Here is a 121,896-nt window from a genome sequence, read left to right on the forward strand (position 1 = left end):
TAGTGCAGGACCTCAATGAGATTTCACTGGGCCTCAGGGAACACACGTGTGCGCCCAGGTGCTGGGTGACTTTCCAGGGCAGTAATCTGCTTTCTGCTAAAATAGGACTTGATCTTTTGTTAGCCCTAATCATCAATTAGCACCCTACTCTGCAGAGACAGTGATGGTCCAGGACTCACTGCCATCCCCACCTCCTCTCGCCTCTGCGATTTCCCCTCCCCTTCCCTAGGGTCTTGGGGCCAGCCCAGGACTGAGCTCAGTAATCAATGTAAGGCTGGACAAGAGCAGGCCTAGCAAGTGGTGGGCCACCTCCAGGGCTCAAGCTAGAGGCTTCCACCAGATGTCCCGATCCTCCTGTGCCAGACCCCCACTGAGATGGCACTTCACATTGTCCTTAAAGGGCTTCCAAAGGCATGGCAGCTCTATGTGGGGGGGACTGGGGTCAGGTGGGATTAGTCATCTCCCTTTAGACAGAAGATGAACCTGGCCCAAAATGGCAGGGTCGCCCCATCCAAGCCACCCAGCCAGTCCGTGGTGGTGCTGGGAAGAGGTGGTCCTGTGTTCAGTGCTCAGAAGGGACCAGGTGGGGCAGGCTATCTTAGAGGAGGCCCATTTCCAGCTCTCGCATTCTCAGATGCTCTGATTTTTTGACACTGGTGAAGACAGAGAGACAGAGCTCCCTGGGACCCAGGAAGAGGGAAAAGTGTGGATTTGGAAGTCACAATGACCTGGGGCTGACTTCTAGGGATCTGACATTGTGACATTAAACTACACTGCGAGCCACTTGAACATGCTAAGTTCCTTCTATGAGCCCCTGCTTTCACTTCTTTGGGGTGTATACCCAGAAGTGAAATTGCTGGATCATGTAGTAATTCTATTTTTAATTTTTTGAGGAATTGCCAAACTGTTTTCCACAGTGGCTGCACTGTCACAATCTAATTTTAGAATATTTCCATCACCTCTGGAGGAATCCCTGTCCCCATTAGCAGTCGTTCCCCATTGCCCCACCTCCCCAGGCCCTGGCAACCACTAATCTCCTTTCTCTCTCTGTGGATTTGCCTATTCTGGACATTTCATATGAATGGAATCATACATTATATGTCTTTCTGTGACTGGCTCCTTTAGCTCAGCATCATGTCTTTGAGGTTCATCCGTGTTGTACCGTGGGTCAGGGCCATTTCTTGTTGCGACTGAACTCCACTGCATCAATAACCCACGTTTTGTTTATTCCACCTGTTGATTCACTTTTGGACAGTTTCTACCTTTTGGCCTCTTGCAAATAGTGTTGCTATGAGCATTCTTGTACAAGTGTTTTGTGTAGACATGTTTTCAATCCTTCAGGGTAGATACTCAGGAGTGGAAATGCTGGGTGCACTTTCTCTTGCCATTAGGAAAACACAGACTTCCAGGTGTCCTTGGGCAGTGATCTCAGCTTTCCAAGCTGCCAATGGGCCTTGGCAAGATTGTGGCCAGGACTCTTTCCTTCCATTTCATGCAGAGCCTCTAGCCCAGCGCCTGGCACGTGGCAGGCACTGGCCACTGCTAAGAGCCATTCTTTCTATGGGAGGCTCAGCTGGGGCTGCACACAGCTCTGGCCCTCAGCTTGGTAGTAAATGCTTCCCCTCCACCTGTAGGAGTGGCCATATCACCAAGAACTTTAGCATGGGGCGCTGAAGAGTCATGGCACTGAGAACGGGAAAGTGAGGCCATGAGCCCATGTCTTGGCTTTACTGAACTTAGGGCCAACCCAAAGGAGGTGGCTGAAGGCAGCTGAATTTCAGGACTGAGTAGAGAGGAACTGGCAGAAGCACTTCAGAAAGCCTACAGCAGATGAAGTGAGATTATGGGACCCAACTGAGAATGTAGAGACTTATACTGAGGAGGGAACAGCATAGTTTGAAGGAGGCTGTGGAGGGAGACAGGGGTCCTCAGTTAGAAACAGATAAGGCTGCAGAATTGGGCAATTAGCAGACAATTGGTGCCCCTGTCAAGTGCAGAGCCAGGAGTAGCCAGACTGCAGTGGCTGAAAAGGGACAGCGGATGTAGCTCATCTGGAACACTCTGTAGAAGGGTTTACTTTTAAAGCAAGTCTAGAGGGAGGCTGTAGTCAGGGGCAGTCCAAGGAAAGGTTGTGAACTCAGGGGAAGGAGGCTTGGCCAGGTGGGGTCTGAGTGTCTGTGGGCACCTTCAGGTGCTGCGGTAGGGTTGCCTAGATGAGGACCCTGGTGACTGAAGGAACTGCAGTTCATGGGGGATAAGGGGACCAGGAAGCAGAAATCAAGATGCACAGTGGAGTCTCTTCACCTCCCAGGTCTGCCCCTCCCCTCTTGGGGGAGGAGCCCCCACCACTGCAACTTGCATCCCTGTGGGCACAGTGAGAAGGCTTGTCTCTCAAAGAGGCTCCATTTCCAGGCTTCAGCCTTGCAGAAGCCTCCTGGAACTCCCCCACCTCCCAGAGCTGGGGGGCAAACCAAATGGGGAATGTAGATTTGGGTTTTGGGCTGCTCCCCAAATCTGAAAATCCTGACCCTTGGGCCCCCTCACCCAAGAGCCGGTGCTGGATAATAGAAGGGAACAGAGGACACATAAACAGGAAAAGGGTCCTTGGGAGCTCCTGCAGCCACCTCAGAAAGCCAGGGGCTCTGAGTTTGGTTCCAAGCAAATCCTTCTGAGCTGCCCTCATGGGCTCACCTAAGGAGCCTGGAAGCAAGGGGCCGGGAGGATGAGGTCTAAGTCCAGGGCCCAATTAAGAGATCAGACTGTGAAGGGTTTGGGAGCTTTTAAGGTGAGGAGGCCCAGGCTGATCCTGCAGGCTTGTATAAAGCACTGTAAACCCCCTGGCGGGCACCAGAGACTGGGCTTTCTGGAACCATGGCCCAGCGATGGGGCCCCCAAAGGCTAGCAGGCAGGCAGCTGCAGGCCGGATTTGAGGACAGCACCCAGGCGAGCATCTTCACCTACACCAACAGCAACGCCACCAGAGGTGAGAGGACAGGTACCATGGAGGCTGGGTTACGATGGCTGAAGCAGCCGCTCTGGGACACCAGGCCCAAGTGGCGACACGGGGGGCCGTCTGCCACCCACCCCACCCAAAAGGCTCTTCTGCACATAGTCACCAGCCAAAAGGATCTTCTCCCTTTGCTTTTATGATGACATGAATGGGAGGTTCCTTTCAGAATAGAAAAGGACATCAGAATATCAAATATGCATTTTCAACCCTCGTAGGCTTCCCAGACCCTTTGAGAATCCATGTCCCATGACAGTTCATTACTCTTTCCTTGTGGCCCCATACTGCTAGTGATCAGTCATTACATTCAAGTCTGGGGAAGGACCCGGGTCTGACTCATCTTTACTTGTTCTGAAGCCAAAAGGAAACAAACTCCAGGAACAAGAGACCTGGGGGAGGGGATGAGTGACTCCTAGAACCTTAGGGGCATAGGAGACTGTATTGGTCATCTTGTCCAACTCTGTCCTGGGGCCCGCAGCCTCACTTGGCACATTCTGGGGGAAGGAGCTTGCTCCACTCCCAGGGCTGCCCTTCCTCTTAGAGCTGGCCCAAGGCAAGAGAGGGCTTAAGCCCCAAAGAAACTGAAAACTCTGTTGAGGCAGCTGAGTTCTGCCCTGAGAGTGGCCTCATCAAAAAGCTTTGCATGTAAGCCCTTCAAAGAGCTGAGGACACTAGTGATCCCCAGCCCTGGACCCTTCCCAAGTCCCTCCTCTAAACCAAAGACCATTGGTTCCTTCAAGAATGTCTCACATGCCTTGGTTTCTTCATGGTCAGGGCAGTGATCAGCAACAGGATTCCCGGGCCAAACTGGTTGAGACCTTGAAGTTTGCGTTGGCCTGATTGATTGAGCCCCAGAATAGCCTTGATGAGATGGAGCAGCGCTCTCCGTGGGGGCTCCCTAGGGCTTCAACAATGCCCAAGATTCCTTTCTATAATTTCCCCCCCACAAAAATTCAAGTATCTGCCAAAGTAGAGAGAAAAGTATAGTGAACCCCTGGATAGCGATCATTTGTCTTATTTCATCTGTAACCCTCTCTACTAACTCCTCCTTCTGCTTTCTGGAAGCAGATCCAAGACATCACACCATTTCCTCTATAAATCTTCAGTATGCACCTCTAAGAGGAAAGGACTCTAGAAAACATAACCACCAAAAAAAAAAAAAAAAAAAAGGAAAGAAAGAAAAGAAAACATAACTACAATGCCATTATCACGCCTGAAAGGTAACACTGCCTTGATATCATCAAATCCCAGTCAACTTTAAACATTTTTTCCGTTTGCTTGAACCAGGGTTCAAATAAGGCCCACATGTTCCTATTGATCAATGTCTTTTCATCCTTTTCGAATTTAGAAGTTCCCCCTTGACCTCTTTGCAATTTATTTGTCAAAGAAAACGAGTCCTGGACTCACCCACTTCAGACTTTGCTGATGGCTTCCCATGTGTGGCTTCCCATGCCCCTCCCACCTCCTCCTTCATCAAGATGTTTCTGTAAACTGGCAGTTGATCTGAAGGTCTGCTGAGAGGCCAGCTGGATTTGTCAGGTGTTTTGGCAAGACCACTCCATTAGGAGGGTGTCCTGTTTTCCAGGGTGTTGGTAGCTGCTGAAGCCCAATGCCCAGACCCATTAAACCACTGGGGATTGCAAAAATTGCATTCTGACTGTCTTCATCTGTTAACTGGACTACTTCGATAAAGAGAAATATGCCCTCATCGACTGTTGTGTTTCCCCCGGGGAGAAAGGCAGGCAAAATGCTTGATTCTTCCCGTTTACCTCTCCCATTTGAAAATAACAACTTGGTTCCCCAGTCGAGCCAATTGAGTTTGACCTCTTTGTTTCCTTTCTCTCCCACCAAAAATCATGTTCTCAAGGGCTTTGGGTAGAATCAGAATTAGAATATCATTTAATCACTTGCTTTAGCCCACACACAGTCACAATGCTCTCAGAATATGACGTCAACACAACTGCCAACAGCATGATTACCAAAAACGTAACATTTGGACAGGTCTTTTCATCTTTAGGGTGTATGTCCCTAGGTTCACGTAGTCAAACTAGTATCTTTTCAAGTCCCTTAGAATAGTCCCTCTCTATTTGATTATACCACTGAGTGGCTAAACATTTAGGTCCATTTGTTTCACTTCTTATTTTCAGGGATTGTTTAAAATTTAATGTTGTTTTATAATTATGTAATAAAATATTTATAAGGTTCCAAATTAAAATCTAGAAAACAAGGTATATTTGAAGACATCTTGCTTCTCTGCCTGCCCCCACACCTGATTCTTTCCCTTCTTGTATTTTTTTTAGAATACTTTCTCATGTTCATTTCTTATGAAATGAGTCCCAGAGCTTTCAGGAGGGAGGAGCAGGCAGGAGCACCTGCACAGTTTGCACTGCTAGAGGCTGCTCCTCTCTGGTCTCCCACATTCAGAGTGCCCCTGTCCCCACCCCCACCACTCACTGTCCTTGTTCCTGTCCTGTCCCTCTTGCCCCTGCCATGCCCAATCTGGACTCCATGGGTTGTTTGGAAGGACACTCAGGCTGCCTCATTTTGAAACTATTCCAGCCCCTTGCATTTGCCTGCAAGCTGGAGTGTTCCAAACACTTCACAGTTCCAGTTGCTATGATCACACTCAACCTCTGTACTTTCTGGGTAACTCTAATACATACTAGAGCATCATAGTGTTGTATCATGGTAGTCCCAAGGGACTGAGTTGATTCTGAGCTGGGGAACCTGGAAAGGCTCCCGGAAGCCAAGGGCATCTGAACTGGGCTCTATGGTATGGAAGGGAAGCAGACCCAGGTGCAGGGAGAGTGTGAGTGAAGAGCCAACAACAGAAAGACATGAAGTGCCCAAGGAAACAGTGCATGGGGTGCAGGGGGTTCAGGGGAGCAGAAGCCTGCTAATGGCATTACAGGGGGTTGGCCTAGCATACTGGGGCAGAGGAGGGAGAGATACCCAGCAGAGATGATGAGTTCTGCTTTCTTCAGTTCAAAGATGCCCATGTAGCTGTCCAGAAAGCCATGTCCTCTGGTCTGAGAGACAGAATGGAAGGCAGGTTGTTTGTGGATGGACAAAACTAGAGAGAAAGAGCCAGTTGCAAAGGTGGCGGGCAGGAGAGTGGGAGGGTTGAGGGAAGCCTCCAGCAGGGTGGGTAGGGGAGGGATCAGTGTAACTCTGCATGGGGTTGACACTGCTACCTACTCTGTACCTCCTGCCTCCAGGCCCCTTTGAAGGCCCCAATTACCACATTGCTCCCAGATGGGTGTATCACCTCACCAGTGCCTGGATGGTCTTCGTGGTCATTGCATCTGTCTTCACTAATGGGCTCGTGCTGGTGGCCACCCTAAGGTTCAAGAAGCTGCGCCACCCTCTGAACTGGATCCTGGTGAACTTGGCAGTCGCTGACCTGGCAGAGACCGTCATCGCCAGCACCATCAGCATTGTGAACCAGATCTATGGCTACTTTGTGTTGGGCCACCCTCTGTGCATTGTGGAGGGCTACACTGTCTCCCTGTGTGGTAAGCCAGCTGAAGGCCCAGGCTCAGGAAAGACCCAGCTTGCTGTGTGTAAAAAAAACCCACTCACATGGCAAACCCCCAGGTGTGCCTGCAATGCACATGTTTGAAGGGAGACAGACCTGCAGGGGAAATTGCTCCGGGGTCATCATTTAGGTGGAGGGGCTTGTGCAGTCCAGCACACCCTGAGTGCCTACTCTGAGATAAGTTATGCCTTTGGACAGCCAATTTGGGGCTATGCAGCTGGCATGTGAGGAGACAGATAGAGCCAGATGACCCCAGAACAATGTGGGAGGGGAGGGCTCTAGACCCCTAACAGAACTCGCACCCAAATCAGGGACGTGTTCCCTTTCAGCTCACCTGTGTTGGTTTTTTTCCAGGGAAAGAAACAATTCCCAGATCTCTTTCCCCATTCCCATCACTAATATCTCTGTGGGCCGTGGCTCCGTTCAGGTCAACATTGGCTGAGAAGTACCCATGTGCTGGGCATTGTGCTGGGCACCGGGCATATAGGATGCTGCACACAGGATCTCAGCCCCGAGATGTTCCCAAGTCCTGAGAAGAGAGGGCCCTATCTTAGATAGTGACCACACAGTGCCATCAATTCTCTCAGAGGACCATGTGCTGGAGGAGCTGAATCTTAAGTCAGCAGAAGGAGAAGGGGGCTGGGGCGAGGTGGCAGAGGAAAAAGCCAGGCTCGGTCAGTAGTCAGGAGGGCAGACAACTGATAAGCAATTGCTGAGCAGACAACAGAGGCAGGCAAGCCTGGGACTACACACAGAGGAGTGGGGGCTTTATTTTGGGAGGAGGGAAATGGAGGGGGAGACCCTGGAAGAGGCTAGAAGGAGGAAGAGAGTCTGAGAGAGGGGGCCAAAGCCACATCAACAGGAGTGTTGAGGCTAGAGAAGAAGTTGGGGACCTGGTGAAGTGAGGTGGTTGCTGCGAGGCCAGGTTTCTTTCTCAGAGGCCCTCGAGGGAGAGAATAGGCAGGCTTGATGAGGCCAAGGTCCCCTTCAGCAGCCTGTGTGCCATGCCTTCAAGAGAGAACAGAGGGCTGCAGGTTTATAGTCTTGGTGTCCACTCAAGATGACAGGAGCCCAAAGGCCAGAGCACTCAGCACATGCAGCTTGTCTCCAGGCCCCTCAATGTCAAACCAGCTGAAGCTTGCAGATGCTGTCCCATTTTAAAACTTTTCCAGGGCCACCTGGCCACCAGGCCTAGATCTTTAATTCCCACATCTAACTTGTGTTTATCTCATTGCTGCCTAAACTGATCTCCAACTCAGATTCTGAGGAAGTGAACAACAGCAAGAGAAAGAGACACTAAGATAGGAGGGGCCTGAGGAGGGGGGAGTCTGGCCCCAGATTTGAATTACTAGTGGTGTGAACTTCACTAAATTACTTTACTGCTCTGCTCTTCCTCCATTTTTCCATCTATAAAATGGAGGCAGAACTTGGGGGAAGATTTAAACGAACACGTTGAACCCTCCTACAACCCTATGAGGTAAGTGCTAACATGATACCAGCATCTAGAAACCAGTTTTGGTGTCACGGACGTCCCCTGGCCCTCAGGGAAAACATATGGGCCCCTTCTCAGAAGAATGTTTGCAAACGCACACAAGATCCATAGGATTACAAAGGATTACAATGATATTGAAATACAGTTATCAAAGTATTAAACAGTAATTAGCAACATAGTTTTTCATTTAAAGTACTAGTATTAAAATTATACTAAATTTAATTACATTTTAATGAAATAAATAGTATTAGAAGTATTACTATTTTTTAGAAGTATTAGTGACACTATTCTTTATTAAAGTATCAAATAACTGGATCTGTCCTGACAGCCATTGAAATTTCAACTTGGTAATGAACATAATGATATTGGGAAATGTCTGCCACCTCTGTAAAGTGACCAGGTCACTGGCACTGCTAATGCTGCCACACTTTTATATATATATATAAAAGACATATATATATATATATATATGTCTTTATTGATTTCAGAAAGAGGAAGGGAGACGAAGAGAGAGAAACATCAATGATGAGAGTCATTGATTGGCTGCCTCGAGAGAGAGAAACATCAATGATGAGAGTCATTGATCAGCTGCCTCCTGCACAGCCCCGACTGGGGACCGAGCCTGCAACCCGGGCACGTGCCCTGACTGGGAATCAAACTGCGATCTCCTGGATCATAGGTCGATGCTCAACCCCTGAGCCATGGCGGCCGGGCATTGCTGCCACACTCTTAATGGAAGGAAATGCCAGTGTCCATTAGAGGTTGGTGGAAACAAAAATGTCAGTTTTCCCAACCCAGTTCACAGGTCTAAGCAGGACAGAAGACATTGTCTCCACCTGCCAAATGGAGGAAGGTGGTGGGATATTGGAGAGAGGGTTCCAAGCACCTAAAGGAACAAGTGCATACTGGCAGAAGGGGCACAGCTCTTGGCTGTGATCATAGCACATCAGTGTGTCATGCTAGTGTGTACATGGCCATCAGGGTTTACCTCAGTGGCATCAGAGGAAAGGCTGGTGGCCAAGTAAAAGAAAGTGGGGAGGGAAGCAAGGTGGATCAAGAGGCTGAATCAGAGGAGACAATGAAAGGCCCAATGGGAAAAAATGGGAAAACAGGTGTTAGAAAAAGAAATTGACCAAGAGATCCAGTGCTGCCTGGACCTGAAAACATTCTTTAGAGAATGAGGTTTTGCAGGTAGCTGAGGAGTGTCTCTTCAACTGGAAAACTGTCGGCTGGTCTGGATGGAAGAAGTGATGTAGGAGGCTCAAAGCTGTCATCTGTCTGTCCTCTCCTGCAGGGATCACGGGTCTCTGGTCCCTGGCCATCATTTCCTGGGAGAGGTGGATGGTGGTCTGCAAGCCTTTTGGCAACGTGAGATTTGATGCCAAGCTGGCCATCGCAGGCATCACCTTCTCCTGGGTCTGGGCAGCTGTATGGACGGCCCCGCCCATCTTCGGTTGGAGCAGGTAAGGATGCCACGGTGCTTGGAAGGTGGCTTGTTAGGACAGAGAGGAGGTCAGACTCGTGATTCCCTTTGTGACCTTGGGACAAATAGCTTTCTGTCTCTGGGCCTCCATGACCCCACGAATAAAGTGAGGATGGGCCGGATTCTCCCTGAGGAGCCTTCGAGTGTGCAGTGTCTATGAATGTATAAATCTGGCTGGCTGCAACATGGAAATGGGCCCTGTGGTCTTCAAGCCTCTGGGAAGGTCTGTTTCTCCCATACATGAGCTGCTCACAGTAACACATGGAGAAATGCCTACAACTTCAGGCCATGGGCTAATCTAGTTGAACCCAGAAAAATGATTCGGGTATTTACAGGTTCTTAGAAAGCAAGAGGGTGTTTCACCCTTCTTTTGTAAAAAGGGGATGTGATCAAGGTGATGAAAATGTTCTAAAACTGATAGTGGCAATGGATGTGCTAAACGCCACTGAACTGTTCACTTCAAAAACCGTCTATTCATGCAATGTGAATTTCACCTCAATAAAAAACAAAATAATCAACAACCCTACCCAAGTGGCATGCCTGGGCTGGGGGGTCCAAGGTTGTTTTGCTTGCATCAGGACAGGCTATTGGCCCTTCTATCCAGGTACTGGCCCCATGGCCTGAAGACTTCATGCGGCCCGGACGTGTTCAGCGGTAGCTCGTATCCTGGGGTACAGTCATACATGATTGTCCTCATGACCACATGCTGCATCATCCCGCTCAGCATCATCATGCTCTGCTACCTCCAAGTGTGGATGGCCATCCGAGCTGTAAGCCCCCGTGCCCTCCTAGCTTCATCCCTGGCTAGTAGGACCATGAAGGCCAGGGATGTCTGGGCAGGGACAGAGGGTCACTCAGTCTGCTCTCCTGCCCCCAAACCAGACATGAATCTGGCAATTTCTTTGGGACTGTGGTTACAGCCTTGCCCTTGTCCTTGTCCTTATAGAATGGGAAGGGATTACCCCAGTAATGGAGCAGAGCTGCATTCCTCCTGGTCCAGGACAGTTCCAGGGACAGCCAGATCTGCAAGTGAAACTTGCAAATCAAGGGGTGTTTTTATTTGTCTGTTTGTTTGTTTGTTGTTTGTTTTAGTCTTCACTGAGGATATTTTTTCCATTGCTTTTCACAAAGAGAGAAGCGGGTGGGGGGGTGGGGGGGGGAGATATCAGTTGGTTGCCTCCTACACGTGCCCTGACCTGGGAGGGAGATCAAGCCTGCAACCAAGGTACGTGTCCTTGGCTGACGCTCTAACCACTGAGCAAACTGGCTAAGGCTCAAGGAGTGTTTTCAAAAGGCTGCCACTGGAGGGCCCTTTTCCCTTTCACTGGCCTGTTGGAGCAGGCTAAAGAGTGAATTCACATGTGCCATGTGCCCCCCAGGCCCCTCTCCACCACCCTCCTCCCTGGGAAGCTGATCCTGTCCACAGTCACGTCTCTCCTTCCCTGTACAAGGTTGGCTACCGTTGGGGAGCCTTGCAGAAAATCAGAGCAAGACAGGAGAGTGAGATTGGGTCCTGGGGTGCTAAGAGCTCTGTGCTCCCTTTGTGGTGTCCTAAACACCATAAGTTGTTCTTTTATCAATTAGCTAAGCTACAATTAGCTTGATCTGGATATGCCATCTGTTCCTGTTGTAATTCTGCTTGGCACAGGCTGTAGAAGGCCCTTTGTGGTGGTGCCTTTCCCTATGAAGCTGCTTGTGCCCACAATCTGATCAGCATGTGCTTATAAGCTCTCTCTAGAGTGGAGGCCATGGGTTTGAGATAAGCTCCCCTCATCTCACTACCTTTTGCCAGTGATATCCCCCCTCCTCCTTCCCCCATCCTGTTGGTGGGCAGGGATCAGAACCAACTTAACTGACTCCCACAGGTATCCAACTATGTCTTGGGCCATGTTAGGTCTGAGTTGTGGAGCCCAGGCTCCAGAATGAGTTGCCTACCCTCACAGTTTCCCCTCATGCCTACTCAGCTGTCTTCCATCTGTCCATGCCCATAGCAGGCAGTGACCAGCCCCTGTGTCTTCTCCTGCCCAACCCCTCAGACCTAAGCACAGGAGGAGTCATGCTATTAAGGGACCAGGTGACGCTAAGAACAGCCTCCTTAGTTCCTGCTCAAACTCCTAACAGGAGCCAAGCTAAGCCAAGAGCTTGGAAGGCCCCAGCTCAGAGCCATTTCAGCCAGGTTCACCTGCGTGCTACCTCAAAGCCTGCACAGCTCTGGCAAGGCCACCCTGGGCCAGGCGTGCACTCACTCAGATGGGAGCTGACTGCTGGCTGGCCAGGGTGCTATAGTGGGTGGGCCCATCTCCTTCTCCTCACAACTCCCCATCTCTGGGCCGCCCATCACTCACAGCTTCCCCAACTTGCTGCCCAAGCAATAGGAACACGGAGTCCCTTCAGATTCAGAGCCTTGAGGGACTCTCCCACTCACTGTCCCTTGGCACTACCCTCTGTCTCCTCCAGGTGGCAAAACAGCAGAAAGAATCCGAGTCCACCCAGAAGGCAGAGAAGGAGGTGACACGCATGGTGGTGGTGATGATCCTGGCATATTGCCTCTGTTGGGGGCCCTACACTTTCTTTGCATGCTTTGCTGCTGCCCACCCTGGCTATGCCTTCCACCCCCTGGTGGCCGCCCTGCCAGCCTACTTTGCCAAAAGCGCCACTATCTACAACCCCATTATCTATGTCTTTATGAACCGGCAGGTAAGTCACACCATCCGCAGAGCAAACTAGAAATAGGCCCTGGAAGAACTCCATGATCGCTCCCACTAGTAATCGTGTCTGGCCTCCAGGACAATGACTTCAGAAGGCTCATCATGTGACCCAATCCTAGGCAGCTCTCCTTCTGGATCTTTTTATGGTCTCTGCCTGAGAGTGGGTATTTCCTGCAGTGCCTGTGTACTGCATGCTCTTCCCATCTGTTGGCCTCAGGGCTAGTCTAGAGCTTGAATACCAGAGGACTGCCTGAACATGGCCAAATTACCCTAGGTATGCACTTCTTGCCGTTATTGGCACAACTTTTCTCTCAACCTTCATCTTTCCCTCTTCAAACCCTAACTCTGACCAAGACATAAAAGAGGCCCTTCTTGGCTGCACTGACCTGTGCCTTTCATGGTTTTATAGGCTGTGGCCCTGCCCAAAGTCTTGCCAGATGGCAGCCAGCATGGGCTGGCATATTGGGCCCCCACAGCAAACTACCCATAACCCCCAGACTTGTTGGTAGATTACAGGTGACCATTGAGGCTCATCATCTTCCAAGAGCAATTTTCATTATTCTTCCTTGAATCCATCATGTCTACTTCATTAAAGTGCATCTGTGATGTGACTTGGTGACCAGAAAGGTCTGTGGGTCAGAAATACTGCCCCCTCAGGGACCTCCTATTTTACCAGATCCAGCCTACTCCAACTGGCTCTTCTCTGTTCCTCCACTTTACGGTTGTTCCATGGCTCCGCCCCCTCCAACCGGGCCCTGACTCTTGGTTGAGTTCCTTAAGCATGCATTCTTTTGATAATGTTTAAATATTCAGTAGGACCAGTAACAACAATTGACTCTCCAGGGTTCCATTCCTGGCACTTCTATACCCAGAGTATAGTTCTATCCCTGATCCCTGTTTCCTGTTTTTCACAAGGGTCTCTTTTTAGGTGTGGCTTTTGTTTGTGGAATCCTTGGCTAGCTTGCCAAGTACTGTCTTTGCTTGAGTATTTCCATTCTCCCCCTCCTAGACAGGTATCTGCACTTCTTAACCTCTCCAGGCTTTCCAACTTTTCTTTCACCCTTTTCACATTGTTACTCCTTCCTATTGCATTCTGAGAGAACTTTCTAGAATGGAACTCCATGAGGACATCCCTGTTGATGCCCTTAGGACACAGTCTGGCACACAATGGGTGCTCAGTAAGTAGACATTAAGTAAATGTGTCGAATGAATTCTTCACCCTCATCTGCCAGCTCTTCAGCTGAGTTGATTCTGTTGTTCAGCTCATTTCTTATGTTATCAATTTCAACAATTATGTTTTTTATTTTGGGGACTTTTTATGTTGGAGGGAGCTGGATGTTGTCAAGAATAGGCTTGGAATATATAGGAAACGCATCTGGTCTGTGTTCTCGAAGCATTTTGGTTAGCTCAGTGATGATCCGAGATATAATCTCAGAAACGAATATGGCCCAGATGTCTTTAGGGGTCAATCAGCAAAGAGCAGAGCCCTCCTGGTACCAGAAGACTCTCTTGGCTAGAGAGATAAGGTGGTGGCTAGATAAGGTGTTGTCTACCTAGTCTTCAGCTGGCCTGAAAATTGATGGAATAGAAACAAGATGACAATCATGTTCCCTTTTACTAAAATGCCCCTTACCAAACATTCTAGAGACAGGTCAGCATGAGCCCCTTAGCTGGCATCATCTTTGGTCACTGTATGAGTTCCCTGGAGTGCTATAACAAACAACTACAAACTGGGTAGCTTTAAGCAACAAAAATACATTGTCTCCCAGTTCTGGAGGCCAGAAGTTTGAGATCAAGGTGTGAGCAACATTAGCTTCTTCTAAAGGCTCTGGAGGAGAATCAGTTCCATATCCCTCTCCTAGCCTCTGGTAGGTACTTGCTGTTCCTTGGTTTGCAGATGAGTCACCCTGATCCCTGCCTTCACCTTCATATGGCCTTCTCTCTGTGCCTGTGTGCTGTGTCCAAATTCCCTTCCACTTACAAGGACACCAGTCATTGGATTAGGGCCCACCCTACTCCAGCATGACCTCATGGTAATGTACATCTTAATCACATCTTCAAAGACTATCTCCAAATAAGGTCACATCACAGAGCTTTTTGGGGAGACACGATGTGACCCACAATTGTCACCATCAGCTGCTAAATTAGATGACTTAGATGACTGGATAGTTAGGAATAGACCGTTTCCATGTGCAAGGGACAACCTGAGTCTGCCTCCATTCACTTTGTAGGATTCTGAATTGTAGGAGAGAAGGTGTTAAGTCATCCAGGTGACAATGAATACCTTCCTCCATGCCATAAGTATTCCCTTTAGCATAGCACACTGACCCTTTCTGCTCTGCTGAATAACACTTTCTGTCCTGCCAGTTTCGAAACTGCATCTTGCAGCTTTTGGGGAAGAAAGTGGATGATAGCTCTGAACACTCCAGCACGTCCAAAACAGAGGCCTCATCTGTCTCTTCGGTGTCACCTGCATGAGTCTCTCCCAGCCCCAACAATGAAAAGATCTGCCTCCTACCAGAAAACGTAACCCCTGTCCCACTCACCGGGGCTTTGGTCACCATCCCTTCTTTTCCATCCCTGTGAAGTAAATGTAGTTTCTCTTTGTCAAAAACAACAAAGTCACAGAGGGGGGCACCTGAGCCTCTGAGTGTTCAGTCACTAGGTTGAGAGAGGGTGTGAGGGGTTTACAGAGGAGCACAACGCTGTACTTCAGAGATTTTAATCTTTTCCAAACCTCACGTCTGCAGATGGTATGGAAGGGTTGTGAGAAAGGGAACTGTGAGCTGGGTGGGCACTCACATACCTCTCATGGGGCTGGTGCTGATAAAATCTGAAAGGGAGAGCTGAGAAGTGGCTGCCTGGGGAGGGCTGGCTGGATGCCCTGACACCTGGAAGGGGGAGGAACTAGCAAACCCAGGCCCTTCAAGGCCCATCTGATAGAGGCTTTGAGTCCTTGGAATACAGTCTCCATCTGGAGGGGACCCAGACCTGCCAGTCCATGGCAGGAATGGCATGCCACTTTTGCCAGGCCAAGGCCCCAACCCCAATCAGCATGAGCACAGTGCATGTGCGCAGGTGTGAATTCAACAGCGGAAAGGAGCAGGCGCACACAGTAGAGATGAAGACCAAGAAGATGGTGGCCAGTGTGAGGAGCAGGTTCAGAAATTGGAACATGAACTTCTGGGAACAGTTCCTGAGGTTCTCTGTCGTCTTCACTTGAGTCACTTGCTGTAGAGTTTCAAGCTTGGATATACGACTCTTGAAAGTCTCCATGACCTCCTGCAGGTGATAAAAACACATGCCTTCGCCAGAGGTCAGAAGGGAAGTGTGGTCCTTTACCTGAGTTCTTAAGGGTCACACAGTAAGTGTTGGTGAGCTGAAGATTTAGGAGGGAAATCAAGAACCTAGAGCACCAACATGCTGAGGACCCTGTCTTGGGAGAGTCCATATTTCCTAGTAACAGTGAAGGTCTCATCTGACTTCGCCCTCATCCAATGTGGTCTGAGACTGAAAGCCTGGCCTTGAAAGAGCTGACCAAGGACAGGTGTACGGTCTGAGGGTGTAGAAGAGAGTGAGGCTATCTGTTAAAGGAGAGGGAAATCCTTTACCCATGCTTGCCACTCCAGGGTCAAAAGCAGGGTTTCCCAGCTGGTTTTCCCTGCAGCAGCACCAGCTCCTGAGTACTCATCAGCACCCCCGCAGGTGGTTCTGTGCAGGTTCAAATATGAAAACTGCAGTGCCCAAGTTCCCAGATCAGCTAAGGTGGGGGGAGGGTGGAAGTGTGGCATGAACATAAAGATTGGACACTGCTAGCTCGAAAAGAAATGTGTGAGTTACCATTGAATCCTCAACAGGGGTACAGCTTGAATATCTGTCTCTTTCCTTGGTTTGGAGGTTATCAGAACAGATTTGCTCATCCCTTGCTTCTCTCATCCCTACATCCTTCTCACTGGCCCTTTCTCATAAAGCTCCCCCATGAGGAACTCACCCATATTTCCTTGGCTTTCTCATAGGAAAGATAGGCCATTTTCTCTTCAGCATAGGCCAGATTCTGTTTGAGACAGTAAATTTCATCCAGGTGCCGCTGCAGGTGGTCATTCACCAGTTCTTCCATCAACGCATGTCTTGGGAGCAAAAGAGAAAGTAATACTCTCTGAGTACCCCACCCAGAGCTTGTGCTGGCAGTGAGTGATCCTGCATCAAGACTAGACTTGGGTTCAGGATCTGCCTTCCTCCTCTTGCCCTCAGCTCCAGTCAAACTCAGCCTACTCTTCCAGGTCTGCACCTCAGCCACACCCACACTGACAGTCGTGTATCTCCTATCTATCGTTCCCCTTTTGCAACAGCTTTAACAAAATAGAGATATACTAGAAGTTGTGGAAATCAAAATCTAAATTACCTCTGTATGCTATTAAATTCCATATGTATTCCCAGCACCAATGTTTGGCATTCAATAGTTATTCCATAAAAATCTGTGGATTATAAAGATGGAGCAGTCACAAGAGACCACATAGTGTATGATTCCATTTATATGAAATGTCCAGAATAGACCAATCCAGAAAGACAGAAACAGGATAGTGGTTGCTGAGGGCTGGGGGAGGGGAAGGTGAGGAGTGAGTGTTAATGGGGATGGGGTTTCTCTTTGGAATGATGGCAATGTTATGGTCTGCAATGAGATAGTGGTAATGATTGCACAACTTTATGAATATACTAAAAACTACTGAATTGTACACTTTAAATGGATGAGTTTTATGGTATGTGAATTATATCCCAATAAAGCTATTATTAAAACAAATAACAAATATAAGATTGTGGTAATGATTGCACAATTCAGTAAATTTACTGAACATCATTAAAATGTACAGTTAAAACAGTGCATTTTATGGCATGTAAACTATATCTCAGTAGATCTGTTAAAAATATAAACAAAACATCACTAGCTGTGGTTTATGCCTACATATGTAAGTAGTAAAAGAATAAAAACATGCATGGAAAAGATAAGTGCCCAATGAGGATAGCCAAGTGGAAAGAAAGGAAATGCTGCTGGCTAAAGGGGTAATGAAAGAGCTTCAAGTGAATTTTTTAAAGTTTTATTTCTTAAAAAAATAAGATTTGAAGCAAAAATGGTAAATTTGAGGATCTGAGAAAGCTCAGGGGTAGGCACACAGTGTTGATCGTGCTATTCTCTACGTTTCGCCTGGGTTTGGGATGTTTTATAATTTAAAAAATCTTTGAGGTGCCTCATTTGGGCAACAGGAAGGATAGGCCAGAAGGACAGATGTCAGATGGCTTTGAGCACTTTCATTTCGGGAAGAGCTGAGGAAGGCTTGACCCAAGCCAGGGGCGGTGAAACCAGAGAAGAGGAAAGGTACCAGAGAATGCTGGAGACCAGGGCAGTGAGGGGCCCGGCTGATGGCCGTGACTGACGGCCATAACTGATGGTGCTGTAGCACAGACAGGCAATGTGAGGCAAGGAGGTAATTTGGTCCTGCTTCAAGAACTTGACTGAGGAGGAAACAAGATGGTGCGTAGGTAACAGCTGCACCCGCCGCCTCCCGCAACCACGTCAAAATTACAACTAAAACACAGAACCACCATCACTCAGAGCCTCCTGAGATCCGGCTGCACAGAAGCCCCACAACCAGGGAACTGAAGGAGCATCGAGACCGGCAGGAGGGGCGGAGACGCGGGTGGATCGGGGCTGAATCACAGAGACGCGGCCGCGGCCCACACCCGGTGCCACGGTTGAAACCCAGGAGGGAATCTCGGCGGTGGGGGTTTCCCAGAAGAGTGAGGGGGTCCCAGTTCCACAGCAGGCCCCCAGCCCAGGGCTCCAGGGCCAGGATGAGACGTCCCCACAACTCCGGGCTGTGAAACCAGCAGGGACTGTGACTGAGGGTCACGGAATCTTTGGGAGCCCCAGCAGCTCCTCTAAAGGGCCCGGCACGGACTCACTCGGACGCTCCCTCTGAGCCCAGCGCCGGGAGCAGCCTGAAAGGACCTGGGACCCTCGGGGAGGAACTAACCTGCCTGAAGTTGGGGTAAGAGCTATAGGGGCAGCTTTCTCCCAGGCAGAAGAGCTGGCAGAGGCCATTGCTCCTTTGGCAAGTTCTCCCCACACACAGCTAGCAGGCAGGCGCCATATTTGAATCATCAGGACCTGACTCACACCTTTGGCCCCGCCCCGTGATTCCCGGAGGCCCCGCCCCTCCCCACCTGCAGGCTCATCCAGGCCATTTCCAGGGGCTTTTCTATGCAAGTGGCCTCTCGAGCCTTATGCTTAGGATTTTCCTCAAATCTCTCAAACAAGCAGCAGCGTGCCCCATACAGCTTAATAAGTGGCCCCAGGCCTGGCACTAGCAGCAGCCTGCATTGGCTCATAGCTTGGCCTCTCCTGGACACCTCCAAGCCCAGCACAAGTAGCAGCCATCTATAGATTGCTGAGTAGCTCATGCTGGATGGCCCTGGGCAAGGCACTGGCACAGGCTGGCTTTGCACCTCCAGGGAGGCCTCAGAGACAGTGCACCTGGTGGTCAGACTCGACCACGCTGGATTACAACCCTACCACATCCACAAGTGACACACTCAAGGGGCTCACTTGGTGAACACCAAAGCTCCACTGAAGTAAATCCTGTTCCATAAGAGTGCCTCCAGCACAGCAGCTCTTTGGCTGTAGTTGCAACAGGTCCTCACAGCTGATTGGTCTGGGGATCAGTTCCTCCCAGTGATGCCAACAGCAACCAACAGGACAGTGCACACAGCCCACACAGAGGAGCACCTAAAAGGCCCAGCTCAGGTGACTGGTGAGGCTGAGCCACTGGACACTACAGGACACCTACTACACAAAGCCACTCTACAAATTCCAGGAGACATAGCAACTCTACCTAATACACAGAAACAAACACCTGGAAGCAGCCAAAATGTAGAGGCAAAGAAACATGTCACAAAGGAAAGGACAGAAGAAATCTCTAGAACAGGAACTAAATGAAATAGATCCAAGAAAGCTAACAGATACAGAGTTCAGAATAATGGTTATAAGGATGCTCAAGGATATTACTAAGAGTATGACGAAAATAATTGAGAAAATCGATACTACACGAGCTGAAATGAAGAATAATTTACAGGGAATCAACAGTAGAGTAGAGGATGCTGAGAATCAAATCAGCAATTTGGAACATGAGGAAACAAAAAACACCAACTAGAAGAGCAAAAAGAAAAAAGAATCCAGAAATATGAAGATAGTATAAGAAGCCTCTGGGACAACTTCAAGAGGCCCAACATTGGTGTACCAGAAGGAGAGGAAAGAGAGCAAGAAATTGAAAACCTATTTGAAAAAATAATTACAGAAAACTTCCCCTGCCTGGGGAAAGAAATAGACTTACAAGTCCAGGAAGCACAGAGGGTCCCAAACAAGAGGAACCCAAAGGGGCTCACAGCAAGACACATAATTAGAGTGCCAAAAGTTAAAGACAAAGAGAGAATCTTAAAAGCAGCAAGAGAAAAGCAGTTCATTACCTACAAGGGAGCACCCATACCACTGTCAGCTGATTTCTCAAAAGAAACCTTGCAGTCCCAGAAGGGAGTGGCAAGAAATATTCAAAGTGATGAAAAACATGGAACTACAACCAAGATTACTCTACCCAGCAAAGCTATCATTTAGGATTGAAGGTCAGATAAAGAGCTTCTCAGACAAGGAAAAGCTAAAGGAGTTCATCATCACCAAACCAGCACTACAGGAAATGTTGAAGGGTCTTTTTTAAGAAGAAACTAATGAACAAAAGAATCTGACAAACTAAGTAGATCCAGAGACATTGGCCCATGTAACAGACGATCATATTTCAGAGGGAAGAGGGAAGGGGGCTGGAAGGTGGGAAGAGATTAACCAAAGGAGTTATATGCATATATGCATAACCCATGGACACAGACAATGATGGGGTGAAGGCCTGGGGAGAGGGTGGGAGTGAGGTGGAGGGGGTCAATTGGGAGGGAAAAATGGGACATGTGTAATACTTTCAACAATAAAGATAAATTTTTTAAAAATAAAAATGAATAAAAATTAAAAAAAAAAAAAAAAAAGAACTTGACTGACACCCACAAGTATATGTCCCCCAGGGAGCTAATAAGCTGAACACTCATCTGTTGAAAGCCAGTTCATCAAGAGCCAATTCATAACAGTGTTTCAAGGAACGTTCCATTAGTCTCTGCACTGTACCCTGTTGAGAAGAGAGTGGGCTGACAACATGGCCAAGGCTACTGTCCACAGAAAGGGGGAGAGGCAGGGTGTGTACCCTGAACGTAGATTCCCCATGATTATCTTTCCATTACCATGCAAGATCCAGCCACAAGAACATTCAAGATATTAGCTATGTATGTTTTCATGAGTATATTCTTCATGAATATGAAGTGAATTAATAGAATCTTCATTAATATATTTATAAGAATGTATGAATATATTTGTAAATATATTCTTGAATAAATTAATGAATTAAGAAGATATTAATTCATAAAGATATTCTCTCAGTCCCCCCTTCCCTTTCCCCCAGCCTCTTTACCCTCTGGCAGCAGTGTCCTGGCTGTGACACAGCTGACTCTTCTCATTGTCCCTCTTTTAGTCAAGTACCCCCTCTCTGTCCAGCTTCTCCAGTCACAAAGGCAAATGGACCACTCTGAAAAATGCTCTTACAAAGACAAAATGATGACCAGTCAATCAAAATGCCTCCTAAATCTTCTAAAGTTGATAAGGCTGCCTTCTCCAATACAAATTGTCCTAAACTATATTGTTGTTGCAAAAGATTATACTCTTAACTATATCTGAGGATTGGTTTTTTGGCAAATTAAGCTGGAACCCATGGCCTGCCACTTGGATTAGAAATCTGAGATGGAGAAACAGATGTGGGGGTGCTCAAGCAGCAGGGGTATGGCTAGGGAATGCGGCAGGGACAGTGGAGCTCCTCCTGAGCATGTGAGGACCCTAATTGCCATCACACACATCCTTGTAAGAGAGAGACAGAGGGAACTTTTACACACAATGAAGAAGGCCATGTGAAGACAGAACAGAGAAAGATGGGAAGGATGCTCGCCTTGAAGACTGAAGTGATGTGGCTGCAAGCAAAGAAGCCTGGCAGCCACCAAAAGCTGGAAGAGGCCAGGAATGGATCTCACCTAGAGCCTCCAGAAGCAGCATGGCCCTGCTAACACCTTGACTTCAGCCAAGTAAAGCTGATTTCAGACTTCTGACCTCCATAACTGTGACAGAATAAATTTCTGTTGTTTGAGGCCACCAAGTTTGGGGTAATTTGTTATGACAGCTGTAGGAAACTCCTCCAAGGTGTTCCTGGCATCTAGTGGGGACACTGCTCAACATCCTCCAGTGTACAGGACAGCACCCCCAAAACAGAATCATCTGGTCCAAAATGTCAATAGTATTGAGGTTGCAAAAACCTGGGTTAGGATGACACAATTTGGAATTTAGGGGCCACCAAGTTGTGGCTGAACTTAAGAAGCTGAAATTTCAAAGACTGACAATACCAAGTGTTGGCCAGAGTGTGAAGCAACTGGAACACTCGTACACTCCTGGTAGAAACATAAAAGGGTACAACCATATTGGAAAACAGTTTGGCAGTTTCTTTAAAAGTTCAACGTACATTTACCCTATTATTCCACATATGAAAGTGTACAGGGTGGGGCAAAGGTAGGTTTATAGCTGTGAGTATATGAAACACAGAGTTTATTCTTGTATTATTATTTATTAATTATTGTATTATTTTCCATACAAACAACTGTAAACCTACTTTTGCCCAACCCTGTACATTCACAAAAAGACTTGTACCAGAATGTTCATAGCAGCTTTATTCATAACAGCCCCAACTGGCAACAGATGATGGGTAAACAAACTGGTGCAGCCATGCAATAGAATCCTGCTGAGCAAGAAGGAATGAACTGTTCTTACACACAACTTGGATTAATCTCAAAATTATACTGGGTGAAAGAAGCCAGACACAAAAACAACATACTCTATGATTCTATTTATCTGAAATGTCAGAATAGACGAATCAGTAGAAACAGAGCATGGGCTGGAGGAGGGGGATAGTGATGGGGTCTCTTTCTGGAATGATGTTCTAGAACTACATAGAGCTGATTGTTTCACAATATTGTGAATATATTAAGTGCCATTGAATTATACACTTTAAAACAGATAATTTTACATTTTGTGAATTTCATCTCAATTTAAAAATTAAAAAAAGAAAGCCCTCTTGAATGCAAACAGTTTTACCAGTGAGAAATGTTATAGGACTTTTCAGTTTGAAAGTTCAGTTTGTGATGCACCAGAGAAGACATGACAATCACAGGCACCTGGGTGGTGAATACACAGGCATGGAGACAGGGTGACACTTCATTGAGTTGAACACATATGTCTCGTACCCTTTCCTATGTCTGCATCTAGCTTACATAAAGGTTTTTAAAAAGATTTGAAGGAGATATATATATATATTTAAATGCAATGAATTCTTGTGTCACCCTCACTTAGCTTAGGAAGCCACACAGCCGGCTAGGACATGCTGACATGCACTCGGGTCTGCACTTCCTAGCTGTGTAGCTTGCTTGTGCCTCTCTGAAATTCTTTCTCCCCACCTGTAAAGTGGGCACCTGAACGCTGTAGGTAAACAATGCTATGTGCTCCCTGTAGTCACTGTTATTGCATCAAGTCATCTTCAGCCAGTCCTCCATTTCTCTTGGTAAATCTGAGTCCTACAGACCTGCTTTTTTGCTTCTAAAGTATGTTAATCAGGGTAGGCTAACTGCTGTAGCCAACAACCAGAAAATATCAGTAGCTGAACACAGTTTATTTCACACTCCTGTCACATTCCAATGGTGGTGGTGGGGGCTGTCTCAGCAGTGCAAGCTTGTGGAATTCACACAGAGTCTGGGGGGGCAGGTAGGTCATCCTACTCCCCTGCACAGCTGGCAGATTCTGATTTGCTTAAGAGGTTAAGAGTTCACCTGAGCACAACAGTCCCATTGGTCTGGGCAATATGGAAACGTATGGGGGTATGTATAACTGCCACCAAGCTCTGGTCTTGCTTTATATAAACCCAACCTTGGAAATGTTATTTTGACAAAGGGGCCTTTAAGAGTGTCAAGATTTTAGATTGTGTTGCCATGTCTTATGAAAATCACCTCTAAAAGAAACTTGTAATTCTGATTAGTTATCTTACTTGACAGTGGGTTGCCCCATTGTATTCTTTGACTGCCCTTTATGGAATTGCCAATTAGTGTAAATGCAAGTAAGATTTCCCCATGAAAACAGACTAAATGGATTAAATGGACTTGCTTTCATGAAAATGTTGAGAATCTTGCCTCATCTAAGGGAATCCCTCACTCCCTTTATCCTACTTATTTAACAAATATTTACTGAGTACCTGCTAAATGGCTAGCACAGTTTTAGGCATGAGGAATATAGAAGTGGACAAGATAAAGCCCCGTTGTCAGTGTAGTGGAGAGAAAGGATTAGCATTAATGAAGACTGCAGGGATCAGGGGAGGGAGTGTGGCACCTTTGAGGGCAAGTGGGACCCTGAGAAGTGACCAGATAGGAATGGAAGGGTCCTTTGAGTTTGCCTTTTGGAGGGTATGGGCCAGGTCTTTTCTTAGATGAAAATAAAATCAACCCACGACGCAGTGGGGAGAAAACATTCCCCAGAAGGCAGTCATTTTCAGAATAAATGTCCCACATGTGACATTGTGCCCCAGTTCAGCCATGAGCACAAGTGAAGGGATCAGAGCTGTCAAGGCAACTCCAGCTCTGCCTATACACCATTCCAGCAGATGGGATGGCAAAACGCCTCCTAACTGATGATGGGTTTCTGCTGGGCTCACCATCATGTCAGCTGTCTCCTGCCATTCCAGTTAGAGCTGCAGGTGCAGGACTGCCTGGTGGGGCCTGGGGCTGGAGCTTCATTTGCCAGCAGAGGGTCAGGCTGGTGTGCAACCATGGACAGTGGATGAGCCCTCTTCACTGCGGGGGCCCAGTCGCTAAGAGGAACGCTGAGCTTCTCCTTCCCCTCTCCCCAGCTCCCCTTCAGCCTCCTACAGACAGTCCTGGGGGCTGTCCCCAGAGCCAAGGTGTCAGAAGGGGTTCCACCTCACCTGCATTTTTCCTCCTGAAGGGACTCCAGCGACACATGCAGGTCTGTCAGATACCTCCCCTTTAGGCACTGATAGGACACCTGGAGACATAGGTGGAACTTCTCGATGTCTTTGAGCTCTTCCCTCACCTTCTGCAATAGCAAGTTTCCCTTTATCTCTGAGGACGCCCCCTGCTGTAAGGTCAGAAAATGACTCTCTGATGGGAAGTGTCTGTCAAACAGGTTGGTGGATAAGCAATCTTTCCCACCTGGCTTGGGAGGCTCTAAAAATGGGGCCTTCTCACTGAGCTGCTGGCAATTGTTCAAGCTGCTTTCTTCCTTCAGTACTAAGCCCTTGGGCTGGCAGCCTTCTTCCAGCTCCTGCAGCTGCTGGTGACATTGGCGGAGCCTTCGCTCAATCTGGGCAATGGTGGCAGAGGCACGCTGGTTCACCTTCTCAAAGGCCTGCCGGATGTGAAAGGCCTGGTGTCGTTCAGCTTTGGACACCAGCCTGAGGTAGCCCACAGTGTTCTCGTCCCGACTGGCCTTCTCCACTCTCAGCTGCTCTGAGAGGTAGAGGATACGGTGCTTGATGCTCTCCTGTAAGTTCTGGGCCATCTCCCCATCCAAGAGGCTGGAGTGGCCACTGGCGCACCCCTCACTGGAGGACAAGGACCTGCACGAGGGAATGTTGGAGGGGAGGGTTGCACTTGGGCTCTTGGTGTATTCCGCCTGCATTGGGAAACAAAACAAAAAACAAGTACTTTTCTGTAAGCTACAAATAGTAGGAGAATTGAACACATTATTGCATCACTCTATAAAAATACTTATATGTATGTACAGATACTTATATATGCAAGATTCATGTATTCGAGGTGGGCCCAACACAGATCAGAGAAGTCAGTTTCATCTTCTGGACCCCTCCTTTTCAGCACTCGACTTCTTGCTTTATGGGTGTATCTCACTATAACCCCAGATGGCTAGAAAGCCCCTCCACACCTACCCTTTCTGTTCTTGGGCTTCCTCCCTTCCAAAAATTACAAGCTGTGCATCTCATTTTATTAAAAACTGTTCTTGTAAAGTATGGAATAAACTCATTCCCATTAAGCCATATACCTTGCTGTATTGCTACTGCTGGGCAGACAGAAGAGATAAGCAGAGAGTTTTGCACTTAGCAGGTTTGTTCCTTTATTCAGTCATTCATTCAACACATATTTCCTGATTGCCTACCATATGTTACAGAAGCCAGACACATTTTTTGCTCTCATAGAGCTCATAGTATAGGATGAAAAATTCTATTGTGACACAAATGAATGGGTCTCTCACATGGTGAAAGATAACAGGAAAAGCACTGCCTTTGAGACAGAGCTCAGTTCAAATCTTAACTCTACCAGTCTGGGGTCTTGGGAAAGCTAATAAACCACTCAGAGAGTCAATTTTCTCATGTCTAAAATAAAGATGGCCATAGCAGCGTAGCTGGAACAGAGTGGACCAGGGCAGAGTGAATGATGTTGAACTAGGAGAGGTCAATGGCGTCTGAACAGGAAGAGCCACTGTTCTGTTCTACTTTTTAACCATAAGTGCCTTCATGACTGAAATGCTCTCCCAGTACAAAGTCAGGAGTGATTATATTGTGATAGATAGCTAGGTTCTGTGTATTTTATTATATGCAAATTATACCTCAATTAAGAAACACACAATGTGCTGCCACAATGGACCTAGCAGGTTGGCAGAACTTAGACTAACAATAATAAATGTTGGCCAAGATATGGAGCAATGGGAACTCTCAATCCTGGTGGGAGAGTAATTGGTATGAGCACTTTGGAAAAGCATTTGGTAATATTGTAAAGTTGAAGGCATGTATACCAAATGGCCCAGCAATTACATTCCTAGGTATGTCCTTGAGAGACAGGGACATTAATGTTCCCAATAACCAAATGCTAGAAACAATCTACCTGCTCATTAATAGTAGCATGTGTAAGCAAACTGTAACATATTCAATAATATACTACTATACAACAATGGAAATGAACAACCCTGAAAACATGAATGAATAAGCATAATGCTGAATAAAAGAAGCGAAACAAAAGATAATTTATACTATATATGATTCCATTTGTATAAAGTTCAAGAGCTGACAAAACAAAATGATGTTTTTAAGGATGCATACAAAAGCAATACAGCTACAAAGAAAAGCATATGTGTTGGTAGCATAAACATCAGGACATGGTTCCCACTAGGGTAAAAGAAGGGGATGGGGATTGGGAGAGACACATGGAGGCCAGGGTGCTTGACTTGGGTTGTAGTTAAATGTGTGTTCACCTTGTTATTTCCTAAACTGTATGTTGATGTTTTCTGTACCTTTATGTATATACGCCAGATTTCACAATTTTTAAAAGTTTTAAAATGTTCAATAGATGGATTTAATAGCAGATTAGAAATGGCTGGAGACAAATATAAGTAAATTGTAGAATAGATAAAGAAAGCATTAGAATGCAGCACAAAGGCACAAAGAAATAGAAAATTTGAAAAAATTTGAAAAACAGAAGACATGGAAAATAGAAAGTCTTTTAAAAAAAATCTAACTGCCATGCCACAGGGAGAAGATAGAATGAGGCAGTGGCAAGATTTTAAGAGACAGTCACTAAGAACTTTCCAGAACTGATGAAAGACATAAATCCACAAATTCAAGAAGCCCAATAAACCCCAAGCAGGAAGAACAGAAATAGATCTACACCTGGATATAAGACCTTAAAAGCAGCCAAATTAAAAAGCTGATTACCACTTCGGATGGTGAACACACAATACAATATAAAGATGATGTATTATAGAATTGTACACCTGAAACCTATATAATTTTATTAACCATCACCCCAATAAATTGAATAAATTGAATAAAAGGGGGGGCTCATTACCTTTAAAACCATGACTTTTAGACTGAAAGCTGACTTCTCAATGGCACCAATGAAATCCAGAAAAGAGTTGAATAATATCTTCGATATCCTGAAAGAATAACCGTTGGAGAGGAAAAAAACAGATCACATTCAAATAATCAGAAGTCAGAATGTCTTCAAACTTTTTAGCAAAGCACCAGGAACTACTAAACAATGAACTAATGTCTTCCAAATTTGAGGAAGAAATGATTTTCCAACCTAGAATTCTACACCCAAACTGTCAATTATGAGCTTAGACTAAAGACATTTTCCAACATGGAGGTACTCATATAGTTTACTTCTTCTGAATTCTTTCTCTGGAAGCTACCAGAGAAGGTGCTCCACCAAAACCAGAGAAGAACCTCAGAAAAAAGTAGAGATGGAATCTATGAAATAGGGGCCCCAAGCCAAAAGATAGGCAAATGTAATCTCCAGGATGATGGTGCAGGAGCCTAGGCTGGTGGCTGGACAGCAGTCCTGGAGGGCAACTCAAAAAGCTCTAGCAGCAAGCACTCCAAGGGAATGAAATGAATGAAATGCCTGACATATTTGAACAGCTGGAGAGGAGATATAGACAGCTGGGAGAAGTGCTGACCTATATAGCAGAGAACAAGCAACACAGGGATTGGGGGAGACAAGTGTTAACTCTAAGGAAAACAAAACACTGGAAGAGAAAGGAAAAGTCATCAGAGTAACGACTCAGTTGTGACCAGTGTTTTCATGAACTTGACAATGTGAACATCAAGGAATGATCTAACCCAAACCATTGAATACCATACTAGAAGGATGGTGAGGGGTGGGGAGTGAACAAGCTAATCATTGTCCTTTATAGTGAGAAGTCATTCAATAATTTCTAAAATATAAAAAATAAAGAAATAGCACTATAAGCTGTTTATTTAGAGAACTAAATAAACAGCATTTAGAGGTAAATGCCAAAAGAAACAGCTAAAAGGGTAGAAAGTGGTTGATTCTGGAGAGTGGACAATTGAGTGGGTGTAACCCAGGGATTGCTATTTTTTTTAAAAATATGTCTTTATTGATTTCAGAGAGAGGAAAGGAAAGGAGAGAGAGAGAGAGAGAGAGAGAGAGAGAGAGAGAGAGAGAGAGAGAGAGAAACATCAATGATGAGAGAGTCATTGATCGGCTGCCTCCTGCACACCCCCTACTGGGGATCGAGGCCACAACCCAGGCATGTGTCCTGACCAGGAATTGAACCATGATCTCCTGGATCATAGGTCGATGCTCAACTCCTGAGCTACACCAGCCAGGAGGGATTGCTATTTTTTGTCATAAATCTCGTAGAACAATTTAACTATTTGAACCAGGGTTTGGCAAATTGTGGCCTGGTTTTGTATAGGTGTGAGCTAAGAATGATTTTTCCATTTTTAAATGGTTGAAAAATCAGAAAAAGAATATTTTTGGCATGTGAAAATTATACGAGATTCAAATTTCAATGTCCATAAGCAAAGTGTAATTGGCACATAGCAATTCTTGTTCATTTACATATTGTCCATAGTTGTGTTTGTGTCAGCACAATGGCAGAGTTGAGTACCTGCAACAGAGATCCTGGGGCCTCAAATATTTACTATCTGGCTCTGAATAGAAAAAGTTTGCTGGGGGGGAAGTGAGGGACATCTTTAATACTGTCAACAATAAAAATATATATATTTTAAAAGTTTGCTGGCCCCTGCTTTAAACTATCTTCATATATACCATTGATAAATAAAAGAACTAAATAACTGTTTAAAAGGAAATAGGAAATAAGGAAAATTAAAATTTGCTAATGACTTGTTCTATTGGGAAATTTTATGGATATCACATAAAACTCAAAATTGAGAGAAAAATGTTGGTGAAAACAATTAAAGGGAACCACTAGGAAAAATCCAGGTACATAATATCCAAATAACCAAGGTGAGACATAAAATGGAACTTGATTAATCCACAAAATGTAGGAAAGGAAGAAGAAAAAGAAAAAGATCTCTGGTTAAATATAAAATATAAAACAGGATGTCAATAAGATGTGATTATTAATGACTATATACCATGTACTTGAGGAGAAGACTCAATACTGTAAATATGTTAGCCCCCTACATATTAACCTATAAATTCAATGAAATCCTAATTAAAAATCCAATGGGAGTGGGAGGGAAGATGGCAGCACTGTGAGAAGCAGCAGAGAGCCCTTGCTCCCAGCCACGGACTTGATTTACCACTAAAATACTGCATAACCAGCTTGGAAAAATAAGAGAAATATACCTGAGTGGACATATTGTGAGTAGGGAGCACTGAAGAAACATCATAGAGTCTGGTAAGGGGGGGGCGTAGAAAGAGGGAGTCCCCCCTGAAGCATGTGCTGGACCCTGAGCCCCGAGGCTTAGAGGCTGCACAACTTGTTTCCTTGGGAGTGTGGACCCACATCCAAAAGTGGGGATCTCAAACCCCGAGAGGAGGAGAAGGGAAAGAGAGCCCGTGCTGGGCAGGCAGAGGGACCCAGGGGCACAGTGTGCCTGCGAGGAGGGGGCTGCGCTTTCCTAGTGAAACAATGCTTCTAATGGTGGCTGGGACTGGAGTCTTTCACACCAGGCTCTGACCATAAGAAAGGCTGTCCCACAGTGTGTGGCTTCCCAATATAAAGGGGCCAGAAGGCTGCACTGGGCATCCACCTACAGGGACCTTCTGCTTTCCTGTAAGGCAATGTGTTGAACCCCAGAAAGTATTTGAACTGTGTGGCATGGGGGAGGGGAAAAAAGCCCTCTGCCAGAGAGGGACTGGAGCTGGGGGGGAGGGGGTTGGGACTCCAGGCACCAGAGAGAGACTGGAGCCACCAGTGGGGCGGACTGAGTCTCCAGACTCCGGAGCTGCCGGAGCTGCCGGTGCAGTGAATCAGGGATTTTTGACCTGCCGTGAGGGGAGCCAGGATAGTACACAAGGAGCTGCCCCAGCTTTACTGAGATCAACTATGCAGGGGACCTGTGTGCGGCTGACTTCATGACCCCTCCTGCTTGGTACCAAGGAGTGGGGGCAACGGGACCTTGAAGGATCAGTTATCTGCCTGTGTGCTGCTTTGTGCATTTTTGAATTTTTGATAGCAGAATGGTCGTGCACCTTCCTGGCTTGCACTGGGGAGACAGACCAGCGAAAGCTGGGATTTGTTTCTGCATAGTGGAGAGTTTGAAATACGAGCCCTGTGAGTTTAGCCAAACAGATCCAGGAAAGGAGGGGCAGAGCACAACTACCTCTCCTGCAAGCTAGGAGCACCACCCGCAACAGGAAAAGGGCTGGTTCAGCTCACATAAACCCCAGATATCCCCAGCAAGGCACAGTCCTGAGGGGGAAAGGAAAACAGCTCACAGGAGGACATTACAAGAATAAGACTCTCAGAGACTATTGTTTGGGAACTGGAGGAAAAGCTTAAAACCCCTGTTAGGGGCTGGGCAGGCAAAGTGCTCACCAGAATTTCTTTTTAATAGAACCCACTGAGCCCAGGCTGCTGAAGCTGCCCATACAGAAAAGGCAACAGGCTGAAATCAATCTGAAACTGCAGCAGGCCAGAGCATGGGGAACTAGAATCAGAGGACAGGGTGGAGACTGAGGAGCTGGCTGTGGAGCAGAGACTAACTCCCTCACAGTGAGTGCCTGACAGCAAAACCTCTAAGTAAGGGGAGCAATATCCTGAGCTACACTAGTCATCCTGCACCCTAAAGACTCTTCAGAAGACTCTGGAGTAAAACCAGGCAACTACAAGGGGGAAGCAAAATAGCTGACAAGTGGAGGTGGTCGACAGAGAGCCTCAGACCAGCCAACTACCTAAGGACACCAGAGCCAAACCTAGACAGCTCCTGACATTGGCTGACACAAGTACCTCCCAGGAGAACCGAAATCAACATACAAAACAGTGAGCCTCAGATAATATAAGCAGCCCAGATGAAACTCACCTGACTGATTTCTTTTTTTTTTTTAAAGAGAGAAAAGAAAAAATTTTCTTTTTAAATTTTTAAATTTTTAAATTAAATTTTTAAAATTTGTTTTGCTTTGCTTTTTTTATTTGCTTTGTTTTGCTTTGTTGTTGGTTTTTTTGTCCTATTATCAAGATTTTCTTGATATTCTCTGCTTAATTGCTGGGATATTATCATTATAACAAAAAGTTATTGCTTTTCTCTATTGTTTCCCCCATATCTCTTATTGGACTCCCTCCCTACCCTTGCTTTATCTCTCTCTCTCTTCTTGTTCCATTGGCATAACCTATTTTTTCTCTTTCTTTTTTTCCCTCTCCTTTTATTCTGTCTTCCTGTCTTTTTGTTTGCTTCTTTGTTTCTGTTTGTCTCTTTATTTTATTTTTTTAATTTTTCAACTATTTTCCTATTCCTACAATTTACCCTTAATTTTTTGCTCACACTTTTTTCCAAATCTTTTCTCTGCCCCTTTTGTCTCCCAGTAGCTTCTCTATTTTTTACTTTATTTTATTATTATTTTTAAATTTTTCTTTACTATTAGCAATAATATCCTTTTCCCTCTTTCCTCTACTTTTTTTTTTTTAGAGGGTTTTTTGTTTGTTTTGCTTTAGTATTTGTGTTATCACTTCACTCTCCCAATTCTACTTTCTCTTGGGATGTTTTCATGGTGATTGTCAGGATATTTTATAAGATACTGCTTGTTTCCTGGCAGTTTGGTTGTGTTTTGATTTGTCTTGCCAGCATGTGTACAACAGTTTACATGACGTGGTTGGGGCTGAGCCACACAGCTAGCCAACCTGAGAGAAGAGTCCTCCAAAGAACAGGTCAACAACAATCTAGACTCAGTCACAACAGGAGAGCCCAAAGAACAGACAAAAGGGACACCCACAAAAGGGACATGCCTAGAGCAAATAGCTCAGAAGTATAAGGAAAATACACCTGTGGGATCCACTGTACATACACTACAAAATCTCCCCCCACAAGACTGGGAAACAGCAAATATATCTAATATACAGATACAAACACTAAGAGCCACTAAAATGGGGAGACAAACAAACAACCCCCAAACTAAAAAAGGAAAACTCGCCAGAAAAAGACTTTGATGAGATGGAGTTAAGCAAGTTATCAGAAAAAGAGTTCAGGGTAATGGTTTTAAAGATGCTCAAGGAAATTAAGAAGAACAACAATACAGTTAATGGAAAGGTTCAGGAACTTAGTGAAAACATGATAAAAGAGCTAGATATCATAGATAAGAACCTGGCAGAAATGAAGAATACTATATCTGATATCAAGAATATTCTGGAAGGAATTGGAAGCAGGCTCAATGAATCAGAGGATAGAATAAGTGACTTAGAAGATAAGGTAGAAAAAAACACTCATTCAGAGCAACAACAACAAAAAAAACACTTAAAAAGCATGAGGACAGTCTAAGGGAGCTGTGGGACAACATGAAGCAAAACAACATTCGCATAATAGGAGTGCCAGAGGAGGAAAGTGAGCAAGGGATAGAGAATTGGTGGAGGAAATAATGACAGAAAACTTTCCTAGGCTGATGAGAAAAACAGCCACACAAGTTCGGGAAGCATAGAGGGTCGCAAACAAGAGGAACCCAAAGAGACCCAGTCCAAGACACATCATAATTAAAATGGTAAATGTTAAGGACAAAGAGAGAATATTAAGGGCTGCAAGAGAGAGACAAGCAGTGACCTACAATGGAACCCCCATAAGGCTGACAGCAGAATTCTCATCAGAAACACTTCAAGCAAGAAGCGAGTGGCATGAAGTTCTCAAAGTAATGAAAAGCAAGAACCTGCAACCAAGGCTGCTTTTCCAGCAAAGTTATCATTTAAAATTGAAAATGAAATAATGAGCTTCCCAGACAAAAGAAGGCTAAAAGAGCTCCATACCACCAAACCAGCATTGCAAGAAATGCTAAAAGGACTGCTTTAAGAGGAAGAAGAAATACTGAGAGAAAGGTACATCAGCATAAAGGGGGGAAATGGCATTAAATAAGTATATATCAATAGTAACCTTAAATGTAAACAGAAAAAACGCTCCAATCAAAAGACATAGGGTAGCTGAATGGATAAGAAAACAGGACCCAAAGATATGTTGTCTACAAGAGACCCATCTGAGAGCAAAAGATTCACACAGGCTGAAAGTGAAGAGATGAGAAAAAATATTCCATGCAAATGGAAATGAAAAAAAAAAAAGCTGGAGTAGCAATAATTATTTCTGACAAAATAGAGTTCAAAAAAAAAAGACCATAACAAGAGACAAAGAAAGTCACTACATAATACTAAAGGGATCAACACAACAGGAGGAAATAACCCTTATAAATATATATGCACCCAATATAGGAGCACCTAAATATATTAAAAATTTCTTGGTGGACTTTAAGATGGAAATCAACAGCACACAATCATATTGGGGGACTTTAACTCCATACTGTCATCATTGTACAGATCATCAAGACAAAAGATCAACAGGGAAACAGAGACCTTAAATGACACACTAGATCTAATGGATTTCATTGACATTTCCAGAACATTTCATCCCAAAGCAGCAGAATACACATTCTTCTCAAGTGCACATGAAACATTCTCAAAAGTAGACCACATGTTAGGACACAAAGCAAGTCTGCAAATTCAAAAAGACTGAAATCATGTCAAGCATCTTCTAGGATCACAATGCCATGAAACTAGAAATTGACCACTATAAAAAAACTCAAAAAAATTCAAACACATGGATGCTAAATAGCATATTATTAAACAATGAATGGGTTACCAATGAGATCAAGGAAGAAATCAAACACTTCCTAGAAAAAAATGAAAATAAACAGACAACAACCCAAAATCTATGGGACACAGCGAAAGCAGTCCTGAGAGGAAAGTTCATAGCAGTACAGGCATACCTCAAGAAACAAGAGCGAGCTTTACTAAGTCATCTAGCACAACAACTAAAAGAACTAGAATGAGAGCAGCAAGAAAAGTCCTGAGGAAGTAGAAGGAAGGAAATAATAAAGATCAGAGCAGAAATTAATGACAAAGAGAATAAAAAACAATACAAAATATCAATGAAACCAAGAGCTTATTCTTTGAAAAGATAAATAAGATGGATGAACCTTTAGCGAGACTCACCAAGAAACAAAGAGAGAGGACCCAAATAAATAAAATCAGAAATGAAAGAGGTAATATAACAACTAACCCAACAGAAATATAAAGGATCATAAGAAAATATTACAAGCAACTATATGCTAACAAACTAGACAACATGGGAAAATGGACAAATTCCTAAAAGCATACAATCTTCTAAAGCTGAATCAAGAAGAGGCAGAAAACCTGAATAGGCTGATAAGAACTAATGAAATTAAAGCAGTAATCAAAAATCTTCCAGCAAACAAAAGCCTGGGACCAGATGGACTTACAGGAGAGTTTTATGAAACTTTCAAAGAAGAATTAACACCTATTCTCCTCAAACTATTCCAGAAAATTCAAGAGGAGGGAAAATCCCCAAGCTCTTTTTATGAGGCCAGCATCATCTTAATCCCAGATAAAGACACTACAAGGAAAGAAAATCACAGGCCAATATCCCTGATGAACATAGATGCTAAAATCCTCAACAAAATACTAGCAAACTGGATCCAGCAATACATTAAAAAGATCATACACCACGACCAATTCGGATTTATTCCGGGGATGCAAAGCTGGTATAATATTCCCAAATCAATAAATATGATACAACAAAATGAAGGACAAAAATCATATGATCGTATCAACAGATGCAGAAAAAGAATTCGACAAAATCCAGCACCCATTTTTGATAAAAACCCTCAGCAAAGTGGGAATACAGGGAACACATCTCAACATAATAAAGGCCATATATGACAAACCTACAGCCAACATCATACTCAATGGGCAAAAACTAAAACCATTTCCTTTAAAAACAGGAACAAGACAGGGATGCCCACTTTCATCACTCTTATTCAACATAGTACTAGAAGTCCTTGCCACAGCCATCAGACAGGAAGAAAACATCAAAGGTATCCAAATTGGAAAGAGGAAGTAAAACTGTCTTTATTTGCAGATGGCATGATCTTGTACGTAGAAAACCCTAAAGAATCCACCGAAGTACTACTAGATGTGATAAATGAATTCGGCAAGGTAGCTGGATACAAAATCAAAATCTGAAAATCGACGTCATTTTTATACACCAAAAATGAACTCAGAAAGAGAAACTAAAAAAACAATACCATTTACCGCTACAACTAAAAAAATAAGATACCTAGGAATAAACTTAACCAAGGATGTAAAAGACCTGTACTTGGAAAACTATAGGACACTGGAAAAAGAAATAGAGGAAGATACAAAGAAATGGAAGGATATATCATGTTCACGGATTGGAAGAATTAACATCATTAAAATGTCCATAATACCCAAAGTAATCTATAGATTCAATGCAATTCTTATTAAAAAACCAAGAGCATATTTCACAGAGCTAGAACAAATATTCCAAAAATTTATATGGAACCAAAAAAGACTCTGAATAGCTGCAGCCATCTTGAGAAAGAAGAACAGAGTTGGAGGGATCACTTTACTGGATATCAAACTGTATTACAAAGCCATTGTAATCAAAACAGCCAGGTAATGGTACAACAACAGGCATATAGATCAATGGAACAGAACAGAGACCCTAGAAATAGGCCCACACCATTATGGTCAGTTAATATTTGACAAAGGAGGCAAGAGCATACAATGAAGTAAAGACAGTTTCTTCAATAAATGGTGCTTGGAAAATTGGACAGATACATGCAAAAAAATGAAACTAGATCACCAACTTACTCCATACACAAGAATAAATTCAAAATGGATAAAAGACTTAAATGTAAGTCCAGAAAGCATAAAAATCCTGGAAGAAACCATAGGCAGTAAAATCACAGACCTCTCGTGTAGTGGAATTTTCACTGATACATCTCCTAAGGCAAGAGAAAGAAAGGAGAAAATAAACAAATGGGACTATGTCAAACTAAAAAGCTTCTGCACAGCAAAAGAAATAAGCCTCAAGCCCGGCCGGGCGTGGCTCAGCGGTTGAGCGTCGACCTAGGATCCAGGTGATCGGGGTTCGATTCCCGGTCAGGGCACATGCCCTTGGTTGTGGGCTCGATCAATGACTCTCTCATCATTGATGTTTCTATCTCTCTCTCTCCCTCTCCTTTCCTCTCTCTGAAATCAATAAAGATATATTTTTAAAAAAAGAAAAGAAATAAGCCTCAAAATACAAAGGAAGCCCACGGTATGGGAGAAGATATTTGCCAACAATGCATCTGATAAGGGGCTAATTTCCAAAGTGTACAAAGAACTCATACAACTCAACAAGAGGAAGACAAACAATCCAATTAAAAAATGGGCAAAGGAGTTGAACAGACAGTTCTCAAAAAGAGAACATACAGATGTCCAAGAGACATATGAGAAAATGCTCAACATCACTAATCATCAGAGAGGTGCAAATTAAAACCACAATGAGATATCACTTCACAGCTGTTAGAATGGCTACCATCAACAAATCAACAAACTACAAGTGCTGGCCAGGGTGTGGAGAAAAGAGCACCCTAGTACACTGGTGGTGGGAACGCAGACTGGTGCAGCCACTATGGAAAACAGTATGGAGGTTCCTCAAAAAATTTAAAATGGAACTGCCTTTTGACCCATTGTTTCCACTTCCAGGAATATATCCTTAGAATCCTGAAACACTAATCAGAAAGAATATATGCACCCCTACGTTCATAGCAGTGCAATTTACAATAGCTAAGATCTGGAAACAGCCCAAGTGCCAATCAGTAGATGAGCAGATAAAAAGGCTGTGGGACACTTATATCATGGAATACTACGCAGCTGTAAAGAAGAAGGATCTCGTACCCTTTGGGACAGTATGGAGGGACCTGGAAAATATTATGCTAAGCGAAATAAGCCAGGCAGAGAAAGACAAACATCACATGATGTCACTTATTTGTGGAATCTAAAGAACTTACTAAACTGATGAACAAAATAGATTCAGTGACATGGAAGCATGGATCAGACTGACAAATCTCAGAGGGAAGGTGGAGGAGGGGAGAGATTAAACAAAGAATTTATATGCATGTATGCGTAATCCAAGGACACAGACAATGGTGTGTTGAGGGACTGGGAAAGGGGGTGGGTGCATGGTGGAAGGGGTCAATGGGGAGAAAAGGGGACATCTGTAATATTTTGAACAATAAAAAAAAAAAAAGGAATGTCTTATGAATCTTAAAAATAGCTCATTTCAGCTCTAGTCTGTTTGGCTCAGTAGTTAGAGCCTCGGCCTGCAGACTAAAGGGTGTCAGGTTCCATTCCAGTCAAGTGCACAAAGCTTGGTTGCAAGCTTGATCCCCAGCCGGTTGGGGTGTGTGCAGGAGGCAATTGGGGAGTGCAAGAGGCAACCAATTGGAGACACACTGATGTTTCTCTCTCTCTCTCCCTTCCACTCTCTCTGAAAAGCAATGAAAAAATATCCTTGGGTGAGGATTTAAAAAAAAAAAAGTTGATTTCAAAATTTATTTGGAAGAAAACATGCAAAAAGGGCTAAGAAGTTTTTGAAAAAGAATAGTAAATATGGTCTTGAGACAACTGGCTTTTTGAAATTAAGTTAGAGTGTTTCCTAACATATGCAATAATAAATTTGAGACAGGATAAAGAACTAGACATAAAAATGAAACTGTAAAAGTATTAGGAGGACATAATAGGAATATTATTATAATCTTTGGAGATCTTTTTAAACCACTCAACCCAAAATGCCATGAAGCAAAAGATTTACATATTTTACTGCATAAAGGTGTTTTAAAACATTCTTATGGAGAAAAAGCTTAAAGTTAGGTTTTGGTTCAAACACTTGATTCTTAAAGTATCTCTGCTAACATTTTTTTTAAAAAGGCAACAGAATGATCATTTCTCGGCCTTTTGGCTAAGATCAAGTGTAAAAAGCAACAGATTGAGATGAAGAGATTTGCTATATCTCTAATAGACAAGAGGCTAATCAACACAAAGAAATCCTACAAATTAGGAAGCTAAAGAGAAATAATCCAATATAAAAACAGTAAAAGGTGCAATAGACAATTCAGAAAGGACGGACTTCAAATGGCAATAAACATATGATAAATGTGCCACTGCAAGGAATTTGGGCAAATGTAAATGAAAGCAATTATTAAATATAATTTTCTCACCCATCAGAACGCCACACATTAAAAAGGCTAACAATATCCAGTGTGGATGGCGTGAGAAAATGAGCACTCACGTATTCTGCGAGTAGGAGCGCATAGGGGCAGAGTTTTTCTTGCGCCGTCAGGAGTATCGATGAAAAATTTCAATGCACTACCCTTTAACCAAGCAAGAACGTGAACGTCTAGCCGTCTAGCCACATTCAGGGACATTTGGGGCTCTCCGGAGGTCGGCAGTTTTCAAGATGCTTCCCAGTGGTTAAACTTAGGTATAATGTGGAGATGGTGTCGCTGGGAGCAAGGCTGGTTCTTGGTAGACCGTCTCAAAATCAGAGAGAGACGAGCTCTCCGAGACACAGTGTGACCTTCGTATACATATGGGGACCTTCCTACATAAAATCAACGGGAACCCCCTCAAGTCAGGCTTCCTTGGAAAGCTGCTGGCCAGCGTTGGGGTAATGCCACCTGAACACTCACACAGGTCTTGCCAGACGGAAGATTCTGTCAAAAATGGTCAGGGCAGAGACACCGTGCTGTTTCAGAGCTCTCAGCCCGCCTCATGTGCTGAGAAACTGACCTAGGAACTGGGCTGCTATAAGGGGGTACCCGAAAATTGTAAAATTACAGTGTAGCTCTCTTAAAAGTGTGAGAAAATGTGCAAAACAAACTTCCCCAATGAAACTATTTTAAAGTGTGCGAAACGAAGACCACTTTACTATTTTCGCCATCTTGTCAACCACCACAGTATCTAGTTCCAGAACTTTTTAATAACCCAAAAGTAGATCCTGGACTCACGTACAATCCCAAAAGTAGACCCTGAACTCACGAACAAAGGCAATCCTCTTTGAACTAATAACACGAGGGAAGATATAAAGAAATTAGATGATTTTGAAAATTGTCATATATGCAAATGAGAAATGTTCAAAATCCATTTAATTGGGTGCGCGGAGGGAGCCATGTGCGGAAGGAGCTGCGCGGAGGGAGCCAAGGCAGGGGCCCTATAAAAGCCGGAAGAGCACCCTCAACGCCATTTTCTCCTCAGGCTCTGAAGGAGTAGCAGTCATGGCGGATGCTGAGGTGAGCGTTGCCATGGCCGAAGAAGACAAACCTGATGCGGATACTGTGCAGGTGCTACGGGACCTGGCCAATCGCCTGCGCATCCATTCCATCAGGGCCACATGTGCCTCGAGCACCGGGTAAGGCGCCTTCATCGAGGCCAAAGTGGGTCCCGCTCCGAGCCGCAGGCCAAGCGGTCATGAGGGGAGTAAGGTGAAGTGAGCCGTTGGAACTGGGTGGGCTTGGTCGTATAGGCCCGATTTTGGACCACCGGGGTTTGGCTTCCACCCCAGGCGCCAGCCAAGTGTGGCTGCCACTGGTTCATTTAGTGGCCGCCACATGCTCAGGTACTAGCCCCTCACCCCTCGGTCCCCGGGAACCGACTGGGGCCAGTGGGGGCAAGGGGCCATCCTGGGGATTGGAGCGGGCTAGCATTGGAGCGGGAAGGCCCGGGGTTTTCTGTGTAAGTGGTTGCCCTCATCGCCAGGGTCCCAAAACCCAGGGTGTGGGAGTTTAAAGAAATAAAGCCTAAAAGGGGGCTGTGGGGTCTGCTAGTATTTTGTTCAGGATCTTTTGTATCAATATTCCTAAGAGATGTTAGCAGTTTTCTTGTAAGGTGTTTGGTTTTAGTGTAAGGGCAATGTTCGCTTCAGAATGAGTTTCAGTGTTTCCCTCCAGTTTTTTTTTTTAAAGAAGAGTTTGAGGATTGATGTTAATTCTTTAAAAATCAGGTCCGGCCCTGGCTGGTGTGGCCCAGTTGGTTGGAGCGTGGTCCCATACACCAGGAGGGTGGTGGGTTTGATTCCCGATCAGGGTTCCATCCTGGTTGGGGCGCTTGCCGGAGGCAACCACTTGATGTCTGTCTGTCTCTCCCTCCTCCCTTCCCCCCTCCCTCCTTCCTTCCTTCCCTCACTCCTCCTCCTCTCCTCTCAAACCAATAAAAAAAAAAATCAGGTCCAGAGTTTTTGTTTGGGAAGTTTTTGACTACTGATTCAATCTCCTTGTTTGTTGTGGTTTTATTCCGATTTTCTATTTCTCTGTTACTCAGTCTTGGGTTTTCTGTTTCTAGAAATTTCTTCTAGGTTATTTTCATTTCTTGAATGAAATTAGTAATTTCAAATCCGATTTAATAAATTTAGTAATTTTTTTTTTACTTAGTCAATCTAGCTAAAGGTTTGTTAATTTTGTTAATCTTTTCAGTGAACCAGATTGTTTTTGCTTATTTTCTCTGTTTTCCTGGTGTCATTTATTTATGCTCTAATCTTTATTTTCTTTCTGGTAGCTTTGGATTTAGTTTTCTGTTTCAAAATTTGTAAAATTAGGTTTTTTATTTGAGATTTTTTTTTTTTTTTTTTATCCTCACTGGAGGATATTTTTTCCATTGCTTTTCAGAGAGAGTGGGAGGGAGAGAGAGAAAGATAGAGAAACATCAATGTGAGAGAGACACATTGATTGGTTGCCTCACGAATGTGTACCAACCGGAGTTGGGGATGGAGCCTGCAACCAAGGTACATGCCCCTGGCCAGAATCAACCCCGACGCTTCATTCCTGGAGCTGACGCTCTAACCACTGAGCCAAACCAGCTAGGATGAGATCTCTCTTTTTAAAAAAAATATATTTTTACTGATTTCAGAGAGAGAGATAGAAACATCAATGATGAGAGAGTCATTGATCAGCTGCCTCCACGCCCCACACTGGGGATCAAGCCCGCAACCTGGGCATGTGCCCTGACCAGGAATCTAACCTCAATCTCCTGGATCATAGGTTGATGCTCAGCCACTGAGCCATGCCTGGCCAGGCGAGATCTTTCTTTTTTAATGTAAGTGTTTGCAGTTATAATTTCCCTCCTTGCACTGCTTTTGCCGCAACCCATAAATTTTGGTATGTTGTGTTTTCATTTTCATTTGTGTTAAGTATTTTCTAATTTCTCTTGTGATTTCTTCTTTGACCCATTGGTTACATTTAAGACCTGCCTATTTTTGGATTTTTTTAAACTTCCATTTTGCTCCCTTCACCTTCAAACTTAATTCAGGTTTGCATTTTCTCAAGGGATCTCTAACAGCCTTTTAAAATATATGTATATGTATATGTATATATATATATATATATATATATATATATGGCTTTATTGATTTCAGAGAGAGGAAGGGAAAGGAGGAGAGACAGAGATAGAAACATCAATGATAGAGTCAGTGATTGGCCGTCTCCTTCGTGCCCCCTACTGGGGATTGAGCCCTGACTGGGAATCAAACCATGATCTCCTGGATCATAGGTCAGTGCTCAACTGCTGAGCCACCCTGGCCAGGCTCTAACAGCTTTTAAATCCAAATCATCCCCCTAGGGGATACTTGCATGGCAAGAAGTCTTACGTCTTCATTTTCTGTGTTGTGAAACTTGAAACGGAGATATTAATGTGCATGACTTGGGCCTAAAATCTTTTTTTTTTAAATCCTCACCAGAGATATTTTTTTCATTGCTTTTCAGAGTGTGTGGAAGAGATTGGGGGAGGGTTTTGCTATTGAGTTGTATGAGTTCTTTATATATTTTGGATATTAACCCCTTATCAGATACATGGTTTACAAATTTTTTCCCCATATAACAGGTTGTCTTTTTCATTTTGTCGATGGTTTCCTTTGCTATGCAGAAGCTTTTTTTAGTTTGATCTAGTCCCATTTGTTTATTTTTTATTCTGTTGCTTGAGCTGTAGGTGTCATATCCAAAAAATTACTACCAAGACCCATGTCAAGGAGACTTTTGTTGTGGTTCCTTCTAGGAGTTTAATAGTTTCTGGTCCTACATTTTCCTCTTAATCCATTTCAAGTTAATTTCTGTGAATGTTATAATATAGGGGTCTAGTTTCATTTTTTCACATGTTATTATCCAATTTTCCCAGCACCATTTATTGAAGAGACTGTCCTTTCTCCATTGAGTTTTCTTGGTTCCCTTGTCAAATATTAGTTGACCATATATGCATGGGTTTATTTCTGCTGCATGGCATTTCTGACTAATGATATCACAGATAAATTCAAACAAGTGAAAAACTGTTCAAGTGCTTGTGGAATCACCAAGTTGTGAGGCTACTGGGCCTTAAAGCATCCTTAAAAACTGAGCTTGGGAGGCAGTGGCCCTGCATCCCTTTCCCTTGGCTGAATTCTTCCAGAGCTGGGAGTAATAACTACTGCTTCTGGTCTGAGGAGACTGTGCTGAAAAACCTCCCCATGCACTTGTCCCTAGTGAGTCACCTGTGAGAAATGACTTGTGCCATATCTGTCTTTCAGCCACCCCACATCATGTAGCAGTGCTGCTGAGATCATGTCTGTGCTGTTCTTCCACGTCATGAAATACAAACAGGAAGACCCAGAGAACCCGAACAACGATCGATTCATCCTTTGCAAGGTTAGCAGGCATGAGAGCCCAGGGCCTACTCAGATGCTAACTTAAACTCACTTTTAAAGCCACCATGTGGCCCTGGCTGGGTTGTTCAGTGGTTGGAGCATCAGCCTACACACTGGAGCACCTGGCCTACACACAGGTTCTATTCCCAGTCAAGGGTGTGTGCCTGGGTTGGGTGCTTGATCCCTGCCCTGGTCTGGGCACATTCGGGAGCCAACCAATTGGTGTGTCTCGCTCACATTGTTATCTCTCTCTCTTTCTCTCTCCCCTCCCATCTCCCTTCACTCCTTCCCTAAAAGTCAATGGAAAAAAGATCCTCAGATGAGGATAAACAAAAAATAAAGCCACCACGTGGCAAACAAGGCCTGAAATGGGCTCTGTTTATCTTTTTTTTTTTTTTAAAGAGGTTTTTGGTTTTTTTAAAATACATCTTTATTGATTTCAGAGAGAGGAAAGGAGAGGGGGAGAGAGAGATAGAAACATCAATGATGAGAGAGTCATTGATCGAGCCCGCAACCCGGGCATGTGCCCTGACCGGAAATCGAACCTCGATCTCCTGGATCCTAGGTGGACGCTCAACCGCTGAGCCACTCCCGGCCAGGCTTTATCTTTTTGGTTCTTCTTTCTTTGCCTTACCTCTTAATCCATTTGGGCTACTATAACAAAATACCACAGACTGAGTGGTTTATAAAAAATAAGAATTCATTTTTCACAGCATGGTCACGTTCTGGTGAGAGCCCTCTACCTAGTCACAGACTTCTCAAATGGAAGAAGTGGTCTTTCTGAGGCCTCTTTTATAAGGACACTAATCCCATTTTTTTAAATTTTTTTTTTAAATTTTTTTTCCTCTTTTTTAAAATATAGCTTTATTGATTTCAGAGGGAGGAAAGGAGAGGGAGAGAGAGAGATAGAAACATCAATGATGAGAGAGTCATTGATCGAGCCTGCAACCCTGGGCATGTGCCCTCACCGGGAATCGAACCCCGATTGCCTGGATCCTAGGTCAACGCTCAACCGCTGAGCCACGCCCGGCTGGGCCTAATCCCATTCTTGAAGGTTCTGCTCTTGTGACCTAATCACCACCCAGAGACCCCCACCTCCTAATACTATCTCCTAATTAGGTTTTCAACATAGGGATTTGGGGCAGACACAAACATTTAGACCATAGTACCTCATACAGATCTAAAAAGTGTTCTAGGGAGGACTGTATGGTAGGAAGGATGACTTGTGGCAACTGGCCACCCTTCCTTTCCTTTGGTGGTGCCCCTCCTCACACCACATATCACTAAAGCCCCTTGGCAGGGTCATGCTGTTCCCATCCTCTGTCACACCTGGGTAGAGGTGGGCAACATAGCAGATCCAACTTGCTGAGCTTTAGGAAAATTGAATTGGATTTGGAGAGGCATCCTATCCCTTTCATTCAGCTTTCTCTTCCATTTCTCTGCACATTTGACTTGATACCAATGGGAGACTTTCTCATTAGATTAGGTATAGTGCCAGGTACCTCATTACAATGGGGGATGGGAAAGAAAAAGACTGTTAAAAGCAAGGTTGATTTAGAAAAATGTAAAGCTCTGTATAGCTTTTTTTTTTTTTTTTTAAATCTTCACCCAAGGATTATTTTTTCCATTGCTTTTCATAGAGAGTGAAAGGAGAAAGAGAGAAACAGAAACATTGATGTGAGAAAGACACATTGATTGGTTGCCTCCTGCATGCACCCCAGACTGGGGATCTAGCCTGCAACCGAGTGGGATATGTGCCCTTGGCCGGAATTGAACCCAGGACCCTTCAGTACACAGGCCGACACTCTAACCACTGAGCCAACCCTGCTAGGGCTCTATGCAGCTCTTTGATGCTATCTGAAAGTTTGTTGCATCCTGAGCAAATCGTTTGTTTGTTTGTTTGTTTGTTTGTTTGTTTGTTTGTATCCTCACCCAAGGATATGTTGTGGGTTTGCTTTTTTTCATTGATTCTAGAAAAAGAGAAACATTGATCCATTGCCTCCCGTATGTGCCCCAACTGACTGTGGATTGAACCCACAACCTGGTTATGTGCCATGACTGAGTCAGGAATCAAACCCAAAACCCTTTGGTGCATGGGACTATGCTCTAATCAACTGATCCACACTGGCCAGGGCCTGAACAAATCATTTAAAACTTGCCCAACCTGTGTGGGTCAGTGGTTGAGCGTCGACCCAGGAACCAAGAGGACACCAGTTTGATTCCTGGTCAGGGCACATGCCCAGGTTGTGGGCTTGATCCCCTGTGAGAAGCATGCAGGAGGCAGCCAATCAATGATGTTTCTCCCACATCAATGTTTTTCTCTCTATCCTTCTCCCTTCCTCTCTCTATAAAAATCAATAAAAACATATTTAAAACTCAACTAGTAGAGTACCATGTACAAACAGAAACCCCAGATCTAGGCAGCAGGAAGTAGTTTAAAAACAGTGGGAATACGGGCTTGGCCGAAGTACCTGGGGTTATGACTCTGTCTTTGTGTCTGAAACATAATCTCAAATGAGGTTTGGCAAAATGTAAATGTGTGTGTGTGTGTGTGTGTGAAGATAGAGATGAAGCAAAAATTGTCCATTAGTAATAGTTGGTGAATCTAGGTGAAGAGAACATGGGACATGTTTATACTCTCCTTAAAACTTTCCTATAAGTTTGAACTTCCTTTTCAATAAAAATCAAATATGAGTGTACAAACACAGTATGAATGTTTAGATCTCTGGTTTAGAAAAAGGAAAGGTGCCTAGACTATCCCATATTCACTGCTATCCTATCAAATAATCGGAGACATTGATCTTAGAGGGATAAAGAGGCTTTCTGGCACAAAGTAGCAGGCTGGGCATGATTTAGTTGCCAGAATTTGTGTTCATCAGATTTAATCAGCAGGTAAAATTGGAGAAAGGAAAAAATACACAGAAGCATGGTTCATCTTGGCTTTCACTGGGAGTGGAGTAAATGGACTCCAATACAAACCGAGGAACCAGGGTCTTCATGATCAGTCAGTGCTTTTGGTATACGAATGTCTAATGCAGACAAGTACATTGGAAGGCTGACTGCTAAAGCCTGGCAGTGTAGCTGACAGGTGCTTGAATTGCCTTAGAGCCTTCAGGGTGCTGAAGGCCTGTGGCAGGGGGGAGCTTACAATGCCCCCAACCCCCTACCCAGGCCTTTGTTTTTGTTTTATCAGCTCTTATGTTTCCTTCAGCCAAGTAGGCCTGGAAAGTAACCAGAAGGCCTTTCTGTAAACTTGTTCTTGATGTGCACTTTATGCTGGAACAAAGATGAGAACATGGAAGAGAAGTCTTTCTTTTCTGGGTGTCCATAGCACCTTGTACACATCTTTATTCTAGCTCTTGGCCCCCCTCAATTATGAGTGTCTCCCTCCAGAGCATAAGGGTTCTTGGAGAAGAGAAGGGAACCCATGTGGGGATACTTCAGCCATGCCAGCATTGTGCTGGTGCCCCGTTAATCTTCTCAGTCAACCCTGAAGCCTCCTGCCGCCTAAGGAGGGCTCTCGTCTCCATCATACCCACAAAGTACAGCCTTGAGGAGGTAGTTTCACTTGCCCCTCTTTAAAACACAGGAAGAAGCAGAGTTTATCTGAGTGCAGAGCACAGGCTGGGTCCAAGGGCATGCAAGGTGACTGGGAGCTAGAGCTCGTTACAGGAATAAGGAAGGAATCATGGGGGAAAGGATGGAGCTAGAGGTGACATCAGGAGAGACTTCGGTGAAACAGTTCTGTGGGGATAGAGATGTAAAATGGAGAGGGAGTCTCTGCGGTCACAGAGCATGTGAAGAAAGCTAGGGAAGGTCAGGAGCCCTGGGAGGAGCAGAGGAATATGGTGAAGTGGAAGGGAGAGGGATCTGAGACTAACAAATACCCAACCATGGTAGTGACCACACACACCAACTTCTGCTTGATTGGAGCTGACATTTGAATGGAGGGAGGGAGCAGAGACGAAACAGATCTGTAGATAGAGAGCATGTCAGATGGGGCTGAGCATCCTGGATCCAAGGGAAGTGGAGGGGTAGGAGTTACTAGTTGAAAGAGATGGTCCAGGACAGCCATGGTGCTGGCATTCAAGCAGAATTTTGGAAGAGGTGAGAGAGTGAGCTTTGCACCTATTTAGGCACAAGCACTGGGCACTTGGGGAGGAGGGAGCTGCAAGTGCTAAGACCCTGAAGCAGGCATATGCCCAGTGTGTTCAAGGGGCAGCAAGGAAGCCAGGGCACTGGAGTGGTGGGAGGGAGAGTGGGGGAGCACAGAGGAGTGAACAGGCCAGTGAAAGAACTTGGGCTCTACTTGGTACAAGATGCCAAGACCTTGGTTGGTTTTTGGCAGAGAGTAAGAAGCAGGGTTAGGTTTTAACAGGCTCTCCGTGGCAGCTATGTTGAGAATGGGTATGGAGGAGCAGGGAGGCCACTGCAGTGATGGAGGGAAGAGATGTTTGTGGCCAGCCTGAGATGGTGGCAGTGGGAGGATGAATAAGTTCAGTGTGTCTTAACCCATGTTCTCCAAAAGGATTGAATATTTGGTTTGTGCATGGCTGTGGATAAAAGGCCTTGTGAAATGGCAAGGTTCATGCTTATGTTTTCTGCTTTGCTCTTGGGCTCTGTTTAGCCTGCCATATGGAGGAAAAGCCTCCCTCTATGTTCCGAAAGCTCCAGTCGCCCTTGCCACATTGCATTGATTACCTATGGTTCCCCTGTCTCTGTGATCTGAGACTTAGGGTGCATGTGGGTGTAGTGAAGAGGAAGTCACCCCACAGGGTGGGAGGGGCCGTTCTGAGGAGCAGCCTGTGCTCAATGCCAGAAGTTTGCCTGATCCTCAACTTCCTGATTCATGTGTGTCCTGCATGTGTACCTAGGTTCATTTGGTACCTTCTCTTACAGCGACTGGCATTTGTTGATGTGGCAATCGGATGGTTTGGACCAGGACTGGGGGCTGCGTGTGGGATGGCATATACTGGCAAGTACTTTGACAATGCCAGGTAAGGTGCTTACCCAGAAACCACTTAACTGTTCCCATACCACCCCAGGCACTTTGGCTTTATGGCTTATTAGTTTGGAAAGACAATGATTATTGTGAAAGTTCAGGTTACCAAGTGTTCAAGAAGTATAGAAATCACGTTTCTGGAAACTGTTCTAGTATCTCTGATTGGGCTAAGTGCCGCCTGCCATATAGAAACTAGACTATTGGGACTCTAATCTTTCCTAAGAAAGACGTCTTCCTGTTCTCCATGTCTCGGTGAGCTTTACTAGAGAGTGAACAGATGGCACATTTGCCTTTGCATTGGGGACCCCTAAATATTAATATAATCAAAGATTTCTTTTTCTGGAGTGGTTCCACCTTTCTGAAGACAGGCAGATCAGTGCCTTTCTTACAGGGGCATGTGCCCAGCTGCTGCTGAAATGGGAACAAGGCAGAGGCTGGGTGGCTGGGTGTGGGGGACCCAGGGGCTGTGGTAGTGTGCATGTTCAGAGCCCCTCAGTCCCCAGTTCCAGCCCAGACGGCCCCTCTGGAGGCAATTCATGCTTCCTCCACTGCTCAGGCAGCTGCCCTGTTCCATTTCCCATAAGTGTTGACATTTTTATCTCGTCATTATTGGTTCTATTAGTCCCTATCCTGCAGTTAATCACTTTTTAAAACTTATAGCATTTTTGTGGGGTCTGGGTTGTGTTTTATTGATATAAATGTTTCATGTTTCTGCTATGAAGGAGTTTACCATTTACAACAGAACATATGCTCCTGAGGTGTAGAGTGTTTTGATTATTGTGATTATTGTAAATAAATTTGTAAGGTCAGAAGTAGAATGTGGCAGTGCTTAAAATGGAGCTTACAAAAAAACTGTGTATGTAAATGTTTGGGTGTTTAAGGGAGCTGCTTTCTTCCCATCCCCTCTTGTTTGTTGAGCCCAGAGAAGTGGCAGAACCTCAAAGTAGCCTTTACAGCTAGAATGAGAAAACTAGCCAAAGGTGAAGCCCAACTCATGAGGCCCAAGCTTTTAAAGCTGTGTTTCCTCAGATGGTGAGTTTGAACTGGGTGGACAAGAAAAATAATCTTAGGAAATTGATGATCTGAAGCAGTTGCCTCTGGGCTGTTCCTTTGTCTCCATGAAATGTATTTGCTTGAGTGACCCTGGAGAGACCCGAGCAGAGTCCTAAACTTCTTTTGGCTTGCCCCAGCTACCGAGTGTTCTGCCTCTTGGGAGATGGCGAATCTTGGGAAGGCTCCGTCTGGGAGGCGTTGGCCTTCGGTTCTCACTACAATCTGGATAATCTCATGGCCATCTTTGACGTGAACCGCCTAGGACACAGTGGCGTCTTGCCCATTGAGAACTGCATAGACATCTATCAGAAGCGCTGCGAAGCCTTTGGGTAACTGACCTGTTTTATGCCACCTCTTTCTACCCCATCCACCCTTCACCTTGTAACCTGGCTGCCTCCTTGTTTGACAGGTGGAACACTTACGTGGTGGATGGTCGTGACGTTGAGGCACTGTGCGAGGTGTTCTGGCAAGCAACTCAAGTGAAGAACAAGCCTACTGCTGTAATTGCCAAGACCTTCAAGGGCCGGGGCACTCCAAGTAAACAAGTGTTTTCTGCTTGGGGTTATTAGAAACATGTATCTGCACAGAAGACAAGGCAGGAGACTCAGGCTGGCCAGGCAGACAACTGACTTAGTGCACAATGACTATGCCTGAAATATGTTCTGGAATCTCTTGTTCTCCTTGGCTTTTATAGATAGCGTGTCTTGTTAGGGTAAGAGGGGAAGCACAGATGTCCAACAAGTGAGCAGTGATTTTCTGCCTACAGGAGAGAGTAGCTAGGAGGATAGTCCAGTTAGAGGGCTAGCAGGGAACGATCTCCACAGGACTGCAGAGTGAGAAGGTGCTACTACATGCATGAGCAGATATGTAAATAAGGGTGTACACACTCACGTTTGCCTGTGCCCACACCATCAGGGGAAACATAGGCAACTAGTAAAGTGGTACCTCTAGGAAAGGTAGCTGTGTGACGGAGGGCCTGGGGAAGGAAGGGGTTTTGAAAATCGTCTTGTAGATTTCAAAGCTAGCACCTAAAGTTGTTCATCTCAAATATAGATAGTTGGAAAGGGTGTAATTTCTGTTGTGTTTTAATAAAGAAATTTTAGAATAAAAGTGTTCTTTCTGGCTCCTCCCCAGAATAGTCTTACTATGGTATCCCCAGTTCAGGAAATGACCGCCTGACCGATTTGCTTCTGGCAGAAACCTGGGTATCATCCTTGCCTCTGCCTCTCCCTTTCCCTTACATGCCCCTCCTACATACATACCCAGTCCACTATCAGTTCTGACTTCTACCCCTAAAGTATATCTCAAATCTTTTCACTCCTTTTCATCTCTCCTGCCCAGACCCCTGCCATCTCTTCCTAACTGCTATCTCCACAAGCTAGTCCCCACAGGGCTACTGTGGTCTTTCTACACCACAGGTCTGATCAGTCACCTCCCCCACTCCAACCCTTCAGTGGTTTCCCATCTCGTTTTGGACAAAACTCAAAGCTCCTTATACATATGGGATCCTCCATGGTCTGCCCTGCCTGTCTCTCCAGCCTCATCTCCCTCACTCTCCCCTCCATTCACCAGCACATGGACCAGTGGCCCATTCAAAAGCCTCTGAGCCTTTGTCCAGGCTGTTCTTTGGGAGTGCAATACCATCTCCAGCTGTGCGAGATTTTTACTCCTGTGAGCCCTTGGCTGACATCTTTTCCATCAGGATATCTTTCAGATGACCTAACAGGTGCTTATTAAATATTCATAGAATGAACGTCTTTTATTACTTTGGTTGCAGGTGTTGAGGATGCAGAAAATTGGCATGGAAAGCCAATGCCAACAGAAAGAGCAGATGCAATTATCAAACTAATTGAGAGCCAGATAGAGACCAACAGGCAGCTCGAACCAAAACCCCCTGTTGAAGACTCGCCTCAAATCAACATCACGGACATAGAGATGACCTCTCCACCTGCTTACGAAGTTGGTGACAAGGTAAGCAAACTGCTTTGTTCTCTACTTTCTAAATCCACAGGACTCTTTATTTACTCATATCCATAGATGAACCAATTATTAGATGGTGTGACATTTAAAAGGTATAAGCAAGTCCAGCCAGCGTGGCTCAGCGGCTGAGCATCAACCTATGATCCAGGAGATCACAGCTTGATTACCGGTCAGGGCACATGCCTGAGTTGTAGGCTCAATCCCCAGTGTGGGGCATGCAGGAGGCAGCGATCAATGACTCATCATTGATGTTTCTATCTCTCCCCCCTCCCTTCTTCTCTCTGAAATCAATAAAAACATTTAAAAAAATAAAGTTATAAGCAGTAAAGATGGGTTCTCTTTTACTATGTCTGATATTCTTTGATTTCAAACTTACATCTGTGAATTTTCTTATCAATCATTTGCTACTTATTAGTGCCTAGCATTGTGTAGCTTTTGCTTGCTTCCTAAAATCAGTTTGTGATTTGGCAATCTACTGTGCATGAAAAAATTCTGTCTGCTCTAAGGTTGAGGGCCTGGCTGGGCTGATCTTTTGACCTTCCTGGATTACACAAGTAAGAATTAAAAAGACCAATTCTTCAAAAAGGAAACAAATTAGGCATGAAACCATGGACATAAAGTCTTTTCATTTTTATCATTTTTTTAAAAAATTTAAGTTTTACTTTTTATTATTTTTTTAAATTTATTTTTGTTGAAAGTATTAGATATCCGCCCCTTTTTTCCCCCCATAGATCCCCTCCACCTCAGGCCTTTACCACACTATTGTCTGTGTCCCTGGGTTATGCATATATGCATATAAGTTCTTTGATCTCTCCCCCCCACTCCCCCACCCCCGCCTTCCCACTGAGATTCATCACTCTCTTCCTTGCTTCTATGTCTCTGCATCTATTTTGTTTCTCAGTCTATTTTGTTTATTAGATTCCACATAGGAGTGAAATCATGTAAAACTGAATCAGGAAAAATCAGAAAACCTGAATAGGCTAATAACAACTGATGAAATCAAAGCAGTAATAAAAAAAGTTCCCAGCAAACAAAAGCCCTAGTCCGGATGGCTTCACAGGGGAGCTTTCTAATTCTTTAAGTTGTAGAGTTAGATAGTTTACTAAAACTTTTTCTTGCTTTTTGAGGTAGGCCTGTAGTGTTGTGAACTTTCCTCTTAGGACTACTTTCACTGTGTCCCATAGGTTTTGTGTTGTGTTCATTTTCATGTTTCCAGGAAGTTTTTTATTTATTTCTTGATCTTATTGGTAACCCATTCATTGTTTAATAACATACTATTTAGCCTCCATGTGTTTGAATGTTTTTGAGTGTAGTTTTACTATAGTTGATTTCTAATTTCATGCCATTGTGATCTGAGATGTTTGATATGATTTCAATCTTCTTGAATTTGTAGAGACTTGTTATCTCTGATTGGGTGATTTTTTCCTATCCTGATTCTAATTCGCTGATCTGATCCTCGGCTTCCTCTAATCTGCTGTTTGTTCCTTCCAGTGTATTCTTTGTTTCTGCTATGTCATTCTTCTTTTTTTTTTTTTTTTTTTTTTGCTATGTCATTCTTAATTTCCTTCATGGCTTCCATATCTTTTTTTATGCTGTTGAGCATCCTTACAATCAGTATTCTGAAATCTATATCTGATAGGTGCTTATCTCCATTTCATTCAGCTCTTTTTCTGGAAACTTCTCTTGTTCTTCCATTTGGGGCTTGTATTTTTGTCTCCCCATTTTGGCTGCCTGTTTGGGTTTGTTTCTATGCATTAGGTATATCTGCTAGGACTCTCATTCTTTTTGAAGGGACTCTGGTGCAGGCCAATGTCAGACGCAGTTTGTGATTGGCTATCAACCACCCTCGGCTTGAGGTCTCCTCTGCTGGGGCTGGGTGCAGTTGGACAGGACCATGGTGGACACCAAAGTCTGCTTTTCCAAGGCCTGGGTCCAGAAGCAGATCAAGCAAAGACTCAAAACACTCTAAGGTCTGCCTCTGTCTGCAGGCTGATTAATCTGATTCTCTTAATGAGCCTCAGGCTGTAGAAACTCCTTAGGGTATAGGAGAGGTTTTCTAGCAAGGTGGGGCAATTACTTCCCCAATCCAGGCAAAAGCGGCAAAATGTCTGCCTGAGAAAGATGTCCTCTGCAGTATGGGGGAATGACTTAACACAGGTATCCAGAGGTGTGCCCTCTGAGCTCTATCTCCAGAGCCCACAACCCTAGATTCTCCTCACACAGCTCCAGTCCACTCTGCCTTCCCTCTGCTGGAGCCCAAGGTGAGTGGCTGCACACGGAACTTTGTGTGTTGGCTCTTTAAGAGGGTGCCTGCATTTCTAGCCATCTCTCCCTGGCCGATAGCAACCCTGCTGCTTTTCACAGCCAGAGGTTATGTGGGCACCTTTCTCAGTTCTGGTGCTTTTGGCTGGGAAACCCAGCCTGGTGTTTAGGCCCCAGAGTCCTCAGTGGGACACAGACACAGACACAGACACACACACAGACACACACACACACACACCCCACCCCCCCCACCCCACCCCCGCCAGCTGAGATATCCCTCTGGGCTTTCAGCTGCTGCCTGTGGGAGCCCAGTCAGCCCTCTCACGCCTCCGCACTTCCCACCATTCTCTATGTGGTCTCCACTTTTCGTCCTTGGTTATGAGGGTGCTCTCCAGCTCAACTTCAGTTGCAGTTGATGGGGATTATTCAGGGTGGTTTTTCTATATTCTAGTTGTAATTCCAGTTTGGTCCCAGGAGAGTGTCAGCATAGCTTCCACTCAGTCCGTCGCCATCTTTAATCTCTTTATAATCATTTTTATATCCTGCCTTCTGGGTATATTATAGCAGACCCAAAGTAGGCGGGTTCTTCAGGACCTAGGAAACAAGGTGGTGAGCCTGGGAGGAAGAAAATATTTCTGACCTTTCTTTATTTTCCTTATTTATTTGTGGAATTTCTGAGGGGTGATTATGTTTTCTTGGCCTAGTAATATGGGTTAAAATTGTAATGTGAGTTTTAACTGTTGAGACCCTTCAAACTAGCTGTGCAACTCACAGGAATTTGTCCTACAGAAATACCTGTAAGTGTGATGATATATCTATCAGAATGAATGTTGATTGCACCATTGATTACGATGGTAAAATTGGAAACAACATAGCAAAAGTTAAGAGCTTACCCAAATTATTATTAAAGTTTTTTAAAGTTGCAAAAGAGCATGGAGTAAGCCATGACCAAATTGAACTGTTTTTCTCTGAAAGGTGGAATTACGGGAACTTTTCATTTTTTAAAAGAAGTATGTATATTTTATGGGGGAAAAAAATTAAGGAAGCAAACCAGTTCATAAAAATTAATGAATTAAAAAAACAAATTGCATTAATACACAAATGTAAGAGTTAACTATCTGAATTACTAATATAGTACGCAAGTCATTAGAGGAGATAACCATAGATGCAGAAAACAATGAAAAAATTATGATAAAGTGTACAACTCTATGGTAATTGATATGAAAAACCTGTAAAAAAAAAATGGACCATTTTTTTAGGAATACATAAAATACCATAATTGACTTTAAAAGATGGGAAACTCTTAAGTAGATCAACAGCAATAGGGAAAATTGAGAAAACTGTTCAAGAGTTACACCTCCAAATCGCCAGTCAGCTCACCAAGTTATAAGTGGCTTATTTTTAACCCTTAAGGACTGAGTAACTCCTAGGCTATTTCAAACCTTCTCAAATACAGGGAAAGTCAAACACATCATTCCAATTCATTTATGAAGCCAAAACATGACAAAGCTAGCTCTGGCCGGTGTTGCTCAGTTGGTTGAGTGTCATCTCCTACAATGAAAGATTGTCCGATTCCCAGTCAGGACCCATGCCTGGGTTGCAGGCTCAATTCCCCATACGGGGCATGCAGGAAGCAGCTGATCGACGTTTCTCTCTCTCCCTGTCCCTACTCTTAAATCTTAAAATTTAAGATCAATTTTAAAAAACTCTTAGTGAAACAAAGTAGGACTAGTAAAATGCTTCAGTTTGATTCTCAATCTAGATATCTTAAACCTGGAGCTCTTTTCATACCTAATGGCAAAAACATCTCATTAACCTGACAGAGAGTCAGCTCCACTCTGAAAGTGCTAGCCAATGCAGTTAACACAATAAAAGACTCAGTCCTGACAAGAAGGCAAGCCTGTCATCATTTACAGGTGATAGAGTCGTATGTCTGGAACACTGAAGAGAATCAACCAGAAATGGTTAGAACTAAAGTGTAGTAAGAGAGCCTGTAGCAAAACTAATATACAAGGATTAAGTCCTATTTTATATTAACAAAATGGAGAAGTGGCAATAAAAACTTAAAAAAACCCAAAAAAATAAACAAATATACAATATATTAAGGTGCTATAAAGCTGTAGCCCTAAAGGAAGCCCATATGCCTTGTACATAATGATCTGCTCACCAAGTATTTCTGCATAGACCATTCCTGAAAGGATGCTGCAGGCCTTGAATCAGTAGCTCAGTTGGTTAGAGCATTGTCTCAATACACCAAGGCTGTGGGTTCAATCCCCAGTCAGGGCACATACAAGAAACAACCAGTGAATGCATAAATAAGTGGAACAACAAAATCGATGTGTCTGTCTGTCTGTCTCTCTCCCTCTCCCCCCCCTCTTCAAAATACCAATTTTTTTAAAAAGATGCTATAAAAATCTATCATTTCCCCTTACCTCTGGGAAGGGCAACTGGGTGGCTTGGGGATAGGAGAGTAGGAAGAAGATGGCATCTTCACTTGACATCCTTTCATAATTTGAATTTTGTACCATCTACATGAATTGCCTATTTTTTAAAAATATTTTTGTGTTTGGATGAATGACAAAGACGAAGAGGCAAACCTTTTTTTTTTTTTTTTTTATAACAGCTTCATTGAGATATAACTCACTATATAATCCACCCATTTGCTTTTAGCATATTGACAGAATTGCATAGCCATCACCACACTCAATATTATAACATTTCCATTACCCAAAAAAAGTAACCCTTTACCCATTCGCAATAACTGTCCATTCCCACCCAGCCCTTTATTACCACTAATCTACTTCCTCTCTCTGGATTTGCCTATTTCAGACATTTCATAGAAATGGGATCATATAATATGTGAATTTTTGTGTCTGGCTTATTTCACTTAGCACAATGTTCTTGAGATTTGTCCATGTTATGGCATGTACAGTTCTCTATTTTATAGATATACTATACATTTTTATTTATCCATTAATCTATTGATGGACATTTGAGTTGTTTCTACCTTTTGACTATTGTGAATCATGCTGCTTTGAACATGGTATACAAGTTTTATATAGATACAGTATTCTCTTGGGTATACACCTAGGAGTAGAATTGCTGGGTCACATTATAATTCTATGTTTAACATTTTGAGGAAATGCCAAACCTCATTTTTTAATAGAAAAATATTGTAAAGATGTCAGTTCTCCTCTACATTCATAAATTCAGTCAAATCTCAAACATATTCTAATGGAATTCCTTATTATTGGTATCAGGATTCTAAAGTTCTACATTTTAATTTTTGCAGTATTATCAGTTTTATAGCTGAAAGGTCACAGAGACATTTATATTTTGGGAAATTAAAAAAAAATTTCATCCTCACCCCAGGATATGTTTTTATTGATTTTTAGAGAGAGTAGGAGGGGGAGAGAGAGGGACATCGACCGAATTGCCTCCCATATGTGCCCCGACCAGGGATTGAAACCATAACCTAGGTATGTGCCCTGACCAAGAATCAAACCCACAACCTTTTTGGCGCATGGGATGATGCTCCAGCCAATTGAGCCACCTGGCCAGGGCAAGGGAAATTTAAAATTTTGAATTAACTATACAAATGGTACAGAAGAATAAACTTATTTTTGAGAAATTGATAACCATTGAGCCAAATGTGGATTTAGGATTTGTTAGCAATCCATTTTTGTGACCCTAAAGGAGATTACTTGTGAATCACAAATTTGCTTTCTTTATTAGATAGATGACAATTTGTAATTCTACAAAATTATCATCTTCCTAAATTCATTCTAAGAAACTCTACTGTTTGACTCTTTCAGGTAGCTACTCGCAAAGCATGTGGTTTGGCTCTGGCTAAGCTGGGCCATGCAAATGATAGAGTCATTGTGCTGGACGGTGACACCAAGAACTCCACCTTCTCCGAGATATTCAAGAAGGAGCACCCTGAGCGCTTCATCGAGTGTTTTATTGCTGAGCAAAACATGGTGCGTATGCTGTGGGTGTCCTTCTTGGGTCTTCTCATTGATTAACAGTGGCCCACTGGACACAGGAGGCCCAACCCACCTTAAAGTTTTTCTTTCCATTTATAAAAGTAAAGGCACTGGAGGGAAAAAAAATGTCTTCAGGGAAACGGGTAGAGAGTAGCCAGGCAGAGTCTAAGGGATAACTTCCAGGACTGCTAGGAGGAGCATGGTAGACTGCCCAGCACCCTGTCCTGGTAGACCACAGCCATCTGACCCAGGGCTCTAAACCCAAAACATCCTGATATCCCTTGTAGCTCTGGGTGGCTCTGCTCTTTCTGTCCTCACAATTAAGCAATCCTACCATCACCTAGAGGCCAGTAGGTTGAGAGAGCTACAAGGGACTGTGATTTCTCTTTCTGCACTGTAGTGCAGGACCTAATTAATATATCCTAGATACTCAAATGTTGTGCTAATTGCAGCCTCAAGAATGCCAATAGAGCTATGGTCTTGGGTAAAACTGTTTGCTTATCTGTGCTTCATCTCTCCCTGGAGTGATATTAACATAGGGAGTATCTTTTAGGTGTGCACCCCCACACACAAACACTCTCTTCTTAAAGAGAGAAAGAAGTTAATGCTAGTAAACACCTTGACTTCTAAAACTCTGTGTCAGTACAGAGGACAATGCACATCTGTCTTCACATTGTAGAGGCCAAAAACAGCACTGGCCAGAAAACTATGGGCCAGGAGGTCTCACATGACCACCAGAGATATTTTAATTAGTTGCCAGCTTTTAAAAATCAGGTTTTATATAGAATCTGAATTTCTGGATTCTCTTGAAGAATGGGAAAATCTGGCAACACTGAGATGGCATTCCCTCCTGCTACCAGTCAGCTGGAGCTATTTAGATGGGCTGTGTCCCTGCCTTCCACTAGCCTGCTCATTCACTCACGGTGCTTCCATGGCCCTGTTCGTGTTGGAATTTAAGGCCCCCTGTTCAGTAAAAGTAGGTCATCACAATTGTAAGGAATATATACATTTTTTCTGTGAGTCTTATTGAGCTATTTCCATTTTGAGTGGAAAAAAGTACAGTCCATAATTTTCTGAACTGAGCCTCTTATCAAAAAGCTTGCTACCCAACTCATTGATGATCCCTTCAGTCACCAATCATATACTCTGTGCCTACTGATGTGTTCCTAGAGTTGGAAGAAAACTAATAAAGAAGCAGCCAGCAGGTAGTATCCAGTGCCATGGTGAAATAGGTTAGTGAGAGTGTGACTAAGTCCAATCAGGGAAAGCCTCAGAAGAGGTGGCATTTAAGCTGAGACTTAAGTGACAAGGAGTCAGTCATGCACAGATCTGAGAGGGGGCATGGCTATCTCTGTGGTAGGCTCAAATTTGAGATGTTTGGGGAGCAGAAAAAGGGACACAGTGGCAGAAGCATTGTGAATATAGAACGAAATTGGTTCAGAAAGGTCACCAAGGGCCAAATCATACGGGGCTTTTGCAGGTGACAACCTCATGCGAGTTCCCAGTGGAGAGGGCAAATGAGAAAGGGTGTGACCGAGCCCCAGGACTCAGTCCAGTGTCCTTGGGGAACAGGTGTGCAGCATCCAGTGGGGGAGAGGAGTTGTACTGTGGAATTCTGCTGAGAGATCAAATACAGTGCAAATGGAGGTCAGGCAAACTCTTGCACTTGACACCTTCAAGGTCCCTCATAGGGATGGTAGCCAAGAAGAAGGAGACCAAGCAGAGAGTGGGAACAGTGAGAGAAGTTGTGAAGGAGAACAAAGATGAAAGGCAGTCTCTGGAGAGGGAGGACAAGGTGGACATGGGAAAGTGAAGATGGAAAATAGCACATGCTCAAATGGAGAGTGAACCCAAGAGAAAGGGAGAAACTGATTGAATATAGGAGGGGCAGGGATAATTGCATAGTTGGAGATGCCCTTGAGAAAGGAAGAAGACGAGATTCAGCATGGCGAGTGGGCCTTAGGTAGGTGCAGGGCCACCATGTCTCCTAGCAGCACAGTGGAGAGGCCAGCCGGGGTGCAGATGGCAGAGCCTCCATTGTTTACCTCTTACTCCCCAGGAGGTTTGAGGTTAGGGCACATGTGAGGGGGTAGGGAGAAAGATGTGCAGAAGGTTTGGGAAGAGGAGAATGGGAAGGAGACCCACGAGGACTGAGAGGGTGGCCGTGAGTGTCCTGATCTTTTCCTTCTTTGTATTTGAGGAGCCAGGTCAGCACCACAACTCCTCTGTTTTTGGGCATTGTTCAGAGAACACTGTGGATTTGCCAGTTTTGGGGTTTGCCTGGGGTATGGTGAGGTGGGTGGGGGTTCAGAGCAGTGGTGTTATCCTGGGAACAGTGTATTCTACACTGGATCCAGGGGAAAAGGGGGCAGTTAGGGGTGATGAGGGCTGTGTCCAGGGGTGTTCTGATTCACTTTCTTGGTGTTAACAGGTGAGCGTTGCGCTGGGATGCACCATCCATGGTCGGACCATTGCTTTTGTTAGCACCTTTGCTGCCTTTTTGACCCGAGCATTTGATCAGATCCGGATTGGAACCATCTCTGAAACTAACATCAACCTTATTGGGTCCCACTGCGGTGTATCCATTGGTATGAGTTCTCAATGCCATCATCTTGATAGCCTTTCTACTTTACAGAGAAAGATTAGTATCTGAACTGTTGAATTACCAGTGTACGTAGGGTTTCATAACATTTGGTTATTTGTAACTACTTTTTTTACAAAAACATACTGTGCTTTAACAGCTCCAGATACTCCAGGTAACTTTTGAGCGGATCTCTTGATAGTACTGTAAAATGCCCGCTCTTGTAGTCATTGAGAAATAATCATCTATCCTGAGTGCCTCTTACATGTCGAGCCATACACTGAATAGGGCCACCCCAGCCTTACAGAATCCCTTTCTGCTCTTGGTGTGGTCATGACACAGGGAAGTGAGGAGCACAGACTGCCACGGCTTTGCCTGGGCAGAGAAGCCTGGCGGGATGGAATGAGAAGCCATGAGAATCCTGATGCTGGGGAGTGAGGTTAAGGAAGATGTCACTCTCAGGGCATTAACCTGACAAGACAAACTAGATGGAAACAACGGGTAATGGGGAAGCCAGGAAGAGGGTTGAAATACGGTGTGCATTAGCAGTGGGTAGAAAATACGGGTGAATCTGAAAAAGTCTGAAGAAAGAAGTTAGATTGCTGATAGATAGAGGAGTCCAAAATTGCCTGGGAAATGTCAGGGAATCATGGTCATGAGTGACAGAAATGAGGACTTAGGAAAGATGGAGGTGCCTGATGTACCTGTGGCAGGGCAGGACCCCTAGGTAGATGTGACAGCTTATATTTACTGCTAGAATGCTGGAAGGGAGGGCTAGAAGGGTACATTTTGGAGTTTTCTCTGGGACTCCCTGGGAGAATTAGACTGACTAAAAAGCCTCTGGATGGGCCAGATGGAGGGGGAGAGAGGAAAGCCAACAGCATTTCAGGGCTGGCCTGGGCAGAGGGCCTGGGTACGGATTTGGGGATCTTTACCTGGGAATTGGTACAGTGAAAGTTTCAAAATAAGTCAGGTAGGTGGAGAAGTGGCTCTAGGTCCAACCCAGAAGAGCTTAGGATTCTGAGGTTAGACAGTTATCCCAGGCAAGGCAGTGTGCACAGTGACAGCCCCCTTCCTAGCTAGAAGAGGTAGGCCACCCTGGTACACATTGGGTATACAGAAACTCTGTTCCCAAACAAACCCTAAGGCCCCCTTAGTTACAATAGCACCCCAGGGTATGTTATGCTCAGGTACCTTGAAGGCCCTAAGAAATGACTAAGACCACTTCAATCTCAAACCTGCCAGTCTCGATGGGGAGGATAGAAGAGCAGAGCAGGAAGGACAGAGCCTGAGAGGACCCTCATAAGGAGAAGGCAACAGGGACAGAGACTTGATGGGGCCAACTCAGCCACCTGTGCTCAGGGAGAAGCATATCAAGTCACCTTGGACAGCAGTAGAAGTGCCCAGTGACCAAGTTCCAGAGGTTGGCAAGGGTCAGGGCCAAGAACAGATCATTGGTTTGTTGATCCAGAAGGTCAGTTAGCCAAACCTGGAGTGTCACAGTGCTGTCTCGAGGCAGATAGACGTGTGATGGCTCATAATTATAAGGCATTATATCGACCTAAGAATTGGACAGTTTTGTAGCACTCTGCTAACAGTTGTACTACACACCCACCCCCGTGTCAATAAGAGCTGTTGCTTATCCATATGAGGACGGGGTCCTAGCTTCTTGTTCTCGCTCATGTTTTTGTTGGGCTGTGACTTTGTTTTTAAGGTGAAGATGGACCCTCCCAGATGGCCCTGGAGGATTTGGCCATGTTCCGAGCAGTTCCCAACTGCACCATTTTCTATCCAAGTGATGCAGTCTCAACAGAGCATGCTGTGTTCCTGGCGGCCAATACCAAGGTATTTTTAGGGGATACTGGTTCAGACAGAAAATGTTACTGAGCTCTGCTACTAGTTCGGTACTGATGTTTGGATTTTTCCCGTTTTTTCTGTGTAAAGGTAATAGATATTTATTATAGAAAATTGGGTTGTAGAATCATTACCCAAAAGGTGATTAAGCACATAAAACATGACCACATTTAAAGACAAACAGTACAGAGGGACACTAAACACCACCTGACCACCTGATGGCCCAGATCAGGCAGGGCTTGGTGAGAAGAGGGAGCCTGGGGCTCTGAGGCAGGGAGCTTTTGGCAGGGCCAAAGGAGTGGGCTCCAGCAGTGAGCTATCAGGTGCTGGCCTTAGACACACCCCATGCCACCACCTTGTGACATCCAGAAAGCTGGAGAGTGGCCTGTGGGACTTCACTGCAGACAAACCCCAGGGTCCCCAGCCTGGCTCTGACCTGAGAAACAGTGCAGAAGGGCAGGAGTATGGCTTCTGTCCCACTTGCCCCTCCTGAAGTCTCACGCAAGGACATCAGATAAACACATAACCTAATCCTTGCCTGGAATACAGCTGCAGGAGCATCTAGGGGATGTAGCTTTCACCTTTCCAATCACTCCAACTATTACCAGACTCTCCTCACCATCCAGCCCTGCACTAGCCCATGCCCCTGTACAGGTGACTCTGGGCGCAGTTGGGGTAGATTGTGGAAGTTCTGTTCTAGGCATTTGCAACATGTTAGAGACATGTTTCTTTGACTTTTTTTTTTTTTTAACCTAAGTGAGCTCACACTGTATGTATTGTTCTATACTTGCTTTTTTGCTTACTATATCCTGGAAATTGTTTTATGCCTGTGCATATACAGAGTGATCTCATATGTGTTGGAGGATTCCATTTCTAGGAAGTCCAAAAGAGGCAAAACAAAGCTGTGGTGACAGAAATCAGAACAGATTGTTGCTTGGATGGGAGAGTGACAGGAGCGAGGCACAGGGAACTTTCTGGGCAGATGAATGCAATCTGGACTCAGGTGATGGTTATGTGGTGTATACCTTAGTCAGAATTTGTGGAGCACTCCACTGAGGTAAATTTTACTTCAATAAAAACACTGAAAGAATTGATTTATAACATTGGAATGAATGAACAGAAGCTATGTTTTTAAATTAATATATTAGTTTATAATGTATGAAATATGTGTATTAAATACTTTAAACATTTGAGTATTTATACTTCTGTTTATGTGTTCAAGTTGATAAAAATGTGTATCTTCTCACTGGGAAAACATTGCATCATTTTATATTCCAATGTTTAAGGTATCTTTAAGGTTGAAGTATTAAAAGCTATTGTGGGGAAAATTACCTGTTTAACATTGTGTTCTGACCTTTCTATTTAACACGAGCCAGTGCTCCTTCCCTGAATTTATGTTCTGTGGGGACAGAACAGGTTGTTATGTATTTGAGAAAGCTTTTTTAAACCAGTGAACGTGACAACATGGAAAGCTTGTCACTCAGGGCATCCACCAGGGTCCTGCATAAAGCTTTTCCCTGGCTCAGTAGTAACCTGACCAGGTGATACCTCACCTGTTTGCCAGTGGTTGTAGGTGCTTATCCCTTGCTCCAAAATATGTGCTTTATTTTAGTAAAAGGAACTATTCAGTCCTCCTCCTCCCTCCCCACCTTTTTTTAAAGGTTTATTAGTTGGAAATTCAGCTAGACTTTCTAGTAGTACTGTTTTTCATTTATACCCTAGGGGATATGCTACATTCGGACCAGTCGACCGGAAACTGACGTTATTTACACCGCTCAAGAAACTTTTGAGATTGGACAGGCCAAGGTAAGGCCTTAAGTTCTCCAGTGTCTGGTGTCATTTCACATGCAGGGAACTATTCTAAAGTTAGCACTAGGTATCCCCACAGTCAAGGCTTTAGCCTTTCTTTTTTCTAGTTTTTAAAAAATCAGTTGTGACCTTTGCCTGCTTTTCCTCCAGAAGGAACATTCTACCAATATCAGCTAGAACTGAACTTTTCTCCTTCCCAAATGGAATCTCTCTTTGTTGAATTTTTAAAAATAAAGCAATACAACTTGAAGGTACTTGAGTTGCTTAGCTGTAACTTATCACAACCTCAAGCTAAACAAAATAATAGAACCCATTATTTCAAAGGAATAACAGATCTGTGAGGTTCTGGTTTTCCATATCCGAGGTCAGGAACAAATGGGAACAGGAACCATCTTGCTGCTGACCATTGTGTGGCCCTGAGATGGTTTTTGCACATTGGGTATGGCCTCATCTGCAGACCTGCTATTAAAGGCTAGCATTCTGGGCACTTTATATCTCCTGCATTCTCGTAAAAGCTCTAGAAGCATGGATTGTTAGCAGCCCTTTTTTTGTTAATATATATTTATTGACTTCAGGGAGAGGGAGAGAGAAAGAAAGATCAGTGATGAGAAAGTTATTGATCAGCTGCCTCCCGCACGCCCCCAACTGGGGATAGAGCCCATAATCCGGGAATGTGCTCTCACCGAGAATCGAACTGCAATCTCCTGGATCTGGATCTTAGGTCAATGCTCAACCGCTGAGCTACTCTCGGCCAGGTAGCAGCCCTGTTTTGTAGATGAGGACCAGGGAAAGTGAGCAGCTTGCTCAGGGACCATAGTGAACAGCAAGAGATCATACTGCATAGGAAAGTGTTATGCCCTACTCTTATAAGCATTTTAGAAAGTCATTAATACTCTTCTTGAATATGTGAAAGACCAGTAGCCACTCTTGAAGGAGCAACAGGTGACATCCTACTTGATTGCAAAGGGCTAGCTAGGCTGCTCCAGAATTTACAGTTGCTAGTGCTCAGAATGACTGTCTGAGTGCTGAGTGGCTTTAGTGCTATAATAAAGCTGGTATATCCAGAACAGTCCATGGCCTGCCACTAGGTAGCTGGCCAACACTGAATGGAAAAGCTGCAGTATTCACCTTCAGTGTTCTGTTGTTCTCTGTATACTCCCACATTTAAACTCAAGGCCATGCCTGGCCAGCATGGCTCAGTAGTTGAGCATCAACTCATGAACCAGGAGGTCACGGTTCAATTCCCTATCAGGGCAGGTTTCTGGCTCAATCTCTCCTGTCTTTTGCCCCCCTAATATTTGCCCTGTCCTGACAAAATAAATTTCCTAATGGTAAAGGATGTTAGTTAAAATGTGTATGATGATATGCATGGCATGGATAACTCAAGGGCTGAGTTTTGCAAAAGGGACATATGGAGGGTAGTGTGTATGTGTATGTGTGTGTATGAATGAAAAGGCTAGGACATTCTCAGAGAATGGGATGGCTTAGAAACCCTGAATATCTGTACTGTCAGCAATGGTTCTAAAGCTATAGGGAAACTTACACAGATGGTTGAAATGAAGATTAATTCCGGATGCCTTTGGTTGGGGAGCTTTGAAGGAAACCAAACTCTGTGAGAAAAGCCAAGAGCCCCTGTCTTTGCTTGCAGAGTAGCAAGTGGTTGAGAGCATGGGTTTGATGTCACATAGGCCTGGTTGCTAGCCTCAGCCCTGGGCAAGTTCCCCCTGCTCTGAGATTCACTTTCTTTGGCTGCAGAATGGGCCCACTAATGCACAGATGTTACAGAGCACTTGGTACATGCAAGGTGCTTGGCACAGAGAATGTAGCAAAAGCCCCAGAATGGTCCGTGTTAACATGTTCATCAGTGGAGTTCAATCTGTGTGCTCACCCCAGCAAGTTGTCCAAACAGTCCAGAGATGGTGCCTTTCCAGACCCCCCAGTGGGTATGAGTCTGTGCTCTTGCTGTACATAGGCTGTACAACTCACTTCTGGCCCTCTGCCTTTCAGCTCCCAGTTTGATCTCCACTTTCTTTGTTAAAGGGACATTTTGTATATGTATTGTATAAGAACTTAGTAATTTGGTACTAAAAATCTTGAGGAAAAGTAGACAAATTTGTAAAACAAATATGAAGAGGGGATTATCAAAAAGTGTGTCATTTTTCAGTGCATTGACTCAGCCTTTTTTTATAGTGAATTAAGGAGTGAAATTGGGGAAGAGCAAAAGATCAGGGAAGAACAGCATAGCAGAGTGTTTTCCACTTTGAGATGTGCTCTGAGCGTAGTAATCACAGCATTTTTGTTTTGTGGGTGCAATACCAGGTCATTCGCCAGAGTGTCAATGACAAGGTCACAGTTATTGGAGCTGGAGTTACTCTGCATGAAGTCTTAACAGCTGCTGATGATCTTTCCAAACAAGGTCAGTTTGTTGCTAAATGTTGAAGTTCCAGCCGGGGAGAGGTAGAACTTGGGCTGCCTCATGTGCCCCAATTGGTCTTTTTATTCTAAGTCTGCTTCATATACCAAGCTGGTTATTGCTCTTCTCCAGATATTTCTATCCGCGTCATTGACTTGTTTACCGTTAAACCCCTGGATGCTAGCACCATCATCTCCAATGCAAAATGCACAGGTGGCCGAATTATCACAGTGGAGGATCACCACCCAGAAGGTATGTCTTTTCAGAGTCTGCTTTGGCAGAATGTGTCTGTGTTTTCCTGGATTGGAGGTGCCCCGTGCTCCTGGGCATCACCTCCAGGCAACTACTTACCCAACAACCTTTATTACTGCTCTTAGCAAGTATACCAGCTTAGAAGTTTCTTGCCAACCTATACTGGCTCCCTAAGGGTGGGGCTGTACCAGTACTCATTTGTGTGGTCCCAGCACAATGCAGAGTGCCTGGTCCCTGGGTGGCTCAATGGCAGCACAAAGGAGTGTCTAACTCAGCATTGTGGGCCAGGAGGGTTCATGAAGAGCTTCACAGTTGCTCTTGAGTTTTGAATGATTAATAGTTTGCCCCCTCCCCCAAAACAACAACAACAGCGGGAATAATGCCTTGCAAGCAGAGAACACAGCAAATGCAGAAAAAGTATGCGTCAGAGAAAGGGGGCTAGGCAGTATTTGGCCTGGGAAGGTTAAGTGGGGCAGATAAGGGAATGAGGAGCTTCATGTCAGGGGTCCCGAAAGCACACCTGTAATCTGCAGATAGTCTCTGAAAGCACTCCCAGTGCCCTCATGGCTGAGATTTATTACTGGGAAAGGGCAAGGATCTGGGTGGAGAACCCCATGTCTTAGGCTCGCTCCCTCCCTCCCATGAGGGGCCTTCCAAGTACTCTCCCCTCTTCGGCAGCAAAAAATGCATCACTGCAAACCAAAGGAACCTACTTGATACCCAGCATTCTGGGTTTTACTGAGGGTCATGTGAGCCCCGTGCCAGACACACACCAAATTTCCCAGCTCCCAGAAGAAAGCAGGAGCTTTGAATAAATCACCCTATCGTGCAAACAGTCCAGGCACAGGGAGCACTGTTATCATTAGGGAAAGCGTCATGTTGTCCTAGGAGACTTGCACCAGCCCTCTGCCCAGGTGCCACCTGAAGGCTAACCTTGCAAGTGGCCCCTCCAAAGCTGGTTGCCTCAGGCATGCCAGTTGCTCTTTCCTTTACAGTTCATCTGTTGATTTTAATCATTTTGGGGTTCCTGACAGCGCTGAGTATCTGAGCTCCACAGTCCCCTGTATCCATGAAGCCCTGGTTGAGATCTCCTACTATAGTTGGGGCTGGGAGCAATTTGGAAATCTGCGGTGTTAGAATGAGAACTCTTCCGGCCAATCAGGGAATGACTGCTTCCATGAATCAGTACTAGTGAAAAATCTTTCTCCCTGGGAACCAGGAAATGCAAAGGCCTGTGTATCATGGGGTGTTAAGGCTGACTAGCCACTTCCAGAACAGAGTCTAACATCCCTTGTTTCCCCAGGTGGCATCTGGGAGGCTGTCTGTGCAGCTGTTTCCATGGAGCCTGGCATCCTGGTCCATGGGCTGGCAGTGCAAGGAGTTCCTCGGAGTGGAAAGTCAAGTGAACTCCTGGATATGTTTGGAATTAGTGCCAGACACATTATAGTGGCTGTGAAATGTATGTTAACAAACTAAAATAGCTGCTGGCATCTCTACATTTATTCTTGTTGACAAACCATCATTTAAATCTATACTGTTTGTTCATTGTTCTTAAAAGCAAAGCAGATTAACTACCTTCCAGTTAAGCCATACAAGTGTAACTCTCATCTTTAAGTAATTAAAGTGGGTTATAAGTTTTTAAGTGACAGAATGGCTAACAAAACAGCCCGCTAACATGAAGTTTTATGATGACACTACAGATATCTGGGCTGGGGATCAACATAGGGTAACAATTTCTTAAATGTGTATATTTTCCTCCTAAGTAAAGAAAATGTGAACTATGGACTGTGATCGCCTGGGTTTTGCAGCACAATAGCACCATGCTGCGTACTGCTGTCCCAGGTTGAGCATTTATATGCTGCCATCCTACCTGCAGCTTCCTGGGTACTGTGTGACTGCAGATGCCCTGGAATTTCATCTCCCCTCTTACGGTGCATGGAGCAGCAGCGAAAGCTTTTAGATTGTCCTCTGCTGCTTGAGGTGACTAGTCTGTGAAAAAAGGATACAACTAGTTCTAGTTTCCACATTGCACTCTTTTGTGAGGTCTCAAATGTCTCATTTGCTCAGTGACCAGAGCAAACTGTTAGCTCAATTATATTCATCTACTAGTTAAAGTTAATAAAGCATTCAAAAGGCAGCCGCTTTATTTCATTTGTGCCTTGTATATGTGGTTTGGTTTCTCCTGGATAAAATCCTCAGTAAGGAAAGAGTTTCTATCTAAACCAGAAAGAGAAAGATCCATGTCCCCCAACAGCAAACCCAGGAAAGGGCACTGAGCAGGAGATGCACCACTAGAGGACAGTGTATGGCCTGAAAAGCCATCCCTGAGCCCACTCCTTATTTCAGCTGTAAGCACATATATCATGTGGCTAGAATACAAAAAGAAAGTACCAGCCAGATAAAGGAGGGTTCAAACTTCAAAACGAAATTTAAAATTGACTGGATGTGTCTGGTATGTCATGGTCCTTATTTTAATTGCCTTCATTAACTGGTCATCAGGGGTCTTTGTCCTGGAATGTGAGGTAAAGACTGAAGAACTGGCCTGACACTCCAGAGTCTTCCCTTGTGGACCTACTCATTCTGCTCCTGCCCTTTTAAAACACTGAGCTGGTTTCCTGGCCTGTAAAATTAGCATATTCATTGTGCTTATTTTATAAGATTTCAAAACATTTTATTTTTTGTAAAACAGTTGATATAATTAATACAAATAAATACAAAAATTAAAAATATCAAACCGTTGATTTTTTAGCAGAAATCACGGTTGATAAAGGGTCCTTGTAGAAAGTTTAGAAGATGCACATAAGCAAAAAAGATTTTTACCTCACTTAACCACCTCATGCTCCATACAATTTCACCCATTAAAAGTATGCAATATGCAATTCAGTGGTTTTAGTAATTTCAGAGTTGTGAGAACATCGCCATGGTCAGTTTTACATTTGCATTACCCCAAAAAGAAACCCTGCACCACTTAGTAGTCACTCCCCATTCACCTTCCGAGCCCCTGGCAATCACTCATCTATTTTCTTTTTCTGTGGATTTAGACATTTATATGAATGGAATCATAGTATGTGGCCTTTTTCACTCAGCATAATGCATTTGAGGTTCAACCACATAATATTTGACAACTTTTTTTTTTTTGAATCTTCATCTGAGGATATTTTTTCCATTGATTTTCAGAGAGTAGAAGGGAAAGAGAGAGAGGGAGGGGGGGAGAGGGAGAGAGGGAGAGAGAGAAACACTCCAGAACATGCCTCGATGCCAGGGATGGAGCCTGCAACTGAGGTACATGCCCTTGGCCTGAATCAAACCCAGGACCCTTCAGTCTGCGGGCTGACACTCTAACCACTGAGCCAAACCAGCAAGGGTGAACTTGATTTCTTTTTAAGACCATGGAATAGTCCATCCTCTGTATAGACCACATTTTATCTGTTCATCACATGATGGACATTTGAGTTGTTTTCACTTTTTGTTTATCATGAGTAATGCTAAGAACATTTGCATTAAGTCTGTCTGTGGATATATGATATATAGGGTATCCCCAAAAATGTATACACACACTTTGAATAATTATAAAGGCAGTGTTTATTAAAATACATTTCATTTTCAAAATTGAGCTATCATCTGTTATATATAGTATGTATACATTTTTGGGGGGGCACCCCATATATTTTCACTTCTCAGGTGTGTACAAACCTCGGAGTGGAATTGCTGGGTCATATAGTAAATGTTTACCCTTTTGAGTATCTCTGTGTGTGTGCATTTAAACAGTTTTGTGAGGAGTGAATGAGACAATGCTGTGACAAGAACACAGACAAACCAGAATGTGTGGCCATGCACTAGCAGCACATTTGCTTGAATTCAGGTATAAAATAGCCCCATCTGGTAATATCTACAACAGAAATAGTGTAGATAAGGTCCATGATTAAAGTGCCATTCTGAAAGCCTGAATTCAGGCCCCCATAGATGCTGGGAAAGGGCAGTAGGACCTATCTGACCTATCTACCATGGCTCCTCTCAGTAATAGGCACTGAGAGGAGCCATGACCACTCAGAAAAGGAGTGCCCTTGTCTCCAGCTTGGCCCAGATGTAGCCCCTGAGTAAAGTAGCTGGGGGAGGGGGCAGGCACACACTAAACTGGTATAGGCACTGAATGTTCCTTAATTGTTCTGGAGCCATGGACCCTCGAACCCTTGCCTCTGAATCCAGAATGCTTCCTTTCCGCTCTGATTTCCTTCCATGGAAGAGCAGTATGCAGGGAGGGTGGCCCGGTGCTTGGCTTTCATCCCCAGTTCGGCTACTTGTTTGGGTGCTGGGGCAGTGACTAAGTAACCCACTTTGTTTATCTGTAAAAGAGGATGCTGGTGCTCATGATGGCAATAGTATCTATCTCATAGGGCTGTGGTCAGGATTTTGGAAATATCCCCATTAAGAGCCGCCCTGCCTTCCTGGCCAGTTTCTCCTCTCCAGCTGCTGTCTCGGCCCTCAGCCCGCCCCAGCCCCTTCCTGGTCTCACTGGGATTGTCCAAGGGCCCAGCGGAGAATCAGGCTCATCTTTCTTCTCCGTGGCCAGCCCAGCCCTCCCCTGCAGCCCTAACTGCTCGCACTCCCCTCCGAGCTGCCTGTGCTTTAGTGGTGCGCCCTCTACCCACCATTTGACACTGCTTCGCGGGGACGGCGCCCCGCCCGCGCTTGCCTCCGAGCACGCCAATCAGCTTGTGGGCTGCGGTCCAGGCCGCGTCATTGGGTTTTGTTCCGTCACTCATTGGGACTCAGCCAATCAACGCTGCCGGCGATAAGCTGGGTGTGGAGGGCAACACCAGACGAGCAAACTACCCACCAGCCTGAGGGTGGAGGGGGACTGGTTGTGCGAGTCCGGGCATTCCTGAGAAGAGGGCTAGGCAGCCACCCTGGTCCCCAGGAAAGAGATGGACAAGGGCGCTACTTCTAACAGCAGGCTGACCGGCGGTGGAGGACAGAGGTATGGCCAGAGGAAAGAGGACGCTAGGGTGAAATGGGGTTGGAGGTGTGATGGCGGTGTGTAGGGATAAGCGTACAAGGGAGGGGAAGGTAGTAGTGGATGGAGGTCCAGGTAAGGGTGGTGGCGGATGTGTGATGGTATGGAGGGGAAGATAGTGGGCAGTGGTGAAGGTAAGAGTGGTGGAGGGGGTGTGCATCCCAGGCCCTCCTAGACTCCTAAAGGGAAAGGGAAATGATGCAGAGATTCAGAGATCCAGAGCAGATGGAGTCTGGCAGCTGAGTTCTCCGGGTACAGCATGTGAGTACACCACGGGGTGCAGCGGCAGAGATGAAAAAGATCCTGCCCTTACTCTATGCCTGTTCCACTGGAGCATGCTGTAATTGGACCCTAGTTTTGGGTCTCATGGCAACAGGCTGTGGTTGCAGAGGATTTCAAGGACAATGAGTGTCCTATTGCAAGGCACCTGCTTAAGTGAAGTAATGACACAGTCCTCCAGCAATGAAACACCAGTCCCAAGACACAGGAAAGCAGCCTACTTTCACCAGAAGGGGAGGCTCAGAGGGACTGGGGGCTTCGTGATGGCCAGCTTCAATTGAAGCCAACCAGATGTCCCAGTTCCATGTTTCAGGATCCCTCTCCTCCAACCGCTGCTCTACCTTTCACATGAGAAATATGGAGACGCTGCGAATTCAAGTGACATTGGGATTCTGTAAGCCACACAGCTAAACACTGTGTTTGATTTTCAGCACTGTCAGCCCTGCAGATACAGAAGTATGGGAATTTTTAGGGCTGTCATTGAGGTTCTCTGCTTGTCATAGTGTGACTTGAGCAGAGAGAAAAGGAACCGAAGCTTGAACAAAAGGGGTTGGTTACTCAGGGGTCGGACAACTGAAAGTGCAAAAAGGGATACCAAAGTAACAGATAATACAGGAAGAATCTGCCACCCCTAGAGAAAGGGGGAGAAGGGAAGAGGTGTCATCAGAAGCCTAGAAGCCAGGATGAGGGACGTTGAAGACCCAGAGCCCAGATCTCTGAGGAGGGGCTGCTGTAATTTTTCAGGAGAAGCAACATCATCAGCTAAGAGAGGGAACAAGGCAAGAGGTAATTCCCAAGGCACCATCTTCAGGTCACTAGTTCTTTGGTGGCATCTCTTTGTGGCTTAATCCATCTGTTGAGATTTTTATTTCAATGATTATGTGTTTGTACTTCTAAGGTTTTTGTGTGTTTTTTCAAGTCGGCCTAGGTTTTGAAAAGTATTATCTTTTTGATTCCTTCTTTTGTATCTTTATTTCATCGTGTGTCAGAAGCCATTGAAGATTCTGGGAGTTGGAGTAGCCTTATATGACAATACTGCAAACAATTTGTAAATATCCATGAGAACTGCTTTCTGGTCTCATGAGAATTCGAAGGTAATATCAATCTGTGTTTCTTAAGTGCCCCCTTCTTAAAAGGTGATTCTCTTTCTCACGCTCACTTCCTAAAGTGCTGGCCCAAGGCCTGGGGGATACTCACCTGGGCTCACCCCTGACACCTTTGGGACATACTGATGTGCCACACGCATGAGCCGGGAATCTGTGAGGAAGGGAGCAAGCCAGGCTGCAGAGCATAGCCCGCAAAAGGGGGTCAGGCTTGGAGCCCAGTGTCCTTGATCCACACCCTGCCTTGGCCACTTGCTAGCTAGTGATTCAGGACAAACCACTCAACCCTTATTTGTCCTGTTTTCCTCATTTCCACCTCTGGAGACTAGGAATAACACTGCTACCCACCTCCCAAGGCTGCCAAGGGGCTGGGATGCATGAGTCCAGGCACATAGCAAACACTCCCAGCCATTACTGAAAAGTACGTTATCTGGCCTCTGACAGTTATGCTCTGGGAACGCTGACAGGGCTACTCCTCTTTTTTATTTTTTAAAACTTATTTAAAAATTTTTATTTATTGATTGATTTTAGAGAGAGAGAGGGAAGGGGAGAGAAACATCAATTTGTTGCTCCACCCTTTCCATGCATTCACTGGTTGACTCCCACACATGCCCTAACCAGGGATTGAACCTGCGCCCCTGGTGCACTGGGGCAATGCTCCAACTAGCTGAAGTACCCAGCCAAGCCAGGGTCAGTCCTGTCCTTGACGAACCTGCTAATTTTCCATGAAGGTGGGCAGTGTCTTCAATTTTAGATTGCCGACCCATCTTCAGCGGGGCCTCTGGGAGTCCTGGGTGGGAATCCTGTGTGAAGTGTCCGCTTCAGAGAGGGCGGGTTTGCTCTGCCAGAAGCCCAGCAGTACTACCAGGACAGGGGTAGTTCCTCTCAACCAGGGGTTCACCAAAGCCCCTCTGTAGCCAGTAAAGGCAGGCCGTGCTCATTGATGCTGTGGGTGGTGGAGTTCTTGGCCCTGCTCACTCAGAGCCAGGCTGGGATGGACTTGCTTCTTTTCTTTTCTTTTCTTTTCTTTTCTTTTCTTTTCTTTTCTTTTCTTTTCTTTTCTTTTCTTTTCTTTTCTTTTCTTTCTTTTCTTTTTTTTAAATATATCTTTATTGACTTCAGAGAGGGGAAGGGACAGGGAGGGAGAGAGAGAGATAGAAACGTCAATGATGAGAGAGTCATTGATTGGCTGTCTTCTGCACCTCCTGACTGGGGATTGAGCCCGCAACCTGGGCTTGTGCCCTGACCGGGAATCGAACCATGATCTCCTGGATCCTAGGTTGATGCTCAACCGCTGAGCCAAGGCGGCCGGGCTGGACTTGCTTCTTTTCATAACTCTGTCTTTCCTTTTCACCCTGGAGGTATTCCTTTAAGAGCACTGGTTTTAGGTGGGATCTCCGTTCTGCTCTCTCACCTTCAGAAGTCCATTAACTCCGAGTGCCTTGGAAACCCAGCCTGGCAGCACCTGGCTGGGCCCCAGCCCCCCACTCACTCCTCTGTTTTTAATTTGATATGTCCCCAGGGACTTCCCTCCCTTACATCCGGGCCCCCTATGAGTTTAGACAATGTAAGTAAACACTTATTGCATATTTCCTTGTCTTTCTCCCAAACTGGACTGCCATCACTGGAGGGCAGTGGCTGGGTGTCTGAGAGGCACTGCCCCCAATCCAGACAGCACTGGGTCATGTGACCAACATCCCAGGCCACAGTGATGGGCCAGTAGGCCCACCTGGCAGCCTGGGTCAATGAGCGATTGGCAAGCAGGACTCAGAAAATTCCGCTGCATGTCTCCTCACTCGTCACACATGGGAAGAGGCCTCTTTGTCTAAGATACACAACCTAGAAATCAACAAATGAGGGTTTAATACATTTGATCATATAAAAATGTTTAACTTCTTTTTGCCTGGCCAGCGTGGCCCAGTGGTTGAGCATCAACCTAAGAACCAGAAAGTCACGGTTAGATTCCCCAGGCAGGGCACATGCCCGGGTTTCAGGCTCCATCCCCAATAGGGGGCGTCTGAAATCAATAAAAACATATTTTTTAAAAAATGTTTAACTTCTGCCGGGCCGGGCGTGGCTCAGCGGTTAAGCATCGACCTAGGATTGATTCCCTATCAGGGCACATGCCCAGGCTTCGGGCTCCATCCCCAATGACTCTCATCATTGATGTTTCTGTCTCTCTCTCCCCCCTCCCTTCCTCTCTCTAAAGTCAGTAAAGACATATTTTAAAATAAAATAAAATGTTTAACTTCTTCTTAAAAAATAGAATTTGTATTTTTAAATAAAAATTCATAACAAATCTTTACAAAATTTTCACGCAGAAACACACTGTAGAATAACGTTACATGCTTCATTTACTTAGAAAAAGTTACAGATAAAGTAAAAACAAATAGGTGTCATTTATAAATTCAAGTTTTTTTCTTTGAGCAAAAGAAAGCTCATGTGAAATATCAGACTGAAAACCAGTGAGACACAATGATGTGATGAGAGGGCTCATCACCTCCCTGAGTGAGGAAGCTCGGAGCCTGGCCTCCCAGGCTGGGGGCTGCAGTGCTGCTTCTCTCTAGCCCTCAGCTTCCCTGGGCACCAGGGGAAGACTGGATGATTTCTAAAGCCCTGTGCACCGTGGTCCTTTCATTTCAGAGAACAGTATATCATTATAACCATCAGTTTCCTTTGATTGTAAACGTTGACAGAAAATAACAATGTGCTCAAAAATTTTACTACAAAGGGGACGATGGCTTTTATCCTGACTCTCACCATCTTTGGAAAGTTTCCATTTCAGAAGCTGCTGATTTGGTTCACCTTCCTGGAGATTCCTGCCTTGGGACAGTCTCCGGGCACACCAGCACATATGAAGAAACTAGCAGTGCTTCTCCCGAGCCTGAGTCTATGGTTCTGCCCTCATCACGTGGGCTGCGCTGTGTCTCTGCTCCAGCCCAAACCATCTTTCCCTTTTTTTTTTTATCAGACAGTTTTCATCTCTTTATTTCTCAATCTTGGTACCAGATTTTCTCTGGGACATTGAACAACTGTTGTATGCTTTTACTGTTGGTAGCACACAGTTTTTCCAAATTAAAAAGAAAAAGACAGGAACTAAAAGGTTATGCTTTTCATCTATGTCTGTGTAAACAAACCCAGTAATTACCATAACTCCAACTGTGCTGAAACTCTCCATATTTTAATGTGCACACTGTAGCTCTTGCTACTAAATCTCTGCGTATATCCTGGGGAAGTTAATCCTGAATTAGGACATAGAAAACCTGGTTAGAATACAATTGGGCCAAGTTCATGATTTTCATATTCATAAAATTCAAAATCTGTGGGAAAATATGCAATGCTAATTGAATTATCTTCCAGAGTAATGACAAAAAACAAAACAAAACACAGAAAGCAAAGCAGTGGTAAAGTATCCATGCAGAGAGCTGTGTGAATTAGGCTGGCTGTGGTTTCAGTGGATTGCGATTCACTGTTCTGCCCCTGTGTCAAACACCCTTTTCTCACCAGGCTGTGCAAACTCAATGCTTTCCAGTCTACAGTCGATATTCTCTGTTTTTCATGGAGCGACATTTCTTCAAATTTTACACTGTTAACAAAAGAGGTTCCAAACCATCTTCTAATTATGGAGTGACCATCTATTTCTTCCTTACATTTCACTGTTTATCATTTAAATTGTGTTTTAGTATATTCCTATAGAATTTCTTCAATTCATGATGTTATCTGTTTGATCAACAGTTTGAGGTATTTACCTAACAAGCAGCTCTTCAGATATTTTGCTGGCTGCACAGGGACAAAAAACAGGATATATTTGCCGGTGGACGAGCTGCCTTTCAGCACCTTATAGTTCTAACTTTGTCTTTCTCTATTAATGTTGCATTTTGCCTTAAAAGACTCGACTTAGACCTAGCCAGTTTGGCTCAGTGGTTAGACCGTAGGCCCTCAGACTAGAGGGTCATGGGTTGGATTCTGGCCAAGCGCACGTGCCTCCTTTGCAGGCTCCATCCCCTGCCCGCGTCAGGGCACCTCTGGGAGGCAACCCATCAATGTGTCTCTTTCACATCAATGTTTCTCTCTCTCCCCCCCCCCTTCCACTCCTGAAGAGCAATGGAAAAAATATCCTCGGGTGAGGTTTGAAAAAAATAGAGTTCCTCCCAAAAGCCATTGAGAGAGAGAGAAAGAGAGAGAGGGAGGGAGGGAGGAGGGAGGGAGGGAGGGAGGGAGGGAGGAAGGAAGGAAGGAAGGAAGGAAGGAAGGAAGGAAGGAAGGAAGGAAGGAAGGAAGGAAGGAAGGAAGGAAGGAAGGAAGGAAGGAAGGAGAGAGAAAATGCTTCAGGACATCAAATGGGGATTCATTATGTAAATTAAAGTACATGTATTTTATCAAATACCAAGCTGCCAGAAAATAAGTGAGCTAGACATTTGTGTACTGACATGGAAGGATCTCAAAGATACATTACTAACTAAAAGAAAATCACAGTTAAAACGTATAAGGTGTATGTTTTTTAAAACTGAGCAACTGTTGGTGATTGTATAGAAAAGTGTAGTTAGATGAGAAACAAAATTGTTAACAGTCTTACTTAAAATAATGTTTTGTAACACCTTTTATAATTATGTGCTTTCAAAGTATGCAGGGTGGTGATGTAAATGGTACAAGCGCTGTGGATTGCAACTCAGCTGTTTCTTTTCTTTATTATTTTTTAAAAATATATCTTTATTGATTTCATAGAGAGGAAAGGAGAGGGTAGGGAGATAGAAACATCAGTGATGAGAGAGTCATTGATCGGCTGCCTCCTGCACGCCCCCAACTAGGGATCCAGCCTGCCACCCGGGCATGTGCCCTGACGGGGAATGGAACCCCGATCGCCTGGATCCTGGGTTGACCCTCAACAGCTGAGCCACACCCGGTCCGACTCATCTGTTTCTTTTAAAGTTAAACATCCATCTCCACAGGACGCAGCCATTGCATTCTTGGGCACTTATCCCCAAGAAATGGAAACTTGTAATCACAGCAAAACCTGTGCTCCAATGTTCATAGCAGGTTATTTGAAGAAGCCTGAGACTGGGAACAAGCAGCGCGTTCCTCAGTGAGTAAACGCTTGAACGAACACTGGTTGATCCACACCAAGGACTATAGCCAGCAATACAAAGGAAAAACTATCAATACATGCAACAGCTTGGATGGAACTCAAGGGCATTAGTGAGTGGAAAAAAGCTCACCCCTGGATAAATACTGCATATTTCCATTTATGTTACAGTTTTCAAATGACAAAATTGTAGGGATAAGAAAAGAATACTGGTTGCCATGGGTTGGCAGGAGGCGGGCAGAGGCTGTGGCTATGAATGGTCAACCGGAGGGATGCTTGTGAGGGAACAGGCTGGAAGTTGACGGCAGTGGCGGTCACTAGAATCTACACGCGCGGTGAAAGTGCACAGAGCTACGCGTGTGAGCACGTGCGTACACACACACGGATGGAACTCGGAGCAGCTCTCGGTTGGCATCAATGTGGTTTCCTGGTGTGCGATCGTACTAAGTGTGCAAGATGCTGACCCTGGGCAACTGCGGGAGGGGCACAGGCGTCTTGGACGTTTCTATGGAACTTCCTGTAAAGTTAATTACCTCAAAATACAAGCTCGCACCAAAAGCACGCAAGCAGGGCTTTTGTACAGTGTACAAACAAGACGATTCTCGCGGCTCCGCTTGGGAAGTCCCTGCTTTCCCCACGTTGACACCTACTTGGCCCCCAACCCACAGACAGCTCAGCCCCACCCACCACCGAGAAAGGAGCTCTCAAACCCTAAGCCAAGAGAGGCGGGAAGGCGGCCGGCTAGCTCTGATTGGGCAGAAGAACTGTCCATCAGGACCCAGGAGCTGCGCTTCCTCTGGCGGTCTGTGGGCGGGTCTCGTCATTAGCCAAGCTGACTTATTGGTGGGGCTCGCCTGAACCTGTGGGAAGAAAGGCGGTGCTTCCGGTTGGCGGGAGGAGGTCCGCGTCGTAGGGGCGGGGGGCGGGGGCGTTCAGTGCGGGGGCGGACGCTTTGTGACAATGCCCTGCCGCTGGGTCTCGGCCATCCGCCCCCCGCGCGGTCCTTCACCCGGCCATAGTTCCCGTTCCCTAGACTCGGGACCTACGACCTCCCCCCAGGGAGAAGCCACCACCGAGACTGGTCCCCGGGAGATTCTGGGGTCTCCATCGTGCGGCCCTACCCCGGCTCCCGGCAGGACTTCCCCCACTGTCCTGACGGTACCTGACCCTCCAGATGGCCAGGGACAGTGTGTTGGGGTCCCCAGGGGCCTGGTGAGGGGAAAGGAGGGCGGCGACCCCAGTGAGACCGCAAAAGGCAGGGTCATTCCGGCTCCGGCCCCGCCCAGCCTGGCCTGTGAGAGTGGCCTTGCTTCCAGCCCGTGGGAGCTGCCATCTGCCCAGGGCCCCGAACGTAGCCCCCCACATGCAATCACACACACTCCTTTCCGGTCCCACTGTGTTCCGGGGCCTCCTGAGTGTACCTGGACAGCTTTCTGTAAAGCATGGACTACAAACAAAAACATACACACGCACCAGGAGCCTAGTGTCCAGGGAGAGGTGGACAGAATTGAGGCCAGTCACCCGGGAATGTGCTGTCCGCCAGAGGGGACTGACTGTCCAGGGTTCGGGAGGTGAGGACGGTAGGAAGTAACAGTCTTGCCCGTGGCACTTGGCAGGGGTGGTTCTCCAGGGAGAGAATCCTGCTCAAGCGTGCGTGTTCCCCAGGACAACCTGCGGTTGTGACCATCAGCTGTGCCTGCCTGCCTCTCACCTGGAAAGGTCAAGGTGAGCCCTGCAGAGACAGCTGGTGGCTTCTCTAGAAGGAGGTGTGATCAGGAAACACCCATCCTCGTAGTTCTCATGCTGGAGGGCTTGTTCAAACCCAGGTCACTGGGCCCGCCCCAGAGTCTCTGATCTTGCATATCTGAGGTGGGGCCTAAGAATTGGTGACTCTCACCAATCTCCCCGTGATGCTGATGCTGCTGGTGCAGGGACCCCACTGTGAGAAGCACTTCTTTGAGGGCCTGAAGCTCCTAGGTGTGTGCCCCCTGCCCTACTTGGGGCTGGCTCCTTTGCAGGGTGCCGGCAAGTCTGGAAATGCTAGGAGGGTGCTAGCCCTCAAGAGATCAGGGGTGCACTACTCGGGTGCACTGGATGGCGCCGTCCACAGCCCAGGCTGGGAAAGGTGTCGGGCTTGTGCAGGTGCTCAACAATTCCCGGATTGTATCTGATAACGTCTGGACGTGTAGGAGAAAGAGACAGAGATCAGATTTGCGCCTGGGAGTTGGGATGGAAAGAACTCTGATGAGGCTGAAGAAAGACCCAAACCCCAAGCTCGGGGATGGGAAAGGAACCTGGGCCCCGACAGCAAGAACATGGATTTGGGGGCACATACAGACCAGAAAGTGGTTTTCTGCCTGGGAACTACCTTGACAGTTCTCAGGTCTGTGTGTGTGGCCAGCCCTCTAGTTGGTGGGAAGCCTGCACCTTTCCTGCCCGATATTCCTCACCAAGAGGGTCTCCCAGTTGGAGTGGCAGATGAAGTGCATTGCCAGTCACCGCCACTCTTCATTCCTGGGGGCCCAGCACCCAAGCATACTCTGGCTGCGGGAACTGACGGTGGAGTGACCTTTGCCTTTTGTTTCCCACGTTTCCCCTCCTTGGCCCCCTTTTCTTTTTGGGCTGTCGGCTGTGCCCCGTGCACTGGTTCAAGCTCTCTAGACGTTAATGATAGGAGCCCTGAGTCACACCTTGCCACTATTTTCCCCCCACTTTGTCACTTGTCTCTTGACTTTGTGGTTTGGGGTTTGTGTTTGGTCAGGCAGACGACTTTAGTTTCCATGTCATCAGACTTTCCAGGCTTTTCATAATGGCTCCTGGGGTTTCTTGTCAGTTTGTTTGCTTCAGACTTACTTTGAGCCCCCTTCTCTATTTAAAATTGTGTATTAGTTCCCTGCTGCTGCATAACAAATTGCCCCAAACATAGTGTGGTGCCCTGATGTGACTAACGCTTACTTGTGACCTCCCAAGCGTCTGAGGGACAGGACGCTAAAGGGATTGGCTGGGGAGTTGGGGTTGAGGGTCTGTCACAGGCTGCAGTCAAGGCATCAGCTGGTCTACCTGGTGGGGGTGGGGCTCTGCCTCCAAGATTACTCACATGGTGACTGTGGTGAGGGTCTCAGTGCCTGCCCACAGGGCCTGTCCATAGGGCTGCTCAGGGCAGGGCTTCCCCAGAGCCAAGGGAGAGGGGTGAGCAGCCCCGAGCTGGAAAATAGTCTTTTATCACTTTATCTCTCAGTGACATTCCCTCTCCTCTGCCGTACTTTTATGGGTCACACAGGCCAACCCTGGAACAGTGCTGGAGGGGACAACGGCACCCACTAGGCTGAAGGGTGTTCCTTTCACAGCAAAGGAGAAGGCTCCGGGGAAAGTTCTTGCTCCTGAACCTGAGTGTCCAGTAGCAAGGATTCCTGGTCCCGCACAGAACAGGCCCTTCAAGAACACACGTGTCCTTTGTCTAAGGGGGTTGCCGAGTTCTAGCCCCAGGACCAAGACAGACAAGGCCTGTGTGTTTGTCAGGGCAGAGTGGCTCTATGTCTTTGAAGGATTGTAAACAAAACACACAAAAAGCCAGAGAAAGAGAAGAGAATGTGCCTCAGAGCCCCGGTGTGCCCACTGTGTGTGCTCCCTGCCCTTTGCAGGGGAGTTTGCAGCCCTGGTGGCAGTCCCAGCCAGTTGAGCAGCTCCGGGCACAGTGCAGGAAGCTCTGTCTCATCACAGCAGCCCTTGCCAGCACCCTGTCGATCCCCACCCAGGCTGGGCTGCAGGATGTCCCTGACCTCCAATGTCCCCACCCAGGGGCTCAGTCTTGCCTCCACTCCTTCTCCATCCCCAGGGGCAGGGGCAGGGGCAGGGGCAGGGGCAGGGGCAGGGGCAGGGGCAGGGGCAGGGGCAGGGGCAGAGGCAGTGGCAGCTCCCCTGCTTAAGGCAGGGGTGACCTCTCTGCACACAGGCAAGGTCCTTCCTCTCCCGCCTGCCTTCTCCTCCAGCCTTCCACCATGTAGCCTTGAAGTGGGTGGGGGCAGGGAGTGGAGAGGCACAGACCACATTGTGGAGGTGCAGGCCGACAAGCCCCTTTTCTTCAATGAAGGTATCGGGTAGCCCTGGGCTGGGTTCTGGTGGCTGGGTGTGGTGGTGGCAGGTGCCATTCTGGGGGGGGGGGGGGGCAGCCGAGTGTCCAGTTGTTCAGGAATAAGCTCCCACTGTGGCTGAAGGAGGCCCTTTGCATCTAGTTTCCCGGGAGACATGCCCGCCCCATCATTCCTGGCTGGGGCTCAGAGGTGACTTCCCCATGATGCGCTTGGTGGCTCTGAATTTGTCACACAGGTTCTGTGGGCGGTGAGTGCTTTTGTTGTTGGCTCTCGCTGCTAGGCAACACTGAAGCCTTTGGAGACAGCTCCTGGCACCATCCAAGGCTGCTGTGTGATTCTTGAACCCAAGGACAGCGAGTTTCAGGGGAGCCGCGCTCTCTGTTTCCCCAGAGCGGAAGCAGTGACCAAGGTGACACTTGCTGGCCTTGCCTTGGGGGTCCTGGTCATGACTCCTGGGGACAATCAGCCAGGGTGTAGCAGCAACCCAGGGTCCCAGGGCTCCCCCGGAGATGCTGAGGCCTGGTGCAGCCCCTCGCTCCTGGGCCATCTGACTGCTGAGCTCACTGTTCCCCCGCCTGTGCCCGAGCTGAGCCACCTTCCCATCCCTCCGCCCTGGGCAGGAGGAACAGTGAGGAGGGCCCGCTTGCCCTACAGTCTTCCCTCAGGGGCTGCCTGTCCACGAAGGCTGTGGAGGGCTGGACAGGCACTGGGTCCTCCCTCACCCAGCTGCACGGCACCCTTTCCTGGGGAGCTCCTCCTAGTGGCCTGCTCTGAGGATGGGCACAGTCACAGCATCAGCCAGACCCTGTCCCCATCTACCTTCAGTGACCATCTGTGGCCACCACCCTCTCTGCCTGAGGACCTGGGTCCTTTCCCAATGAACATGGGGTGTCTGTGCCCAGCCTGTCTTCAGCAGTTGTGCGGACCCAAGGGCAGCCTCTACCCCGCCTGCTGCTCAGTGATTTCCTCAGCCCTGCTCCCCTGGCTGTGGCCTCGCTGGGCTCATGGGGACCTGCCCCGACACCCGTGGTGGGTCACGGAGGTGGCCGAAACCAGCCTGACCTCCAGGCAGCACAGTGTCCTCCTGCCAGAGAACGCCCTCCCTGGAGAGACCTTGGGCCTGAGGAGGAGTGTGGTGTACATGACTGTCCCTGCCCTCTTGGCGACCTGTCTGCAGCTGGGATGGCCCCAGGGTCCTGGAGTAGGATGAGACCGTCCTGAGCCGTAGATCACCGAGTGCACACGAGCGTCCCAAGGCGGGCACCCAGTACCCCGCATGCTCGCTGACCCTGACTTGGTGGCTGTCCCTCCTCGGCCCACTGGGTCCATCTGGGTTCCCAGGGCGCTGCCCTGGAGCACCGTGGCCCCATACCCTGCAGTGGGGTGACGCCGCCCATGCTGGTGGGCCCTGCGGGAACCCCAAGGGTCCCCAGACCAATTTTTCCCTTGTTGACATGCTGGGACTCCCTCACTGTCGAGGGAAGCAGTGGTGGCAGCTCTACCCTGAGGGTCCGGTGCTCCTCTTTCTCCACCTGGGTCCCTCCCAGCCTCCTTCGGGGCTTGGCAGCAGGGAGGGTCAAGTACAGAAGTGTGGCTGGGGCAGGGGTGGAGGCTGACTGTGGGGTGGGGGTCAGCTTGGCCTCCCCCTTCCCTGCCCTGCCTGGACTCAGGGAAGACAGGACCTGCGGGGGCACGGGTCAGGTGCTCCCAATAGGGTGACCAACCATCTCCTTCCCCGACTTAGTAGGTGAGATGGGTGAGCCTGGGGAAGGCATGTGGCCAGGATCTCTCTTCTGCTCCTGGCACCTGTTGGTGAGCAGGGCTCGGGCGTGGGGCCTGGTGGGCTGAGGTGACCACTCTGCTGGCTCTGGGCAGGTGGCCAGGCCTCAACACCCAGTTTGTGACCCTGGCTGAAGGCCTGGGCCTTGCACCTCCATGTGTCCTCCTAGCAGCCAGGGTGTCCTCTGGGATTTGCTCAGTCGATCAGCTGGGTCCCATGCCATTTGCCCCAGCAGCATGGGGTCCTTGTGGGTGCTCTTTTTCCTGGTGCCAGCTGCTGGTCCTCCACTGGAGCCCCTCATGGTACCGTGCCCCAGTCTCACTCCCTCCTGCCCCGTGACAGGCTCAGGCCTGGTCTGATCTGTAGACTCTGTCCAGGATGGTCCCCAGGGGCCTGTTCCCCCAGGTTGGCATTTTCCATCGTTGCTGCCCCACACCCCACGTGTCCCAGCTGTCTGGGCATGACATGGCCTCTGGGCGGGGGACGGGACTCCTGGTTAGCTTGGCTCAGCTCTGGAGCCCTCTCCATGGGGGTCCCGCCAGGCAGGCATTTGGGAGAGTATGGGAGGCAGGACTGTCTCCTCTTGGAGAGGCCAGCCTAGGGAGGAGGCAGGAGGCTCTGGGTGTTTCAGGGAAGGGAGGTGTGTCCTGTGTGTGCAGAGGGCCTAGGGGAGAAGGGGTGCCTCGGGGGGATTTTTATTCCCTTACTGGTGCTGGACCTCTCTGGGGCTGGCTCTGCCTCCTGTTCCCTCTCCAGTTGGGTAGCTTCTAGAAGCCTCCAGAATACACTTGCCTCCCTCTACTCCCAGCCTTCAATGACAGTGGGAGAGAGAAGTTTGGGGCCAGGGGGTAGGGCCTGACTTTTTTCTGTCCTGTCCAGTGTCCCCTGGGACAGAGGTTACTCCTGAGATTGGCCACCCAGATCCTAGGGTAGCAGTCTAGTCCCTGTTGCAGTAATAGGGAAAATCCATTGTCACTTTCCAGTCCTTTAAGGCTTTCAGAGTCCTCGGTGGTCCATCCTCAGGGAACCACAGGATGTCCATCCCTTGGGCTGTCCTCTTAGAGGCTGCCTGCTTGGTGCTGGCACCCAACTGGCTCAGTAGATACTTTCTCCAGCTCAACAGCTGGCTGTTGTGCAACAAGGGAGTCAATGCAAAGACACTTCTGGGCCTGCCCAGTGCTGTCTGCCACCTCCACTGGACCTGTCAGTGGGGCCAAGTTCATGGGGGAGGTCTGGAGTGGTTCTTCTGGGATCTACCCTTTGCCTCACCAACAGGGTACTCTTCTCTGTTCCTCCTACCCCCAGGGTTCAGCTCAGCTCCTCCCACAGCCACCTACACTGCCCACACTGTTCTTTTTAAGGCCCCAGCAGGGCCTAGCTCAGGTGGTACCCCCAGTGGAAGTGGAGACATGGTGTGCTAAGCCACAGACAACTTCTGCCCTCTGCTGTGTCCTCAGCACTTGTGAGGGAAGACAGGAGTGGGCAAGGCACCTGAGTCCTGCAGAGAGCCCTGGAAAACACTAGGTGAAATCCTTTAAGGCTAGGATTCTCTTGGGGGCCCAGGGAGCCCTCACAAGCCTTTGGGTTGGGGTGCCCAGAGCACTAGGGAGCACTCAGGTACCCTTATGGGGCTCCAGAGCTCTGGGGGTTGGTTGTGTAGAGCCCTTCGGACCACGGGAGGGGTGGAAGAGCAGTCAGGGTCCCATGAAGCCCTGGGGAGTGAGGCCAAGCCTGAGAGGGAATCCTAGAATGGGGATCCAGACTCCTCAGGAGCTATCAGGACTCTTTGGGATGGGGTATTCTGAGTCCTGGGGCAGGAGGCTAGAAGCCCCTTGTCTGGGAGCCCTCAGCAATCCTCCTCCATCTGGTGATGAATGGATATGGTTGCCCTTGGGGAATAAATGAATGAAAAGGGAGAGACTATGTCACGAGGGTATTGCCTCTTTTCTCATGCCAGACACCACAGTGGTTGCCAAGCACACCTACCTAGCCTCCCCCTCTCTCCTGAAACAGATGGAAGAACAGAAACCTAGAGAGAGACATTCTACCCAGAAGCCATGCCATCTCTCTTCCCTTCACTTGGGTGCCTCAAGCTCAGCTCCCTTTCCTTTCATGCTGTCCGTTTTCTCCACCCATCTACTCCAGAGCTTTGGCATGTTAACCTTGCCACGTCCCCAGGCCTCATATGGGGTTTGCCAGGCTCCACCTACCTCTCCAGTGCAACAGTCCTATGTAGTGCTTGGGGTGGGGGGCCTCCTAACATCCTTGATTTGGGATCGGTTGCTGAAACAAGCTATATCACTGCCCCTCTGGTGTGCTGGTATACTAGTGACCTGACTACTTGTTCTGCCCCTCCCTCTCATACAGGCTCATTGATCTGACATCAGGCCTTATTGTCAGTGATGAGGCAGCATTTCCTGCCCCTGCCTACAGTCCCCCATGGAGCATCCAGGTCTCAGCCCTTGTACTGGGATGGTGAGGGGCAGAGTCTGGATGTCTGGGGGGTCCATGCCACAGGTGTCTGTGCACTTGGGGATGAGCCAGGTGGCTTGCAGCAAACTAAGGGAGGCTGCAGCTATTGGAGTGGTGAGGAAAACAGAAGCAATTCGTTTCTTTCATCCTTTTGTATATTTTAAATGCACAAAAACCATGTGTTACTTTTAGGAAAACACAAAAAAACAATGTGGGGAGAGACTAGGATACAGCAAAAAGAAATGGCCAGGAGCTGGGGGTAGGTGGGTCCCAGTCCCAGCCCTGACCTGAGCTTGCTGTGTGGCCATAGACAGCCGAGAACCCCAAAGGGTAAGGAGCCCATGGGTGCTCCTGCTGGTGCTGCATGGGCACTGTGCCAGGTGAGAGGCTGGGGCCTGCTGAGTTCTACCACCTGTAGCAAGGAGTGGGCCAGAGGTGAGACAGAGTGATGTCAGGGCCCCACCTCTCCTGGAAGCCCTAGCCTCACTTCTGGTTCCCACCTGCAGGCATGGAGCACATGCCAGCTCCTACGTGCTTTCCCAACCTTTGCTGGCAGCATACCAACAGGGTGCACAGCCTCACATGGCATTCTACCCTGGGTTTCCTTAGCAGCTACTTTTAAAAATGTGTAAAATTTGGAGATTATGAAATACCCACAACAGAAAACATGGAGGTAAACAATATAGTCAGGCTCTCTTCCTCAGCGCTGCCTACGGAAGTGGCAGCCATCTTCCATTTGGCACCATGGCTGCCCTCAGGCCCCTCGTGAAACCCAAGCTTGTCAAAAAGAGGACCAAGAAGTTCATCCGGCACCAGTCAGACTGATATGTCAAAATTAAGTGGAACTGGTGGAAACCCAGAGGCACTGACAATAGGGTGCGCAGAAGATTCAAGGGCCAGATCTTGATGCCCAACATTGGTTATGGGAGCAACAAGAAAACAAAGCACATGCTGCCCAGTGGCTTTCGGAAGTTTCTGGTCCACAACGTTGAGCTTGAAGTGCTGCCGATGTGCAACAAATCTTACTGTGCTGAGATTGCTCACAACGTCTCCTCAAAGAACTGCAAAGCCACTGTGTAAAGAGTAGCCCAGCCGGCCATCAGAGTCACCAATCCCAATGCCAGGCTGTGCAGCGAAGAAAATGAATAGACAGATTGTGTACACGTTGTATTTGTGTTAATAAAACTATAAAATTCTGCCAAAAATAAACCCCAAAACAAAACAATATAGTCAATTGAAGAATCAGATTACCCAGAGATGATGGGGCATTTCAGAGTACTGGGAGCCTTCCCCATGTGATTAAACATGCAGCTTTCCAGAAGGCCCACCAAGCACATGCTGCCTTTAGACACTGAGGTTGGTGTCAGCTCTTCCTGGTTAAAAGATCTACAACCAGCATTGTGTGTACAGCCTCAGCTGCATTTCCAACCAGGATTTCCACACCCTATGGTGCCAGGGTTATTTTCTTAAGTAGTTACAAGAGGTCTGGGTATAGACCCCAAAAGCAAAGCACAAATGTGTCTATGGGTAGAATGTGATCCCTACCCTGATCCCAAAGCAAAAAGGGAGAACCAACAAAGCAAGGTGGTGATCTTGGAGACCCAGGGTGGAGGCCCCAGGCAAAGGAGCCCAACCCCTCCCCTAGTAAGAAGAGCCCACACGATTAAAAATAAACTGTCTTTTTATTGTGTGTCCACGAAAACAAAAGTCAAGGTGGCCTTTGGTTAATCCCCCCAACAAGGTGACAAGAACAGGAGGCATGCAATGACAACTATGTTCTCCTCTTCAGAAGGGTCTTACCCTCCTGGGCCCTAAGGGTCAGAGGCAAAGAGGGTCAGGAGGAAGGCCCACCCAGGCCCACCATGCTGCAGAGGGCCTGGGTCTGCTGCCTCCATGGCAGGACAAGGCAGGACAAGGCACCCCCAAGCTAGAACACACAAAAAAGCCCCCACCCCCCTCCCCCAACAAACACTGCTAAGGCAGTTGGCCAGCACTTCCAAGAGCAGCTGACCACAAAGCCATCCAGGCCCTCAGGTGTTTCCTTAGAAGGGGTTGCCATCCTCAGCCTGCATGGAGTAGTAAACCAAGAGCAGGAAGGCAGCAAAGACCAGGAAAAGAATCAGCTGGCCCCAGAGTGGGACCTGGCGGTCCTGGCCCAGGCCCACCCCAGGGGCCTGCTTTTCTGGCCTGATGGCTCGGCGGGTGAGCCACGAGGGGGGGGAAGAGGAAGATGAGGACATGGAAGAGGTGGAGGAGGATGTGGGATAATAGGACAGGCCCAGGGAGCTTCTGGTGATGTTGGAAACAGGGCGGTAGTGTGCGATGCTCTGGTAGGCACTGTCCCGGCCATACATGGGGCGTTCCCTGAGGTAAAGAGGGGAGCAGATGGGCCAGGAGGGCCTGGGCCCAGAATCAGTCCTGGTCCCTGGCCCTCCCCACTACTCACCTATCCTCTTCTGAAGAGAAAAAATTGTCATCACGCACCTAAAGAAGAGAATCAGGGTGAAGAGACTGACATTCAGGGTGAGCGTGGTCCTGTCATATCTCAGTCCAAACTTCCCTGGCTGGCCTATTCTGACCTTTGCTTAAAGACCAGGGCCCTGCCCCCCTCCAGAACCCTCCTGAATTCCTGGCCTTATGTCTGTGGGGCTTTGCCACTTGCTCAGTAACTTCTGGCTGCCTGCACCCTACTTTATGCCCCAGGATTCTAGAAAGAGCTCAAACCTAGAACCCAGACCAGGGTGCAGAGCATGTCCCATGTGCTCTAGTCAAACAGTTCTGACAGCCCCCCAAAGGAAAGCCCTGACCAGGCAGGTGTCTGCTGACCCCATTTCTCCCTGGAGGCTTGAAAGCTACCATTTGTAACCAGGGGCCCCCTTGATTTATCCAAACCCAGCTATGACCCCCTGAGGTTGTACCCAACCAAGTACAGGGTGCCCAACAGCTAGCTCACCTGGTGGTGAAAGGTGTCAGCATCTGAGAGTGAAGCTGAGGGCTGGCGGAAGCCCTTGGATGTGCCCACAAAATCAGGCTCCCCATAAGTCCTGGTGCTCAAGTAACTCTCCTCATAGTAGTCATCATTATAGCCTTGGGAAGGGGGTGGGAGACAGCGGTAGTAAAGGGGGCAGTGGTATCCCCGGCTTAGGCGATGGCCCTAGTTTGAATCCCATTTGGGGCCTGTGACACAGTTTCTTGCCCCCAGGACTGGTGAGGAACAGTGGGGATTGAGGTCTCAGGTTCTCCCTGACACTGGGTTCCCTGAGGGAGTGGAATGAAAATATGTCAGGGCCCACCCCACCACTGCCTTACCCTTGCTCTGGTAAAGTAAGGCGTCTTCTTTTTTGGGCAGATCATACATATCCGAGTCCACAGACGCTGAATCTGAGTCTGAATGGGGGAGGGGAGCACGACCATTTGCCCCCAAGCTCCTTTCCCCATGCCCCTCCTGGCCAGCGTCCCTGCCACACCCGCACAACGCAATCCTCCCTTTAGCCCAAACCGGGTCCCCACAGGTGGCCAGGTGGGGCTCTGGGGTAGGGGTGCCTCACCCGAGAGCCGATAGGAGAATGAGGATGCAGATGAGTTCGGGGGTGAAAGCCTTCGTCTCTGGGTCTCGTACTCGAAGATTTTCTTTTCGTAGAGCTTACGAGTGGAGCCTGGCCAGACACGGGGAGCGGGGTGGTCAGGGACGTGGGCCCGGAGCCTGGGGAGGAAGTCCCAGGAGGGGGCTCGGAGAGCAGGCTGGGGCCCGGGAAGGGGGGGACCCGCCCGGGGGGACCAGCCCGCCGCCCGCCGCCCGCCGCCCGCCGCCCGCCTCCCGCCGCCGCGTACCCACGACAGGCCCATGCGGGATGTTGTACTGGCGCAGCACTGCAGCCAGCTCAGCGTCCGACAGGACCGCGTAGTCGTCCATGGCGGGCGGCAGAGGCCTACTAGCAGCCCAGGCCTGGGGACACAGGCCTAGCTACGGTTGCCTTGGAGCGCGGCGGCGGCAGCGCGAGTGCCTCGGGAGGGGCAGCACTCGCGTCACGCCTGCGTCACGCTCGCGTCACAGTCGCGGGCTGCGCGCGCCACGCAGGGCGAAGCCTGTCCGCGGGGAAGCAGCTCGCGCCGACCCGTTCGGCCTCGGGAGTGGGCGGGGCGGGGCGGGGCGGGGCGGGGCTGGTGAGCCCACACCTCAGAAGTGGGCGGGATTGGCTAGAGGCGAAAGAGGGGCGGAGGGCGACGGAGAGCCAAAGAAACGCAGACCTGTTGGACCCTGGGAGTAGGCCTGGCTGAGCGCCCAGGGAAAGGGACGGGGTTGGCGAGCCAGGCGACACCCACTGGTGTGTACGGACGAGAAGTGAGGAAGAGTGGGGTCCCTGCGAGTGGAACCGGCAGAAACCGGCTAGGGCCTGGGAGCGGGGCGGGGGCGGGGCCAGCGCGCGTGTCTCGGCTTGCCCTCTCTGAGTCACGTGGGCACGCCCTATCCCCTCCCCCCTCAGCCCCCGCTACCCGCAGGCTCGAGAGTCTGGGGTTCCCCGGCCGCACCCCGGCAGGCCGCCCGGGCAGAAGTAGGAAGGGGCCTGATCCTAAGAGTGAGCCCTTGGAGAGCGCGGGTCCCGGGCCAGGCGCTGCTATGAGCGTTTGAGCGCGTGCGCCACACCAAGGAAGCGGCCCCAGGCAGAGCCTGCGCCCTAGGCTGCCCCCAGACCCCCTGTTCCCCTCCGACTTCCCTCGCTGCACAGCTCTGGCCTGTGCACCTGCGCCCGGCGATCCCCACCGCTTCCCTCCCTCCCTGCTCCACCCGGGAGGAAATAGGGCACTGGGCCAGGAGGCTGCCAGCACTCCAGGAGCAAGCTGCCTTGGAAGGGGCCGGGCGTACCAATGGGCACTGGCAGAGGGCACCGTGTGCTGTGTGCACAGACAGCGAGTGTCTGCCTGGGGTTGCCATCCACCTGGGGCACTAGGGGTTTTCCCTCCTGAATGGCCCCTGAGCCCTGCGTGACCCAGGAGGTGGCCAGATAAGGAGCCAAGGGGGCCCTTCCAGACCCAGAGTGGCCTGCTCAGGGCTTCCAATAGGCTTGGCAGGCTCTGAGCACCTGGGTCTGGGTGGGCTTCAGTGGCATGACAGTGCAGCCCCGCCCCCCCTCCGCCCAGGACAGGGGGCCCAGGGCTGAGAGGGGCAAACCACAGAAAGCACCAAGGCCTAGAGGAGCCTAGAATGTCACTAGGAGTTGGTAAGGGCCTTTGTCAGTAAAGAGCTGTTCCATGGAGATTCTAAACAAAGACAGCCAGTGAAGTGTGGAACCAATTGAGGTGCCTCTCCCTGGACAGGCCTAGAACTGAGAACATGGGGAGATGAGGTGCTGTCCCTGGTCTCATAGATGATAGCTGGTGATGGGGAGCAGAAGAGAGGAGGACTCTAGTTCAGACTCAGGCTGGCTGGCCCAGCTGGTGAGGGTCACAGATCAATCAGTTCTCAATGGATGGGAGAAGAGTTGGCCATACAGGGAGTGGTAAAGAGATGGGGCCCTGGATTGACCACACACAAAGACCCTCAGAAGAGTTGCTGTTGACTTGGTATTAGAGTAAAGGAAGAGCCTGCTCTGTCTCCTGAAAGATGTGGAGGAGGTGTGTGGGTCCCCAGACACGTGCATGGCTTCAGAGCAGGGAGAGATATGGTGTTTGGGCTCGGGGCCACTCAAAGGCTGCCTCGTGGAATTTTGAGTTTTGGCAAGATCAGATTCCCCAGCACCTCTCTCCAAGCCTTCTTCTGCAATCTTGGCCCATGTCCCAGAGGCTCAGTCCTCCCCCATGCCACCCCTCCCTGTATGTATCCAAGCTGTTTCCTTATGAGGTCAAGGAATTCTAGGTCTGCTTTTTCCCCAAGGAACACCCCCTCCCCCGGCACCTGCCTCGGCACTCTGCCTTTTATGTCCCCCTCTGTTTTCTCACCATGAGGTCCCACCACAGGTGCCACCAGGAGGCTAATCTGTGATGGTCCCCTGTGCCCATCTTGTGGGCTCCTGGAGTCCAAGTACAGCCCCACTGCAGTACAGATCCATCCCAGACCACCAGAAACCAGGGAGAGCTCTTTACCATCAGAGCTCAGAGGCCCTCTGCATCACCCCCATCACATAGAGGAGAAATTAGGAGACCAGAGAGGGAGGAGACTTGCCCAAGGGCCTCATGTGCAGCGATTCATTCAATGGACTGTTTTCCCAGCCAATACCTATTCCTCGTGGCAGTGACCTGGACAGTGTGACCCAGCAAGGGTTCCGAGTCCTCAGAGGGGCTGTTGGAGGAAATCTGGGGCCTCCATGTTAGTCTTCCTGGGAAGAGTGAGCAAAGTTAAATAAGAGGACTTTTTATGGAACTATAACCAGGGTGAAAGGGCTATAGTTTCTCCCTTAAGGATGGGGAATGGCTTCTAAGCAGTATATTGTATAACTTGCAATCCCAGCCATATTGAAAGTTGTAAGGAAAAATAATATCAAAACAGATACATTTCTCAGCATCCATGTCCAAGGACATGATTGTTCCCTGAGCTATTAATGCTTTCTGTAAGATCAGAATCTTCTTAATATTCTAGTACTGGACAAAACTTAAACTTTTCAAGGATGTTAGAGATCGTTTGGGTTTTACCCAGTATCTGAATGCTTTGAAACAGCTCAGATAGTAACAAAAGTCATAAGATGGTGATTATTGTGAAAATGTATGTGTAGAAGATTGTCACAAGCAATATAAAACAGTGACTGGTTAGCTGACCAAAAGCCTCTCAAAGAACGCCTTGTGTTCCAACCCTAGAACCATCGGTTCATCTGGGAGCCATTGGAATGGCCAGTTGGAGAGTCAGCCTACCTTGGCAGCAGGAATGGAACTGATTCTAGTGGTTTTCCAAAACCTTCAACACAAGGAGGAAAGGTCTTTTATGACATTTTTTAAAACCAGGAAACAGCTGGTGCTGTACAAACCTTCGTTTCCCCCAGACCTGGAAGAAGTAGAGACCAAGAACCGCATGTGTGGAGGGGGTGTATGTGGAGGGGGAGGGAAGCAGAAGTGTAAAAAGAGGATTCAAATGGAGGTGGGGATCTCAAGATCCAGCCACATGGCCACTGCCTCCTTCATGCCCCCTCACCCATTGTATCCCTGGCAATGCCTGTGATAGATAAGTTTCCCTCTTTGAAGGATAGCGGTGGCCATGAGCTCCAGCTAATGGGCCTGAACTCAAGCCACTCATCTATCAAGTGATGATAATCTACTGCCCTCCCCAGTGGTAGTGCAAGCAGTGAGAGATGGAAACCCTGGCACTGCCAGGAGATCCCACCATGGGCCTGGGTAGAAAGGTCATTGGCAGCAGTGGATGCAAGGGAAGCTTGGAGGGTAATCAGAGCCTTCCCATTCATGTTAAACTGTAGATCACCAATTCATTTAGCAGGTGTGACCAAGCTTCTTCCTCTGTTATCCCTTATTCCCTTCCTCTTTTTTAAAAAAAAAATAGGTTTTCTTTAAAAATGTATGTTTTTATCAATTTTAGAGAGAGGGACAGAGAGAAACATCGATGAGAGAGTCATTGATAGGCCGCCTCCTGCACACCCCCTACTGGGGACTGAGCCTGCAACCTGGACATGTGCCCTGACCAGGAATCGAACCAGAGACCTCTTGGTTCATGGGTCGACGCTCGACCACTGAGCCATGCCAGCTGGGCCCTTCCTCTCTTTTAATGAAGTAAAATAGAATAGAAAATACCAAAGTGCTTTGCAGGTACTAAGGGAGAGTAGTTTTATGAAATGTTTATTTCAGTTATTTGTGTCAGTCTGTGTGTGCGCACACACATACTGGCTCAGGATATAAAATGTAGTTCTTATTGTGGGCAGAATGTTAAAACGACACTGCTTTATGTGGCCTTCCTCAGAAGTGACATTTAAGCTGAATCTGAAGCTACCAGGAAATGGGCACATAGAAGAGGAAGAGGAAGCCTGGCAGAGCCAGGGTGTGGCTGTGCCCACCCAGCTCACAAACACTTGGCTCTTTGCCTGCACCTCACTGTACAGTCAGTCCCAGGCTTCCGTACTGCACCTGATTGCACTTCTAAGAATTCAGTAAGGTTCTGCTGCAGTGGGCAGGCCTGGCACCCAGCTGGGCTGCTTGCTCATCACCAGGCTTGGGTCCCTGCCCCACTGGGGCCTTGCCGGTGGTAAGCATTCAGTGGACACCTGCAAAGGCCTGTTGTTCCCCTCCAACCCAGAGGGCAGAATCCAACTTGCTGGCCAGTCTAGGCTTGGGGCAAAGGCAGGGGCCATCACTGTGGGTGACTCCCTGGAGGAGGTGGCCTTTCGGCTGTGTTGAGATGTGGGCCCTGCAGACCCCGTGGGCTCTTTAGACGAATCTAGCCCCCCTCCCATTACCCCCGCTCCCTCGACGGGCGGTGAGCTCATCGAGGGGGGGGCACATAGCCAGGCGGTCCGGGCGCTTGAGCTCACCGCGCGCCCCCGCCAGCCCCCCTCCCCCGCTCCTGGACGATTTTACCAATTAAGGCTTTTTCGCCAGGCCGGGACGAGCCGGGTGCAGGGCGGGCGCGGGGCGGGGGAGCGGCCAACAAGAAGGCAAGCAGCGGAGGCCCATTCGCTTAGAGGCTCCCGGGGCGCAGCAGACGCCAGTGAAGTCCCGAGGCGCCGGGCGCCGGCGGGAAAGCAAGCCGGGCGCCACCCTGCGGTTGCCGGCCGCCCTCAGGGACAGCAGGTGAGGCTCCGCGCGGGACGGTCACCGCGCTGCTCGGACTAGGGGCGGGGGTGGCGAAGGCGAGCGGTAAAGCCCGGAGAACACAGGCGCCGGCATACACCCAAGACTAAGCCAAGTGCAGCTGGGGTGCGTGAGCGCTGTGGAGGCGACCCGTGCTCCTGGGAGTGCAGTGCCCAGAGGCTGCCTTTCCTAGTGTGCCCGAGAAGCTGTGTCTTTACCCAGGAGTGTGGGAGCCCAAGGCCACGAGGTCCCTGAGAGAGAGGGTGTCTGAGCATCTGGTAGGATATGGGCTACTGTGGGTGCCCACGAGCTGGCTACTGCCTAAGTGGGGAAGACGGCCCCAAGAGCAGGAAATAGTGTAGGCTGAAGGTGAGTGGCCACCTGAAGGACACTTTGAAGCCAGCATGGCCCCTGGAAGGGCAACAGTGGGCTCTTGGCTGGCACTAGTCCTCAGGGCACCAGCTGTCTTGGTCACAAGGAAGCTGGTCCGGGGCTGCTGCACTCCATAGGGGCAAGGGCAGGGCTTCAGCCAGGTACAAAAAGCAGGATCTCCTCAGGCCAGGTTGTTGGGCTGGGCCCTGGGGCCTGTCCCAGGTTGGCTCTGAGCTGGATGTTCACTACCAGCCAGGACGTGAGCAGCAATATACCCAGATTCCCAGGTCCAGGAAAAATAGGTGAAGTCTGCTAGCAGGCCCACCTACACAGGCTCCAGGCTGCATGGTCAAGATGGGAGCTCAGGAAACTTGTGCCCTCAGCTGCAGCACCTGGCCTTGCCTTGACAACCAAGGTCTCTCACTGTGCCATTCTGAGGCTTTCTTCACCAGCTGAAGCACCCCTTTGGGAAGGCCTGGCCTGGGGTCTCAGGGCCGGGGGTGGGGGTAGGGTGGGGGTGGGGGTGGGGGCGGGGCGTGTCTAACATCCAAGAATCTACTCCAAATAAGGGAAAATATGAAAGAGCTGGATTTAGTCTTCCAAAGACTGCCTGATCTGGGGGCTTTGTGATGGGGCGCCATCTGGTGGTGATACTATGTCCCCTAGGGACAAGAACCCTCTACACTCCCATCCCTATCTCCCCCAAACAGGGAAAGCCTAGGGCTGGGAGCCAGGACACCTAGCTTCTGTCCACCTTTCTGTTAGAGTTGACTACTGGCCAGTTATTCTGACTCAGTTTCCCTGCTCTCTGAAGATTAAGGAATGAACACAGACAATCCAGTTGGATGCACTTAGTGAAAAGGAAATCAATTCTTGATGTAATGCTGTCCTTGGGAACTTGCTTTCCATTGGGGCAGGGGGAGCAGAAGGACAACTTAGCCTGTCTTGAATGGGCCCTGGTAGGGAGGGGTCCGTCTGGGTTCCCCCTTCACAGCTCTCCCTCCCACCTCCATTCCAGTTCCCAAGTCACTGTGGTATGGAGTTTTATGCAGGTGTAGTTGAAAGTGCTCAGGAGAGGGGAGAGTACACAGGAGTTGGGCCTCAGATTGGAAAATGGCCTTTGGAGTCCCTACCACCACCATTGGTGGGGAAAACCAGTTGGGTGACAGGTAGCCCCTAAGTGAGTGTGCTGGAGGGCAGGGAAGATGTTGGCTGGGACCATAGCCCCACCGTGGGTAATGCAGACACTTAGTCATGCAAGAGTCAACCATATTTGGACATGACATGCTGGCCGAACCAGAGCCTGCAGTCCCACAGGTCTTTAAGCAGATAACTTAATTACAACTAGTCTGCAGCTCTAAGAATTGAGCAGGAGGGACAAAGATCTAAAGAAGGGAACATACTGGAGAAGGGAGGTACATGAGACTGGGAGGAATAAGCCCACTCTGGGGATGAAGCCATGGGTAGGCTGGCTTCTACTGACTGAAGAGGGTGGCAGTGAGTGTCTCCAACAGGCTTCTTGCTGGTGTCCATCTCCCCACAGCAGCCTCTTCACTGTCTCCAGAGTTATCTGCTAGAAAATTAATTTTGCGTGAATAGTTACACAGCCCAGGCTCCTCAGCAGGCCTTGGCAACCTGTGGCTTGTCCCCCTCAGTTCCCTGGCTCCCCTGTTCTCAGAGGGGGCCCTCTGCACTGCCACAGCACTGAAGCCCACCCAGGTGGTCAGAGCCTACCAAGCCTTATTGGAAGCCCTGAGCAAGCCCTCTGGATCTGGAAGGGCCTCTGGGCCCCTGCCTAGCTGCCTCCTGGGTCACACTGGGCTCAGGGGCCATTCAGACAGGAGAGGAAACCCCTAATGCCCCAGGTGGACAGCAACCCCAGGCAGACACTTGCTGTTTGTGCACACACCACATGGTGCCCTCTGCCAATGCCCATTGGCACGCCCAGCCCCTTCCAAGACTGCTTGCTCCTGGAGTGCTGGCAGCCTCCTGGCCCAGTGCCCCATTTCGTCCCGGGTGGAGCAGGGAGGGAGGATAAGCAGTGAGGACCTGTAGGCAGGTGCACAGGCCAGAGCCCTGCAGAGTGGAATGCCTGGCCTGGGGCAGAGGGTCTGGGGGGGAAGCCTAGGGTCTGGGCCCTGACTGGAGCCGCTTCCCTGGTGTGGCGCAAGCACTCAAAGCGCTCGCAGCAGCGCCTGGCCAGGAACCCACGCTCTCCAAGGGCTCACCCTTAGGATCCCGCCGCTTCCCGCTGCTGCCGGGGCACCAGACAGGGTGCGACTGGGTAACCCCAGATACTGGAGCCCCGGGGGGTGGGATCAGGGTTGGGCTGCGGGGGATGGGGCGGAGCCCACGTGACTCAGAGAGGGCAAGTCATCGCTACCCCCGCAGGGGCCATGGGGAAGGAAAGTCCCTTGTATGGCGTGCTCGCTAGAGACCAAGTGGTCCAGGGCCAGACGCTACTCAGCCTTTCCTCACTGCAGGGTCTTCTGCAACGCTGGCGTGAGGCCGTGGGGCTTGAGTACATATTTGCCCCATTTAGGGTCCAACGAAACCTCCTCGGAGCCCCGGGGGTCGGCTCACAATGGCCCGGGCTGGGGGCTTTGGGGGGCACTCCTAAGGGCGAGGCGGGGCGGGCCAGCCCCAAGCCCCACCCGAGACCACGCCCCGCGGTGGCCACGCCTCCAGCCACGCCCCCAGCCTGCATTTAAAGGGCTCGCTCTCTCCACAGCCCAACCTCCGCTGCCTGCATCGCCCCTTGCACGCCGGAGTGCCTGCGACTTTAATTAAAGGGCCGTCCCCTCGCCTAGGCTGCAGCACCGCCCCTCGGCTCCTCGCGCCTCAAAATGAGTAGCTCCCACTCCCGAGCGGGCCAGAGCGCGGCGGGCGCGGCTCCGGGTGGCGGTACCGATACGCGAGACGCCGAGATGCCGGCCACCGAGAAGGACCTGGCGGAGGACGCGCCGTGGAAGAAGATCCAGCAGAACACGTTCACGCGCTGGTGCAACGAGCACCTCAAATGCGTGAGCAAGCGCATCGCCAACCTGCAGACGGACCTGAGTGATGGGCTGCGGCTTATCGCGCTGCTCGAAGTGCTCAGCCAGAAAAAGATGCACCGCAAGCACAACCAGAGGCCCACCTTCCGCCAGATGCAGCTCGAGAACGTGTCGGTGGCGCTCGAGTTCCTGGACCGCGAGAGCATCAAGCTCGTGTCCATCGGTGAGGGCGCGTGCCGCCCCGTGGCGCCGGGAGGGCAAGGGCGGGGGCTCCGCGTGTCTTCCCATCTGCCCCGGGTAGATCCCTCCCAGCCACCCTCCCTGAGTCGTGGTACTTTCCCTGGGACCCCGGCCGCCCGGCTCCTCGAGGGCCTCGAGAACAAAGGCGCGCTGGCAGGCTGGCCGGGCTGCTGTGCGGACCGCTACGCGCCCCCGCCCGCCGCGCCCCGGCTGGCCCGCGCCCAGGCTGAGCTCACATCCTCCGCAGGCCGTGCTCCCGCCCCTTCGCTTGCTGTGGGAGAGGGCCTGGAGGGGTGGGCACTAGCCAGGCTCTGGCCCTGCGCCCAGTGCCCCATCCCTGTGCAGGGGGAGGCCCGGTTTCTCCACCCGCTACAGCAGTTTGGAGAGGGCCTTCTGGCTTTCTAGCGCCCCTGTGGTTCCTAAACAAGGGATTTGGAGCTTGTGGGTTCCATTGTTTAGGGCTCTCGGCTTTTTCTGGCCCTGGAAGATGGCCCCAGGGAACTTATGCCAGAGAAGAGCATGGCTAGCAAAACAGTACCTGAGATGAGTCTGGGTGTCAGCCAGTGAAGGGAGCTGGTTTGTAGTCTACTGAGACACTGAGTTACTGTTGATCTTGGGCCAAACTCTTGTTTCCATGTAGGACTTGGCTTTTCTGTATCTAGAATGCAGGAGTTGGTTGGAAGGTACTCCAGCTTGTGCTGGGCTCACCGCCAACCCAGTGTGCCCGTGTCACTGGGCTGGTGATGCTGGCATTGACCGGGCCTACTGCAGCATCCTTGGCTCTTAAGATGGAACCCACTCAGGGACAGGCACCAGAACTGGTGACTTGGGGGCAATGTACAACAGAGAGAGAAGGGACATGAGCTTTTTTAAGAATTGAAAGGGGTCTTTCAGTTGGCACCTGGCCGGGGCATGGTCCATGGTGAACCTGATAAAGTGAGAGACCAAGATTCAGGTGCCTCCAACCACTCTGAGGGCAGGTCTCACGGGCCTCACCTCTTTCTTTGGAATGCCTTTGGAGGCTCAGGCCCACCCCCCAGTCCCAGCCTCTGTCTAGCCAAGCTGAGTCATCTCTGAGCCTTGGGTGGGGGGGCAACCGGATGTGGGGAGGCAGGCCACACCCCAGATGTCTGGGGGGGGTCTCCTCCTCCCTTCTCTTTTGAGCTGGCTAGAGCAGGCCTAGTTCCCAGAGCTTTGCCATATAAGGCAAAAAAATGTTGGAAAGCAGCAGTGATTAGGGGAGGGAGGGGGCAGGCTCACCCGTGGCTGGGGAAAGGGGGTGGGATGGGGCGGGGCCATCCAACCAGGCAGTCTCCCAGTGAAGCCTGGCCCTTCCCTCTCTTTTGAGGGGGATGGGGAGGGCCTAGGCTTTCCTCCTTTGGACCGGGGGTCTGGCCCAGCCAGACCCACCAAGGATGATGAGCTTGGCTGGCCTTATGTGTCCTCTCCTGGGTCACAGCAGGCCTCGGGCCTCCTCAGGGCTCTTGTGCTGGACCCAGGACTCTGGTGATGGGGGCCTGGTGGGAAGCCTTGGTTGATCTTGTGCATTTGGTCTTCTCTGAACCTTCCAGTCACCCCCTAGCCTGAAACCCCCTCTCCACTTTCCCACCATTTGGGGACAGTGCAAGCCAGTGGTGCCAGACCCTGACCAATCCCAGTCTGAGGCGAGGCCACTCTGCTTTGAGTGGCTCAGCTGGTCCTCAAGATGCTGCCTACTGGGTTTAGAGGCCACCTGCCATTGATTGCCCTTTTGGTGGTGTCCATTTCCTTTTCCCCACCCCCAAGTTGACTCACTAGACAAGTATTTTCTCTTGATTGGGGGTTCGAGATAGGTTAGAGACAGCAGGGATTTCAAAGATGAGCTCTTAGGAAGCTTGACCTTTCTCTGAGCCCCACTCCCAGCCCCTCACCCCTTGAGGCTAAGACCCAGAAGGGCCTTGGGTGGGTCCCACAGCCCAGAGGGGTTCCCATGGTGACAGGGTACAGGGTGCCCGCCCTAACCACTTCCCTTGTGGTTAGCTTGGTGGCCACCCGCCCACAGCCCAGCGGCCCATTAGGTGGCAAGGAGGGCAGGCAGCAGCTGGTTGGGCTCTGCTGAAGCAGCGGGACTCAAGGACCCCACCCATAGCCTCTGTCATCCCAGTTCTCAAGCTGGGCCCTGGGTGTCCAACCCAGCCTCAGTAGCTCTGCACTCCTCCTCAGGCTGTGAGAGGGGGGACCCCTAGAATGTGTTCGGCCCAACTGGTGGTTCCATTGGGCTCCCAGCTCCTCCCCTGTGCTAGGTCTGCTGCCCGACTCCCAGCTTAGTTCTTTGGGCGGGGAACACTAAGGAAATGGGGGTGGGGTTTGCACCCTCCACCCAAAGGGTCCTTGCCCAACACCTCCACTTCCCTTGCCTCATGCCACCCACCCTGGGGCAGCAGTTGTATTTCCCAACTCCCCCACCCACCAGCCTTCCTCTTCCTCTACCCCAGCTCCCCCTGCCCTGCCAGCACCAGGTCAGGGGCCCTGGCATCCAGGCCCACTAGAGTTGGCCTGTTCCTACTGCCTGTCTCCTGGAAACCCCTGGAGATGGGCGACGGGCCCCTGCTTGGGTCGCTGCAAAGCACTTATCCTGCTCACTCCAGAGCCCTCCGCTGGCCCTGCCTGCAACCTGCGGCTATTGTCAGTCCTTCCTCTTGTCTCCCAGGGCTTCTGGCAATACCCACTCATTGCGCTGTATTGCCTCATGTCTATAGGTGTCTCATCTCCTCCCAGAAGTCTCCACCTCTAAAACCACCTACACCCCCTCAGGGGTCCTGGGCAGAAAGGGCTCACCTTGCCCCACAGGGGACCTCTCGCTCCCTGGGGTTCCCTGTACTGCCACACTCCCCACTGCCTAGGAGCCACCTGACAGCCTGTGTGTGCACCCCGCCCCCCCAATCCCATCTGTGCATGTATGTGCGCAGGGACACTTTGGCCAGCCCGCTGCTGCCCAACATCGCCACTCTGTCCTCACAGACAGCAAGGCCATCGTGGATGGGAACCTGAAGCTGATCTTGGGCCTCATCTGGACCCTGATCCTGCACTACTCCATCTCCATGCCCATGTGGGATGAGGAGGAGGATGAAGAAGCCAAGAAGCAAACGCCCAAGCAGAGGCTCCTAGGCTGGATTCAGAACAAGCTGCCACAGCTACCCATCACCAACTTTAGTCGGGACTGGCAGAGTGGCAGAGCCCTAGGCGCCCTTGTTGACAGCTGTGCCCCAGGTGAGGAGTGTAGGAGTAGGGGGCGAGGGGCTGGGGCTATGAGTAAGACAGTGGATACAGCCTGCAAGAGAGTCCAGTGGACCCCAAACTCAGCCTTCATTGTACCGCAGGCCTGTGTCCTGACTGGGACTCCTGGGACGCCAGCAAACCTGTGAACAATGCGCGGGAAGCCATGCAGCAGGCTGATGACTGGCTGGGCATCCCTCAGGTACAACTCTGCCTGGACATTCAGGGCTGACCAGGGGCTACAGTCCCAGTGGGGAGAGTTGTCATATTCCAGGAACCTAAGGCCTGGAGGCCAAATGGCTCTTGTCTTTTGACCGTGACAGGTGATCACCCCTGAGGAGATCGTGGACCCCAATGTGGACGAACACTCCGTCATGACCTACCTGTCCCAGTTCCCCAAGGCCAAGCTGAAGCCAGGGGCTCCCCTGAGACCAAAACTGAACCCAAAGAAAGCCCGAGCCTACGGGCCAGGTGAGGGAGATGGGTCTGTTCACTGACCTCCCTGTGGGACAGTGTCCCTTCTGAACTTTGAGGTCCCTGGGAGTCTCAGCACATGACAGCTAGGTTATCAAATGCCCCCTGAGACTCAGATAGAAATGGGTCAGAGCTGGTCAAAACTGGCCACTTACGACTGGCCATCAGCACAAGATGGAGCTTGTTCAGGGAGGGAAGACCCAGCCACTTTACTGTAAATGGAGCAAGGGCTCAGGCAAACCCAAGTGAGCGTTCCAGAAAACAGGCCCAGGCCTGTCTCACAGCAAAAGTACAGCTGGGGCCCAAGGCCAGGCTCCATGCACCAGAGTTCACGCTGAACTTATCCAGTTCTGAGTGTTTCACAGGTATGGCAAGGCGGGTTGCTGAACCTGCAGGAGGAGATGCTACTGAAGGGTGACAGGATGGAGGGGTAAGGCAATGGCTCTAACAGCCGGTGCATGCCTCTCTAACTCTACCTTGGCAGGCATCGAGCCCACGGGCAATATGGTGAAGAAACGGGCAGAGTTTACTGTGGAGACCAGAAGTGCCGGCCAGGGAGAGGTGCTGGTGTATGTGGAGGACCCAGCTGGACACCAGGAGGAGGTAGGGCTACCTGCAGGGCAGGGTACTTCAGTGCCTCCATGTGAAGGAGCTGCTCTTAGCAAAGGCTCATGGGCTCCTTCTTACCACAGGCAAAAGTGACTGCCAATAACGACAAGAACCGTACCTTCTCTGTCTGGTATGTCCCCGAGGTGACGGGGACTCACAAGGTGAGCCCTCAGCCTGTGGGGAGGCTGGTGGCAGGGACACTGGCTGCAGGGCCCCAACCCAACACTCACAGCCTGCCCCTCCTGGAAACAGGTCACTGTGCTCTTTGCTGGCCAACATATTGCCAAGAGCCCCTTTGAGGTGTATGTGGACAAGTCCCAAGGTGACGCCAGCAAAGTGACTGCCCAGGGCCCTGGCCTGGAGCCCAGTGGCAACATCGCCAACAAGACCACCTACTTTGAGATCTTTACAGCAGGTGAGAGGAGGCTGCTGAGGCAGGCAGGTCTGGGTTGGGGGGTGGAGTCACTGGGGCCCGGGAGCAGCCTGGAGGCTCCAGGAACTAAGCTGGTACTTCATGGCAGGAGCTGGCTCAGGTGAGGTAGAGGTCATGATCCAGGACCCTGCAGGACAGAAGGGCACTGTGGAGCCTCAGCTGGAGGCCAGGGGCGACAGCACATATCGCTGCAGCTATCAGCCTACCATGGAAGGTGTCCACACAGTGCACGTCACCTTTGCTGGCGTGCCCATCCCTCGAAGCCCCTACACTGTTACTGTTGGCCAAGGTAGGCTAATCCTAGTCACCCTAATTCCCCCCTTGCTGGGGTGTTCCATGGGAGGGTCAGTTGGAGGGTCCCACTCCAGCCCTCCCCGCCCTGGCACCCTGGGTCTCTGTGCTTGCACTGTCTGGGTGAGCTCTCTTTCCTGCCCTACTGGGGCCCTTCTTCCTGCTCCTCTTGCTCTCCCCATCTCTCTCTCTCTCTTCACGCTTTCACCTTCGGAAGAACTTGCTCCAGCTGTCTAGAAACCTGCTGCTCTCTACTCTGCTCACAGGGTCAACGGTACTTGGATCTGTCTTCCTTTGGCAGGGGAGGGTTGGGCAGGGGTGGGGGCTGGTGTGGAGCAGGAGGGAGGAGGCCCACCACATCCCGGTCTGGGTCAAAGGTCCTGGGATCAAGGCCCCTTTCATTTCTTTTTTGCATGTCCTTCACTATCTCCTGGGGGCAATTCTGAGGGCCCCCACCATCCCCATCCGGATGGCTGAGCCCTCTGGGAAGCAAGGGAGGGGTCACTCAGTGCCAGCTCCCAGTGACTTAGTGGGTCCTCTGCCCATAGCATGTAACCCGGGTGCCTGCCGTGCTGTCGGCCGCGGCCTCCAGCCCAAGGGCGTGCGGGTGAAGGAGACTGCTGACTTCAAGGTGTACACAAAGGGAGCCGGCAGCGGGGAGCTGAAGGTCATTGTGAAGGGTCCAAGTAAGTTGGGCTGCAGCTGGGGTGGGCAATGGCAGCCCCAGGGCTGCTCCTGGGCAGGCCTGAAGCCCTCCTTTATCTCTGGCAGAGGGTGAGGAGCGTGTGAAACAGAAGGACCTGGGGGATGGTGTTTATGGCTTCGAGTATTACCCCATGGTCCCCGGAACATACACTGTCACAATCACGTGGGGCGGCCAGAACATCGGGCGCAGGTGAGGCCCCAATGGAGTTCTTAGAACCAATGTGGCGTACACCCCCCCCCACTCCACTCAGGGTGGTACCCCTCCAGGGCACTGTCCCTCAGCACTCCCTTGTGTGGCCCTTTCTCTGCAGTCCCTTCGAGGTGAAGGTGGGCACCGAATGTGGCAATCAGAAGGTGCGGGCCTGGGGGCCTGGGCTGGAAGGTGGTGTCGTTGGCAAGTCAGCGGACTTTGTGGTGGAGGCCATTGGGGATGACGTAGGCACTCTCGGTAAGTTGGAGGTTACAGCATGGGCACCTGGGGGCAGAGGGTAGCCAGTGGCCCCCCTCCCCCCCCCGCCAGGTTCCAGGGCACTGATAAAGTTGGTGGCTGTTGTCAGGCTTCTCCGTGGAGGGCCCATCACAAGCCAAGATTGAATGTGATGACAAGGGCGACGGTTCCTGTGATGTGCGCTACTGGCCCCAGGAGGCTGGCGAGTACGCTGTGCACGTGTTGTGCAACAGCGAGGATATCCGCCTCAGCCCCTTCATGGCTGACATCCGCGAGGCACCGCAGGACTTCCACCCAGACAGGGTAATGGGCACATGCTGCTAGCCTGGGTCTTGGCTTTGGTCCCATCTTGCTTCTGCTTGGGGGGCTGGGCTGAGTGGTGTTCCAGGCCTTGGGCTATTATCCCCAGCAGTGTTTTCCTGCCACCCTGTATCCTTGGTGGCCTGCATTTGGTTCCCTGAGATCTGGGTGGTCTCCCATCAGGTGAAGGCACGTGGCCCTGGATTGGAGAAGACAGGCGTGGCCATCAACAAGCCAGCAGAGTTCACGGTGGATGCTAAGCACGGCGGGAAGGCCCCTCTCCGGGTTCAAGTGCAGGTGGGGTGCCCACCCATGGCGCAGAGTTGGGGGTGGGCAGGTGCCCAGATCGGGGCACTGACCAGTTGGCCAGGGCACTGGTAAAGTTGGTGGCTGATAAACAGGCCTACTTTCCAGGACAACGAGGGCTTCCCCGTGGAGGCATCGGTCAAGGACAACGGCAATGGCACTTACAGCTGCTCCTACGTGCCTAGGAAGCCCGTGAAGCACACAGCCATGGTGTCCTGGGGAGGCGTCAGCATCCCTAACAGCCCCTTCCGGGTGAGCAAGTCCTCCATAGGCCTTGAACAGTCCTTTAGCACATCTTCCTAGGGCGCCTGTTGTGTTTTTATCTAGCTCTATTAGGCAAAACATGAATCCCATACAGCTCACTCATTCAAACATGCAGCTCGGTAGTTTTGAGGCCATTCAGAGTTGTGCAGTTGTCACTACAGTTGAAGGTTAGGTCGTTTTCATCACCCCAACAGAAACTCCTCTACCCCCGGAATCCCCCTCCCCCAGCTCTAAGCAACCACTAATCTGCTTTCTGGCTATGGGCTTGCCTGTTCTAGACATTTGTTAGAGATGCAGCCATGCAATGTCTGGCCTTTGGTGTCTGGTGGTTTTCACTCAACATAATGTTTTCTTTTTTTTTTTTTTTTTTTTTTTTTTCTTTTTTTTAATATATCTTTTATTGATTTCAAAGAGAGGAAAGGAGGGGGAGAGAGAGAGATAGAAACATCAATGGTGAGAGAGTCATTGATCGGCTGCCTAGCCCGCAACCCGAGCATGTGCCCTGACTGGGAATAGAACCCCGATCTCCTGGATCCTAGGTCGATGCTCAACCGCTGAGCCACGCCCGGCCGGGCAACATAATGTTTTCATTATGGTTATTCCACATGGTAGCATAAATTGGTACTTCCTGCCTTTTCATGGCTGAGTGATATTCTACTGTATGGATTAGACCACATTTTACTTATCCAGTTATTTTTTGATGGACCTTTGGTATTTTTTACCTTTTGGCTGTTGTGAATAGTGCCACTATGAACATTTTGGTACGCGTGTGCAGACGAGTAATCTCATTTCTTTGGGTAGATAGATACCTAAGGGTGGCAGCGTCATACAGTCATTTTATGGTTAATCATTTGAGGAACCACCAGACCACTTCCCAAGGTGGTTGCACCATTTTGTGTAATGGCCAGCAGTGGATGAAGGATCCCCTGCCTCTCCAGGCTGGTCATGCCCTTGCACTTACCCCTGTACTGTGCAGGTGAACGTGGGAGCCGGCAGCCACCCAAACAAGGTCAAGGTGTATGGCCCAGGAGTGGCCAAGACAGGGCTCAAGGCTCATGAGCCCACCTACTTCACTGTGGACTGCACGGAGGCTGGCCAGGGTAAGGCTCTGCCTCGGGTAGGTGGACGGGTGGGTGGACGAGTGGGTGAGTGAGGTCCCAGCCTCCACTCCCTCCCCTGCTGCAGGCGATGTCAGCATCGGCATTAAGTGTGCCCCTGGTGTGGTGGGTCCCGCTGAGGCCGACATCGACTTTGATATCATTCGCAATGACAATGACACCTTCACGGTCAAGTACACACCCCGTGGGGCTGGCAGCTACACCATCATGGTCCTCTTTGCTGACCAGGTGGGTGTTGCTGCTTCCTGCCCCTAATACTGCTGGGCATTGAGGTGCTGCTCTCCTCTTAGTCCTCTTCTCCCACTCACTGCAGGCCACGCCTACCAGCCCCATCCGGGTCAAGGTGGAGCCCTCCCATGATGCCAGCAAGGTGAAGGCCGAGGGCCCTGGCCTCAGCCGCACAGGTGAGAATGACCACCCTCTGGAGAGGTCGGGGACCTCAAGGGTGATTGAGGAAAAGTGCCCCTACATGGTCACCATGTCTCCTCAGGTGTCGAGCTTGGCAAACCCACCCACTTCACGGTCAATGCCAAAGCCGCTGGCAAAGGCAAATTGGATGTCCAGTTCTCAGGCCTGGCCAAGGGGGATGCAGTGCGTGACGTGGACATCATCGACCACCACGATAATACCTACACGGTCAAGTACACTCCTGTACAACAGGTAGCTATCTTACCCCCCTGCAGCTGCACCCCTTCACTATACCCACCAAGCCAGTGGTCCTCCTTGAGCGGTGGGCTTTGTGGGCTGCTCCAGGCTTCCAGCCCACTCTCATTTCCCACCTGGGAGACAGTGGGCATGGAAAGCCAGGGGTGGAAGAGGACCAGCCCCCATGCCTAAGCGGGGAAGCCACAGGCCAGGGAGACCAAGGTCATAACCTATAACTCTGCCCTTCTGCACCCCTTCCAGGGCCCAGTAGGCGTCAGTGTCACTTATGGAGGGGATCCTATCCCTAAGAGCCCCTTCTCGGTGGGAGTGTCTCCAAGCTTGGACCTCAGCAAGATCAAGGTGTCCGGCCTGGGAGAGAGTAAGTAGTTGGGGCCCTTGTCCTTGTCACTGAGGATACTCCAGGGGCTGCCTGGACTAAGTGTCATAGTTCTTTTTCTTCTTTTGTCATTTCAACAGAGGTGGATGTTGGCAAAGACCAGGAGTTCACAGTCAAGTCAAAGGGTGCTGGTGGCCAAGGCAAAGTGGCATCCAAGATCGTGGGCCCCTCGGGCACATCAGTGCCCTGCAAAGTGGAGCCAGGCCTAGGGGCTGACAACAGTGTTGTGCGCTTTGTGCCCCGTGAGGAGGGGTCTTACGAGGTTGAGGTGACCTACGATGGTGTGCCTGTGCCTGGCAGTCCCTTTCCCCTGGAAGCAGTGCCCCCCACAAAGCCTAGTAAGGTAATTGAGGTATGGGGGCCACCCTGTCTTTTCCAGACATGCCCTCGTCCTTTATCATTTTTGTCCTTATGACCGATGGCCTTCCCAGGCCTGCTTATGCCCCTGTCTTGTGGGAGAGGGAAGCCAAGACAAGAGGAAGTAAATGGAAATGGGGGTCTGGGGTCAAGGGTCAGGGAGGTGGTGTGGTTTCAGCTTCTGACCTGTCCTTCTTTCCTCAGGTGAAGGCATTTGGGCCGGGGCTGCAGGGGGGCAGTGCAGGCTCCCCTGCCCGCTTCACCATCGACACCAAGGGTGCCGGCACAGGTGGCTTGGGCCTGACAGTGGAGGGCCCCTGTGAGGCCCAGCTCGAGTGCCTGGACAATGGGGATGGCACATGCTCTGTGTCCTATGTGCCCACTGAGCCTGGGGACTACAACATTAACATCCTCTTCGCTGACACCCACATCCCTGGCTCACCATTCAAGGCCCACGTGGTTCCCTGTTTTGACCCATCCAAGGTCAAGTGCTCAGGCCCTGGGCTGGAGCGGGCCACCGCTGGTGAAGCAGGCCAATTCCATGTGGACTGCTCGAGCGCCGGCAGTGCAGAGCTGACCATCGAAATCCGCTCTGAGGCGGGGCTGCCAGCCGAGGTGCATATACAGGACCACGGTGACGGCACGCATACCATCACCTACATCCCCCTTTGCCCCGGGGCCTACACCGTCACCATCAAATATGGTGGCCAGCCTGTGCCCAACTTCCCCAGCAAGCTGCAGGTGGAGCCCGCAGTAGACACCTCAGGTGTCCAGTGCTATGGGCCTGGGATCGAGGGCCAAGGTGAGAGGCCCCACTGTGAGACAAGGGGGCTGGGGGCAACCAGACCTCCTGGAGCCCCATGCCTCTCCTCATTGCCCCCCTGCAGGTGTCTTCCGAGAGGCCACCACTGAGTTCAGCGTGGATGCCCGGGCCCTGACGAAAACTGGAGGGCCACATGTCAAGGCTCGTGTAGCCAATCCCTCAGGCAACCTGACTGAGACCTATGTGCAGGACTGTGGTGATGGCACGTACAAAGTGGAGTATACACCATATGAGGAGGGTATGTGCTGGGTCTCCTGAGAAATATGGGACATGGGCAGGGTAGCCTGGGCTCCTTCTTACCTGGCCTGCCATCATCCAGGACTCCACTCTGTGGACGTGACCTACGATGGCAGCCCTGTGCCCAGCAGCCCCTTCCAGGTGCCCGTGACTGAGGGCTGCGACCCCTCCCGGGTGCGCGTCCATGGGCCGGGCATTCAAAGTGGCACCACCAACAAGCCCAACAAGTTCACTGTGGAGACAAGGTGAGGAAGCGCCTAAGAGGCGGGGTGCAATGGGCCTTGAAACCCCAGGACTAACTGGCTATCTGTTTGGACCAGGGGGGCTGGCACAGGGGGCCTAGGCCTGGCTGTAGAGGGCCCCTCTGAGGCCAAGATGTCCTGCATGGATAACAAAGATGGCAGCTGCTCAGTCGAGTACATCCCCTATGAAGCTGGCACCTACAGCCTTAATGTCACCTATGGCGGCCACCAAGTGCCAGGTGAGGAGGCAGGTCAGCTAGGGCCAGGCTGGAAACACCCACTTGCCTCCACTCTGTCTCACACAGAATCCATCCCTCTGTCCCCCACCCAGGCAGTCCTTTCAAGGTCCCTGTGCATGATGTGACAGACGCGTCCAAGGTCAAGTGCTCTGGGCCTGGCCTGAGCCCAGGCATGGTCCGCGCCAACCTCCCTCAGTCCTTCCAGGTGGACACAAGCAAGGCTGGTGTGGCCCCACTACAGGTCAAAGTACAAGGACCCAAAGGTGAGTGTCCACATGTTTAAGTGCAGGGGGTTGGGAGGGAATGGTTCTCTTTGAGAGGCAAGGGAAGGAGAGCAGAGGCCCAGCTCACAGAGGTTGGAGCAGGTGTGCAGGCAGTTAATAGAGGAGCCTCAGGTGACAGGACCAGAAGGAGATAGAATAGACAGGACTTGGACACTGAGCAGATGTGGCAGGAGGGAGAGAGGGCCAGGATCAAAGATGACACCTAGATTAGTTTCTGGTGTCACAAGGGCTCAGGCCCATTCCTGGGATGGGCAAATGAGGGCAAAGTGAGGTGTAGGCCTGGAGCAGGGGACTGGGTGCACAGCTGAGGCCCTGCCATTCAGTGTGGTGGGACTGAGGGCTCAGGAGACTGGCTGAGTCTGTCTTTGGGACTGGGGACAGGCTTGGTGGAGCCAGTGGATGTGGTGGACAACGCTGATGGCACCCAGACAGTCAACTATGTGCCCAGCCGTGAGGGTCCCTACAGCATCTCTGTGCAATACGGGGAAGAGGAGGTGCCCCGCAGGTAAGAGGCAGCTCACTGCCAGAGTAGGGGTGGCAGGCTGGGCATCGAGAGCCTTCTTAATCACTCACAATACCCTGTCCCCACAAACAGCCCGTTCAAGGTCAAGGTGCTGCCTACGCATGATGCCAGCAAGGTGAAGGCCAGTGGCCCTGGACTCAACACCAGTGGCGTGCCTGCCAGCCTGCCTGTGGAGTTCACTATTGATGCAAAGGACGCAGGGGAAGGCCTGCTGGCTGTCCAGATTACGGTGAGCTGGCTGCCTGGGCAGCCTGGCCCTGCTGGACTGCCACTCCAGGCACAGGGGAAGGGAAGGCAAGGCAAGGCAAGGCAAGGGAGGAGCCCAGGCTGAGGCTGTGTGCGATACAGGGCATGCAGCTGGGGCAATTCAGCTCTCCCTTGAGAGTGATGCTAGCCAGGGCAGGTCTCCTACCTCTAGGATGCTGGTGACAGGCACAGGCTTCCCCACCCACACACTAGCTCACTCCTGACTTTGAGCACATTACCAAAGCCCTTAGTTCCTCAGCTTGCCTGCTTGTAACATTCTCATGGGCCAGGTATAAGTACTAGGACCTTGAGATCTTCCAGGGAAGTCCTAGTGCTAGGGCGGAGGATGGAAGCCAAGAGGTACTCATGGGGATAAAGCAGAATGGGTGCCAAGCTCCCTGGCCTTGCCTGACGTCCTGTGGGGGAAGGGAGCATTGGGCATTTTGGGACTTCTCTTCTGGACCTTGCCAATGGGGAAGTAAAGACAATGCTGGATGCAGGCAGCTATTTTGGGCCATGGCGGGTGAGTGACTTGGAGGCTGTCCCTGCAGCAACAGCACTTGATACTTGCTCCTTTGAGAGAACCTGAGGTAATTCTGGGCCTGGGTAGGCTTAAACCAACCACTTCCCTCCCCTGTGTTCTGCCACACAGGACCCTGAGGGCAAGCCCAAGAAGACGCATATCCAAGACAACCACGACGGCACGTACACGGTGGCTTATGTGCCAGATGTGACGGGCCGCTACACCATCCTTATCAAGTATGGCGGTGATGAGATCCCCTTCTCCCCGTACCGTGTTCGTGCCGTGCCCACCGGGGACGCCAGCAAGTGCACGGTCACAGGTGAGCCATCCCGCCATCGGCCACGGCGCTCAGCACGGGGCTTGGGTGTGCCTGTGTGCAAGGGCTCGCTGCTTGGGGCAGCGTGTGGGAGTGGGGGCCGCCCCCTTGAGTGACTCACCTGACCTTTCTCCTTGCTCTCTGCCCTCTCACCTCAGTGTCAATCGGAGGTCACGGGCTAGGTAAGCTGCTTGCCGGGGCCACTCCCAATGCCCCTCCTGCCCAGAGGGCAGCTTCCTTTCCTGTTCTGTGCTGATTCCCAGGACAGTTCCAGCTGCAGCTCTTGGCAGGGACAGAGGGGGGGGCTGGAGGGTTAGGGCCCAGGGAGGCCTCTGGAGCTGAGCATGAGCGCTCCGGCCCTTCCCCTCTCTGGGCCTCTGTTTCCCCATCTGAGAAGTTGGGTTGCAGCTGAGAGCTTTGGGGTGAGGTGCATCCTGAGAGGCACCCCGCTGGGGCTCTGGGGTCTGGGGATCTTGGCACCCCAGGAAAGTCCTGGAGGTGGGCAGCACGCCCTTCCTTCTTGCTTCCTCCTTTCGTGTCAAGGGCTCCTGCGTGGGCTAAGGGGACAAGGGGTCTCCCCTGACAAGCGAGAGTCCCCAGCCCTGGCCAGATCCACAGACCCTCATCCCTACCTCCCAGGGCCCTCTTCGACCCAGGCCGGGGGAGGTGGAGCCTGCATGAGCGGGTGGGGCTAGCTGGTAGTGCAGTAGCACCAGCATCAACTGCTTGAGCGGCCAGCATGGCGGGGCCCAGCCCAGCCTCAGAGCCCCAAAGTGCACTCTGGCCTATCCGCCCTCCCTGCCTTCTTCCCTACCCCTATTCCCCCAGCCGTGAAGTTATTCAGAGGGTCTCCAACTGGGCATGGGAGGTCTCCTACTCTGGTGTGGCAGGGGAGAGCCAGCCCCAGCCAGGGACACCAATAAGAGGCGACCAACAACTACTTGGGAGGCTCTGAAGGCTGCAGGCCTGGAGCTTGAGTGAGGCAGCCAGCATGACAGTTGAGTGGCTAGGGTTTTGCAGCAGGGGCTCATCTGCTCTATAGAGCAGGCCCTGGGATCTGACATGATAGGCATGTGTGCCTAGGGCAGGGGGACAAGGCCTTGGAGACCAGAGGTGGGGTCAAGCCTTGGTTGAGGGAGTAGCCTGTTTACCTGGCCACTGTGTGCAGAACAGAGGCAAAGAGCCCAATTGGGGAGCTGGTCTTTTTTTTTTTTTTTTTTTTTTAATCCTCACCCGAGGATATTTTTTCCATTGCTTTTCAGAGAGAGTGGAGGGGAGGGAGAGAAACATCGATGTGAGAGAGACACATCGATTGGTTGCCTCCCGCACTCACCCCAACTGGGGCCAGGGATCAAGCCTGCAGCCGAGGTACATGCCCTTGGCCGGAATCAAACCCGGGATCCTTCAGTCCGTTGGGCTGACACTCTAACCCCTGAGCCAAACCAGCTAGGGCTGAAGTCACTTTTAGACTAGCCAGAAAGGCAGCTTGGGCCAGGCTTGTGGCAATGGGACTTGAGGGGGGCACCAAGTTGGGAGGTGTACTTTGAGGATGGAGCAGCCAAGACCTGCTGATGGGCTGGGTGGGAAAAGTGGGGATTCAAGGGTAACCGTGAGGTTGGGGCCCAAATCACTAGCTAGGTGGTGGGTTCAGGTTCCCAGCTAGGGAGAGCAGGTGTTGGATGGGTGTGAGGTGAGGCCTCCCAGGGCAGAATGGGCAGCAGGTGGCCAGGTCTAGACTGCAGGAGAGCTGCAGAAGGCCAGCATGAAGCCTAGGGTAGCAAGAGCCCTTGGCCATTGGAAAACTCAGTGGCAGGCTGGCTGGGGAACCTCTTGAATGTAGCCCTGGATCAGGTTCCATGCTTCTGGTGGCTTCCCTGGCAGGGGCCAGCCTACCTATTACTTTGAGGTCTCACAGCCCACAACCCCCTGAGCCTCCACGGCTGAGCCCAAGTCATAACGTCACTGTCCCTTCCCTTTCCTCAGACACTCTGGGGCCCTGGAGGCTGCTCAGCTGCTCTGCCCTTGCAACCTAGAGGTGGTGGCTGTGGCTTGGACTTCCTGTCCCCCTTCCCTCTGGGTGCTGCCACTGCCTGTGCGCTGTGCTGCTAGGGTGCTAACCCCGCTGCCTCCCTGCTTCCCCGCTCCCAGCTCCCTGCCTGCTCCAGGCTGTGCCCAGCCGCCCCTCACCACAAGCCTTCGGTTGAGCAAGCATTCTCAGTTGTCAGGAAACTCCAGTTTCCCCTTCAGGCCTGGGGGCAGGGGGAGGTTGGAAGGCGAGTATCACATTCCCCCACACTGCAGCAGGACTCCGCCTCACTGCATCCGCACACAGCACTGGGGGCCAGGGCCAGGCCACAAGGGCAAAGGCAGCTGTGGGCCCAACCATAGCACTGGCATCGATCGGTCAGCATGGTCCACCACACCAGCTGAGGCTGAGTTGGCAGGGGAGGTGGCAGCAAATGCTTGTGCCCCGATGGCAGCAGCGGCCTCATGGGCCTCCAGGCCCGCCCTTCCTCCCCAACACCTGGGTGCCACCCATCAGGCCTTTCCCACGTGGGGCTACCCCCAAGACAGGACTTCCTGGCTAGAGGTGACTCAAGGGAACCTTTCCTGCCTTCTGAGAAACTACTCACCGTCCCAGCTTGGGGGTCAAGGGCGGGAGGCCTGGCTGTGCTTGGTGGTGGCAGTAAAAGGCCTGGGTGGGCAGCAGGCAGATAGGAGCAACCTGAGCACCAAGCTCATGCACTGGCCCCCCTTTGGGGACCCGCCCTGCCCCACTAGGTGCTGGCATCGGCCCCACCATCCAGATTGGGGAGGAAACAGTGATCACTGTGGACACCAAGGCTGCGGGCAAAGGCAAGGTCACCTGCACTGTGTGCACACCTGATGGCTCCGAGGTGGACGTGGACGTAGTAGAGAATGAGGATGGCACCTTTGACATCTTCTACACAGCCCCCCAGCCGGGCAAATATGTCATCTGTGTGCGCTTTGGCGGCGAGCATGTGCCCAACAGCCCCTTCCAAGTGACGGTCAGAAGGGGCCAGGGGTGAAGGGGTCTGGGTGGGACCTGTCCTGTCCCCCCTGGGGTTTCATTGTGATTTCAGAGTCTCCAGCTCTTGTATATTGCTCTGCAGGCTCTAGCTGGGGACCAGCCCACGGCACAGCCTCCATTGCGGCCTCAGCAGCTGGCCCCACCATACACCTACTCTCAGGGTGGCCAGCAGACCTGGGTATGGCCTGGCCCGCCTCCTCCTGGCTCACCTAGCTCTAGGGGACATTTGGGGGCTGGCAAGCTGGGTGTCCCATTGAGACCCCATTCTGGCACATGTGGGGAGGGACCCCAAATCTTCCTGCTTGGGATTCCCTTAGCGCTTATAGCCCCTCACTCCAGCCCTCTGTCTCCACTGCAGGCCCCAGAGAGATCCATGATAGGTGTCAATGGACTGGATGTGACCAGCCTGAGGCCCTTTGACCTTGTCATCCCCTTCACCATCAAGAAGGGCGAGATCACTGGTGAGTGGGAGCGGGAAGGAGCTTGGGAGCTGCAGATGCCAGGGTGTGCCAATGGGCTGCCCTGACCCCTACACATTGCCCTGCAGGGGAGGTGCGGATGCCCTCCGGCAAAGTGGCACAGCCAGCGATCACCGACAACAAGGATGGCACTGTGACTGTGCGCTACGCACCCAGCGAAGCTGGCCTGCATGAGATGGACATCCGCTATGACAACATGCACATCCCAGGTGTGCCCTTACAGTATGCCACCACCTCCTAGAGGCCTGGGACTAGGGGAGGACTTGGGGACGACACAAGGTCCCCATTCCACATGGCCCCTCTTCCTGCCTCAGGAAGCCCCCTGCAATTCTATGTGGATTACGTCAACTGTGGCCACGTCACTGCCTACGGGCCTGGCCTCACCCACGGAGTAGTGAATAAGCCTGCTGTCTTCACAGTCAACACCAAGGATGCAGGAGAGGGTGAGTGGCAGCTGTAGTTTTGACCTTCTGTGTGCTGTGGTATGCCCTCATCCTATGGAGAGCTGGACACAGGAGACACTCCTGAATGGGGCTCCCTGCCCTGCCCCCCTGGTCTCTGCTTGCCTGTTGGGGCTCTTCCTCATCTGTGTAGTATCCCTGCAGTTCCCACCCTCACCCACGATTCTCTCCAGGGGGCTTATCCCTAGCCATCGAGGGCCCATCTAAAGCAGAAATCAGCTGCACCGACAATCAGGATGGGACATGTAGCGTCTCCTACCTGCCTGTGCTGCCTGGTGACTACAGCATCCTAGTCAAATACAATGAGCAGCACATCCCAGGCAGCCCCTTCACTGCCAGGGTCACAGGTGGGTGCCACTGGGAATAGTGACAGATGGCAGGTGGCAGTGTGGGTGCAGTCTCTCTCTGCTTCTGGACACTCAGTGACTATCCCCTGCCAGGTGATGACTCTATGCGCATGTCCCACCTGAAGGTGGGCTCTGCTGCTGACATCCCCATCAATATCTCGGAGACGGACCTCAGCCTGCTGACGGCCACTGTGGTGCCGCCCTCAGGCCGGGAAGAGCCCTGTCTGCTGAAGCGACTGCGCAATGGCCATGTGGGTAAGAGGCTGAGGGGCAGCGCCTTCTGAAAGGAGAGGGGTTGGGGGGGGCACACCTTTCCCTGGCTGACAGCCCTGCTCTGTGCCCAGGAATCTCCTTCGTACCCAAGGAGACAGGAGAGCACCTAGTGCATGTGAAGAAGAGTGGCCAGCACGTGGCCAGCAGCCCCATCCCAGTGATGATCAGCCAGTCAGAGATTGGGGATGCCAGCCGTGTGCGGGTCTCAGGCCAGGGCCTCCATGAAGGCCACACCTTTGAGCCCGCAGAGTTTATCATTGACACCCATGATGCTGGTAAGCAATGGTGGCCTGCCAGCCAGGGTGAGACCACTGTGCTTGGCTCCCTGGCTCAGGGGTATCCCTTCTGCAGGCTACGGTGGGCTCAGCCTGTCCATCGAGGGCCCCAGCAAGGTGGACATCAACACAGAGGACCTGGAGGATGGCACATGCAGGGTCACCTACTGCCCCACAGAGCCTGGAAACTACATCATCAACATTAAGTTCGCTGACCAGCACGTGCCTGGTGAGTATAGCGCACATGCACCTCTCCCATGGCTAGGTGACCTTTATCATACCCCAGAGTCAGAATGTAACCTGTGTGGGGCGTGGGCTGTGCTTTCCTCCTGCAGGCAGCCCCTTCTCTGTGAAGGTGACAGGCGAAGGCCGGGTGAAAGAGAGCATCACACGCAGGCGACGGGCCCCTTCAGTGGCCAACGTTGGCAGTCATTGTGACCTCAGCCTAAAGATCCCTGGTAGCTATAGAGCCAGGGAGGAGTCCTGGGGGGTTCTGGTAGCCCAAACCAGAAGGGTGGGGCCTGGAGCTCCTGCTCACCAGGCTGTCCCCCACTTACAGAAATTAGCATCCAGGACATGACAGCCCAGGTGACCAGCCCATCGGGCAAGACCCATGAAGCTGAGATTGTGGAAGGGGAAAACCATACGTACTGTATCCGCTTTGTGCCTGCCGAGATGGGCATGCACACGGTCAGCGTCAAGTACAAGGGCCAACATGTGCCTGGGAGCCCCTTCCAGTTCACCGTGGGGCCCTTAGGAGAAGGGGGAGCCCACAAAGTCCGCGCCGGGGGTCCTGGCCTGGAGAGGGCTGAAGCTGGAGTGCCAGGTAGGCCTGCTTCCTGCCAGGTTCTTGCTCTCCTGGGCAGGGTTGGGGGTAGAGGAAGATCAGCCATGCTTGGAGGAGGCTGAGGCCAGGGGTTACAGCCCTCCATGAAAACACACTGCTTTCCCACAGCTGAATTCAGTATTTGGACCAGGGAAGCTGGCGCTGGGGGTCTGGCCATTGCTGTTGAGGGCCCCAGCAAGGCTGAGATCTCCTTCGAGGACCGTAAGGATGGCTCCTGTGGCGTGGCCTATGTGGTCCAGGAACCAGGTACTACGGGACTCGCTGGGGTCAGGGGAGGCGATGCCATGGTGTGGGTGTTAGTCTGGGTCTATGCAGACAGCCTGGCTTGGCTCCCACCCTCCACCTTGACCCAGGGCCACGAGGCCATTTGTGGGAGGCTAGAACACTGACAAATGGGGCCCTCCCAGCATGCCAAGACCTGCCTCTCTCCCTGCCCAGGTGACTACGAGGTCTCAGTGAAGTTCAATGAGGAGCACATCCCTGACAGTCCCTTCGTGGTGCCTGTGGCCTCTCCCTCTGGCGATGCCCGCCGCCTTACTGTTTCTAGTCTTCAGGTGAGGCACTGAGAGAAACCGCCTGCCTGGGGCTACTGGGCCCGGCCAGACCAGAGCTGCTGCACAGAACAGGCCTCGGCCCTGTGTCAAGTGACCCACCCAGCCCTGCTCAGGGCGCCGGGCCTCTGCTCTGGCCGGGTGCAGCCCACGCTTCAGGTTGGCAGGAAGCACCCCTGCCCACTGCGTGGAGTTTTTCTCGTGTCTCAGGTCTAAAGGCTTTGAACAGAAGCCTGTGCCCCTTGAGCACCAGGGCTGAGGTTTAAAGAGGGATAGCCTGCAAGGGCTGAGTGCTGCCACTGGGTGGGGCCTCCCTCCCTTCATACTGCCCAGGTGTGATTGCAGAGCGCGTGGGTCTGGGGGTGGGGCGTGTGCCTGTAGCTTGCTGCCCCTCGAGATTCAATGGCTCTCCCTCTTTAAACCAAGTTGGACGCCAGATGGGTAAGTGCAACCCTGTGGGCCTCCTGCTTCTGGGGCCCTGCCCTCCTTCGCCCCAGCCACCCTATCTAACCACGTCTGTGCTTCTAGGAGTCAGGGCTAAAGGTCAACCAGCCAGCCTCTTTTGCAGTCAGCCTGAATGGGGCAAAGGGGGCGATCGATGCCAAGGTGCACAGCCCCTCAGGAGCCCTGGAGGAGTGCTATGTCACAGAGATCGACCAAGGTGAGGCTCTGTCCCTACCCGGCCACCCGGCCATCTGCCCTGGCCCCACTAGGAGAAGTGGGCCTGCCCAGCTGGCTGGAATCAGGCTGAGAGTACCAAAGGAAGGTACAGATTCTGTAAGCAGCCGAGACAAGGCCCACACACCTGGGCTCCCTCAGCCAGGCAACCCTGGCACTACTCGTGACCCACACCCTTGTGAATCTGGCTCAGCAGCCACAACTGCTATAAAGAAGACAGCCTTCTGCAGACAGCCTTCAGGATGCAGTCTCCTGAAGGAGAGCCCTCAGGTGCAGCCAAGGGGCTGCCTGGCCCTTTAGCCAGGGCATGGCACTTACTGACAGGCCTGGGGCAACCCAAGGATGGGAGAGTGTGAGAGTGTGAGCATTGCTGCTAGGCTCAGTTTCACTAGTTTCACACCCTAATCCTGCCCCTTGCCAGCTATGGGACCCCGAGCAAATTCCTGCCTGCCTCTGAGCCCCAGTTAACATGCGAGGAGTATGGCATTCATGGTGACCTTTCTAAAGAGGCAGTGAGACTGCTTGGGCATCTAAAGCTTCACCCCTCAGGTTTTAGGAGGTCTGTGCTGTGGGGTGTGGGTGCCCAGCATGGTCCATGGGAGAAACCGAGTGAGCTACGTGGACCTGCTGGATTCATGCTGGCGGCCAAGGGAAGCTCTTCACAGATGCCACTTGCTCAGTTTTGAAGAAGGGACCCCAGGTCCACAGCATGCCCCTCTGCTCCTCAGATAAGTACGCCGTGCGTTTTATCCCACGGGAGAATGGCGTCTACCTGATTGATGTCAAATTCAATGGCACCCACATCCCTGGAAGCCCCTTCAAGATCCGAGTTGGGGAACCTGGGCATGGAGGGGACCCAGGCCTAGTGTCTGCCTACGGAGCTGGCCTGGAAGGTGGCGTCACAGGTAGGTCAGTGGGTGCAGCTTCCGGTATGTGGACACAGCTACTAGGGCTCCTCTAAGATGTCAGTGACAACAGGAGGCACACAGAAATGACAAAGCTATGCTATTGGGTGGGGAGTGGGGGACTAGGGTAGGGAAATGGGCCAGACCAGCTCTGCCTGACTTCCTGTGCCCCCAGGGAGCCCAGCCGAGTTTATCGTGAACACAAGTAACGCGGGAGCTGGTGCCCTGTCAGTAACCATTGACGGGCCCTCCAAGGTGAAGATGGATTGCCAGGAGTGCCCCGAGGGCTACCGCGTCACCTACACCCCCATGGTACCTGGCAGCTACCTCATCTCCATCAAATATGGTGGCCCCTATCACATTGGGGGCAGCCCCTTCAAGGCCAAAGTTACAGGTAAGCCTTTGCACCAGACTGGTGGTGCCCAACTCAGTGCCTGGCACTCCGGCTACCTCTTAGCTCCACCTGCTGTGCCCTGCAGGTCCCCGTCTTGTCAGCAACCACAGCCTCCATGAGACATCATCAGTATTTGTGGACTCACTGACCAAGGCTACCAGTGTCCCCCAGCATGGCACTCCAGGCCCAGGTCCCACTGATGCCAGCAAGGTGCTGGCCAAGGGCCTGGGGCTGAGCAAGGCCTACGTGGGCCAGAAGAGCAGCTTCACAGTGGACTGCAGCAAAGCAGGTGGGTGCCTGGAACACAGGAAGGGGGTGTTGAGGGCTTGGGAATGCCTTTGAGGGTGTAACTGTCAGTTCTAAAGCCACTTCCCATTTGGGCCTGCCTCCCTGCCCCTCCCCCCCTACCCTTTGGGAAAGTACCTTGAAGGAGCTGGAGTTTCTTATTCTGACCTGGGGGTGGGGGGGGCAGGGGTGCTGGCAGCTCTTTAGAAAGGGCTGTCATGCCGTGGCTGGTGTTCTCAGTGGTTAGAGCATTGGCCCTCACACTGAAGGTTCGATTCCCAGTTAAGAGCACATACCTGGGTTATAGATTCCATCCCTGGCACCAGTCAGGGCGCATCCAGGAGACAGCCAATCCATGTGTGTCTCTCTTATCCATGTGTCTCTTTTTCTCTCCCCCTCCTCTCTCCCCTCCACTCTCTAAAAATCAATTGAAAAAAATATCCTCAGGTGAGAATTAACAAAAGAAAAACTTTTTTTAAATGAAAAAAAGAGAGGGCTGTCACCCTGCCCTGGCCAGGTAGCTCAGTTGGTTAGAGCATTGTCCCGATATACCATGGTTGCGGGTTCGATCCCTGGTCAGGGCACATACAAGGAGCAACCAATGAGTGCATATATACATGGAACAACACATCGATGTTTCTCCTCTCCCTTTCCCTTTCTCACTCTAAAATCAATCAAAACTTTTTTCAAAGAAAGAAAGGGTTGTCACCCTGGAACAGGTGAGGGAGGTAGGGGAGGATACAAGGACAGGAGGATGGAGGTCAGAGTAGTTACAGCTGAAAATAGGGGACTTGGAGCTTGGGACTGAGGCCCTTTCCCCTCTTCCCCTGCCAGGCAACAACATGCTGCTAGTGGGGGTACATGGCCCCCGGACACCCTGTGAGGAGATCCTGGTGAAGCACGTGGGCAGCCGGCTCTACAGTGTCTCCTACCTGCTCAAGGACAAGGGGGAGTACACGCTGGTTGTCAAGTGGGGCGATGAGCACATCCCGGGCAGCCCCTACCGTGTCCTGGTGCCTTGAGCTCTGTGCCTGTGCCATGGCAACTTCCAGGACCAGAAGTTCCCCTGCGCCCCCCCAACCCCCCCCCCCAAGCAGCCCCCCTCCGCTCCTCAACCCTGGAGTCCTGGCCAGTCCTGGCCGCCCTGTCACTGCAGCTACCCCTGCCCTGCACTCACCTGCCTCCACTTGGGCAAAGGAGAGAGATGAGCAGAGGGAGCCATTGGTGGCTCCGCCTGTCTTCTTTGGTTCTGGGAGGGGTGATGGGAGGGGGCCTGTGCACGACCACCTGCTAGTTCTCTTCCCTAGCCAAGAAGAATAAAGCTCAGCTTTCATTCTCCTGAGAGTGACTCTAGCTTTCTTGCAACGGCGCCAACAGGGTAGATCAAAGCATGGGCCCAGGCCACAGGCTGCTGGATCTCCAGAGCTGGCCCCCTCCCGCTGCCCTAGCACCTAGGGGCTCCCACTAAGCCCCACCCCGTGACCCCAGGAGGCCTCATCTGCACTAGCCTCCTGTGCCTCCCTGGGTTCAGATCAATGCTAGGTGAGGGGTGTGTAGCACCCCACGAACAGGGCCTGGTAAACTCGTCCCAGCCTAAACCAGGAATAGATAATGTCCTAGGGAAAGGCCAGGCCATGGCCAGGCTGCAGGATGCAAAGTTCTGGGTGGGAGGACCAGATAGTCAGGCTTGATATCACAGTAGACCCTGGCCATCTCCTAGACATCTTAAATGTGCCACCACCCCTGGGATAAGGGACCATCTCAAGGCTCCTCAGCAGGCAGTTGGAAGTATTTGAGAAACTGCCTGTTAGCTGCAGTTTGCCCCACTCCCACCCAACCCTAGGTGTCCTTGTCTGCCCTGCCCTCCCTCCCTGAGCATGCTTTGCCATGGTTCCCTCTTGCCATACGTGCACTGGGGCAATATCAGCCCCTCACTTAACTGTCCCCTTCTCTGCATCCCTATCCATCGCCTCCCACATCTTTCCCAAGTAACTCCCACTCTAAAAACTAACCCACATCTCCCAATGCCCCACCCCAAGTCCTCT

General features: G+C 49.6%; 5 protein-coding genes, 1 long non-coding RNA gene and 1 pseudogene across 9 annotated transcripts; 5 read left to right on the plus strand and 2 right to left on the minus strand.

Moving 5' to 3' along the window:
• The first annotated feature begins 2,871 nt into the window (after positions 1-2,871).
• LOC107538803 (long-wave-sensitive opsin 1) lies at positions 2,872-14,706 on the plus strand. The gene is made up of 6 exons (XM_016215131.2): positions 2,872-2,983; positions 6,226-6,522; positions 9,332-9,500; positions 10,125-10,290; positions 11,978-12,217; positions 14,596-14,706. The coding sequence occupies exons 1-6, from the start codon at positions 2,872-2,874 to the stop codon at positions 14,704-14,706; spliced, it is 1,095 nt and encodes a 364-aa protein (XP_016070617.1).
• Positions 14,707-15,153: 447 nt separating this feature from the next.
• Positions 15,154-27,282, minus strand: TEX28 (testis expressed 28). Its single transcript, XM_016215138.2, has 4 exons — positions 27,271-27,282; positions 24,378-25,087; positions 16,220-16,355; positions 15,154-15,510 (listed from the first exon to the last, which is right to left on the minus strand). Exons 1-4 carry the CDS (start codon positions 27,280-27,282, stop codon positions 15,154-15,156), a joined length of 1,215 nt encoding a protein of 404 aa, XP_016070624.2.
• A 12,252-nt stretch (positions 27,283-39,534) lies between these two features.
• On the plus strand, positions 39,535-67,591 carry TKTL1 (transketolase like 1). 2 transcript variants are annotated; one of them, XM_016215127.2, is made up of 13 exons: positions 39,535-39,668; positions 42,807-42,924; positions 47,823-47,920; positions 49,116-49,307; positions 49,388-49,515; positions 50,756-50,949; positions 57,036-57,200; positions 59,638-59,794; positions 61,502-61,632; positions 63,364-63,447; positions 65,770-65,866; positions 65,996-66,115; positions 67,419-67,591. In XM_016215127.2, the coding sequence occupies exons 1-13, from the start codon at positions 39,535-39,537 to the stop codon at positions 67,589-67,591; spliced, it is 1,791 nt and encodes a 596-aa protein (XP_016070613.2). The 2 variants fall into 2 exon arrangements, with proteins under 2 accessions (XP_016070613.2, XP_087669665.1); XM_087813539.1 differs by having other exon boundaries at positions 39,574-39,668; positions 42,825-42,924.
• Positions 67,592-70,972: 3,381 nt separating this feature from the next.
• Positions 70,973-75,613, plus strand: LOC148090536 (uncharacterized). Its single transcript, XR_015716435.1, has 3 exons — positions 70,973-71,093; positions 71,722-72,194; positions 75,285-75,613. It is a non-coding gene; the product is annotated as an uncharacterized LOC148090536 (long non-coding RNA).
• An 11,068-nt stretch (positions 75,614-86,681) lies between these two features.
• On the plus strand, positions 86,682-87,146 carry LOC107545551 (large ribosomal subunit protein eL32 pseudogene; annotated as a pseudogene).
• A 454-nt stretch (positions 87,147-87,600) lies between these two features.
• Positions 87,601-90,004, minus strand: EMD (emerin). The gene is made up of 6 exons (XM_087813431.1): positions 89,769-90,004; positions 89,486-89,593; positions 89,247-89,324; positions 88,891-89,024; positions 88,384-88,421; positions 87,601-88,301 (listed from the first exon to the last, which is right to left on the minus strand). Exons 1-6 carry the CDS (start codon positions 89,848-89,850, stop codon positions 87,980-87,982), a joined length of 762 nt encoding a protein of 253 aa, XP_087669557.1. The 5' UTR covers positions 89,851-90,004; the 3' UTR covers positions 87,601-87,979.
• Positions 90,005-97,813: 7,809 nt separating this feature from the next.
• Positions 97,814-120,923, plus strand: FLNA (filamin A). Of its 3 annotated transcripts, XM_087829454.1 has the most exons (47): positions 97,814-98,252; positions 101,270-101,518; positions 101,629-101,726; positions 101,848-101,995; positions 102,483-102,601; positions 102,691-102,768; positions 102,860-103,022; positions 103,129-103,329; positions 103,880-104,017; positions 104,103-104,226; positions 104,348-104,484; positions 104,594-104,787; positions 104,968-105,081; positions 105,199-105,342; positions 106,331-106,454; positions 106,540-106,700; positions 106,786-106,876; positions 106,963-107,132; positions 107,379-107,496; positions 107,595-107,857; positions 108,076-108,673; positions 108,759-108,932; positions 109,014-109,176; positions 109,252-109,412; positions 109,505-109,675; positions 110,078-110,201; positions 110,292-110,448; positions 111,118-111,307; positions 111,463-111,486; positions 114,086-114,333; positions 114,439-114,534; positions 114,715-114,817; positions 114,904-115,044; positions 115,150-115,278; positions 115,470-115,643; positions 115,737-115,898; positions 115,988-116,191; positions 116,268-116,420; positions 116,527-116,649; positions 116,751-117,017; positions 117,147-117,284; positions 117,477-117,592; positions 118,118-118,250; positions 118,996-119,172; positions 119,348-119,566; positions 119,652-119,855; positions 120,686-120,923. In XM_087829454.1, exons 1-47 carry the CDS (start codon positions 97,880-97,882, stop codon positions 120,871-120,873), a joined length of 7,944 nt encoding a protein of 2,647 aa, XP_087685580.1. In that variant the 5' UTR covers positions 97,814-97,879; the 3' UTR covers positions 120,874-120,923. The 3 variants fall into 3 exon arrangements, with proteins under 3 accessions (XP_087685580.1, XP_087685581.1, XP_087685582.1); XM_087829455.1 differs by lacking the exon at positions 111,463-111,486 and having other exon boundaries at positions 120,686-120,922; XM_087829456.1 differs by lacking the exons at positions 111,463-111,486; positions 114,439-114,534 and having other exon boundaries at positions 120,686-120,922.
• The last annotated feature ends 973 nt before the right edge of the window (positions 120,924-121,896 follow it).

Source organism: Miniopterus natalensis, chromosome X (assembly GCF_054644295.1).
Source record: "Miniopterus natalensis isolate mMinNat1 chromosome X, mMinNat1.hap1, whole genome shotgun sequence".
NCBI classification, from domain to species: domain Eukaryota; kingdom Metazoa; phylum Chordata; class Mammalia; order Chiroptera; family Miniopteridae; genus Miniopterus; species Miniopterus natalensis.

What these genes read in the sequence shown, in the direction of transcription:
- LOC107538803 (XM_016215131.2), top strand. Translation starts at nt 2,872, where the DNA reads ATGGCCCAGCGATGGGGCCCCCAAAGGCTAGCAGGCAGGCAGCTGCAG. An exon ending in CAACAGCAACGCCACCAGAG is followed by an intron (nt 2,984 to 6,225) that starts GTGAGAGGACAG and finishes TCCTGCCTCCAG; the next exon opens with GCCCCTTTGAAGGCCCCAAT. An exon ending in CCCATCTTCGGTTGGAGCAG is followed by an intron (nt 9,501 to 10,124) that starts GTAAGGATGCCA and finishes CCTTCTATCCAG; the next exon opens with GTACTGGCCCCATGGCCTGA.
- TEX28 (XM_016215138.2), bottom strand. An exon ending in CTTCAGGAGGAAAAATGCAG is followed by an intron (nt 16,356 to 24,377) that starts GTGAGGTGGAAC and finishes TTTGCTCCCAAG; the next exon opens with ACATGCGTTGATGGAAGAAC. An exon ending in AGAAAGCCAAGGAAATATGG is followed by an intron (nt 15,511 to 16,219) that starts GTGAGTTCCTCA and finishes TATCACCTGCAG; the next exon opens with GAGGTCATGGAGACTTTCAA.
- TKTL1 (XM_016215127.2), top strand. Translation starts at nt 39,535, where the DNA reads ATGGCGGATGCTGAGGTGAGCGTTGCCATGGCCGAAGAAGACAAACCT. An exon ending in CAAGGGCCGGGGCACTCCAA is followed by an intron (nt 49,516 to 50,755) that starts GTAAACAAGTGT and finishes CTTTGGTTGCAG; the next exon opens with GTGTTGAGGATGCAGAAAAT. An exon ending in TTGAGATTGGACAGGCCAAG is followed by an intron (nt 63,448 to 65,769) that starts GTAAGGCCTTAA and finishes GTGCAATACCAG; the next exon opens with GTCATTCGCCAGAGTGTCAA.
- EMD (XM_087813431.1), bottom strand. Translation starts at nt 89,850, where the DNA reads ATGGACGACTACGCGGTCCTGTCGGACGCTGAGCTGGCTGCAGTGCTG. An exon ending in CCCGCATGGGCCTGTCGTGG is followed by an intron (nt 89,594 to 89,768) that starts GTACGCGGCGGC and finishes GTGTCTGGCCAG; the next exon opens with GCTCCACTCGTAAGCTCTAC. An exon ending in CTTACTTTACCAGAGCAAGG is followed by an intron (nt 89,025 to 89,246) that starts GTAAGGCAGTGG and finishes CCCCTTCCCAAG; the next exon opens with GCTATAATGATGACTACTAT.
- FLNA (XM_087829454.1), top strand. Translation starts at nt 97,880, where the DNA reads ATGAGTAGCTCCCACTCCCGAGCGGGCCAGAGCGCGGCGGGCGCGGCT. An exon ending in CAGCAAGTGCACGGTCACAG is followed by an intron (nt 111,308 to 111,462) that starts GTGAGCCATCCC and finishes CTCTCACCTCAG; the next exon opens with TGTCAATCGGAGGTCACGGG. An exon ending in CAAGAAGGGCGAGATCACTG is followed by an intron (nt 114,818 to 114,903) that starts GTGAGTGGGAGC and finishes ATTGCCCTGCAG; the next exon opens with GGGAGGTGCGGATGCCCTCC.